This window comes from Xenopus laevis, chromosome 5S (assembly GCF_017654675.1).
Source record: "Xenopus laevis strain J_2021 chromosome 5S, Xenopus_laevis_v10.1, whole genome shotgun sequence".
NCBI lineage: Eukaryota > Metazoa > Chordata > Amphibia > Anura > Pipidae > Xenopus > Xenopus laevis.
In genome coordinates, this window is record NC_054380.1 from 130,406,805 (window position 1) to 130,550,983 (window position 144,179).

At 39.9% G+C, this 144,179-nt stretch overlaps 3 protein-coding genes across 3 annotated transcripts in view; all 3 read right to left on the reverse strand.

The window, feature by feature from the left end:
* Positions 1 to 19,971: 19,971 nt before the first annotated feature.
* Positions 19,972 to 96,188, reverse strand: wdr35.S (WD repeat domain 35 S homeolog). The gene is made up of 28 exons (XM_018265957.2): positions 95,974 to 96,188; positions 93,418 to 93,535; positions 91,727 to 91,798; positions 91,139 to 91,231; positions 89,645 to 89,773; positions 88,849 to 88,982; positions 87,647 to 87,812; positions 86,397 to 86,542; positions 84,548 to 84,673; positions 82,900 to 83,085; positions 79,037 to 79,069; positions 71,916 to 71,976; positions 55,372 to 55,516; positions 55,192 to 55,261; positions 54,286 to 54,339; positions 51,864 to 51,973; positions 49,554 to 49,764; positions 49,386 to 49,466; positions 49,170 to 49,306; positions 41,619 to 41,822; positions 39,975 to 40,121; positions 39,639 to 39,771; positions 36,088 to 36,198; positions 32,565 to 32,729; positions 26,512 to 26,652; positions 25,100 to 25,256; positions 22,078 to 22,318; positions 19,972 to 20,527 (listed from the first exon to the last, which is right to left on the reverse strand). Exons 1-28 carry the CDS (start codon positions 95,995 to 95,997, stop codon positions 20,377 to 20,379), a joined length of 3,546 nt encoding a protein of 1,181 aa, XP_018121446.1. The 5' UTR covers positions 95,998 to 96,188; the 3' UTR covers positions 19,972 to 20,376.
* Positions 96,189 to 104,103: 7,915 nt separating this feature from the next.
* On the reverse strand, positions 104,104 to 120,186 carry matn3.S (matrilin 3 S homeolog). The gene is made up of 7 exons (XM_018264728.2): positions 118,231 to 120,186; positions 111,659 to 112,228; positions 109,769 to 109,891; positions 108,137 to 108,259; positions 104,714 to 104,850; positions 104,498 to 104,563; positions 104,104 to 104,142 (listed from the first exon to the last, which is right to left on the reverse strand). Exons 1-7 carry the CDS (start codon positions 118,472 to 118,474, stop codon positions 104,104 to 104,106), a joined length of 1,302 nt encoding a protein of 433 aa, XP_018120217.1. The 5' UTR covers positions 118,475 to 120,186.
* Positions 120,187 to 125,327: 5,141 nt separating this feature from the next.
* Positions 125,328 to 144,179, reverse strand: part of laptm4a.S (lysosomal-associated protein transmembrane 4 alpha S homeolog) — a 25,273-nt gene continuing 6,421 nt past the window's right edge. Inside the window, 6 exon segments of the mRNA NM_001092305.1 lie at positions 125,328 to 126,116; positions 127,064 to 127,162; positions 130,473 to 130,568; positions 131,438 to 131,560; positions 133,109 to 133,185; positions 138,062 to 138,182. Coding sequence (NP_001085774.1) covers positions 126,036 to 126,116; positions 127,064 to 127,162; positions 130,473 to 130,568; positions 131,438 to 131,560; positions 133,109 to 133,185; positions 138,062 to 138,182 — 597 coding nt within the window. The 3' untranslated portion in view covers positions 125,328 to 126,035.

The window sequence follows — 144,179 nt, forward strand, 5'->3', positions numbered from 1 at the left end:
GCGCCGAGGACGCCTTACACTTGGCCATTAAAGAATATTTCACTTCTTTGCTTTAATAAACTCCTGGGTTGCTTTGGCTCTATGTTTTGGGTTATTATGAAACGCCTCCCAATCAATGTGACTGCATTTAGCTGGATTTGAGCAGACAGTGTCTCTGAACAGCTCTGTGCTTCTGTCCTGTGTCACATGATGGATAAACACTAGTGTCCCAGTGCCACTGGCAGCCATACATGCCCAAGCCATCACACTGCCTCCCAAATGTTTTATACATCATGTGCTATGCTTTGGATCATCAGCTGTTCCACACCTTCTCCATACTTTTTTCTTGCCATCATTCTGCTAGAGCTTGATCTTGGTTTCATCTGTCCAAAAAACTTTTTCCAGAACTGTGCTGGCTTTTTTAGATGTTTTTTTTTAGTCCAATCTATTGTACCTTGCAGTGCACCCTCTGTATGTAGTTTCATGTAGTCTTCTCTTTATGGTAGACTTGGATATGGATACTCTACCTCCTGGAGAGTGTTGTTCACTTGTTTGGCTGTTGTGAAGGGGTTTCTCTTTACCATGGAAGACAACCACCACTGTTGTCTTCCGTGGACGTCCAGGTCTTTTTGGGTTGCTGAGTTCACCTGTGCTTTCTTTCTTTCTCAGGATGTACCAAACTGTAGATGTTGCCACTCCTAATAGTGTAGCAATTTCTCGGATGGGTTTTTTCTGTTTTTGAAGCTTAGGGATGGCTTGTTTCACCTGCATGGAGAGCTCCTTTGACCGTATGTTGTCTGTTCCATATACAAGCACCCCCCCCCTCAAATCAACTCCAGGGCTTTTATCTGCTTCATTGATAATGACATAACGAAGGAATTGCCCACACCTGCCCATGAAATAGCCTTTCAGTCAATTGTCCAATTACTTTTGAGCCTCTGAAATGAAGTGATTGTGTTAAAAAAAAGGCTTTAGTTCCTCACATTTTTATGCAATCTTTTTGTTCAACCCACTGAATTAAAGCTGAAAGTCGTTTCATTTAATATTCATTGTGGTCATGTACAGAACCAGAATTAGAAAAAAAGTTGTCTCTGTCCAAAGATTTTTGGGCCTAACTGTAGATATGTCTTGTGCAACTCTAATCCGCTTTCTTTTTTTCTCTTTAAGACGTACATTCAAAGGTCCCTGGCTGACACCGTAGACTAGGATTCCATTCGCACTTCGGAACGCACTGGGCTGTGTTTTGATTTGTTAGCTCATATCGAATGTTCAGTTTTAGCAGCAGGATAAAATTGTCATTGAGCAAAAATCCCTCTCTCAAAGACACCTGCTTCTTTTCTGACCACAACAATTATGTAAGGCTGTAATCATCGGATTGTTCCCTCATGAGCCGGACTTTGTACGACTTCAGAGCTGTTGCTGATTTATTATTGTCATTGTGAAGAATACATTGCCGAAAACTGTGTGGAGCAGCTCTCTTCAAAACAGGACGCATTATATATAATGTCCCTTTGGAGAGAAACGGTGAGCGGACTACAATAAGCTATTCCTGGCTGGTAGCCACGCTGCTTGTCACACTAAATATATACCACGATCTGGGATGCTTTTAACAGGACCCTTGTATGTCACTCTAAATAAGCCTGCAAGCCCACAAAAGCAACAGATGTTCCCGTCCATGTGTTTCAGTGACCACAGAGGTAATAGATGTTGTAAAACATGAGTGACTAAGACCACGGAGATCACGTTCTGAGATGTGAAGAAAGTCTTACCGCCTTTCCCAGACACAGAAACTCAAAATAAGGTACAGGGGTTTTTTTTTGGAAACCTGCATCTACAGGGACTTCTCGAAACACTGAGTAGACTAAAGCAACATGCTTTATGGCCATGACATATTTTGTCTGATGAGGGTTGTTCTGCTTTCTGATCCTCGTTCTATACAATAAATAATAATTCCCACATAAATATCACAGCTGTGCTTGAGCTGCAATATGGAAGCGTTTCGCTGGAAGCTTTAGCCCTGGAATAGAGCCATGGGCCGTATTTAGATATTGTGAGAAGTTTCTGATGTCAGTATTACCATGGGAACTAGCCTGGAAAAAGTGAGATATCTTCACTTTAAATAAACAAATATATAATATATGTTCTCCATGCCTTGAAACAAGTGATTGGAATGATGCAGGGGATCCTTGTTGGTTCCTGTTGACTGCATTCAGGTTTTTTGGGGGGACGTTGAATAAATGGGAAAGCAGATCAATTGGAGAAATAACAGTGTGTTAGTTACAGTATACCTGAAGGGTCGGCCTCGGCTGAATGAGTGCGCTTATTGTCAAGCTACACCTGCAGAATCTTTTGGGGATTCTTTTTTGAGGAATACGCTGCCTGCAGATGGTTAGACTTACATAGCAAAGGAGAAACAGGAGCAGCACTTAGAAAGGGTATTAATGGAAAACAGACCATGGTTTATGGATACTGCTTGTGTGACCTAAGCACAATTTTTCCTCGTGTTGAAACTTGGCCAAAAAGTTGCTTGGAAAAAAAGAGGGAGATCATAGACCCCTATGTCTCTGTATTTATGAATAAGAAGATGATTAAGTTGAAAATGGAGAATATAGAGACATGCCTTTGATTGGCCACACCTAATTGCAGTCGCACATCAGAATGCAATGGAAAGGAATCCTATGTCTGTACCGGCTTACACACGGGCGATTTTTCCTGCGCTCCCCTGCGTTGCTCTTTCTTCCGTTCAGCCGCAGGGGAGCGCAGGAGTAGACACACTCAGTTATTGTGAAGGGGGCTGTACTCACACAGACGCATGTATGTGCCAAACGCAGGTGGGACGCAGCATGTTGCATTTTACCTGCGTTCGGCACATACATGCGTCTGTGTGAGTACAGCCCCCTTCAGAATAACTGAGTGTGTCTACTCCTGCGCTCCCCTGCGGCTGAATGGAAGAAAGTGCAACGCAGTCGAGCGCAGGAAAAAACTCCCTTGTGTAACACCGCCTTCCTCTGCTCTCAAACTGCCTAAAGTTGAACCAGGGACTTGGTGTTCATGGACTGTCTGCATTACCATTCTGGCCACAGGTGACTTGTGTGAGCCATTTGACTGGCTATAAAACCCCTGACTCATTGCCCAGTATAAGTCTGTGTTCCACAGTTCCTGGGTGCGTTATATTGTCTCAGGGTTGGGACTGGGGGGCTCAGGGCCCACCAGGGCAGCTGTCTCTGGGCCTGCCCGAGCCCCGACCCTGCCGCAAATCCACCTCCGGGGTCCACCTTTGGTGCGTATGCGCATACCTGCTTTTGACGCGACTGGGGGCCAGAGACAGAGATTAGCGCAAGGAGCAGGTCAGGGGAGAGCCTGGGGTCCACCGGGTTTTTTCCCGGCGCTTCCGCAGGCCCAGTTCGACCCTGTATTATCCGATCCTTTTATTGACCACTGCCTGACTTCGAACTTGTCAAACTGCTGCCTGGACTGACCCCTGCCTGTGTTTGACTATTCTTCCGATTCTGATTCGCTACTGCGCTTCTGATCTGTGTATGACCCTGGCCTGAGACCTTGACTACGCTTCTGCTTCCTCAATTGTCCCCTGACCTCGCTCCTTGTTCTCCGTTCCAGTTATACGTTACAGTTCCCTCGCTGCCCAGAACTTCCCCCTTGTCCTTGGGCATCCATCACCCTTTACTCCCTAACAGAGGATAGTCGAACCTATCTGTTTTCAAGGTGGGTTGGTCTGTGCCCCCTGATGGGGTGCAAAGTACAAAGTGCAGCACTGCCCCTGCCACAAGGAGGATGAGACCTAAGGGCTGTGGTTCTGCACCCCTTAATGTTCCTGCACTTGCAGAGGGGGGTCTGAATACCTTAATACACTGAAACATTAGTTAAGGAAATTCACAGCAAATTCGGACCAGGCTAATAAATTCACCCATCGCTAATTAGAAGTCTTTTAGAAACAAGCCATATGGGATATTTATATCTGATATACAAAGGGGTCAGAGAGTGGAATGTAAATAAGAGATTTCTTTGTAGGATAGAAAATTACTGATAGTGGCACATGTGCTGCACAGGGTTAACTGCCTTGTGACCAAATAACCCCATAGTATTGCAGTTTTGCTACTGAGTCAGAAACTAAACATATGGTTTCTCAATCTAATTTATAATAAATAAAGGGCCATATTTATCAAAATTAAAAATCGGAGTATTTTATTAAAAAAGTCTGACCAAACTAGAATACGATTTGACCTTTTTTATTATTAAAAAAGCATGATTTACTCGGATCAGGTAAAAACCCGATAAAATCGAGCAAAATCTGATTTTTTTTCCTGAATTGCTTGATTTTTGGGGGCTTTTGCCAGAAAAATCTGAATTTTGTGATTTTTTTTTCCCCGAAAAGCCCTAAATAGTCGGATTTTGGGGCTAATTCCAGCGCAGACCACAGAAACGTCCAAATAGGATAAGGATCTCTCCCATTGACTTATATACAACCTCAGCAGGTCTGAGATGCCTGATTTTTGGATTCAGACTTTTTACAGCATTGGGCTTTAAAAAATTCTGATTTTATAGTAAAAAAAATAAATAAAATTTTTTGGCATTTGGACTTTAATAAATAACCCCCAAAATGTATATGCTCCAGAATGTAAAGCAACTGAATACACATATGAATGCATTTGTAGTGATGGGCGAATTTGCGCAGTTTCGTTTCACTGAAAAATTCGCTAATTTCCTGCGAAACTGCGAAAAATTAGCGAAACGGTGCCAGCGCCTGTTTTTCCGACGACAGTATCCGTTTTCGCAAGCATATTTTTGCGGGCGTTTCGCAAATTTTTTTGCCGGCGGCGAATCCCTCAAATTCGTGCCTGGCGAATAAATTCGCCCATCACTATACATTTGTTTTATTTAACCTATTTTAAAAGGTGTAGCACCTTTTAAACAGGATCAAACTGGTCCAGTAAAACACTGGGAGAAATCCCACCTCTCCTGATTTTTATTGGCCTGTGTTTATCCGAGACCTCCGTCTATGACATGGGAAGACTGTCAGAGTTAAGTGACCCATTCCCATAGATTAGACCAGACAGTTTTGGTTTCAAGCAATTCTAACAGTAATGTGGATCATGTGAGCACCTGTATAGAGCTGGGCCCTGCACTCCAATCTTTATTACAAGAAGGGAATGATAAGCAAAGTACTACAAATCACGATTATGCCCATCTGGTATGATATTAAGGCTACAAATGAAATACACTCACTTAACTGATTTTTATTTCATGTTACGGTCAGGTTTCACAAGCTGTGCTCTACTGCCATCCAATGTTCGTCTGTAATTCGCTCTACTGTGGATTGAAAACAAATACAGTTACTAAGAGTGAAATGATGATATACATTCTCTGACATGTCATTAGCTTAATTTTACCTTAGTACATTAGTATTTTAAAGGGTAACTACACTAAGATGTGTGCTGTTCCTAATGCATCTGCAAACATAGTAATCTGAGAGATCCTTCTCAAGTCACAAATCCATGTGCATAGTAGAGAAATAAGACTGGACAAATTGATTCAGACATGTCTAAAATGCTAAAGGTGGCCATAGACATAGAGATCCGCTCGTTTGGTGGTGTCACTAAACGAGCGGATCTCTCCCCAATATGCCCACATTGAGGTGGGCGATATAGGGCTGATCCGATCGTGGGCCCACACAGATGCGGCAGTGATCCAATGGGATTTTTTAATCTGCCCGATCGAGATATTGATCAAGGAAGTCCAGGGGTGATCCTGGCCCCTCCGCCACCTGAGGCAGCAGCAGTTGCTGCTGCCCCCCCCCTCCCCCGGAAATTCGCTCTTAAAGTACCAGGAGCAGCATTTTTGCTGCCCCTGGTACCTAGTGGGGCGCTGCCGCCTGAGGCGACAGCCTCAACTCGCCTCATTGGCGAAGCACCGCTGAGGAAGTCCCTCGGATTGCCCCACACACAGGCCAATAAGCTGCCGACGCGGTCTGTCGGCAGCTTTTATTGGCCCGTGTATGGGGGCCTTAAGACTAAGCTGATTCATAGTTGAGTCATTATAGTTATTCACACGTGTTTTTCAGGGAAGTTACAATCGATAAGCCATTCATTTAGTCTAGTGGTTTTCAGGCTTTTTTGTCCAACCTTTGCCCAAGAGGTTGGCTTAGCTCATGAAATGAGTCCAGGTATAAAAATAATTTGCTGAATCAGTCATTCAGCTATAGTTTCAAGAATCTCTAGGGCAGCAAATACATATTTACCCTAAATCTCACCATAACTGATCTTAAAGGAGAAGTAAACCCCTTATTAAAAAAAAAACCCCTTCCCCCCTACCCTACATAGACCCCCTCCCAACCTAGCAGCTACACTGTTGACAAAAACCTGAAGACTGCTCCAATACAAAACTTACTTCCCGATGAAGACCGAAGAGAAGAAGATGGCGCCCGTGAACTCTGATGCTGTGAATCTGTACCAAGGGGTAACTAAAAAGTTAGGGGCATTTGCCCAGAGTAGCAGCTAGGCTGGGGGGGAGGAGGGTTTTTTTTTACTAAGGGGTTTACTTCTCTTTTAAAGCTTGACTTTTCCTAAATGGCCTTCAGGTTAATCAGAAACCCTGTATAACCCCTTTTCTGGTGTGGCGCTACAGGAGTCCTGTGCATCTGCTGTATGGAAGGGCAGGTACACTATAAAATGGCGTGACTCCACCCAGGGTGAGGACAGACTGAACTGTAACACCCCTCCCTGGGAAACCTCTTTCTGATCCACACACATGGATAAGGTTGAAAGGTTTATTTTCAGAACACTATAACTTTACATCACAAACTGAATATGGATTCCTTTACAGTCTCTCATTGATGGTGCTCTTTATAGCCACACAAATGAACAGTAAGTGCTTCCAACAAATACTCAACCAGTGTATACTCACAACTTTCAGGATGTGTTCACAGCACCCCAGAGGTAGTATTGCCTGCCTTTGGTACACAATCCCCACTGAAGGTAAATCTCACAGCTGGTCCCACACTCCAACGATCTCTCTATCCCCGAGCCTAACTGCTTAACTCACTAACCTGGCGGCCTTGTCACCACAGGGTACTAAACTACTGTCTCCTCAATGGAGCCTCTGGCTGCTCTCTAAATAACTCCTGATCCTGTCTTTCACTCCTAGAGTGACTATAACAGATCTGCCCTTGCACTTACTTCACCTATTCTAGAACCTTTCTTTGTTCCAGGCCCTATGGAGCACCACTGTCCTTTCTCTAGCAAGTGTGCAGCCCAAAGAGACTGAGCACATGGGATCTCCTTTTAGAAAATAGAATAGTGACAAACAGCTTCCCTTCTAGAACCCAAAGTAGCTGACTAAGTTATGCTCAGGGACCAAATGACCTAAATTTTGGCAAAACCTTTACCCTCTTACGCCTGGTTCTAGGAATTACATCATATAACACACACTCATACTAGTCATTCTTACCTTTCAGCAGGGCCATACATGTACCAATAATATGGTATGAAAGATATTTTGGAAACAAAAAGAGGGATAAAAAGATTTGGTGGGAAATGTTTTGACCACACCTATTTTTTTGTGGCTATGCCCCCTAATTACCATGTCCATTTTACAAAATTTGGCAGGTTATGAAAGTTTGAACTCATTTCTGTGGGGTTTATGTGTAATTACAGTTTTGCTATTAAAGGTGAATTGCCCTGCAAGTCACAGTTTCCCCAAGAGACTTGCTTATCTTAAATTGTTACAAAAGGATCTAAGTATCTATTCTGGGCTCTCTGCCAAAAGCCAATTAAGACATTTCAGTAACAAATCCGGGACTGCGGGTTGAGTTGTCGAAATCGGGACTGTCCCGCTCAAAATGGGACAGTTGGGAGGCTTCTTATGGTAATTGGTGTGTGAATGGTAGCACAGCAGCTGATAAATGTTGTTTTGAACATTTGGGCCTGAATGATCAAAGAGATCGTATGGCTGCCTTTATTCAAATACTATAATTAGAAAAATGTATATTTGGCCTATGCAATGCTACAATAAAGAGCAAAGCACAATAGCACAATTCACTGACTTCATGGAGGGCTGACTCACATAATTAAGGCGGAAGGGGAGAAATCCAAGACTTTTATTGCTTAATTCTACACCCTAATTTCAGCCTTAAGGTCCCCATAGACACAAAGATTTTTTTTTTTTGTGAACGACCGATTTTAGTGCAATCCAACCACTCAAATTATCGTGAGCTTAGGGGGAATAGATTTTTCATCTAACATCTGTCAGAAAATTGATTGGCCAGGTTAAAAAATTTTCATCAGTCCCAGTAAAATACATCTATGCTTGCAGGGCCAAGCAGGCGGCTCCCCTCAGTTTTCCTGGCTTCAACTAGTTGATATCACTTGAAGCGGTCTTTATAGTTGATGGACAAATCGTACCGTATATACTCGAGTATAAGCCGTCCCGAGTATAAGCCGAGGTGCCTTATTTTACCTCCAAAAACTGGGAAAGCTTATTGACTTGAGTATAAGCCTAGGGTGAGAAATGCAGCAGCTTCTGGTAAGTTTCAATCAAAAAATTGAGGGTTTCTGCTCCCATTGGAGGTGCCGGCGTCTAGTTTTTGGATGCCGGCAACCATTCTTGGACGCTGGTGAATATTCTTGAGCGCCGGCGACTATTCTTAGCTGCCGGGCGACCGTTTTTGCGCTTGACCCGAGTATAAGCCGAGGTAGAGTTTTCCAGCATATTTTGGGGGCTGAAAAACTCGGTTTATACTTGAGTATATACGGTTCATTTAAACAATTGTTTCAAGATAAGCTTGGTCTTACGATAACGAAAAGATCTTTTAAAAATCTTTACATCTATGGTCAGCTTTACAGGTTCTGTTTTATGCTCGTCATTATATTATGCCAAAATGGCTCCAGCGAGGGATCCCTGGTGCATGAAGCAATGCTTTTCCATATCAAGAACAGCTTTTAGATTACAGATAATAGCCGAGTCGATTTTCAAGCATTACAATTCCACCCTGAAATCATTCTCGCAGACAACCTGTCAGGCTGAAACACCACGTTCTGCACAAATATGCTCAGATGTGCTGTATGGTTCCGAATTTGGATCACAATACCTTCTTTTTTTTTTTGCCCTTTTTAAAAAGGATATTAAAGACTTTGCCCATCTTTAAAGTTTATTATGCCAATAAATGAATCAGATTAGAATCAGATGGCAAAACTGGGCTGTCTCATCACATCATTAAAGGTCACTTTGTGTGTGGCACAATGACAAGTACCTTTGGGTAAAGTCAATAAGAAGAACTTTCCAAGGTAAACTTGAATGGGTTCCACTGAGTGATTTACAGTTTGTGAACAACCATTAAAGGGAAACCATTATGATTTCAAAACATTTAGTGGTTTTGTTTGCTCTGCCTCAGCCAAGCTCTCTTATCTCTTTCACTTTAAAGGACAAGGAAAGGCAAAAAAAAAAGGCATTTTAACTTTCTTTAAAGAAAAAGAAACCTATCTCCAATATAGTTTAATTAAAAAATGTGCTCCATTTTTATAAGAAACCTGACTTTATGCAGTTAAATTCTCCCGTCATTTACTGCTGTGGATAAGAATTGGCAGATGGTCCCTAACTGCTGAGCAGGGAAACAATCATACTTATGAACAGCCCCCGCCATGCAGAACTCAAGCAGCTTTGTTTATGACAATCCCTAAGCAGTCGAGACCACACTGAGCATGTGCCGGGTCAGGGTCAGGCAAAGATGTATAACAAAGTTACAAGATGGTGACCCCCTGTAGCCAATTTTGAAAGCATAAATTATTTGTTTGATTAGGCTTGTGGTGCAGTAAGTTCATGTTTATATTTAGTATACAAAATACAGCATTTCTAGCCTTATTATATTTTAGACTTTCCTTGTCCTTTAAAGCCAACAGGGCCATAGATTTAATTAAGGCTAGTTCTGCCTGACATGTCCTGTGACACATGACCTCTGATCCTCAGTCTATATCTAGAATCCCTGCAATAAAGCAAGACAGGGTGGTCGGCTATTTAAACAACTACAATTGTGGTGTAAGAAACCCTGGTGGTCTACATAGGTCAATTTTTGGTAGTTCCTGGGTGCATTTCTAGTGAATCTTCTGTGTTTGACCTTGCCCTTCCCTGTTTCCTGCCTTGTCTGCTGCCAGTCCTGACCCAAGCCTGTACTTTGACCATTCTCTTGGATCATGTGTTGAACACACTAATTTGGTTTTCTGACGCGGCCTGTGACCCCGACTATGGTTTCTCTCTCGATTCTACACTTCACCGGCTGTTGTGATTGTGACCCGGCCTGTGACCCCGACTAAATTTTGTCTCTTGAATTTGTATTGCACTGCCTGATTTGGTACTGACTCGGCCTGTCCTGTGACCACGCTTCTAATTTCCGTTCCTGTTGCACTTACGGTTCCCTTGCTTGCCCAGAACTCTCTCCTTGGTCCTCTCACACTAAGACGTGGCGGCATCCGAGTAGCGGAGGGCTCATCCCGAAGCGAAAGGCGGTAGTAGGCAAAACATCGAGCACAGACCGGGACTTTGGGGTTTGTTCTGGGTTTGGGATATCTGATGTCACCTGTGGGTGGCTTCGGCCCAATCCCAAACATAAACATGGGTGTAAACCCTCTAGTCCAGTGGTCCCTAAACTGTAGCTAGTGGGCAACATGTTGCTCACCAAGTCCTTGTGGCCTCAAAGCAGGTGCTTATTTTTGAAAATCCGGTTTACTGCCAAACAGAGCCTCCTGTAGGCTGCCAGTCCATATAGGGGCTAAAACATAACCAATCACAGATAAACAGTACATGATGCCAGCTATGAAGGAAACACTCTGCATGCACAAAGTTGCTCTACATGGATTGCTTTCCTGGATCCTCCACTTTTTCTAGATGTCCTCTGGGGTTGCCAGTCAATTGGATGACTCCCCTGCCTGTAACTAGGCTTGGTAATGTCACAGGCAGAACAGGGGGAAGGCTTGCCTTGGCTTATCTTATGACCCATCACACTTTGGTCCAAAAAAAGGTGGCCTCTCGTCTATATATGGCTGCCATTTATATAATGTTGGGGTCAGTTGGGGGGGGACATCTGATACTGGGAGGTGTGCCTCTTGTATTGGGGTCCGACACATTCATTCAGCCTAATGCCAGCACTACTGGGAATAAGCAAAATTGACTAACTACTGCCAATGATGTCTTACCTTACCGAGGCTACAGCACACGGTGCCACCATCACGTGCGGACAGACAGAAGTTCTGACAGGACCATGGAGAACAGGCAAAGTTGTATGTAAGTGGCATCTGATTCTGTGAGGTAATGTGTGCAATAAGATCTGACTGGTGGGAATGACAGGTTACCAATACCAGATACCCTGAAAAATCAGGGGCAAGTGTAATTAATACATGTTGGGCACTTAAATGACATTGTTGCCCTTCCAGCTGAAGCTCCTATAGGTGCCCCTGAATTCTCACGTGATCAGGTAAAAAACTTTTGGCCCCACCACACTCAGCAGGAAATCTTATCCAACAGGTACGTGTGGTGTTACAGAGCTGCTTCCTCATACCTCCAACTGCTCAACCCGCAGTCCCAGATTGTTACTGAAACGTCCCGACTTTCTCTTTCATCTCCTGCACTGAACAGCCAGAAAAAGTTACAAAGTTTCTAAAACTTAATTGGCTTTTGGCAGAGAGCCCAGAATATGTGGCAGGTGCACTTGGATACTTTTATTATAATTTAGGACAAGCAAAGCAGCAATTGTAACAATTTAAGATAAGCAGGTCTCTTGGGGAAACTGACTTGCAACTTAAAGGGCAATTTCACCTTTATTAGCAAAACTGTAATAACGCATAACAACCACAGAAATGTGTTCAAACTTTCATAACCTGCCAAATTTTGTTAAAAGAGCATGGTGATTAGGGGGTGTGGCCACAAAAATGGGCGTGGTCAAAAATATGCACACTAAATCTTTCTGTCTTTTTTTCTATTTCCATAATGTTGAGTGGTTTACATCCATCCCTCTCATACTGAGGGTTACAGTATATTCAAATCCCTTTGCTGCCCTACTCGACAGTTGCTTAAACCCCTGACCTTATATTCTGAAGGTGAATATACACAGTCACAAACCTTCCCCTTTCTGAACTGCTCATCCCTTCCAGCGGCTCCACAGGAACCGAAATTGCCCAATAGCAATATGGCCGCATTCTTACGGTCACGTGATGAAAAGTAAGGAGCGAGCATGCGTCTCATCAGAAAGCGATGTTCTTTGCAATGTGATCCGACCATCATCCCAGGAGTCATGCCTCATTCCAATATCTTTATATTACTACTAAACTAATAAAAAGACCCAAAGATAATTATTCAGTGGCACAAATCTAGACTGGACTGAAGTTCCAGACAAAGTGCTGGAGGCTTGATATTTGCTATTGGATCATAAGGAGAAAGCATGTTCCTCTATGGGGGATATTTCAAAAAGTTACATTTTTGTGCTTTCACTTTTTTTGAGCTAAAAAAAAAACATTTTTATTATTAAAGGGCAATTCAATCCCAAAATAAAAAACATTGGCTAATGCCAGAAATTCTAATTCTAAGCAATTTGCCTGGTCATGTGCTTTCAGAAAGAGCCAGCACTTTAGGATGGAACTGCTTTCTGGCAGGCTGTTGTTTCTCTACTCAATGTAACAATGTGTCGCAGTGGGACCTGGATTTTATTCTTGAGTGCTGTTCTTAGATCTACCAGGGAGCTGTTATTTGGTTACCATCCCATTGTTCTGCTGAGAGGGGGGTGATATAAATCCAACTTGCAGTACAGCAGTAAAGAGTGACTGAAGTTTACAAGATCCTCCAAACCCTCCCGTCCACACCCTCTACCCACTCCATGCCCTGTGCCAACTTGTGTACCCCTTCCCCAGCCGAGAGAGCTGATGGGGAGGGGGGGTTCTTGTTAGCTAAAGAGGAACCAGACTCCGCAGTTGCAGGGGAGGCTCAGGGAACAGGGGGGCCCGGACTGTTGGATCTGCTTCTTCTATGGTTAAGCCACTGCTCTCAGGGCCTCTGTGTGTGGCAACAGTTCCTGGGTATGTTCATGCCTCCTTAGTGATGTCAACACGCTCTTACATATAGTGAATAAAGTACCCCCTATTGTAAAATATAAGGATATAATACGCAAAAGCCATGAATTTCTTGTAAATTATATCCTTATAAACGGTGAGTTCTGATGTCATCAGTTATAAATGGTGAGTTCTGATGTCATTTCTGTCACATGACTCACTAAAACGTGTGTATTATAATAAATAAAATACCCCCTGCTGCAAAATATAAGGATATTAGAAGTAACCTCGGAGTTCCATGACCTGTATAAAAACACTCAGCCTTGTGTTTTATATGGTCATGAAACTCCTTGGTGACTTATAATATCCTTATAATACACAAAAGCCATGAATATCTTGTAAATTATATCCTTATAAACGGTGAGTAGTGATGTCATCAGTTATAAACGGTGAGTAGTGATGTCATCAGTTATAAACGGTGAGTAGTGATGTCATTTCTGTCACATGACTCACTAAAATTTGTGTATTATAATTAATAAAGTACCCCCAGTTGTAAAATATGAGGATATTATAAGTTACCTCGGAGTTCCATGACCTGTATAAAAACACTCGGCCTTCGGCCTCGTGTTTTTATATGGTCATGAAACACCTCGGTAACTTATAATATCCTTATATTTTACAAGAGGGGGTACTTTATTCACTATATAATACACAAAAGCCATGAATATCTTGTAAATTATATCCTTATAAACGGTGAGTTCTGATGTCATCAGTTATAAACGGTGAGTTCTGATGTCATTTCTGTCACTTGACTCATTGAAACTTGTGTATTATAATAAATATATAGTGAATAAAGTACCCCCTCTTGTAAAATATAAGGATATTAGAAGTTACCTCTGAGTTCCATGACCTGTATAAAAACACTCGGCCTTCGGCCTCGTGTTTTTATATGGTCATGAAACTCCTCGGTAACTTATAATATCCTTATATTTTACAAGAGGGGGTACTTTATTCACTATATATTTTACAATAGAGGTACTTTATTCACTATATTATGTCACCAAGGAGTTTCATGAACATATAAAAACACGAGGCCGAAGGCTGAGTACTTTTATACAGGTCATGGAACTTTGAGATTACTTCTAATATCCTAATTTTTTCCAACAAGAGGTAGTTTATTTATTATAATACACAAGTTTTAGTGAGTCATGTGACAAAAATTACATCACTAAACTCCATTTATAACTGATGACATCACTAAGAGCCATTTATAACAATATCATTTAAAGGATATTCATGGCTTTTGTGTATTATAAACATATAACAAACAATGGAAAGTTGTGCTCAGCCATAATTTTTATATGTTTTTTTTAATTGTTTGTTATACAGGTATGGGATCTGTTGTCCAGAATGCTCGGGACATGGGGGTTTCCAGATAATGGATCTTTCTATAATTTGGATCTTCATACCTTAAGTCTGCTAGAAAATCATGTAAACATTAAATAAACCCAATAGGCTGTTCTGCCTCCAATACAGATTGATTTAATCTTAGTTGGGATCAAGAACAATCTACTGTTTTATTATTTCAGAGAATAGGGAAATCATTTCTAAAAATTTATAGTATTTGAATAAAATGTTGTTTATGGGAGATGGCTTTCCCGTAATTAGGAGCAATCTGGATAATGGGTTTCCGGATAACGGATCCTATACCTGTAAAGTATTTTTTATAGAGGAGCACTGGCCAGCTCCATGTTGTAGCTCCCACCTTCTCCAGGTGCTCCCAGTGGGTGTGTGGGCCCCTGAAGTCCCAGTGGGCCCAAACTCCCCCAGTCCAACGCTGCCAATCAGGCCACAAAATGAGCAACATGGAAGTGGGATCCTAACTTTCCAGTCCTATTTTGTTCTAAAAATGTCTAGAATACGCTGCATGCCCAATTACTGTACAATTACTTTTACATTCTCTTCACGATACAATTTAACTACAATTGAACTAGTCCTGAGAGCAATTTTCTATTTAGTGTCTAATACTGAGGTGCAAATGTTGCACCGTATCTGTTTTAGGGAAGCACCGAATCCACTATTTTGGATTCGGCCGAACCCCCGAATCCTTTGTGAAAGATTCGGCTGAATACCGAACCAAATCCGAATTTGCATAAGCTAATTAGGGGTGGGAAGGGAAAAACATCTTAGACGTCCTTGTTTTGTGACAAAAAGTCACACGATTTCCCTCCCCGCCCCTAATTTGCATATGCAAATTAAGATTCGGATTCAGTCCGGCCAGGAAGGATTCGGCGGAATCCGAATCCTGCTGAAAAAGGCCGAATCCTGCCCAAATCCCGGATTCGGTGCATCCCTAATCTGTTTATACACTAAAGTGAGATCCCTTTCTGATCATGGAGCACCAGAAACAGGATCGCTTCTACAGGGAATAATGGGAAGCAACCCCACTTCTGGTGCTCTCTTTAAAGGAACAGTAACACCAAAAAATATAAGTGTTTCAAAGTAATGAAAATATAATGTTCTAGATCCCTGCCCTGGTATATAAACGGTTTGCACAGTTTATATAAAGAAGCTGCTGTGTAACCATGGGGGCAGTCATTCAAAGCTAAAAAAGATAAAAGGCACAGGTTACACAGATAAGCTCTGTAGTATACAATGGGATTCTGCTGAAGTAATGGGTTAGCTACTATGTCTTGTGCTTGAATGGCTGCCCCATGGCTACACAGCAGATTGTTTATATAAACTATAGTAGTACTTATCTGTTATCTATTGTGTATCCTGTGCTTGAATGGCTGCCCCCATGGCTACACATCAGCTTGTTTATATAAACTATAGTAGTACTTATCTGTTATCTATTGTGTATCCTGTGCTTGAATGGCTGCCCCCATGGCTACACAGCAGCTTGTTTATATAAACTATAGTAGTACTTATCTGTTATCTACTGTGTATCCTGTGCTTGAATGGCTGCCCCCATGGCTACACAGCAGCTTGTTTATATAAAGTATAGTAGAGTTTCTGAAGTGAACACACCAATCGTACCAGTGCAAGTCAACACTACATAACATTTTTATTCCTGTAAAACACTTTTATTTTTTGGTGTTACTGTTCCTTTAAAGAACTGTATTTGTGTTTGCCATGGGGCTGATACATCTGCATTGTTTTAAACAAGGAAATAATTGCAAATTATTACCTGTGTTCATGAATTAGCCCCCATGTACCTATAATACCTACAGAATTTGCTAGAGAAACGTCCAGGCCATAACTGTGTTGTTATTGGCCGTCAGCAAAACAAAATAACCTTTAATCCTGTGCACCTTTTTGGGACACCTAGACTCCGCAGTATTGCTGGCTCTGGCGAACATGTTCCGGTGCTGCCTGCCAGACATCTGACAGTTTTATCTGTCACACTCAGTGAATTCATAAACAGGAACGCTCTGCAAACTGTTAGTTCTGGAAACAGCTTCACGCGCTGAACAGGAAGACAATAATAGGAAAAACAAAAAGGAGTTTATTTTGGAGAAGGAGACGACTGTCACTGCATTAACACGTAAGAAACACATTCTCGTTTACTCTCCCGCAAGCTGTTTAGACATTTATACAAAATGTTATGAAAATAGATCCCTTTCAAATAAATATACTTTTTGTCTATGTTGTTTTTTTACATCACAAATAATGGCAATTAAACCAATATCCTGTGTATGTTAAAGGAAACCGCACAGAAATAACAATAAAATGCTTGGAACACAACCCAGTTAACATCAGTACACATTATTTATATTTGCTTGCTCCATGAACAGAAAGGGGAATTTATGATCAGTGTAAATTAATATCTGGCTGTGTTGGAAAATGGCAAAAAAATATTCAGGGGATCCTCTGCGGGATTTTACATGGCCCCCATCTGCTCAAGGGATCCACAGACCTCTCTCTCTGCATTATATAGTGAATAAAGTACCCCCTGTTGTAAAATATAAGGATATTATAAGTTACCGAGGAGTTTCATGACCATATAAAAATACGAGGCCGAAGGGCGAGTGTTTTTATACAGGTCATGGAACTCCAAGGTGACTTCTAATATCCTTATATTTTTGCAACTGGGGGTACTTTATTTATTATAATACACAAGTTTCAGTGAGTCATGTGACAGAAATGACATCAGAACTCACCGTTTATAACTGATGACATCAGAACTCACCGTTTATAAGGAAATAATACACAAAAGCTATGAATATCTTCATCATCATTTATTTATATAACTCCGTCAAGATACGCAGTGCTTTATATATCTTGCAAATTATATCCTTATAAACGTTGACTAGTGATGTCATCAGTTATAAACGGTGTGTAGTGATGTCATTTTTGTATTATAATAAATAAAGTACCCCTTGTTGGAAAATATGAGGATATTAGAAGTCACCTCGGAGTTCCATGACCTGTATAAAAGCACTTCAGCCTCGTGTTTTTATATGGTCATGAAACTCCTCTGTAACTTAAAATATCCTTATATTTTACAATAGGGGGTACTTTATTCACTATATTATACACAAAAGCCATGAATATATTGTAAATTGTGTAGTGAATAAATAAAGTTACAGAGGAGTTTCATGACCATACAAAAACACAAGGCCGAAGGCCGATTGTTTTTATACAGGTCATGGAACTCCGAGGTTACTTCTAATATCCTCATATTTTGCAACTGGGGGTACTTTATTTATTATAATACACACATTTCAGTGAGTCATGTGACAGAAATGACATCAGAACTCACCATTTATAACTGATGACATCAGAACTCACCGTTTATAAGGATATAATTTACAAGTTATTCATAGCTTTTGTGTATTATATCCTTATAAACAGTGACTAGTGATGTCATCAGTTATAAACAGAGCTTAGTGATGTCATTTCTGTCACATGACACTAAAACTTGTGTATTATAATAAATAAAGTACCCCTTGTTGGAAAATATGAGGATATTAAAAGGAACCTCAGAGTTCCATGACCTGTATAAAAACACTCGGCTTTCGACCTTGTGTTTTATATGGTCATGAAACTCCTCAGTGACTTATAATATCCTTATATTTTACAATAGAGGTACTTTATTCACTATATTATGTCACCAAGGAGTTCCATGAACATATAAAAACACGAGGCCGAAGGCTGAGTACTTTTATACAGGTCATGGAACTCTGAGATTACTTCTAATATCCTAATTTTTTCCAACAAGAGGTAGTTTATTTATTATAATACACAAGTTTTAGTGAGTCATGTGACAAAAATTACATCACTAAACTCCATTTATAACTGATGACATCACTAAGAGCCATTTATAACAATATAATTTAAAGGATATTCATGGCTTTTGTGTATTATAAACATATAACAAACAATGGAAAGTTGTGCTCACCAATAATTTTTATATGTTTTTTTATTTTTAATTGTTTGTTATACAGGTATGGGATCTGTTGTCCAGAATGCTCGGGACCTGGGGCTTTCCAGATAATGGATCTTTCTATAATTTGGATCTTCATACCTTAAGTCTACTAGAAAATCATGTAAACATTAAATAAACCCAATAGGCTGTTCTGCCTCCAATACACGTTTCAGTGAGTCATGTGACAGAAATGACATCATAACTCACCATTTATAACTGATGACATCAGAACTCACCGTTTATAAGGATATCATTTACAAGTTATTCATAGCTTTTGTGTATTATATCCTTATAAACAGTGACTAGTGATGTCATCAGTTATAAACAGAGCTTAGTGATGTCATTTCTGTCACATGACTCACTAAAACTTGTGTATTATAATAAATAAAGTTCCCCTTGTTGGAAAATATGAGGATATTAAAAGGAACCTCAGAGTTCCATGACCTGTATAAAAGTACTTGGCTTTCGACCTTGTGTTTTATATGGTCATGAAACTCCTCAGTGACTTATAATATCCTTATATTTTACAATAGGGGGTACTTTATTTACTATATATAATCCAGCCATGGAACATTTATTAGGAGGCAAGACAACAGTGGCATAATTTGAGGTTACTGGGCCCCATAGCAAATTAAATTTAGGGCCACAAAATATTGACACGTTGGCCTATTCAACAAAGATATATTAAAATTGCTCATTAAAGCGGAACTGTTGCGAAAATTAAAATTGAATATTAGCTTCAGCATACTGAAATGAGAAACATTCTAAATACAATAAATTAAATATTTTGTACTGTTTCTGAAATAATTACATTTATCTTCACTATTCCTCTCTCAGCATCTTTTTCTCTTCATTCTGTCGTCATGCAGCAGTTGGGTGTCAGATATTCATTGACAGTTAGATCCAATATATCTTATAGGGGGCTTCCTTTGCTAGCAGATGTATTAGAGCTCACTCTATTAAAATCACCAGAAATCTTGTCTCTCTACATGCAGAATTTGTGCAAAAGGCAGTTATTTTGTTAGATTTTATTTGTACAGGAATCAGTCATTTGAGTGAGCTCTAATACATCTGCTATGAAAGGAAGTCTCCCAATAATACAGTATATATTGGATCTAACTGTCAATGAATATCTGACACCGACTGCTGCATGAAGAGAGAATGAAGTGGCTGAGAGAGGAATAGTGAACATAAACTGGATTATTTCAGAAATTATGCAGAATTTTTAATTGATTGTATTTAGAAAGTTTCTTGCTTCAGTATGAAGTTTATATTAAATTTTCATTATAGTTCCCCTTTAATTAGGGTCTCACTCAGCCCCTACAGTCCTGGTCCCCCCTTGTAACCGCAGGGTCTGCTCCCTCTGTAGTTATGCCTGTGAGTGCAATAAGTATCTATATGAGTGCTACAAGTCCTTGCTCAGCCAGTGCAGAGAAGTTGTGATTCCATCGTGTATCCATTATAACAACTCAATCACAGCCAAGAAACAGACGTGGACCACCCAGAAGCAAAAGCAAATATGATGCCATCATATTGGCGATGAGCACATATTGTATAAAAAATAATAAAAGGAGCCAATTTTAAGTGTGATGATGGCATTCCCAGTTATAGGAGAACCAATAAACTAGGGATGCAACAAATCCACTATTTTGGATTTGACCAAAACCCTGAATCCTTCGTGAAAGCTTTGGCCAAATACCGAACACGATTTCCCTCCCACCCCTAATTGGCATATGCAAATTAGGGTTCCGATTCGGTTGGGCCATGCAGAAGGATTTGGTCGAATCCCGAACCAAATCCTGGATTCGGTGCATCCCTACAATAAACTCGAGCCCCAATTTGTGCTGGAAATCACTTGAAAAGCTATTAATAAAAAATATTTGAATCTAATATTTTTGATTTCCGCTACAAGTTCCGGCCTCAAGCTATTGAGCTGTGGCAGAGAGGACAGAAGCTGTAATTGCCGATCTCTCGGTCTTGCACACAGTGCTTGCACACGTTGCACATCCAGAACTGGTATTCTGTGATCACTCTTCCCGAAGCAATGCATGTTGGGAGTTTGCCTTCCCCTCTGTAGGAATGAACAAAAGAATGGATAAATACAAAGGTTTTAGATATGGACTTTGCAGTGTAAAGCTTTCTGAAAACAGAAAGTATCAACATCTCATGCACTGCCTTTTATACCAAAAATGAGATTTTAACTCTCACACGAGGCATCATGGGCGGAGACATGCAAATCACTGCTTTATGTCCCTGAGGCCAACTATACATCCAGAACTGCTGGTTTTATAGCACAGCTTCAGCCTAATTGTTCAGAGCCATATATCCAAACTTGCAGACAGCTTGTTTCAATCTTGTTAGATCTCATCAGTGTAAGATATTGGAACATGAATAGGTAGGTAGCCAGCAGAGCAGCGAAGAAGAAAAAACAAACTGGTTAAGGAGCCAAAAAAAGCCCTTCACAATGCTAGACATGCAGTGTAAAGTCTTCTGAAAACACAAGGTATTTTATGCGTAAAGATAACTAAAGTAATCTCCACCTCTCCAACAGTCTCCCTGGGTTTTTTCTCTGAGCACTACTGATAACTCCCACCTTTCCAGACTGCTGCGTTACTGATTGGTTTTGACTCCAGCCTGTTTATCCTGACTACGCTCCTGATTCTGTACTGCACTGAACTTTCTGACTGATAACAATCTGGCCTGTTTATCCTGACTATGCTCCTGATTCTGCACTGCACTTTCTGACTGGTACTGATCCGACCTGTTTATCCTGACTATGCTCCTGATTCTTTACTGCACTTTCTGACTGGTAATGATCCGGCTTGTTTATCCTGACTATGCTCCTGATTCTGTACTGCACTGTCTGGTTGGTACTGTTCCAGCCTGTTTATCCTGACTACGCTCCTGGTTCCTGATCCTGTACTGCACTTTCTGACTGGTACTGATCCGGCCTGTTTATCCTGACTATGCTCCTGATTCTGTACTGCACTATTTGACTAGTACTGCCCAGGCAGTTTATCCTGACTACGCTTCTGGCTCCTGATTCTGTACTGCAGTCTGGTTGGTACTGATCCAGCCTGTTTATTTTGAATACGCTCCTGATTCTGTACTACACTGTCTGACTGGTACTGACCCGGCCTGTTTATCCTGACTATACTGCTGTCTCCTGATTCTGTACTGCACTGTCTGGTTGGTACTGACCCGGCCTGTTTATCCTGACTATACTGCTGGCTCCTGATTCTGTACTGCACTGTCTGGTTGGTACTGATCCGGCCTGTTTATTCTGAATACGTTCCTGATTCTGTACTGCACTGTCTGGTTGGTACTGATCCAGCCTGTTTATCCGGACTACGCTCCTGATTCTGTACTGGCCTGTCTGATTGGTATTGATCCGGCCTGTTTATCCTGACTACGCTCCTGGGCTGTTTGTTAAAAATAAATGCATTAAACCAGCTGAACTGTTGTTCAATTACCCTTATGAATTGTGTTGCTGGATCATTACCTATTATCCCCATTAAATTAACCATGGTAGCTTTGTTATTAGCATGTTTACACTCTACTATAAATCTAAGTCAAAAGTATTGGCATCATTTGCCCATATGCCACAGCACACACACACACCCTTCAGGGAAGCTTTCCAGATCAGGCTTTCGGGTGTCCTTTGGGCTGTGCTTCGTGAAGATTTCCAAGGCAAGATCTTCATACTGTTGCCTCTGTTCAGCAGTTAAATTCTCCAGAGATTCCAGTTTGATGAAGGCTTTAGAGCAAGTGCCGAATGCTCTATTAGCACAAGCACAAAGGGCCAAGAGCGAATAGATTTCCACAGCAGGAATGATGTCTTCATAATCTCTCAGGTGAAGAGCTGTGTAATAATCAAAAACATCATTTGCCATAAAAAATACTTGGAAAGCTGCAAAGAACCTTAAATCAATACAAAATGGGAGAATAATCATTAATCTAAAGCATAAGGATCAGCGCCTACAATCGGTTTGTCCCATATATCAAATAGCGTTCATCACCATAAGTAATAATAAATTAATTTAAAAAAAAACACATTTATTAAAAATGTATTAGCCAATTTATTAGAGTATTCAAATTCACACAGTCCTAAGAGGGTATAATAAAATAACAGATTACAAATACATTAATAGTACTCCAATTTGTATAAAAAAGGGGCTTTCTCCTTTAATTCAGCTACCCAATCAAGAGTTAATCAGATGGTAGCAAGTATAAACAGGACCATAAATAAATAGATTTAAAAAATTATCTATTTATTTCCATATAACGGATTTCATACCTGTACTTGGATAGAACATTTATAATTTAAAGGATGGAAATATGCCCTTCCAACAAAATATATCAGGGCAAATTCACTAACAGGCGAATTTTCGCCTGCGAAGGCTTCGCCACATTTCTCTCCATTTCGTCAGGCGTAAATTTGCTACCACTACGCTAATTCCCTAAAATGAGAAATTGCGTCTCGGCAGTCGAACCCTGGTGAAGTTTTGCTAGCGTTAATTCGTCATTGCGACCATTTCATATCGAACTTTCGCTAACGTTCATTTCTGCCTAGCGAAACTTCATTAATACTCTTACGCTTAGGTCAATTTGAATAGGGCGGGTACATATAGATCATATATATGTCTTTATTAGAGATGTTGCTGCAAATGCGTGAAGTGGCCACTTATTATTACACATGTCCAAGGAAACAAAATAAAGACGAAGAGATCCTCTAATGTCATGAGAGCCACCCTAAAACAAATGTGGCATGCCCCTCAAATGGTTAAAAAAAAGTTAAATCAAACATTTTTAACAGTTTCAACTTTTAAAGAAAACCCCACTTTAAAATATGAAAAAACGCCATCGTTTTTTTTTTTTCATTTTTACAACTTTCCAGCATACAGGATATGATGTCACTGACATAAGATTGAGGAGGATGTAACTTCATCTTATCAGTTTGTCAGGTCTAAGTTGGGAAAGGAAACTCTGGCGAAAGGGGTAACGTAATGGAAAATTCGAACTTTAGTGAATTATCGGAGTAACGATCGTTCAGCTGAGCAAAAAAATCGCCTGGCGAAAAGGTGTGAAACTCTGTTAGCGATGTACTCTTTCGCTAGTGAATTGTCCTCTATGTCTGTTAGTAAATTGGCGATGTCTATGCGGATGGGATTTCTGAAGAATTTTTCGTTAGCAACGGCCACTTCACTCTTTAGTAAATCTGCCTCTATGTAGATCAAATATATATCAAATATAGCAAGCAAGGCATATTTTAATTTCAGGTAAGGTTGTACCTTATGTGGCAATGTTGCAGCCAGCACAAGAACAGGTATGTGGTCTGTTATGCAGAATGCTCAGGACCTGGGGCTTTCCAGATAAGGGATATTTGTGTAATTTGGATCCCTAAAAAATGATTTAAATATTAAATAAACCCAGCAAGAATGTTTTGACACCAATAAAGATTAATTATATCTTAGTTGGGATCAAGTACACTTCGCAATTTAGTGAATCTGCAGAGTAACGATCACTCGCTGTAATGAGAATTCTAGGGATGCAACGAATCCAGGATTCAGTTCGGGATTCAGCCAGGATTCAGCCTTTTTAAGCAGGATTCGGCCGAATCCTTGTGCCTGGCAGAACCGAATCCAAATTTGCATATGTAAATTGTGGGCAGGGCGGGATTTCACGTGACTTTTTGTAACACAACAAGGAAGTAAACCAATTTTTTTCCACTTTTCGCCCGGAATTTGGTTCGGTATTCAGCCAATTTTCCAAGAAGGATTCGGGGTTTCGGCCAAATCCAAAATTGTGGATTCGGTGCATCCTTAGAAAATCCACCTGGTGAAAGGGCGCAATACTTTGTTGGCGATGGTCTCTTTAGCTAGCAAACTGTCCTCTACACCTGCTATTAAAGGGGATGTATTGTCAAAAAATTTGCCCTTGTGGAACCGATATAAACGTTTTTCTAATTGCAATCAATTATTTTTTATTAGCGGTTTTCATTTGCGCAGTCCGTTCCCCCTCATACCTGCTGCTAGCAAAACCTTCATGGCTCGTGGCCGTCTCTGCTGTTTGACCCGCCGGCCTCTTCTGCTGTTCCCGCCCACCTACCAATGAAGAACGAGTAGCCAGTCTTGTTTGCAGAACGTCACAGTCGTTCCCACCGTTGCTTGACTGGCTACTCGTTCTTCATTGGTAGGTGGGCGGGAACAGCAGAAGAGGCAGGCGGGTCAAACAGCAGTGACGGCCACGGGCCGTGAAGGTTTTACTTGCAGCAAGTATGAGGGGGAACGGACTGCGCTCAACTTTAAACTGAAGCGCAAAAGAAAACCGCTAGTAAAAAATAATTGATTGCAATTAGAAAAAGGCTTATATCGGTTACCCAAGGGCATTTGCATAATTTTTGACAATACATCCCCTTTAAATTGGCAATGTCTCTGCGGATGTGATTTCTGGCAAATTTTTTCGCTAGCGACAGCCACTTCACCCTTTAGTGAATTTACCCCATTGACTGAAAAAAAGGAAAGCTGATCACAGACCCCCAGGCATTTGCTGTAGGTGTGAAACAAAGCCGGAGTAACAATGAAAGGCAACGTTCCATGGACGGAGACCCAACAAGACATTCAATACACGATTCTTTTCTCACCCGTTCTCATAGCTGCATCCAAGTGACCCTCATAGAGCTGTCTCTGGGCAAGCAGAAAAAAGTGATAGGCTTCAGCCCCTCTCCAGGCATGGTCAATAATTCGATTGTCAGATAACATACTGTCTTCTTCCAGTAAACTGGCTAAGGCCGAGGTCGCCTGGAGAATAATCAGACGGGTGAGCGGTGCAAGGAATATCAAGTGAAATAATAATTAGATCTGAGTAAATAATTTCCCTGTGTCACACAGAGGTACAAGATCTTTTACTCAGATCTGTTATTGGGACCAGAATTTTTCTGAATAAGGAGTCTTTCCATTATGTGGGGCATAAAATTGATACTGACACTGATACTCTTCAAAATATTAAAGGGAGTGGTTTACCTTTAAGTTAACTTTTAGCATGTTATAGAATGGTTAATTTTTAAGAAACTTAATTTCTTATTATGTAAAGTTTTTGAATGACTTGCATTCTTCTTCAGATTATGTCCAGATGTCCAGCTTTCAAATGGGGGAGGGGTCACTGACCCCCATCTCCAAAACAAATGTTCTGTAAGGCTACAAATGTACAGTTTTGTTACTTTTTATAACTCATCGTTCTATTCAGGGCCCCTCCTATTCTTATTTCAGTCTCATATTCTAATTAATGTGTGGTTGTTATGGTAATTCGGGTCCTTGCAACCAGATTGCTCAAAAAGATGAATCTTTCTATTCAGGGCCTCTCCTATTCATATTCCAGTCTCTCATTCAAGTGAATGCATGGTTGCTAGGGTAATTTGGGCCCTTGCAAACAGACTGCTGAAAAAGATGAACTCATCTGTCTATTTAGTGACTCTCCTATACATATTCCAGTCTCATATTCAAAATAATGTGTGGTTGGTATGTTAATTTGGGCCCTAGCAACCAGATTGCTGAAACTACAAACTGGAGAGCTGCTGAATAAAAAGCTAAATAACTCAAAAACCACAAATAATAAAAAATTAAAACCAAATGCAAATTGTCTCAGAATATCACTCTCTACATTATACTATATGTTAATTTAAAAATGAACAACCCCTTTAATAAACGTTAACAGTTCCCTATGATGTTTTTTTTTCACTGATCTGCTTTTTTAAGTAACTTTTACTTGAAGATACTAATCGGGTCTGGAAAGACAAGATGATGTACACAAGGGCATGTATTAGTGTCTGCCACTCTAGTGCCAAATAATACCTGGCCAAACACTGGCAAAATAGCTATTGGTCAGTTTTAAAAATGTGGGCAAGTTTCACAAAGGGCCATTGATGTGGTTTGGTCCCAAAGGATCTGCATAGTTTCCGGTTATCATTGGACCATTCACTGAAGGGCCAACCAACTTTAACACCATTATGTTCTTCAACACCTGACCCATCACAATGCTATTTCCAAATATACCTACTTCTGTTCTCTTTCCTTTCAGCTTTCCCTTCTGTGTAGTCTTCATATGCTCATGGTATTGTTCCACAAGTAATGCTGCCAGGACATAAAGTTTCTTAACACGAAGAGGTTTGCTCCTTTTCTTTGCCTCGTCTTCAGAAATCTGGGAATGACAGGTGCCCCGTTTAATGTTTTGTCATCAGTAAATGAAATACAAATGCCACTAGACATTAAATTAAATACAACTGCCACTAGACATTAAATGAAACACAACTGCCACTAGACATTAAATGAAATACAACTGCCACTAAACATTAAATGAAATACAATTGCCTCTAGACATTAAATGAAATACAACTGCCGCTGGACATTAAATGAAATACAACTGCCACTAGACATTAAATGAAATACAATTGCCTCTAGACATTTAATTAAATACAACTGCCGCTGGACATTAAATGAAATACAACTGCCACTAGACATTCAATGAAATACAACTGCCACTAGACAGTCAATCAAATACAACTGCCACTAAACATTAAATGAAATACAACTGCCACTAGACATTCAATGAAATACAATTGCCTCTAAACATTAAATGAAATACAACTGCCACTAGACATTAAATGAAATACAACTGCCTCTAGACATTAAATTAAATACAACTGCCACTAGACATTAAATGAAATACAACTGCCTCTAGACATTAAATTAAATACAACTGCCACTAGACATTAAATGAAATACAACTGCCTCTAGACATTAAATTAAATACAACTGCCACTAAAGATTAAATGAAATACAATTGCCTCTAGACATTAAATTAAATACAACTGCCGCTGGACATTAAATGAAATACAACTGCCACTAGACATTCAATGAAATACAACTGCCACTAGACAGTCAATCAAATACAACTGCCACTAAACATTAAATGAAATACAACTGCCACTAGACATTCAATGAAATACAACTGCCACTAGACAGCCAATCAAATACAACTGCCACTAGACATTAAATGAAATACAATTGCCTCTAGACATAAAATTAAATACAACTGCCACTAGACATTAAATGAAATACAACTGCCACTAGACATTAAATGAAATACAACTGCCACTAGACATTAAATGAAATACAATTGCCTCTAGACATTTAATTAAATACAACTGCCGCTGGACATTAAATGAAATACAACTGCCACTAGACAATCAATGAAATACAACTGCCACTAGACAGTCAATCAAATACAACTGCCACTAAACATTAAATGAAATACAACTGCCACTAGACATTCAATGAAATACAATTGCCTCTAAACATTAAATGAAATACAACTGCCACTAGACATTAAATGAAATACAACTGCCTCTAGACATTAAATTAAATACAACTGCCACTAGACATTAAATGAAATACAACTGCCTCGAGACATTAAATTAAATACAACTGCCACTAGACATTAAATGAAATACAACTGCCTCTAGACATTAAATTAAATACAACTGCCACTAAAGATTAAATGAAATACAATTGCCTCTAGACATTAAATTAAATACAACTGCCGCTGGACATTAAATGAAATACAACTGCCACTAGACATTCAATGAAATACAACTGCCACTAGACAGTCAATCAAATACAACTGCCACTAAACATTAAATGAAATACAACTGCCACTAGACATTCAATGAAATACAACTGCCACTAGACAGCCAATCAAATACAACTGCCACTAGACATTAAATGAAATACAATTGCCTCTAGACATAAAATTAAATACAACTGCCACTAGACATTAAATGAAATACAACTGCCACTAGACATTAAATGAAATACAACTGCCACTAGACATTAAATGAAATACAACTGCCACTAGACAGTCAATCAAATACAACTGCCACTAAACATTAAATGAAATACAATTGCCTCTAGACATTAAATTAAATACAACTGCCGCTGGACATTTAAAGAAATACAACTGCCACTAGACATTCAATGAAATACAACTGCCACTAGACAGTCAATCAAATACAACTGCCACTAAACATTAAATGAAATACAACTGCCACTAGACAGTTAATCAAATACAACTGCCACTAAACATTAAATGAAATACAATTGCCTCTAGACATTAAATTAAATACAACTGCCGCTGGACATTCAATGAAATACAACTGCCACTAGACATTAAATGAAATACAATTGCCTCTAGACATTAAATTAAATACAACTGCCGCTGGACATTCAATGAAATACAACTGACCTTTCTAAACTAAGGTCTGTTGGGCTTAATGAAGTCGTTTGCACATGGATAGGAAACTGGCTACAGGATCGGGTACAGAGGGTGGTTGTTAATGGGACATTCTCTACTTGGAGTAAGGTTCTTAGTGGGGTCCCTCAAGGCTCGGTATTGGGTCCACTTTTATTTAACTTGTTCATTAATGACTTAGGGGAGGGTGTTGTAAGTAATGTATCAGTGTTTGCAGATGACACAAAACTATCCAGCCCAATTAATTCCATCCAGGATGTGGCACTTGCAACAGGATCTTGACAAACTGGCAATCTGGGCAGCTAAGTGGCAAATGAGATTCAATGTTGATAAATGTAAAGTCCTGCACCTGGGATGTAAAAATATCCACTTATACCCTTAATGGGACTGCACTAGGCAAATCCATTATGGAAAAGGACCTTGGAGTCCTTGTAGATGATAAACTTGGCTGTAGCAAGCAATGCCAGTCAGCAGCATCAAGGGCAAATAAGGTCTTGAGCTGTATTAAAAGGGGCATAGAGTCACGGGAGGAGGGGGTCATTCTTCCACTGTATAGAGCACTTGTAAGGCCCCATCTAGAATATGCCGTACAGTTTTGGTCTCCAGCACTCAAACAGGACATTATTGTATTAGAGAGGGTACAGAGAAGGGCAACTAAGCTGGTAAAAGGTATTGAAAATCTTAGCTATGAGGAAAGACTGGCCAAATTGGGGATGTTCACGCTGGAGAAGAGGCGCTTAAGGGGTGATATGATAACTATGTATAAATATATAAGGGGATCATATAATAATCTCTCTAATGCTTTATTTACCAGTAGGTCTTTCCAGCTGACACGAGGTCACCCATTCCGATTAGAAGAAAAGAGGTTCCGCCTAAATATTCGGAAGGGGTTTTTTACAGTGAGAGCTGTGAAGATGTGGAATTCTCTCCCTGAATCAGTTGTACAGGCTGATACATTAGATAGCTTTAAGAAGGGGTTGGATGGCTTTTTAGCAAGTGAGGGAATACAGGGTTATGGGAAATAGCTCATAGTCCAAGTTGATCCAGGGACTAGTCCGATTGCCATTTTGGAGTCAGGAAGGAATTTTTCCCCCTCTGAGGCAAATTGGAGAGGCTTCAGATGGGTTTTTTGCCTTCCTCTGGATCAACTGGCAGATAGGTAGTTAATAAACAAAAAAACAAAAAAAAAGGTTGAACTCGATGGACATGTGTCTTTTTTCAACCTTACTTACTATGTTACTATGTTACTAGACATTAAATGAAATACAACTGCCTCTAGACATTAAATTAAATACAACTGCCACTAAAGATTAAATGAAATACAATTGCCTCTAGACATTAAATTAAATACAACTGCCGCTGGACATTAAATGAAATACAACTGCCACTAGACATTCAATGAAATACAACTGCCACTAGACAGTCAATCAAATACAACTGCCACTAAACATTAAATGAAATACAACTGCCACTAGACATTCAATGAAATACAACTGCCACTAGACAGCCAATCAAATACAACTGCCACTAGACATTAAATGAAATACAATTGCCTCTAGACATAAAATTAAATACAACTGCCACTAGACATTAAATGAAATACAACTGCCACTAGACATTAAATGAAATACAACTGCCACTAGACATTAAATGAAATACAACTGCCACTAGACAGTCAATCAAATACAACTGCCACTAAACATTAAATGAAATACAATTGCCTCTAGACATTAAATTAAATACAACTGCCGCTGGACATTTAAAGAAATACAACTGCCACTAGACATTCAATGAAATACAACTGCCACTAGACAGTCAATCAAATACAACTGCCACTAAACATTAAATGAAATACAACTGCCACTAGACAGTTAATCAAATACAACTGCCACTAAACATTAAATGAAATACAATTGCCTCTAGACATTAAATTAAATACAACTGCCGCTGGACATTCAATGAAATACAACTGCCACTAGACATTAAATGAAATACAATTGCCTCTAGACATTAAATTAAATACAACTGCCGCTGGACATTCAATGAAATACAACTGACCTTTCTAAACTAAGGTCTGTTGGGCTTAATGAAGTCGTTTGCACATGGATAGGAAACTGGCTACAGGATCGGGTACAGAGGGTGGTTGTTAATGGGACATTCTCTACTTGGAGTAAGGTTCTTAGTGGGGTCCCTCAAGGCTCGGTATTGGGTCCACTTTTATTTAACTTGTTCATTAATGACTTAGGGGAGGGTGTTGTAAGTAATGTATCAGTGTTTGCAGATGACACAAAACTATCCAGCCCAATTAATTCCATCCAGGATGTGGCACTTGCAACAGGATCTTGACAAACTGGCAATCTGGGCAGCTAAGTGGCAAATGAGATTCAATGTTGATAAATGTAAAGTCCTGCACCTGGGATGTAAAAATATCCACTTATACCCTTAATGGGACTGCACTAGGCAAATCCATTATGGAAAAGGACCTTGGAGTCCTTGTAGATGATAAACTTGGCTGTAGCAAGCAATGCCAGTCAGCAGCATCAAGGGCAAATAAGGTCTTGAGCTGTATTAAAAGGGGCATAGAGTCACGGGAGGAGGGGGTCATTCTTCCACTGTATAGAGCACTTGTAAGGCCCCATCTAGAATATGCCGTACAGTTTTGGTCTCCAGCACTCAAACAGGACATTATTGTATTAGAGAGGGTACAGAGAAGGGCAACTAAGCTGGTAAAAGGTATTGAAAATCTTAGCTATGAGGAAAGACTGGCCAAATTGGGGATGTTCACGCTGGAGAAGAGGCGCTTAAGGGGTGATATGATAACTATGTATAAATATATAAGGGGATCATATAACAATCTCTCTAATGCTTTATTTACCAGTAGGTCTTTCCAGCTGACACGAGGTCACCCATTCCGATTAGAAGAAAAGAGGTTCCGCCTAAATATTCGGAAGGGGTTTTTTACAGTGAGAGCTGTGAAGATGTGGAATTCTCTCCCTGAATCAGTTGTACAGGCTGATACATTAGATAGCTTTAAGAAGGGGTTGGATGGCTTTTTAGCAAGTGAGGGAATACAGGGTTATGGGAAATAGCTCATAGTCCAAGTTGATCCAGGGACTAGTCCGATTGCCATTTTGGAGTCAGGAAGGAATTTTTCCCCCTCTGAGGCAAATTGGAGAGGCTTCAGATGGGTTTTTTGCCTTCCTCTGGATCAACTGGCAGATAGGTAGTTAATAAACAAAAAAACAAAAAAAAAGGTTGAACTCGATGGACATGTGTCTTTTTTCAACCTTACTTACTATGTTACTATGTTACTAGACATTAAATGAAATACAACTGCCACTAGACATTAAATTAAATACAATTGCCTCTAGACATTAAATTAAATACAACTGCCGCTGGACATTCAATGAAATACAACTGCCACTAGACATTAAATGAAGTACAATTGCCACTAGACATTAAATCAAATAAAACTGCCACTAGACATTAAGTCAAATAAAACTGCCACTAGAGATTAAATTAAATACAACTGCCACTAGATTTAGGGGTAGATTTATCAAAATGAGAGATTACAACTCCCCACAGAAAAACTCACCCATGTTCTGTTCATTCCTATGGGATTTTTAAAATCATATTTATCAAATGGTGAACTCCATTGATAAATACGATTCTAAAAATCCCATATAAATGAAAAGAACATGGGTGAGTTTTTTCTGTGCGGAGTTCTAATCTCACATTTTGATAAATCTGCCCCATAATGCACTTTGTATGGCTGACCTATCATTTCATCATTATAATCATACCTTGAACATGAGCTTGGCGGCTTCAAGGAAATGGTTGGCTTTGCGGTACAGTTCAATGGCATCAAGTGTTTTGTTCTTCTCTAACAAATGAGAAGCGTACTTGGCTAGCAGAGATCCAATTTCTTTCATGTTATGGTTCTTAGCCAGCTCCACAGCCTTATTCCACTAGAACAAGAAACAATATTTATATATTCCTGCTGTACGAATTATAAAAGTCACATCATACTGGTGGAGGCTCCCACACTTGTCCCAGCAGTGAGCTATATATTAAACCCCATTAAAGGAGAAGGAAAGCTACCGAAGTAGTTTATTGCCAATAGATTAGCCACAATAGTGCAAGCTATAACACTATATTTATTCTGCAGACTGCTTTACCATACCTGAATAAACAGCTCTAGAAGCTCTCTCTGTTTGTTTAGGATAGCAGCTGCCATATTAGCTTGCTGTGACATCACTTCCTGCCTGAGTCTCTCCCTGCTCACTCATAGCTCTAGGCACAGATTACAGCAGGAAGGGGAAAAGGGAAGGGGAGAGGGAGAGAGAAGCAAATTGAGCATGCTCAAGCCCGTGCCCTGGAGGTTTAAGATGACAACAGGAAGTCTGATACAGAAGCCCATGAGTACACAATAGAAGGAAAGAAATGTAGTGTTTCTTTTGACTGAAGACTCAGAGCAGCATTACTTTGAGTGTTTACTGGTGTATTTATATAGACCTTTCTGATAGAGCTTACTTAGTTTTAACCTTTCCTTCTCCTTTAAGCCTTAGTCAATGAGGTCACTGGAATAGGAAGCACTGAGTTTTCAGTTATTATTTGCTATTACTACTAAATCACCCACAACCAGCAGCTCTCACTCAGTAGTGAACTTTTTATTTATTTTTTAATTATTTGCCTTTTTATCTGAAACCAGACATGTCCTCTGTAGGCAGTGACCGCAGCAACCTGAAGGCAGATTGATTGTGAGATTAAATTATTGTTATTCTTACTTTGCATTGCTTCTTCCATCATTCTGCCATTAAGACGGATGTCTAGTAACCAGTAACATGAACTTACCAACTAGGTAGGAGCTTAAATTACAAACCTCAGAGCTGCAGGATAAAGAAAGCACGGCAGAATGATAAATCATCTATTGCTAACTGCTTTCATATGTCACGGTCTATATTATATTAAAGGTTAATTATAAAAATAACTTCCCCTTTATAAAAGCTTCAGGAAGTAATGAGGAGGGACAAATAGAGAGACGTAAGGGAAGAGACACCTGTTAGTAGATCAGAGATGACAATGCTATTTGTACTGTACAATAATCCTCATTCTTATAGTTTATTTTGCTGCCTCAAGTACTGGTTCCTGTGCCCAAAATATCTTCAGATAATAAGTATCAAGAATATTTCTTCACATGACCTCTTTCTTATACAGGTATGAGACCTATTATCCAGAACGCTCGAAACCTGGGCTTTTCCAGATAATTGATCTTTCTTTAATTTGGATCTTCTTACCTTTAGTCTACTAGAAAATCATGTAGACATGAAATAAACCCAATAGGCTGGTTTTGCTTCCAATAAGGATTAATTATATCTTAGTTGGGATCAAGTACAAGTTACTGTTTTATTATTACAGAGAAAAAAGGAAATCATTATTTTGATAAAATGGAGTCTACGGGAGATGACCTTTCCGTAATTCACAGCTTTCTGGATAATGGGTTTCCAGATAACTGATCCCCTACCCGTACTAGGATTTTTTACAATTGACTGCTATATTTGGTTTCCTCAGCAGATGTCGCTGTTCCCCTACTTTACTGCATTTCTTCATCAGCATGTAGCAATACAGGATAGTGGGACCTGTTGTCCAGAATGCTCAGGGTTTTATGGATAATAGATCTTTCCTTAATTTGGATCTTCACACCTTTAGTCTACTAGAAAATCATTTAAACATGAACTAAACCCAATAGGCTGGTTTTGATTCCAATAAGGATTAATTATTTCATAATTGGGATCGAGTTCAAGCTACTGTTTTATTATTACAGAGAAAAACTGAATTATTTTTTGAAAATCTTGATTATTTTGATAAAATGGAGTCTATGGAAGACAGCCTTTCCGTAATTCAGAGCTTTCTGGATAAAGGGTTTCCAGATAACTGATCCCATACCTGTATATCTATCATTATAGTGAGAAAGCAGATCATGGTCAGATAATGCACCTGCAGACAGATGTATTGCTTTCCTTTATCTAAAATGGGTTCTGGCACTGTTCTGCCCTAGATCTAATAATTGATAAGTTCACTGATATTTGCAATGCATTTAAAGTGGTTCACCTTCAAGTTAACTTTTAGTATGTTATAGAATGGCCAAATTCTAAGCAACTTTTCAATTGGTTTTCATTATTTTTTTCTTATATAGTTTATGCATTATTTGCCTTCTTCTCCTCCTGACCCTTTCTAGCTTTCAAAAGGGGGTCACTGACCCCGTCTAAAAAGAAATGCTCTGTAAAGCTACAAATCTATGGTTATTACTACGTTTTATCGCTCGTCTTTCTGTTTCGACCTTCTCCTATTAATATTCCATATTCCAATATTCCATATTCTCAATCAAATCAATGCTTGGTTGCTAGGGTCATTTGGACCCTAGCAACCATATTGATGATATTACAAACTGGAGAGCTGCTGAATAAAAAGCCTAATAACACAAATAATAAAAAAATGAAAAGCAACTGCAAATTGTCTCAGAATATCGCTTTCTACATCATACTAAAAGTTAACTAAAGGTGAACAACCTCTTTTAAAGGAGAATTCAACCCGTAGTTTAAAAAAACCCTCCCCCCCAAGCCTACCTGCTGCTACCCCCGCCCCCCGGCAAATGCCCCTAATTTTTTACTCACCCCTCCTTGCAGATTCTGGCCTCGGCATTGACGGTAGCCATCTGCTTTTTTCGGAAGTTTCGACACATCATAAAAAATTAGGGGAATCTGCCCGGGGGGGCAGGTAGGCTGGGGGGAGGAGGGAGGGGGTCTATGTAGGGTAAGGGGGACGGGGTTTTTAAACTAAGGGTTGAATTCTCCTTTAAGGTGTGGCAAGGGCACATTTCATATGAAATCCCTCCCTATAGGCTAGGAGCTTTATTGACTGCCCCTATGACATCATACTATACCCCTGGACTGCTAGGCCACACCTTCTTGTAAGTAGAGCTGATAAATAACCTTGTGACCATCCAGCCATTGGAATAAAGTGCCTGCCATAAACATCCCAGACAGCGTGTCCATGAATATCTCACAGAGAACAATCAGGATGCTCATGAACATCTTACAAGAGTATAGTATCATGGCAGGTGTCCTACATGTGTCCTAACCTCTGATGACTTAAATGTTCACAAATATGCAGTTTTTATGACATGTGCTTTATTATAGTGGGATCATTTAGTAGGGAGCTGTACGTCACAGTTAAATCCATGGCAAGTCCCACATATGAATCACTAATGCACCATAAATAATGAAATGAACCCCAAATACTGCAGCTAATGATGCCATTGCTCACCTGGTTTAAGTGCACACACGCATCTACTGCAGCTTTAGGCAGGTTACACTTCAGAAAGGCGGCCACTGTCTGCTCACACATTCCCACCGTCACAAACATGCGGGCGATCTCCTGGTTGGGCAAACAGAAAGGCGAGAGGGCTGGTCTCAGTTATGGATACTTTTGCATATATATGTGAAATGTTTTATATTTGTATGTAAGTGACACATTGGTATGATCCATTAATAGGGAGTCTCAGCTACCCATAATGTACAGTAGCTGTTTCCACACTTCCTTTATTCCTATCACTTCCACTCAGAGAGGTCTTACTACCTGCCACTCAACCTCACCATCTCTCTCCATTCTTCTCCCTAACTCTACAGACCACATTCTTCTTCTCATTATTATTCCCATCTACTCATTTTAGCCTTAAAGGAATTTTTCAGTGTAAAAATAAAAACTGGGTAAATGGACAGGCTTTGGAAAATAAAACATGTTTCTAATACAGTTAGTTAGCCAAAAATGTAATGTATAAAGACTGGAGTGACTGGAGGTGTAACATAATAGGCAGAATGCTAATTCCTGCTTTTCAGCTCTCTTGCTTTCCACTGATTGGTTACCAGGCAGTAACCAATCAGAGACTTGAGGGGGAGCCACATGGGTCATATCTGTTGTTTTTGAATCTGAGCTGAATGCTGAGGATCAATTACAAACTCACTGAACAGAAATGTACCATGTGGCCCCCCTTCAAGTCGCTGACTAACTCAGAGTTATAGAGCTGAAAAGCAGGAAGTAGGATTCTGGCTGTTTTATTAGACATCTGTTCACTCCAGCCTTTATACATTACATATTTGGCTAACTAACTATATAAGATACATTTTTTATTTTGCACAGCCTATCTATTTACCTAAACCAAGATATTCTTCCGCTCTATCTTTGTACCCCCTAACTTGCCACTCAGAGTCAGTTTCCACACATTAACTGTCAATTCCTCATCTATTTCTGGTAAGGATGCACCGAATCCACTATTTTGGATTCGGCCGAACCCCCGAATCCTTCACGAAGGATTCGGCCGAATACCGAATCGAATTTGCATATGCAAATTAGGGATGGGAAAGGGAAAACATTTTTTACTTCCTTGTTTTGTGACAAAAAGTCACACGATTTACCTCTCCGCCCCGAATTTGCATATGCAAATTAGGATTCAGATTAAGTTAGGCCGAACAGAAGGATTCGGCCGAATCCAAACCCTGCTGAAAAAGGCAGAATCCTGGCCGAATCCCGAACCGAATCCTGGATTCTGTGCATCCCTGATTTCTGGTACGTGCCAAGATTTGTACTGTACTGTTCACCTATAGGTTCTCCTTAAAGGAGAACTAAAGCTTAACTAAAGAAGTAGCTAGAGATGTTGTACATGTTTTGTGCTTCTGTACCAGCCCAAGCCAACCACAGCCCTTTAGCAGTAAAGATCTGTGTCTCCAAAGATGCCCCAGTAGCTCCCCATCTTCTTTTCTGCTGATTCACTGCACATGCTCTGTGCTGCTGTCACTTACTGAGCTTAGGGACCCACTCACAATATACAGTACACATAGAATAGAAATGTCACAATATAAGGCTGATTAGTAATTAATACAGATAATTACTACATGGCAGCACAGAAACCAGTGCAATTAGCATCAGAATTTAATAATCAGCAAACCTGTAGCATCAGCTTATATTACAGCCAGGGAAGCTCATTTTCTGCTGGATAATTAGTGACGAGCCCTAAGCTTAGCTTCTCAACAGCCAATCAGAGCCCACTGAGCATGTGAGTGTCACAGACACTTTCCAAGATGGTGACCCCCTGTGACAAGTTTGAAGTCCTGGATCATTGCTGCTATTGACAAGCTGAAACTTTAGGCTGGTGCAATAAGTTCACTATATAAAATATGGCATTTTTAGAAATATTCATTTTTAGGGTTTAGTTCTCCTTTAAAGAAGAAATAAACCTCCTCCTAAAGATAAAGTCCCATCCACTAACCCCTTTCTGTATAGCCCTGAAGTGTTGCTGAATGTTGCACAGACCTCTGCAGCAGAGCTTACCATTGATATCTTTCGTATCTTTGGCTACATTCGGTAAATGACCAACGACACTAAAGGGCAGATTTATCAAGGGTCAAATAGTAAATTTGAATTCAAGTTTTTGAGTGTCAAGATTCACCCATTCAAATATTAATCCCCCTATTCGATTGAAAATTCCAATGTGAGATTTATCACATCTCGATCCTGGAAACAGTCCTAATTCTCACCACCTAAAACCTTCCTGTACAAGTCAATGGCAGGGGTCCGTTGAGTCATTTGGAGAACTTAAAAGCCTTCCTGAAATTCAAGAAAAACTTGATTTGTTCGAATACTATTCCAATTTTCGGGTCGGAGCCATTCGATCGAATATTAAGACATTCAAATGTTTTCTTAAATAACCTCCCAGTCGAATTGATAGTATATTCGAATTAAAAAAAAAATTCACAAGAATTCGAAATTCAACCTTTGTAAATTGGGCCTCCCTGGTTTTTTGTGCATGCGCAGTTGGAGCCAGTTTGGGATTCGCCTACTGTTCATGAGCCAAAAAGCTCTGTAGATAGTCAAAGAGAAGAAAAGGATCCGAAGATACAGAAGATGGTGCCTGTGAGCTCCGCTGCTCATGTAGAGGTCTGTACGACATTCAGCGACACTTTTTAAAGGGATGGGAAAACATGTTTTTTTTTTTTTTTTAAAAGCATCAGTTAATAGTGATGCTCCAGCAGAATTCTGCACTCAAATCCATTTCTCAAAATAGCAAACAGATTTCTTAATATTTCATTTTGAAATCTGACATGGGGCTAGACATATTGTCAGTTTCCCAGCTGCCCCCAGTCATGTGACTTGTGTATAAACTTCAGTCACTCTTTACGGCTGTACTGCAAGTTGGAGTGAAATGAAACCCCCCCCCCAGCAGCCTAACAACAGAACAATGGGAAGGTAACCAGATAACAGCTCCCTAACACAATATAACAGCTGCCTGGTAGATCTAAGAACAACACTCAATAGTAAAATCCAGGTCCCACTGAGACACATTCAGTTACATTGAGTAGGAGAAACAACAGCCTGCCAGAAAGCAGTTCCATCCTAATGTGATGGCTCTTTCTGAAAGCACATGACCAGGCAAAATGACCTGAGATGCCCCTACACACCAATATTACAACTAAATAAAATACACTTGCTGGTTTAGGAATACAATTTTATATTGTAGACTGAATTATTTGCAGTGTAAACAGTGAAATTTAGAAATAAAAACTACATTATAAAAATCATGACAAAATCCCTTAGGAGGGGGGTTTAGTTCTCCTTTAAGGGAACTATAAAGTTCCTTTTTTTCCTGTAGCATATAAAACCAATTAATAGCATTGCACCCCTCTTTATTTAATGGCTGACCTCTCACCCTGCCACACGTTTAGCTTCCCACTGGTGCCATTTGTCTCTGGTTTCTTACTGCACAGTACAACTGAACTAATAATAACGAATGATAAAAACAATGAAGCAAACCTGTTACTTACAGGAAGTAATTTGTGGTTTTCAGGAAGTGAGTTGGCAAGAACCTCAAGCCCATTATAATCTTCCAGCATGTAGTAGCACTCAGCGAGTCGCTCCTGGTTTCTGCCTTGAACGTAGTACTGCACAGCATTCACCCTTACAAGGTAGATATAATGTGACAGTTGCATGGAATTCCAGGAAATACCAAACCATCTTTATGCTTCAGTCGCTTAAAAATGGTTATTTTATTGCCATCTATTTATGTTATTTTAAAACAGAAATTAATCACGCTACAAAGAACAATATTCTGACGAATTCATAAGACGTTAAGAGCAACAAAGGAGATGACAATTTTATACCATTTCTGTCTATCTGCAAAGTAGTCACCGATAGCATTATATGCTTGTTCCAGCAGAGAATCGTCCGAATCACCAGAGCCATGTTTGAGCAGCTGCAATACTCGGAACCAGTCACCCAGCTTTATGCGCAGTCCAATAGCAAGGTCTCTGGAACAATTAGACATACAAAAATTCAAAAAGGCCTCATGCTTCTGCACAATGCAAATTCTAAATATAAGTGTATATTTGCATTTATTTTTTTCCAATTTAATTGAAAAAAAAAAAAAAATGTGTAAAATATTTTATGCACCTTTATTAGCTTCCCCTAGGACGCCTCGCCCTATACATAGATTATGGCGGAAAACACTCAGGGGCAGATTGAAAATTCAGATTTTCTATTTTTTTATGGTCAAAACAGTCAAATTCCACTAGGGAGTTATTCAAATTAGATTTGAGGTTTTTTTAAGGAATTTGATTTTCGAGATTTATCATACTCTGGCCCTTTAAGAACTCAAATTCGACTATTCTCCAACTAAAACCTGCCGAATTGCTGTTTAAGTCAATAGGAGAGGTCCATGGATCAATTTGGAGTTGTTTGCAGTCTTCCTGACATGAGTTTTTTTTGGAGAAAAAACTCTAATCAAGTTTTTAAAATTCGAATCGAATTCAAATCAAATTCAATTTGAATTTCAAAAACTCGGTTCGAGTTTTTTCTCCGAAAAAAACTCAAATGTTTTCAGGTCAATTTAATTCATACACGTTAAAAAAAATGATTTTATGAATACATTTAGATTGGTCTAATTTCTAATATCTACTGTGTATCCTGTGCTTGAATGGCTGCCCCCATGGCTACACAGCAGCTTGTTTATATAAACTATAGTAGTACTTATCTGTTATCTACTGTGTATCCTGTGCTTGAATGGCTGCCCCCATGGCTACACAGCAGCTTGTTTATATAAACTATAGTAGTACTTATCTGTTATCTACTGTGTATCCTGTGCTTGAATGGCTGCCCCCATGGCTACACAGCAGCTTGTTTATATAAACTATAGTATTACTTATCTGTTATCTACTGTGTAACCTGTGCTTGAATGGCTGCCCCCATGGCTACACAGCAACTTGTTTATATAAACTATAGTAGTACTTATCTGTTATCTACTGTGAATCTACACAGCAGCTGGTTTATAGAAACTATAGTAGTACTTATCTGTTATCTACTGTGTATCCTGTGCTTGAATGGCTGCCCCCATGGCTACACAGCAGCTTGTTTATATAAACTATAGTAGTACTTATCTGTTATCTACTGTGTATCTACACAGCAGCTGGTTTATAGAAACTATAGTAGTACTTATCTGTTATCTACTGTGTATCCTGTGCTTGAATGGCTGCCCCCATGGCTACACAGCAGCTTGTTTATATAAACTATAGTAGTACTTATCTGTTATCTACTGTGTATCCGGTGCTTGAATGGCTGCCCCCCTGGCTACACAGCAATTTGTTTATATAAACTATAGTAGTGTTTCTGAAGCAAACACATCAGTTTTACCAGTGCAGGGCAAGAGTACATGATATTTTCATTACTTTTAAACACTTACATTTTTTGGAGTTCTTTAAGGGTTATTAGCAAGTATTACCTATACATTTTCTGCATCGATTCTTTCTTACCTTCGGTCCATGTCTAAGTACATTTTCTCTGCTTCCACAAACCTGCCAAAGTAGGCAGCGATTTCAGCTTGCTTCATGGACTCACTCTGTAGGTTTCCTAGGCGTTTTACAAACTCGATGCCTTGGTAATCCTTGCAGCGCACAAACGCCTGCTCGGCAGTTGGAAGGTCCAGCTTCTCAAGGGCAGCTTCGGCTAATAGGCGCCTGTTTAGACAACGTCAGGAAAAAATATTTATAAAATTCACATAAAATGGTCTTTCATTCAGTAAAGATTTACACCCTTGTGCAGAAAGGCTGTTTATTAAAGGGACCCTGTTCATCATTTACAATAAGGACTAAGCACAAAGTGCCATGTTCTTATCTCACACAGTGTCCAATAGCCTTATGATTAAAGAGGAACTATCACGAAAATGAACATTTAGGGGGTTATTTATCAAAGTCCGAATTTATCTCAATAGTTTCTGCTACAAACTCCGATCAAATCCGCTCTGGTTTTTAACGCTTATTTATGATTACATTTTGCCGAACATTTTCATTGCGGGGAAAAAACTATTTTTTTCATCGATTTTCACGATTTTTTTCAGAATTTTCACCCGAAAACTTCGGGGTATTGCACGAAACCCAGCGCACATCAAAAAATCATTGGGACTTCTCCCATTGACTTATATGCAACCTCGACAGGTCTGAAATGCCGGATTTTCAGATCCATCCTCAGGGTTTAATAAATTCTGAAAAATAAGTGATTTTTTTAAAAGTCTGATTTTATAAAACAAATCATGATTTTTTGTGATTTTTGCATTCAGAGTTTAGTAAATAACCCCCTTAATATAAGTTTTCTCATATTGAAGTAAGAAACTTTCTAAATACAATCAATTAAAAAAATCTGAATTGTTTCTGAAATAATCAAGTTTACCCTCACTATTGCTCTCTCAGCATCTGTTTCTCTTCATTCTCTCTTCATTCAGCAGTTGGGTGTCAGATGAATGATCCAATATATCTTATAGGGGGGGGGGCTTCCTTTCCTAGCAGATGTATTAGAGCTCATTACTGATTCCAGTAATCAAATCTAACAAAATATCTGCCTTTTGCACAAATTCTGCATGTAGAGAGACATGATGTCTGGTGAGTTTAATAGAGTGAGCTCTAATACATCTTCTAGGCAAAAGGAGCCCCTCTATAAGATATAAGTTGGGTGTCAGATGAATGATCCAATATATCTTAGAGGGGGCTCTTTTCCTAGCAGATGTATTAGAGCTCACTCAAATAACTGATTCCAGTACAAACAAAATCTAACAAAATAATTGCCAAATCCTGCATGTAGAGAGACATGATGTGGTGATTTTAATAAAGTGAGCTCTAATACATCTTCTAGGCAAAAGTTGCCCCCCTATAAGATATATTGGACCATTCATCGGACACACCACTCCTGAATGAAAAGAGAATGAAGAGAAACAGTTGCTGAGAGAGGGATACTGAAGATAAACTTGATTATTTCAGAAACAATGCAGAATATTTAATTGATTGTATTTAGAAAGTATCAGTACGAAAAAGCTTATATTAAATGTTCATTTTTGCAATAGTACCAATTTAAGCTTTTAGATATCTAATTATCTATTTAAAAATGCAGACTGGTGTCTATTGCAATATTTATTTTCACATTTATGTAATGCCAAGTATCATTTATGTTCTGTAGCCGTGTTTCACAAGGTCTTCCACCTTCAGTATAGAACTTCCCGCAGACCAAAACACGATCTGACATTCCACACGGCACCGCTGGAAGTAACACAGACAGTACAAATCCTCTCGCAGTCTTCTATAAATCATTTCAATAAACTCGAGACAAAAACTCACACATAGGGGGAAAACAGCTGTATGGCAAATGCAAACAAAGGATACCCCATATGACTTCTTCATGCTTCTCTGGCACCACTAGACATGAGGACTGACTAATACATAATATATATATATTCAATATTGCCAAGAAGGGGCAATATTGATCATATTCTATTTCAAAAGGAGGCTTTTTGGACATACAGTTAGGCCCATAAATCTTTGGTCAGGGACAACTTTTTTATCATTTTGGTTCTGTTGATTACCACAATGAATTTTAAATGAAACAACTCAGCTTTAATTCAATATGGAAATGATTCTGAGATCATCCACCACTGTTGGATGTCCAGGTCTTTTTGCGTTGCTGAGTTCACCAGTGCTTTCTTTCTTTCTCAGGATGTACCAAACTGTAGATGTTGCGACTCCTAATAGTGTAGCAATTTCTCAGATGGGGTTTTTTCTGTTTTTGCAGCTTAAGGATGGTTTGTTTCACCTGCATGGAGAGCTCCTTTGGCCGCATGTTGTCTGTTCCACATACAAGCACCCCCAAAAGCTTTTATCTGCTGCATCGATAGTGCCATAACAAAGGAATTACCCACACCTCCCCATGAAATAACCTTTGAGCCAATTGTCCAATTACTTTTGAGCCCCTGAAATGATTATGTTAAAAAAAAGGCTTTAGTTTATCACATTTTTACACAATCTTTTTGTTCAACCTACTGAATCTGAGTTGTTTCATTTAAAATTCATTGTGGTAATGTACAGAACCAGAATTAGAAAAAAAAGTTTGTCTGTCCAAATATTTATGGACCTAACTGTAACTGAATCGAGTGGAGCCTGAACAGCTCATTGTCTCTGAATTGTTTTCTTGTGATTGGACTTGTCATGGACTATATCCAATTGTTGGATATATATATTGGTAGAATGACCACAGAAATCAGTAAAAAGTTTTTGGCCTTGAATTTCTCCCCAGTGCTTGAGATCCAGGAAGTGCGTTAATAAATAGGGAATGGTTGCTCTGTTTAAAGATGGTAGAAGGAAGATGAGGCAGAGCACACTCCTGAAGATTATGTAGCGAGAACCCCTGGTGCCCAGTGTTAGTAGTCTGGCGACCTCCAATATACAATCAAGTAGTGAAACACTGGCACACAAGGAACTTCATGCAGGGTTACCCCTTGCTAGTTTATTAGGTGCGGACGTCCGCACCTAATAAACTAGCAAGGGGTAACCCTGCTAGTTGCTAGGGAGTGTCTCTCAGCAGGACACAGCAAGTAGCTGGCTGAGTTAGGAACTGGGGGTGCTGCCTGTGTCTGCACAAAGCAGGAGCTGGTTGAGGTTCTGGACTGAGAGTCTGGGTAAGACTGTTAGCACAGTCAGGAAGCTGAACTAACAGAAAAGAGTCCTATGAGTACAGGGGTGAGCCCAAACCTGTGTTTTGTTGTTTTGCTGGTCGTCTACAAGGGGCCCAGTCTAGTTAGGGACTTCTTCAATTGTGTGAAGGTAGTGGCCAGGTTTTTTATGATTTCTGTTTGTATGCTGCAATGCTCACCCCTGTGTATGATTAAGGGCCATATTTAACAAGGGTCAAATCTCGAATTTGAAAAACTTCGAAATTCGAATTCAAAAAGACAAACAGAAATTTAATCAAAGTTTTTTTTGGCCGAATTGGTCGGTTTTCGATTGAATAGGCCCGTATTCGGCCGTATTTGAATCGTATGAATCGAAGTAATAGCGCATTCGATCCAATTCGAATTGAAGTCCACTGATTGACCCAAATAGGTTCTAGGAGGTCCCCCATAGGCTAAAACAGCAATTTGGCAGGTTTTAGATGGCGAATGGTCGAAGTCGAATTTTTAAAGAGACGGTACATGATAAATTTTGATATTCAATTTTTTTTTCAAATTCTAATCGAATTTGGACTATTCCCTAGTCGAGGTACACATAAATAGCTCGAAATGTGTGTGTGTGTGTGTGTGTGTGTGTGTGTGTGTGTGTGTGTGTGTGTGTGTGTGTGTATATATAGATATATATGGTATATATATATATATATATATATATATATATATATATATATATATATATATATATATATATATATGGTATATATATATATATATATATGGTGTATATATATATATATATGGTATATATATATGGTATATATATATATATATATATATATATATATATATATATATATATATATATATATATATATATATATATATATATTATATATATATATATATATATATATATGGTATATATATATATATATATATATATATATATATATATATATATATATATATATATATATATGGTATATATATGGTATATATATATATATATATATAATATATATATATATATATATATATATATATATATATATATGGTATATATATATATATATATATATATATATATATATATATATATATATATATATATCACCTACAGTTTGGCCATTTCTCTATAGGACCAAACTGTAAATGATATATACTGTAATAAATATTCCACTCCTACGTCAGAATGTGCTATTAAAAACTTCTAGAACATTCCCCCCTTGCACAATGCCTGTCACTTGCCTAAAAGCTTAACACAAACAATTATCATTTCTAAAAAAAAGTGGTAGAAACCACACCCTACACCACATTTACACCAGTCATCGAATGCTTTACCATACCTGAGAAAAAAGCTCTAAAAGCTCTCGGTTTGTTTAGGATAGCAGCTGCCATATTAGATTGGTGTGACATCACTTCCTGCCTGAGTCTTTCCCTGCTCACATATAGCTCTGGGCTCAGATTACAGCAGAGAAGGGAGGAGGGAGGGAGAGAGGAGCAAACTGAGCATGCTCAAGCCCTAGCCCTGGAGGTTTAAGCTGAAAACAGGAAGTCTGATACAGAAGCCCATGAGTACACAATAGAAGGAAAGAAATGTGGTGTTTCTTTTGACACAGAGCAGCATTACTTTGAGGGTTTACTAGTGTATTTATATAGAACTTTCTGATAAAGCTTACTTAATTTTAGCCTTTCCTTCTCCTTTAAAAAGCCCCCTCCCTTTGTTGCACCCTATGTAGATGCCTCTTCTGCCTATCCCTAGTTCCTGCCCTGCCAGTACGTTCTTGACAAACCTATATACATTTAACTGTAGATTATAATGAATAGTGTACCCCCTGCTAAAACTTATATTATAAGTACATTAAACGTCACCTTGGAGTTACATGACCTGTATAAAAGCACTCAGGCTGCAGTCTTGTGCTTTTTTACGGTCACGCAAATCCTTGACGACTTTAATTTCATTATCAATTACAGTAGATGTACAATATATATATATATATATATATATATATATATATTATATATATATATATATACTGTATATATATATATATATATATATATATATATATATATATATATATATATATATATATATATATATATATATATATATATATATAGCAGCAAATTTGAGTACAGTGCACACGGATAACCGAAAAAAGCAATGCCTGTGTGCTGGTTACATGTGTCAATAGTCATAGGCAAAAGAGAAAAACCGCACCAACAGGTCTTTATACAAAAATAGAAAACCTTTAATTCAACGTTTCGGCTCGACCGCTGGAGCCGTCTTCAGGAACAAAAAAGGTTTTTTTTGTTCCTAAAGACGGCTCCAGCGGTCGAGCCGAAACGTTGAATTAAAGGTTTTCTATTTTTGTATAAAGACCTGTTGGTGCGGTTTTTCTCTTTTGCCTATATATATATATATATATATATATATATATATATATATATATATATATATATATATATATATATATATATATATATATATATATATATATATATATATATATATATATATATATATATATATAGTTTCAGATACAGTTTGATATGATGGGTGAAAATTTAGAACAGCATGAACTGAAACACATAGCTATGGTCACCACCTCCCCCCCCCCCCAAAAAAAGGAAAGTTAGAATTCTAGCAAAGTAATCAAAGCATGGCCTCATTCTAAGGGGAGAACAGAAACAGCCAGATAGGTACGGTAAACTGGGAAATAAAGAGCTACACATTATGTATCTGCTGTATATAGAAAAGGTCACAGGCACATGCAATTTTAAAAACAAACTAGCAAAAGTTTTATGACCCTTTAAAGCATAAACCGTGCCTTATGGTAAATTTAAGGTCAGTGACCACTAATGTATTCACAAGCGGATTTACTTAAAACCTAAAGCTTTATAGTGTTTTATAATATGTGTTTTATTGAGCTGGCCATACATTCCTAGGCAGGCAGTTTGGCTTTTTATCATATTGCCCAACCATCTAGGTATGTACGGGTAAGTCAAGGGACAGGTTTGATAGAGCATTTTGCAGTCCTGGAGGATCTGGAATTATTTGTCCTGACTGAAATCTTCCGGTGCTTTAATTCTTTCATTTGGGTGACTGGCCTAAGGAAATGGCACATTTATGGTTACTCATATGATATTCATCTATTTGGCCTGTGGGTCAATCCATCGTCCTCCATATCGATCAGCCTATATATGACCACTTTTACAATGTACTAAGGGGCAGATTTATAAAAGGAGAAGCAACCCCTAAAGTTAAAAAAACCCTACCCCCTAGACCCCCCTCCTTCCTCCCCCCAGCCTAAGTGATACCCCTGGCAAATGCCCCTAAGTCTTTACTTATCCCTCCATGCAGATTCTGTCCAGTGGAGTTCATGGGCGCCATCTTTAGTTGCTTCGGTAATCTTCGGAATGAGACCGGCGCTTTGCGAATTTTCGTGAGTTTCGGCAGATGCACAGTTGTCGCTTTACAGAAAATTGCTCCAACTGCGCATGCGCCTCTACGCCGGTCTCATTCCGAAGAGAAAACGATGGCGCCCGTGAACTTCGCTGGACAGAATCTGCATGGAAGGTTAAGTAAAACTTAGGGGCATTTGCTCTGGGTAACACTTAGGCTGGAGGGAGGAGAGAGGGAGGGTCTTGTAGGGTAGGGGGTAGGGGTTTTTTAACTTTAAGGTTTGCTTCTTCTTTAAGGTTCAAACTGGAAATTTGTATTTAAATTTTCGAGTTGGATTTTTGGTCAAAACTCACAAATTCTAGTTGGGAATAATCCAAACTCGAATTTCAGATTTATCATACCAGGACCCTGGGAACAATTCAAATTTGAAAACCTGTCAAATTAATTTAGAAGTCAATGGCAGAGGTCCATTGACCCTCTTGAAGATGTTAATAGCCTTCCTGACATTCAAGTTTTTTTCGGAGAAAAAACAATTCAAATTCGATTCGAGTTTTTAGGGCGGTTATATACGTTTGAGTTTTCTCTTAAATAAGATACTAATCGAATTTCGAGGTCATTCGAATTAAAAAAAAAAAAACTTTCAGCCATTGATAAATCTGCCCTTAAATCTTTGATGGAAAGATCTTTTAATTGTTTGATGTTCTAGACATATCGCACCTGGCTAATTTCCCTAAATCCTTAGTATTTCTTGAATAAAGAATACCATTTAAACTCCAAATAACTTATCATGTGCTTCTAATCTGTGTTCTATCATACTGCACTCACTTGATCAAATGTAAATGTTCAATCACTACCCAAATGTAATTGCAGCACCCACACACAGATACAAATGTGAAGTACGAATGTATAACCCTGTAGGACCTATCAAAAGAAACATTGGTTGCAGACATTATATTTTTATTTCCATACCACAGTCTAGGGTGTGGGTTATCTTCTATAAACTGTGAAGCATCTTCAATTCCTACTTTCTCAATCAGTGCCCGACTGTCTCTCAGGGAACGGATTTCAAAGTTAATGATGTAATCTTTGTTTGGGTGCTCAGGATCCTGTAAGTAGGGACATGTGCTTTATTACATACAACATAAAGACCACTGATCATTGTTATACGCTATATAATAAAATTACCTTTAACAACTCATCCAAAAGAACAGACTTTATTTCTAAATCTTCAAAATTGCAGATGTACCCTGATGTTTGAATCGGCTCCTGAAAATAAAGAGATAAAAAATAATGGCACAGTCTCGGTTAATGTAAGCATTTGATATAAATAAGTGAGACACATTTCTGGCTAACCTCAGGATCCAGGTTTCGGAAGACATACATCCTTGTTTTTTCCATCATTGCAAACAAGTCGGGGTTGTCACTGGCCCACTTCATGTCCCAGACATCTTTGCGTTCGAGCTTAAGCTGCTCTCCAATCATTTGTTGCCCTGTATTATCTGTGTATCGCGCTTCCAAATCAAAGAAAGTCAGGACTCCAGAAATATCTATGATAGCAAGGCGGCTGGATTGAATGAGAACAAACAGTGAGCAAACTTATATAGTTAACAAGGCACATCTGGCCTTTTGCCCTCCATTTGTACATTATCTACAAAGTCCCATATTGCAATTGACACTGTAAACATTTTCAAAATCCCAGTAAAAAAAATACTGGAGTATGGTGTCTCTGAGAAGAGATTACCCATCAATACAGAGGTGGCAAGGAGCAGCAGTGGTGCGACCATTCAGCAGACCCTCCGGGCCCTGATCCAGCCCATCGCCCCTGACCCTCCCCCATTTCATGATTTCTGCTGTATGGTAGATATGCCATTGCCAACAATACCTTGGCTTTGCTCCTCAACAGCAGAGCAGAGCATACTGACCATGTGCTGTGTCTCTGACATATTTGAATGCCTAGCAGGGGTCCTCAACTATGGCCCACGGGCCAGATACGCCCCTCCAAGGTTATTTACTTGGCCCCCTCCGCTGCAGCCCCGTCCAGCATCAACTGGGGGGGACTTGGTGACGCACTGGGGCAGAGGAAAAGAGAAGATCTGTGAGCAGCAGCTTAGTAGAAGTGTGCCACTCTCCTGATCCAGGTACTCCTCTTGCACGCACTCTTCGCACATGTTGCAGTCTTAGCTTTGGTTACAGGGGAGCCGTCAACCAAATCCTCACTCTCAGGGAGAGACAGATATGTAGTTAGGTGTGCAGGGCCGCTATCAGGGGACAAAAGGGGTGGCAATTGTCCTGGTCCCAATGGCTTCTATATGTTAAAGAGATACTGACACCAGAAAATAAACTTTTTTAAATATTTATCATAACATTATCTTTGAATGTTATTTACAATTTTGCCATAAAAGTATTTGACTGATGCTTTTACATTACCTTTCTTACTACCCTGTTCCTCTATGAGGGGGCTGCCATATTTGTGCAGCAGTAGTTAGCATTAGAAACTTGGGACAGTCAGGTTGAGGAACTTCAAGTAACAATTACTTACAAAAGCAGAACTATCAGAGAAAAATGATCAACATCACCTCTAGGTAACTTTTCATGCAGATTAATATTTTGAAATAAAATTTTAGTGTCAGTATCACTTTAAGGAGAGCCTGGTCGTGCTGCGTTTCCTGGATTAGACAGGCCCCCCTTGAATTGCCAAAGTAGGAGCCGAGTTGCGACGAAGTGGGAGCTGAGTTGCAACGAAATGGGAGCCGAGTTGCGCTGAAGTGGGAGCCGAGTTGCGCCGAAGTGGGAGCCGAGTTGCGCCGAAGTAGGAGCCGAGTTGCCCCGAAGTAGGAGACGAGTTGCCCCGAAGTAGGAGACGAGTTGCCCGAAGTAGGAGCCGAGTTGCACCGAAGTAGGAGCCGAGTTGCGATGAACGAGGAGTTGGAGCTGGAACCGGATATCAGCCAAAAGCAGGCCCACACTTCCCATTGAAATGATTGGTTAAAATTGTTCTTCATTTGAAATATTGTATTGTTCTTTCAGGTTGTTTTGCACTACAAATAATGTATGTGCAGTGTGCATGGAAATTCGTTTTTTTTCCCCAAACTATAGTTTGAGTGTCAGAGTGACTGTGCACTGGCCCCCTTTTTAAAAAGTTTAAGGACCTTATGGTTCCCGGGCTGCTGAACGTCTGGACAGGTACCGGTAAGTTTCATATATAAAGAACATAATTTCTAGCGATATTCATATTTAGGGTTTATGTCTCCAATAATATCTTGATAGTGATAATGGTGCAATTTACCTAACATTAGTCACTGCAAAATAAAGCAGACTACAGTGGAACCTCAATTTTACATCCCCTGATTTTAAGTTTTCCCTCATTTCACATTGTTGTTTTGTGGTCCCATCTATATATTATGCATAATACATTTCCCTGATTTTACATTTTCCTGGATTTTACACCATTTTTTTCTGGTCCACTGAAAAATGTAAAATGGGGGTTCTACTGTAACTCTTGAAAAAAAGCCAACTGCTGTCCATGGTGCTGAATGAAATATGTTTCAGTGCATTTGTATTTGCAGAGTATGCCACCAATCCTTTCCCCCTTGCTACTCCATACATGCTGCTACACAACCCAGGCCAATGAGGTATAATAAAGATAATAGAGAATGCATATACCTGGCATTGCAGTTTAGGCTCATCTGATATGCACGGTTGCCTAGCATATACTGTTGAACCAGACTCACACTGGGTAAAGTGTATTTCTTCAGTGTTCCTGATTCGCGTCCCTGTAAATATACCAGTATGATAAGTACAGATAAACAAGTGGAGATGGGGAGACATTCTGAATTATTGGTACTGTAGTATTCATCTAAAGTATATTTCCTTAGCCTACAACTACAAATGCTGATACCATGGGGCAAATTCACTAAAGAGCGAAATGTCACCAGCGAACGATCCACCGCACTTCCCAACACTTTGCCAGGCGAAAATTCGTTACCACTATGTTAATTCACTAAAATGTAAAGTTGCGTCGCAGCAGCCGAACACTGGCGAAGTTTCACTAGCGTTAATTCGTTCAATTAATTAGTAAATCTGCGCCCACGTTTGCTTTAAGAAGGCATTACTTTGTTTCTGTGTTCCATAACTCTAATGTTTCTTATTCCAGAGCCCTAATATCAGTCTTAGGCTGATGGCACACAAAGCTATGAGTGCTTGCATTAGACAGTGTGATACACCACATACAGAATTGTTTCCGGAGTGGCCTAGTGGGAGGGGCATTGGAAAGACAAAAACTGATAGAATATAATAAGTGATGGGCGAATTTATTCGCCAGGCGCGAATTCGCGGCGAATTTGCGCGATTCGCGTCAGGCGAATAAATTCGCGAAACGCCCGCGAAAATTCGTGGAAAAAATTCGCCGGCGTCAAAATTTTTTTTCTCGAAAAAACGGACGCCGGCGTCAAAAACAGGCGCCGGCGTCAAAAACGAGACGCCGGCGCCGTTTCGCGAATTTTTCGGCGAAGCGAAACGGCGCAAATTCGCCCATCACTAAATATAATAAATATATCTATATATCTATCTATCTATCTATCTATCTATCTATCTATCTATCTATATCTATCTATATCTATCTATATCTATCTATCTATCTATCTATCTATCTATCTATCTATCTCTATCTATCTCTATCTATCTCTATCTATCTCTATCTATCTCTATCTATCTCTATCTATCTCTATCTCTATCTATCTCTATCTCTATCTATCTCTATCTATCTCTATCTCTATCTATCTCTATCTCTATCTATCTATCTCTATCTATCTCTATCTATCTATCTATCTCTATCTATCTCTATCTATCTCTATCTATCTCTATCTATCTCTATCTATCTCTATCTATCTCTATCTCTATCTATCTCTATCTATCTCTATCTATCTCTATCTATCTCTATCTATCTCTATCTATCTCTATATCTATATCTATATATATATCTATATATATATATATATATATATATATATAAATAACAAACAAACCGCACTATAGGGGGCCGATTCACTAACTTCGAGTGAAGGATTCGAAGTTAAAAAACTTTGAATTTCGAAGTTTTTTTTGGGCTACTTCGACCATCGACTACGAATCGAAGGATTCGACCTAAAAATCGTTCGACTATTCGACCATTCGATAGTCGAAGTACTGTCTCTTTAAAAAAAACTTCGACCCCCTAGTTCGCCATCTAAAAGCTACCGAAGTCAATGTTAGCCTATGAGGAAGGTCCCCATAGGCTTGGCTAACTTTTTTTGATCGAAGGATATTCCTTCGATCGTTGGATTTAAATCCTTCGAATCGAAGGATTTTAGCGTTCGATCGAAGGAATAATCCTTCGATCCTTCGATCGAACTATCTGCGCTAAATCCATCGACTTTGATATTCGAAGTCGAAGGATTTTAATTCCTAGTCGAATTTCGAGGGTTAATTTACCCTCGATATTCGACCCTTAGTGAATCGGCCCCTAGGTCTTTTATCCGGTGAAAAAAAGTTTAAGTGAGGACGGCTTGAGTTTGGAGCCGAAACGTTGGAATAAACATCACTTAAACTTTTTTTCACTAGATAAAAGACCTAGAGTGCGGTTTGTTTGTTATTTTGTATGTAAGATATACCCTGCACCTAGGCATTTGGACATTGATGAGGAGTGCTCCAGGTAGATAACTTGTGTATATATATATAATACACAAGAGCCATGAATATCTTGTAAATCATATCCTTATAAACGGTGAGTTCTGATGTCATCAGTTATAAACGGTGAGTTCTGATGTCATTTCTGTCACATGACTCACTGAAACTTGTGTATTATAATAAAGTACCCCCTGTTGTAAAATATAAGGATATCAGAAGTTACCTTGGAGTTCCATGACCTGTATATTAACACTCGGCTTTCAGCCTTGTACTTTTATATGGTCATGAAACTCCTCGGTGACTTATAATATCCTTATAATTTACAATAGGGGGTACTTTATTCTATATATATATATATATATATATATATATATATATTCACACACACACACTGGGATATCCATTGCATGCTTAAACTCACCACAATGAGGACTTTATCAGATGCAGTTATACAACAGATAGGATCTCTCGTTGACTGAAACAGATTTAAGAAAGCATTATGTGCTGAATACTTGCAGCCACAAAGTTTTGTAATGATAAAAAAAAAACCTAAAATGTTATTTCAGTTTAAAGGGGTGGTTCACCTTAAAATTAACATACTAAAATTTAACTAAGATATAATTAATCATTATTGGAAGCAAAACCAGTCTATTGGGTTTATTTAATGTTTACATGATTTTCTAGTAGGCTTAAAGGGGTTGTTCACCTTCCAAAAATTTTTTCAATTCAGTTGTTTTCAGATTGTTCCCTAGAAATAAATTTCAATTACTTTCCATTATTTATTTTGTATTGTTTTTCCAAAATCTAAGTTTAAAGTTGAACTTTCTCACATCTCTGGTGTTTGCACCTGAATTACTGAGCTGTTAAGACTCACTCGAAACGGTTACAATTTAGTGGATACATTTCACAGCAGCATCTCTGGAGTATTAGCAACTATTGTATCAATTCTAACAGCTGCCTGTAATGAAACCCAGAGATTCTGCTCAGCAGGGACAAAGATAAGAAATGTATCAACTAAATGTATCAATTTAGAACAGTTTACAGGGTCGGCGACCCCGCCCTCCCAGAGCTGCTTTAGAAGGTGAAAATGACACTTCAATATTAGAAAAATGGTGACACATAGAAAATAGAAAGTCATTGGAAAAAGTTGTTATTTCTGGTGATCTGTCTGAAAACAACTAGTTGTTTGAAGGTGAACAACCCCTTTAAGGTATGAAGATTTACGGAAAAAGATCCGTCATCCGGAAAAGCCCAGGTTTCGAGCACTCTGAATAACAAGCCCCATTCCTGTATAACAATAATATTAAAGATTATGGATGCCCGGTACCTCCACTGATTTGGTGTAATCGATTAATCCCTCCATGGATCCTGAAGGATTATCGTCGATATGAAAAATCCTGAAAGGCAGCGTTAAGAATCAATACATAAATGAAATCAATAATATTGAAATAGGATATAAAAAATGTCTGTTGCTAAAAAAGGAAGGAGATCCAAAAACACAGCAAACCTTTCTCTGCCTTCTTTCCGGGTGCGTGACACCTGATTGATCTCCATTGCTGTGAGCTTCTTAGCTACTCGGTACTGCCAGATGTAGAAAGCTTCTTTAGATGCCGCAATAACATGTGTTTTTGTCATGGTGACAAACAGCGGGACTGTGAAAAGTAAAACAGACTCAATTTTGTCATATCAAAGTTACTCCAAATGAACCAAGCTATTACACATATTTTATACAGGTGCTTATATAATTCAGCACACCACATCTATTGGCTAAATGGCCTGGATCAAAACTACTATCCTTGATAAAAGCATGGCAAATAGGCAATGTGTTGGCTGGTCCCCTTTAAGGCCACCATACTCTTCATTTTGCTGCTGACTTAAAGTGATACGGACACTAAAAAAAGTACATTTGAAAATATAAATGTACATTTAGGGGGTTATTTATCAAGGTCTGAATTTATCTCAGTATTTCTAAGTTAAAAATCCGAGCAACTACAATTACCAGAATGGACCTTCTTTATGAAGAAAAAAGCCAGAAAAAATAGGGTCAGGCAAACTTTCCCTGAAAAATCTGAATTGTTCATGGTTTCTGCTCAAAAAACTCAGAAAACTACAGAAAAATCGTAGTTTTTTGCTCAGAAACCACAAACTCATCGGATATCGGTGCGGACCTGGAGAGCTTTTAGATGCCAGAGTTTCGGATTTAGACTTTTTAGACCATCGGACTTTATTAAATCTCGAAAAGTTTGAATAGTTTTTTTTTTTCCTCCGAAAACTACAAATTATTCAAGGTTTTGATATTCGGAGCTTGATAAATAACCCCCTAAAAGTTACTTATAGGTCATGTTGCTAATTTTTTGCGGAGAGGTTTGTTTTTGTAAGTAATTGTTAGTTGAAGTTTCTAAACCTGACTTTTGTCAACCTGACTGTCCCATCTCAGCCTATCAGATAAAGTTTCTAATGCTAATGGACTCCTGCTGCACAAATATGGCAGCCCCCTTATAGAGGAACATGGGGCATCAGACAGGTAATGTAAAAGCTTTGTGCAAATAATTTCTGGCAAAGTTGCATTCAAAGGCAAAATATTATACCATTGCATATCTAGCAATGGTTTTATGGTGTTTTAAAAAGAGCTCATGAGAAAACACACAGTATTTGTATTTAAAAGGCTCATTATCAAGGGTCAAATTGAAAATTTGAATTCGAAATTAGAATTTTCTAAAAAATGTTATGGTCAAAACTGTCAAATTTTACGAGGGAGTTCTTCAAATTCGATTTGAGTTTTAAAAAAAAAATTCAAATTGGATTTTCGAGAATTATCATACTCTGGCCCTTTAAGAATTCCAGTTCAACGATTCGCCACCTAAAACCTGCCAAATTGCTGTTTGAGTAAATTGGAGAAGTCCAGGCATCAATTTTGAGTTGTTTGCAGCCTTCCTAACATCCGAGTTTTATTTGGAGAAAAACCTGGAATCAAGTTTTTTTAAATTCGAATCAAATTCAATTTGAGTTTTCAGGTCGATTTAATCCATTCGAGTTTTAATAAATTAAAAACTTATGGTTGTTTAGGGGAGTTTTTAAAAATTCCACCTTTGATAAATGTGCCACTACCCGTTCTTATGGTCACCTTGTTGCTTATTAACCTGTCTGTGGTTGCTCTTCCTTCTCTGAATACCCAGTCTGTTTCTGATATTAAAGGAGAAGGAAAGCTACCAAGCCAATAGATTACCTGCAATAGTGCAAGCTATAATGCTATATGTATCCTGTAGAATGCTTTACCATACCTAAGTAAAAAGCTCTAGAAGCTCTCTCTGTTTGTTAAGGATAGCAGCTGCCATGTTAGCTTGGTGTGACATCACTTCCTGCCTGAGTCTCTCCCTGCTCACTTCTAGCTCTGGGTTCAGATTACAGCAGAGAGGGGAGGGGGAAGAGGAGCAAACTGAGCATGCTCACGCCCAGGGCAAGGAGGTTTCAGCTGAAAACAGGAAGTTTGATACAGAAGCCAATGAGTACACAATAGAAGGTAAGAAATGCTGTGTTTCTTTTGACAGAGGACTCAGAGCAGCATTACTTTGAGGGTTTACTGGTATATTTAGATGGACTTTTCTGATAAGGCTTACTTAGTTTTAACCTTTCCTTCTCCTTTAAGATATGTTCCTAGTCTGCTTGAACACTGCCTGCCCTGACTACCTGCCTGAACTTGGACTTTGAGCTGAGGCACTTTCTCATTATGCTCATACGTGTGCCCCAATATAGAATATTCCCCGGATTTTCATCCTGCTATCAGATGGCAAAGAATTTGTATTTCACAGTTACACAGAAAATAAGTGTGATACTTTAGAAATAAGACATTGGTCTCATTGGTTTGAATTAAATATAATGAAGCTGTATATTTACCATAAAAACCCAGAATCCCCCGGTGACAATAAGGGAGAGGGAGAGGGAGAGGGAGAGGGAGAGGGAGAGGGAGAGGGAGAGGGAGAGGGAGAGGGAGAGGGAGAGGGAGAGGGAGAGGGAGAGAGAGAGAGAGAGAGAGAGAGAGAGATGCACCAAATCCACTATTTTGGATTCGGCCGAACCCCCTGTGAAATTGGCCGAATAATGAATCGAATCCAATTGCAAATGCAAATCAGTAAGGGGGAGAAAGAAAACAGTTTTGTGACGAAAAGTCACATGATTTTAAGGATTTGGATTCAGCCAGGCACAAGGATTCGAATCCTGCTGAAAATGGCCGAATACCGAACCGAATCCTGGATTCGGTGCATCCCTAATATACATATATATATATATATGCACACACAAATATATTGGCCTGTTTTTATGTAACGAAATAAAATTATATTTTTAAGGAAATCCCAGTGTGCACTCATGCCTATATATATATATATATATATATATATATATATATATATATATATATATATATATATATATATATATATATATATATATATATATATATATATATATATATATATATATATATATATATATATATATACACATATACACATATATATACACACACACACACAGGTATAGGATCCGTTATCCAGAAACCCGTTATCCACAAAGCTCTGAATTACGGAAAGGCTGTCTCCCATAGACTCCATTACCATCAAATAATCAAAATTTTTAAAAATGATTTCCTCTTTCTCTGTCTATCTATCTATATATATATATATATATATATACAAATGCAAAGATGGACAGCACTCACAAATATTATGCAAAAGCTTGTATTAAAGTGAAAAAAACATATACATCACCATGTACACAATATGTAGCGACGTTTCGAGCCAATATAGGCTCTTTCTCAAGCCATGTGAACAATGGTTTAAAATCCACCAAATCTATACAGGTTTTTAAAGTCCATCAGAGGAAGTGACATAACGATTCTTCCATTTGCCTTGTACAGGGCTGTCACCACACCTGCTGTATAGAATAATTAGATAGACGTTTGTAACATGTATAAAGTAACACATTGTATATTTCCCTAGTTACATAGTATACCGTCTATCTCTCATAAAAACAGATACAAGTTATAATCTTTATTCAATCCCTTAGGATGTAACGAATTTAATTTTTTTATCCACCATACTTCTCTTTGCTTAAGTTTCAGTTCACGATCACCCCCTCTTCTCAGTGGGGGCACTGTCTCTAATATTGTGAACCTAAGCTGTTCAGCTGTATGCCCTTTCTCCCTAAAATGCTTAGAAAGTGGTAATGCCATATTGCCTGTATTGATGGTAGATCTATGTTGAGAGATACGTGACTTCACTTTCTGTATCGTCTCTCCAACATAGATCTTCCCACAGGGGCATACTATAGCGTATATCGCATATTGCGAGTTACATGTGTAGTATCCCCTCATGTGATATACCTCCCCCGTTTCTGGGTGTTCAAATGACTTCCCCTTTATCACATAACGGCATTGCTTACAATTAAGGCATGGGTACAAGCCACAATTTCTCACTCCGAGGCCCGTGTTCTTCAATCCTATTCCCTTAGGTACTTTTGTACTAGTTACTTGTGATCCAATGGTTCTACCTCTCCTATAAGATGTAAGGGGGGGCAGCACAAACTCTTCCACCATGGGATATGCCCTGCGAAGCAGATACCAATGCTTCACTAGTATCTCATTTACTTTTCTACTAGAGTCACCATACTGGGTAACAAAAGTGATCCTCGAGTTCTTCCTTTTCTTTTTCTCTCTACTCTGAGACAGACTCCTCTCCGCTTTGTCTAGTACTCGTGTGGGATAACCCCTTTGTTTAAATTTGTTCCTCATCTGTTGTACCTGGGTATCCCTAACCTGTGGGTCACTGACTAGTCTCTGAACTCTTGTCAATTGACTAATGGGTATCGCCTCCTTTGTATGTATAGGGTGAAAACTATTGAAATGTAAAATTTGATTCCGGTCAGTCGGTTTGGAAAAAAGCTTAGTCTGTAGTCCCTTCTCCCTATACACCATTACATCCAAAAAAGAGATCTCTTTCTGATTGTGTACTAGAGAAAACTTTATCGACCAATGAAGTCTATTGAGTCGTTCGTGGAACCGCGATAAAGAATCTAGGTCACCCCGCCATAGCACAAAGACATCATCGATGTACCTCCACCATGCACAACAATGTTCCTGGTAGAGGTCATCCAGATATATGTGCAACTGTTCAAGCCAAACCATAAAGGTATTGGCGTATGACGGGGCGACGTTCGATCCCATCGCGGTTCCACGCAACTGTAGATAAAAAACATCCTGAAAGGTAAAGTAATTCATCCTCAATATGATCCCCAATATCTGAAGAAAAAATTCAATTTGTGCATCCTGATACTGTCCACTTCCTCGTAACATCCATTCACAGGCCCTAATACCCTCATCGTGAGGGATAGAGGTATAAAGACTGGACACATCTAGTGTGGCCAGTATAACATTATCCTCATCCTGTATATTCAGACCATCCAGTCTTTCCAAAAAATGTCCACTGTCCCTTACATAGGATACAGTGTTTCTAACCAAAGGTCCTAGGACCCTGTCCAATAAGACCGCCATTGGGCAAAAGACCGAATCAATTCCAGACACAATCGGTCGGCCCGGCGGATGGACAGGGTCCTTGTGGATCTTGGGCAACGTATACAATGTGGGTGTACGTGGAAAGGACACTATCAGAAATGTTTTCAGTTCCTCCGAAATTATTTGGTTGTCAACCATAGTTGTTAACACCTGCTCTATTCTCTTCACAATGTCGGGTAAGGGATCCCTGTCCAGAACTTTATAGACCTCGCCATCCCCCAAATGGAGTGATGGCGGCGGCCCAGCATCCGGATCGGGAGGTGTTCAGTTACACTGAGTCCCAAGCGGAGGAGATCGTTGCATCATTTGCGCAGTCAGCCGGCTTCCTACGGGTTCCGGTTACTTCACAATTACAGAGGAAATTGGAAGGACTAAATCGGCGAGCGATAGATTTGGAGCTGCACGCTGAAACGTATTTTATGAACAAAAGGATTCCCCGTGGTTTGCGGATCGCTCTGCGACCTACGCTGTTTGCAGGTAATGATGAATTTCGGCTGAGATTCACGCAAATTCTTAACAAATGCTCCTATGATATTATGACCTTAACGGTTGAATTTATTACCAAGGAATTGGATGTGGTTAAGAAGGAAATGCAGACAGTGGGGGAACAATTAGCAGCGGGAAGCACCGCATCTGATCTTACTGATTTGAAAAAACAGAAAAGATTGAAGTATGACAGAGATGTCGTTGACTATGAGAGAGGTCGTGTTTATCAGTGGAATAACTCTGATGGGAGAGTCAGAGTAAATACACGTAGCCTGAGTGTACCACGGGGTTTGGAGAGATCATTACAGTTGGAAGAAACAAGTGAGACCAATAAAGTGGATACAAGGTCTTTTTTAGACGAAACAGAGGACGTAGGGGCGGGAGGAAGCACAGACGGATCAAACAAACGGAAAGCAATGCCGCCAAGGAGCAGACAGGGGAAGAGAGGGAACAAGTGATTTTTAACATTTCTTCTATTCCGTTGACAGATGCACAGATTTCAGTTTTGGGGAAGGGTTTGAATTATTGTGTGGCATCACCTGTGGATCGTTTTCAGATGGATGTGGATCTTTACAGATTCTATCGAACTTTACGTTTGAAGGTACACTTTTCTACCATGGACATCCAAGCACCGATTACTGGTGAGACTTTTGAACTTACCCCCAAACAGTTTGGTCTACGCAGCAAAAGTGGGTTTGTTCCACCTACATCCTACTCAGCTGTAGAGACATATATAAAACAAATACAACAAGATCTTGAGTCACTGTATCAGCAGGAGCTCGATTCTCCTAGCATGGTATCGAATATTACTAAACATGAAAGGGAGGCTTTACATAGTCTAATGGAGGATACCAGGATCACAGTCAAACCCTCTGATAAGGGGGGTGCGATTGTGATCATGGATACTGCATATTATGTAAATGAGATCAAAGGACAGTTGGGGGATGGCGAGGTCTATAAAGTTCTGGACAGGGATCCCTTACCCGACATTGTGAAGAGAATAGAGCAGGTGTTAACAACTATGGTTGACAACCAAATAATTTCGGAGGAACTGAAAACATTTCTGATAGTGTCCTTTCCACGTACACCCACATTGTATACGTTGCCCAAGATCCACAAGGACCCTGTCAATCCGCCGGGCCGACCGATTGTGTCTGGAATTGATTCGGTCTTTTGCCCAATGGCGGTCTTATTGGACAGGGTCCTAGGACCTTTGGTTAGAAACACTGTATCCTATGTAAGGGACAGTGGACATTTTTTGGAAAGACTGGATGGTCTGAATATACAGGATGAGGATAATGTTATACTGGCCACACTAGATGTGTCCAGTCTTTATACCTCTATCCCTCACGATGAGGGTATTAGGGCCTGTGAATGGATGTTACGAGGAAGTGGACAGTATCAGGATGCACAAATTGAATTTTTTCTTCAGATATTGGGGATCATATTGAGGATGAATTACTTTACCTTTCAGGATGTTTTTTATCTACAGTTGCGTGGAACCGCGATGGGATCGAACGTCGCCCCGTCATACGCCAATACCTTTATGGTTTGGCTTGAACAGTTGCACATATATCTGGATGACCTCTACCAGGAACATTGTTGTGCATGGTGGAGGTACATCGATGATGTCTTTGTGCTATGGCGGGGTGACCTAGATTCTTTATCGCGGTTCCACGAATGACTCAATAGACTTCATTGGTCGATAAAGTTTTCTCTAGTACACAATCAGAAAGAGATCTCTTTTTTGGATGTAATGGTGTATAGGGAGAAGGGACTACAGACTAAGCTTTTTTCCAAACCGACTGACCGGAATCAAATTTTACATTTCAATAGTTTTCACCCTATACATACAAAGGAGGCGATACCCATTAGTCAATTGACAAGAGTTCAGAGACTAGTCAGTGACCCACAGGTTAGGGATACCCAGGTACAACAGATGAGGAACAAATTTAAACAAAGGGGTTATCCCACACGAGTACTAGACAAAGCGGAGAGGAGTCTGTCTCAGAGTAGAGAGAAAAAGAAAAGGAAGAACTCGAGGATCACTTTTGTTACCCAGTATGGTGACTCTAGTAGAAAAGTAAATGAGATACTAGTGAAGCATTGGTATCTGCTTCGCAGGGCATATCCCATGGTGGAAGAGTTTGTGCTGCCCCCCCCCTTACATCTTATAGGAGAGGTAGAACCATTAGATCACAAGTAACTAGTACAAAAGTACCTAAGGGAATAGGATTGAAGAACACGGGCCTCGGAGTGAGAAATTGTGGCATGTACCCATGCCTTAATTGTAAGCAATGCCGTTATGTGATAAAGGGGAAGTCATTTGAACACCCAGAAACGGGGGAGGTATATCACATGAGGGGATACTACACATGTAACTCGCAATATGCGATATACGCTATAGTATGCCCCTGTGGGAAGATCTATGTTGGAGAGACGATACAGAAAGTGAAGTCACGTATCTCTCAACATAGATCTACCATCAATACAGGCAATATGGCATTACCACTTTCTAAGCATTTTAGGGAGAAAGGGCATACAGCTGAACAGCTTAGGTTCACAATATTAGAGACAGTGCCCCCACTGAGAAGAGGGGGTGATCGTGAACTGAAACTTAAGCAAAGAGAAGTATGGTGGATAAAAAAATTAAATTCGTTACATCCTAAGGGATTGAATAAAGATTATAACTTGTATCTGTTTTTATGAGAGATAGACGGTATACTATGTAACTAGGGAAATATACAATGTGTTACTTTATACATGTTACAAACGTCTATCTAATTATTCTATACAGCAGGTGTGGTGACAGCCCTGTACAAGGCAAATGGAAGAATCGTTATGTCACTTCCTCTGATGGACTTTAAAAACCTGTATAGATTTGGTGGATTTTAAACCATTGTTCACATGGCTTGAGAAAGAGCCTATATTGGCTCGAAACGTCGCTACATATTGTGTACATGGTGATGTATATGTTTTTTTCACTTTAATACAAGCTTTTGCATAATATTTGTGAGTGCTGTCCATCTTTGCATCTGTATATAACGAGGGAAGACCGGAAAACCTCAATGGGACGTGCACCACAGACAGTTAAAGAAGAGAATATAGCGTGAGTGCTGTTACTAACCAATACCAGTGGAATTATATATATATAATCTACAGTCTGGTCATTTCCCAATGGGACCAGACTGTAAATTATATCCTTATAAACGGCGCGTTCTGACGCCAGAACGCGCCGTTTATAAACTTAAAGGGACAGCACTCGCAGCTGCTGCCATCGCCTCTACCCGACCTTCCCACCACTATAGCTTTCGGCTCTGCATTTGCTTACCTCCCACAACGCGCTCCACCCCCTCCCTTCGGCTTCTCTTTCCTTCATAGCAGATCTCACTCCAGTAAAAAATCTGCAGCTGCCTCACTAACGTTTCTCTTCTCCATTTTCACTCCCCCTCGCATCAACTATCTGAAGTCTCGCTCCCCCTCCCTCACCCTTCCAAAGTCTCGCTCCACCTCCCGTCCACTCTCTGAAGACTCGCTCCGCCTCCTTCCCTTGCCTTCACCCGTCTGTGATGCAGTGAAAGAAAATGTCACACAGTGCGGGAGCTAGCCTTCAGAGTGGATGGTAGGCGGAGCGAGACTTAGATAATGTAAAGGGAGGGTGAGAGAGACTCCAGGTAGTGTATACAAAGGGGAGGAGACTTTGGTAATGCAGAGGGGGGGGCGCAAAAATGGAGAGGAATCCTGTGAAGAAAAAAAGGAAAGAACTACATCCCAGCTGCAACACACATGTGACATGACCATAGCAAGAAGAAATAAAGGTACCCAGCTAAATATACTAAAGTATGGCATAATTTAAAAAGCAAAGAACTCGTCAGAAAGTACAAACTGAACCCAGAAATTGTAGATTATAATGAATAATGTACCCCCCACTGAAAATTTATAAAGATATTAAGTCACCTCGGAGTTATGTGACCTGTATAAAAGCACTCGGCCTGCGGCCTCGTGCTTTTATATGGTCACATAACTCCTCGGTAACATAATATCTTTATAAATTACAGTAGGGGGTACATTATCCACTATATATCCATCTATATATATATATATATATATATATATATATATATATATATATATATATATCCATCTATATATATATATATATATATATATATATATATATGGAATCTGCACTCACAGGTCTTAAGTAAAATTAAAAATATTTATTAGAGTTCTTAACCCAGCTACCTGCCTACTTGGCATAACGGATGCTCTGGTTCCCAGAATCCACTCAAGATTATTGATGAGAGCGCTTTTGTTCTATGCCAGAAAAACGGTAGCCCTACACTGGATGGGACCAACTCCTCCTACGATTAAACAATGGATTGATCTTATTAATTCCCAGCTGGAACTTTATAAGTTAACATATATTGCCAGGGGCTGTCCACAGAAATGTGATAAAATATGGTCTCCTTGGTTGGATTCTCCTGCAACAATGACTAAATAAGTCTATTGCGAACTGTCTTTATATCCTATCATGTCTACCTTCTTCTTCCTTCCTTCTTTACTTCCTTCCTTCTTGTTGTTAATGAAAACTCAATAAAAAGTTACTATTAAAAAAAAAAAATATTTATTAGAACAGATGACTAACGTTTCGGCCTCTCCGAGGCCTTTCTCAAAGTATTCATTCTACAGAAAACATGCCTTATATACACACAACCTGGCGGGAAACAATGGTAGCTATGACGTTTATTACTCGTCAGAACCAGAGCGACTCCAATTATACTAGAAAATCACAAATCCATTGCACTACGTTATAAGATATGCATTACAGTTAAATCTAACAATATATTTAAATTAGATACAATGTTAAAACAAGTCTAAAACAATTATAAAACCAATACATCAGGGCACTGTTCCTTAATAACTATTTTGTAACAATATGCTGATTATTTGTACTCAAATTTATAACTTTGTTACCAGTGTCACAGATGTAACATTCTTTGAGGATGTCTAAAAGTTCCTGACTGTAACGCTTCCTGCTACTTCACTTGTTGCCCCCTAATGCTACAAACTTAGCTATGTGTACCCCTACAATAAATAGTCTTCCCACTCTCTCTAAGTAGTGTGTAAACTCCATCTTCCAAGTTATGTTGTAATTAGCTGGGTGCTGTTTAATAGATGCTGCCCGCTCTGGTGCCCTACTGGAATATCTATTACTAATATATCATATACACCCCCTCTCGTGGCTCTACTCATCGTGCATCCCTATATATAAACCCTCATACTCCATTAATATGTGGTTAGTCCAAATCCTATGTGCTATCTGTCATCATTAACTTAATTACTGTCTATAATCAACCTTCAAGCAAAAAATATATATATATATATATATATATATATATATATATATATATATATATAGCATTTGTAACTGAAAAACAAATTGGTTTGTAGCATCTGGAGAGAAAAACAAGCAGAGCCATATTTGCTTTTCACAGATATACAGAGGTCTAGTTTCCAGTGTCAGTGAGGAGCGTCACATTCTGGCAGCTGAAGGAGAAAAAGGAATTTTGCAGGAGGAGTATAAAGGAGACAAATGTTGAACATTTGGCTGTGTTTACCATAAGGCAATGAAAGGTCCATTTGTTAAGATGAGTTGTATGAATTGAGGAGGCTTTTGGGTATCTGTGTATATTGCAAGTGTTTACTTTCAGAGGAACCTGATAGATTTAATGTCTGAACTCTCACATCTGAAAGGCTGCTACTGTTTTGGGGCATTATGTAGAAAAAAAGGAGAGTAGTGACCCAGCTAGTGATTTAATAGGAATACTTTCCTGTATGCACAGTGTCTGTACAGTAACAAAGATATGCAAAGACCAGTTACAGGTGCTGTCAGGACTCATACACTTTTATAGCAGATACAAAATCCACTGTGTACATTCCATAGATATTTTCCTATTTTTCACTTTTCCCTATTTTTGTTATTGTGCTGGAAATTAAAAAGTAACGTCTGTAAAATGAAGATAACATCACGACTGTTGAGAGGCTTTCAATGTTTCCAAGAGCCCCCTAATGTTTGCCGTCTGCTTTTCAGGTGCCACCAATGCAGCTCCTTGATGTCAGCACTTGGAGCACTTGGAGTAAATCCTGAAAATGAAAACGTAATATACACTCATATGAAAAAGTTTTGGAACCCCTGTTAATTTTTTGGAGTTTTGTTTACCAATTGGCTGAGCTTTAAAAGTAGCAAATTCCTTTTAATATATAACATGCCTTATGGAAAAAGTAGTATTTCAGCAGTGACATAAAGTTTATTGGATTAACAGAAAATATGCAATATACATCATAACAAAATTAGACAGGTGCATAAATTTGGGCGCCCCAACAGAGATATTACTTGAATACTTAGTTGAGCTCCTTTTGCAAACTCCTCCTATAGCCTTTGATGAGTGTCTGGATTCTGGAGGTGGGTATTTTTGACCATTCGTCCATACAAATTCTCTCCAGTTTAGTTAAATTTGATGGCTGCCGAGCATGGACAGTCTGCTTCAAATAATCCCATAAATTTTCCTTGATATTCAAATTGGGGGGCCATTCCAGAATATTGTACTTCTCCCTCTGCATAAATGTCTTTGTAGATTTCCAAGTGTATTTAGGGTCATTGTCTTGTTGGAATATCCAACCCCTGCAGCTTAACTTCAACTTTGTGACTGATGCTTGAACATTATCCTGAAGAGTTTGTTGATATTGGGTTGAATTCATCCGACCCTCGACTTTAACAAGGGCCCCAGTAGTCCCTGAACTAGTCACACAGCCCCACAGCATGATGGGACCTCTATCAAATTCAACAGTAGGTAGCAGGTGTTTTTCTTGGAATGTGGTGTTCTTCTTCCACCATGCAAAGCGCTTTTTGTTATGACCAAATAACTATATTTTTGTGCCAAAGCACTTTGTTCCAAAATGACTGTGGCGTGTCTAAATGAGCTTTTGCATACAACAAGTGACTATTTGTGGCGTGAGTGCAGAAAGGGCTTCTCTCTCATCCCCCTGCCATAGAGATGTTCTTTGTGCAAATTGCACTGAATTGTAGAACGATGTACAGATACACCATCTGCAGCAAGATGTTCTTGCAGGTCTTTGGAGGTGATCTTTGGGTTGTCTGTAACCATTCTCACAATCCTCCGCATATGCCGCTCCTGTATTTTTCTTGGCCTGCCAGAACTGTGCCTGTGGCCTTCCATTTCCTGATTACATTTCTTACAGTTGAAACTGACAGTTTAAACCTCTGAAATAGCTTTTTGTAGCCTTCCCCTAAACCTTGATACTGAACAATCTTTGTTTTCAGATCTTTTGAGAGTTGCTTTGAGGATCCCATGCTGTCACTCTTCAGGAGAGTCAAACAGAAGCACAACTTGCAATTGGCCACCTTAAATACATTTTCTCATGATTGGACACACCTGCCTATGAAGTTCAAGGCTTGATGAGCTAATCCAACCAATTTGGTGTTGCCAGTAATCAGTATTGAGCAGTTACATGCATTCAAATTAGCAAAATTACCCAATTTTTGCACAGACAGTTTTTCACATTTGATTTAAATTCATACAACTTAATACTGCTTCACTAAAAACACCCCAGTACTATCCTGAGAAATGAAAGACATACCACTGTTATCTTTTTTGTTGAAAGTGGAGTAAATTATTATAATAATAATTATTATTATTATACAGGCTGTGAGGGGTTCCCAAACTTTTTCATATGACTGTAAGCTTGCTCGTACTGAAGTAAGAAACTTTCTAAATACAATCAATTAAAAAGTCTGCATTGTTTCTGAAATAAACAAGTTTATATTCATATAGGGACCCATAGGGTTAATGTGCCCTTATGGCTTTAAATCCCTACCTCTTCCTCATTTCCCTAGTTGCTGTGCAAAAGCATGTATCTAGTTCAACATTCACCTATCTCATACTGGCCAAGAGGTGTTATAACCACTTCCTGTCACACTCTAATACAGTGTTTGAAAAGGGGTGGATCTTCCTCTTTGGCTCCTGGTAACCTAACCATCTGGATGTGCCCATTGAGCCTGGGTACACCAAGGCCCAGTAAAGCCATTTTGCCCTAGATTAACCAATACCTCTAGTGTACAAGTCGGGGAGCAGGGACCCCGTGAACAAGGCCAGTTAGAGACAGTATTAGATCTGTAATAGTACTTTCTAGGAGAATAAGATAGTGAAAAGAGTGAGAAAGAGCAGCTTTGTGCTCCATCAAGGAGGTGTAGCAGGGAGTAGCTTCCCAGGCTGTAAGATTTGCCTACAGTGAAGGAACCACAGTGGATAGGGTATTAGGCTTAGATTCTTCTCCCTGACCACTCCACTGGGTGGGATCCACACCACTTATAAGGTAAATCTGCCTGGAGGTCTGTTTTACTACTTGACTATGTGGAAGGAAAAGTCTTGCAGGCCCTGTATGGACCCTCACATTCCTAAGCACCCCTCCATGGTGGACTGAGCAGTTTCAAAGTGCCCATGGGGCCCTTCTAGGAACTGTTTCAAGACTACCCAGGAGACAGTGTGCCATCCGAGAAGGTTCTTATCAGTAGTCTGTTATGTTATCCTTTTTCTTCTACCAGGTGCCCTGGCCTTGAAGCTCTCCCACTGTGTTACTCCCTTCTCGTTCACATAACTAGCTAACACTAGATAATTGCACACTGAGACACTATGACAGATACCTATCCTCCTTAGAGAGGCCATCCCCATTGAAGTTCCTCTCTCGAAGGGTATATAATGTGTGGTCTTTTCTTTGTTCTGGAGTTCTGTGTTATACTCTGTACAGAACCCACGACGCTCATGTATGTTTATTATATAATTAATAAACTTCCTCAACTTTCTACCTCAATGATCTCCGGTCTTTGGATTATTCCCTAACAACTACATCCTCAGGGGAGACACATTCTCAGCAGCTGTCTCATCCACCTGTCCTAGCCTGCTGATGTTAATCTGCATATGCCTCAATGCTTAGTAAGTAACCCTGTGGACCATTAGTCTCTGATGTAAACGGTTACCCTTTGTTTTCACTGCAAGAACCTCCTGGCTTCCATTCTTTTTATATTTTTATTGCTCAGTAGCCTGTGGAAGTTGTAGTTGCACTACACCACACCTTTATTCGTCCACTTAAGTCCCATATACACGGGCCGATAAAAGCTGCTGACAGACAGAGTCTGCAGTTTATTGGCCCGTGTTGAGGGGCCATCCAACAGGCTCCCCGATCGAGATCTGGCCAAAAGTCGGCCAGATCGAGCAGGTCAAAAAATCCCGTCTGATCGGATCAGCCCGATATCGCCCACCTCAATGTGGCCATATTGGGGAGAGATCCGCTCGTTTGGCGACTTTGCCAAACGAGCGGATCTGTACGTCTATGGCCACCTTAAGTGAAGGCCCTGCCTTAAGTGTTCTAGTCACATATAACCCATGCTCTAATCACTAGCTGGACATCAACCCTGTGTGACCTGTATAGCCCAAAATAGTGTTACATTCACTATTCCTCTCTCAGCATCTGTTTCTCTGTTACTCAAATAACTGATTCCAGTAGAAACAAAATCTAACAAAATAACTGCCTTTTGCACAAACCCTGCATGTTAGAGAGACATGATGTCTGGTGATTTTAATTGAGTGAGCTTTAATACATCTTCTAGAAAAAATAAGCCCCCCTCCAACTATAAGATATATTGGATCATTCATTTGACACCCAACTCCTGAATGAAGAGAGAATGAGGAGAAACAGATGCTGAGAGAGGAATAGTGAAGATAAACTTGATTATTTCAGAAACAATGCAGAAAATTTATTTGATTGTTTTTAGAAAGTTTTTTATTTCAGTATGCTGAAGCTAGTATTACATTTTCATTTTCGTGATAGTTCCCCTTTAACATTTGAACCATGTGCCCAGCTTTAGCCAAACTGCAGTTGCAGGCTATGAGATACAAGTAGGGATGCACCAAATCCAGGATTCGGTTTCGGGATTCAACCGGGATTCGGCCGAATCCTTCGCAAAGGATTCGGGGGCTGGGACGAATCCAAAATAGTGGATTCAGTGCATCCCTAGATACAAGTATGGGATCCATTATCTGGAAACCAGTTATCCAGGATGCCCCGACTCCATTTTATCCAAATAATCTTTATTTTAAAAAAATATTGCCATTTTCTGTGTAATAATAAAACAGCAGCTTGTACTTGACCCCAACTAAGATATAATTAATCCTTATTGGGTTTATTTAATGTTTACATGATTTTCTAGTAGACTTAAAGGGATGGTTCTTCTTTAAGGTAACTTTTAGTATACTATAGAATGGCTAATTCTAAGCAACTCATATTCCCGCAAATGCAAATGAATGCATGGTTGCTAGGGGAATTTGGACCCTAGCTACCAGATTGCTTAAAATGCAAATTTAAGAACTGCTGAATAAAAAGCTAAATAACGCAAAAACCTTAAATAATAAAAAATTAAAACCAATTGCAAATTGTCTTAGAATATCATTCTCTACATCATATTAAAAGTTATCTCAAAGGTGAGCAGCCCCTTTAAGGTATGAAGATCCAAATTATGAAAAATCCATTATCCGGTAAAAACCCAAGTCCTGAGCATTCCGGATAACAGGTCCCATACCGCTATTAGTTTCCTAAAATCTTTCTGTTCAATAAATGTAAATGTATTTATTTGCCTATATTGACATTTCATTATGTAAAAGATGCCATTCCTCTCCCTTCAGTGCAGTAAAATGTATTTCATCCTGTAGAAAACTGCCCCCAGAGGTCATATTTCAACACTACATTTAAAATAACAGAATGTGGGCACTGTTGTATCGTGCAGGAAATATCACATATATATAATTTTATTTCCAAAACCCATTACTGGTCAGTATATTCTCCCTATAAGCCAAATACAGTCATGTTTTCCAATACACCAAGCAGCCCTGCTATTACCGTTAAAATCGATTATTGCTTACCTAGGTCAATGTATTTTGAATCAAGGGGAGTCCCAATAGAATTGCACAACACCAACACGTACTGCAAAAAAAAAAAACAAGAAATGTTGTTAATATTGAAAGAGAACATGTTAAAGGAGAAGGAAAGCTACGGAGGCATTTTATTGCCAATAGATTAGCTGCAATAGTGCAAGCTAGAATGCTATATTTATTCTGTAGAATGTTTTACCATACCTGAGTAAAAAGCTCTAGAAACTCTCTGTTGTTTAGGATAGGAGCTGCAGTATTAATGTGGTGTGACATCAGTTCCTGCCTGAATCTCTCCCTGCTCTGGGCTCAGATTACAGTAGAGAAGGGAGGGGGGGAGGAAGAGGAGCAAACTGAGCATGCTCACGCCCAGGGCAATGAGGTTTAAGCTGAGGGCAGGAAGTCTGATACAGAAGCCCATGAGTACACAATAGAAGGAAAGAAATGCAGTGTTTCTTTTGCCAGGGGACTCAGAGCAGCACTACTTTGGGGGTTTACTGGTATATTTAGATGGACCTTTCTGATAAGGCTTACTTACCTTTAAAGGGATGGTGTGCCTTTAAAGGGTAAGTAAACCTTAAAGAATTGTGAATATAAAATTAATGAGGGGGCTATTCTAAGCACTTTTGCAATGTACATTCATTATTTATTTTTTTTAGATTCAAGAATATTAAAGGATACATTTACTGTTAATATGAATGCATTTTGTTACAACACCACCTGTTGGTCATTTTTAGACCATTCTGACCACCAAGTAGTCAAGGAAGAAGTAAAGAGAAAGAACGAGGCTGCTGTCGTACTTCTGCTGAAAGATTTGAGAAAGGTTTCTAATGTTTTCCTAAACAGAAGAACATCAGAGCAGCCTCTCCCTTAACTACTTGGTGGTCAGACTGGTCAGAAAATGACCAGCAGGTGGTGCTGTAACAAAATTAATTTATGTTAACAGTACATGGTTCCCTTAATATCTTGGAATCTAAAAAAATAAATAATGAACTTTTTAAACAATGTTGCAAAAGTCTTAGTTCCCCAGAAGCAAAGTCAGGTCTGTTAATCAACCGCCTTGTCTTACATTGTTTCAGTAGTCTGAGCCATCGGGGCTAAGAATAAACAGGGACAAACAACTGCTTTCGATAGCGATACATATACAGGTATAGGATCCCTTATCCGGAAACCCGATATCCAGAATGCTCCGAATTACGGAATCTCCCATAGACTCCATTTTATCCAAATAATCCAAATTTTTAAAAATGATTTCCTTTTTCTCTGTAATAATAAAACAGTAGCTTGTACTTGATCCCAACTAAGATATAATTAATCCTTATTGGAAGCAAAACCAGCCTATTGGGTTTATTTAATGTTTAAATGAATTTCTAGTAGACTTAAGGCATGAAGACCCAAATTACGGAAAGATCCGTTATCTGGAAAATCCCAGGTCCCGAGCATTCTGGATAACAGGTCCCATACCTGTACAAATGATTTAAAAACCATAGAACATTTATAATGGATGTATATCGGAAAGTCGCTTAGAATGATGTTTTCTTTTATTAGACAATTTTTTAATCTGGAGTTGACTTGCCCCTAATGGGAAATTTAAATGAGAAACTAGACTATAAATAGGAGAGGGACTGAATAGAAAAAGTAGTAATAAAAAAGTAGAAATAATTAGATTGTAGCCTTGCCGTAGAAGACAATTTAAAGACTATAGAAATTGTAAGAAAAATGGAGACAAATTAAAAAGTAGTTAAGTATAGGACATTCTACCACATAATTAAAAGGTAAAGGGGTGGTTTTACTTATGTTATAGAATGGCTAATTGTAAGCAATTTTTCAATTGGTCTTCATTTTTTCTTTTTCTTTCTTTCTTTTTTTTTTTTTTTAATTATTTGCCTCCTTCTTTCCAGCTTTCTAATGGGGGTCAATGACCTCATCTAAAAAGCAAATGCTCTGTAAAGCTACAAACATATTGTTATTGCTAGTTTTTATTATCTTTCTATTCAGGCCTCTCCCATTCATATTCCAGTCTCTTATTCAAATCTGTGCATGGTTGCTAGGGACACTTGGACCAGAAGTGACATCATTTGTAGTAGGCGTGATCAGAAAAAAAGGAGTAAAACAGGAAGTGCTGTCATTGTAAACCGGAAGTGACATCTTTAGAAGTAGGCGTAGTCAGAAAAAAGGTGTAAAACTCGCTATTGAGAAGACCCGCGTCTCGACCCACGAACGGCAAACCCGGAGAACTGCAGGTATTTGCGGGTAAGCCGCAGGTACCCGACCCGCTGCAGGACTCTATACTCAGCTGCAGTATTTTCAATCTCATTATCTAGTACAGGTATGGGACCTGTTATCCAGAATGCTAGGGAACTGGAGCTTTCCAGATAATGGATCTTTCCGTAATTTGGATCTTCATACCTTAAGTCTACTTGAAAATCATATAAACATTAAATAAACCCAATAGGCTGTTTTTGCTTCCAATAAGGATTAATTATATCTGAGTTGGGATCAAGTACAAGCTACTGTTTTATTATTACAGAGAATAATTTTTAAAAATTTGTATTATTTGAAGATGGCCTTTCTGAAGTTTGGAGCTTTCTGGATAAGGGGTCACCGGATAACGGATCCCATACCTGTACAGAGTGTGAGAATCGCTTCAGCTTTCTGTGTTCCTTTAATACAATTCTGTATGTATAAGCCCCTCTCTGTTGCCGTTTTAAAAATGGAAAAGCTGACTCTTCTCTAAACTTTGGTTTCAGAGAATATTTTGTTCCAGGGAGCAGTTGGATAGATTCCTAAATAGACACGGATGGGTTTAACGATTCTGAAATATTTATTGGAATATGAGGCTGTAAATGTGCCCATGGATGCAGAACAGAAACATATATTGGTTGTTAAAAAGACTCCTGTAGGAAATTGCAATATTGCAGTAATTGTCTCTGCTGGGTGTTAAACATGAATATCTATCAAAATAGTCAGTCATAGGGGGGAATTCGCAAAAGTGGTGAAATTGAGATGAAATAAAAGTGGATTTGTCCTTTAAACAGACAGTTTTCAGATTGGGTCTTTCGCATGACATTTTAACGACATTTTTCTTGAATTTGTCTTTAGCTCTTACTAAACCTGTCAGTCATCCATCAATTTGGAATTTCCAGGGGGAGGAGGTTATTTTACCTAGGAAAGTCATTTTTACTAAATCTGCTTACATGTGTGCATAATTCCACTTCTGCAACAAGATATAAGGATCTAAATACAAACAAAATGCTATTTTGCATAATAAAAAAGATTTGTATCAGAAATGTTTTATTATCTTAATTCAAGTGTCTAATTGCTCCTAAAACTAAAAAATTGCCTGGGAGGCTTTACTTTTCCTTTAGATTCACTCATGCTTTAGCACTCATTGCAAATATTGCTTCATTCATTAAGATAAAACTAGTAAAACAATACAAGTTTTTTTTAAAAAAACTTTTTACGTTTAAAATACACTTTTTTTGTTTAATTGGTGTTTACTTGTTTTGTTAATGAGGCTTTTACACCTATAGGGTTAGACAGAAACGTGTACTTGGACTATAAAATGCTGATCCTTATTGATCCTATATAATAAAGTTGAAGTGTCTCTGCGTCCAGTCCCTGTGTCCGTGGGATTGCGCTACTGCGCATGTGCCCCACGGACCGCACACAAAAATGGCCTGAGCTGTGACCTGCAACCCCACAGGAGTTTGTTTGAGCTGTAATTAAGACAGGCAGTGCGGGGAGGCGGCGCTGAGAACTGCAGTCAAACCGTAATATGGTATTAGGCACTGGCAACGCGCTATCCATCCACCTGCCGTTCCTCCGCCCCTGGCTCCTCCCTCCTTTCCCGACTCCTCCCTTCCTCCCAGCAGCGGCTCTGTGCTTACAGGTCCGGACAAGATGAGCGGGTGCGTTGGATTCTACAAGCAAGAGCTGAACAAGACGTTGTGGGAAGTGCCGGAGCGGTACCAGCGTCTCACCCCCGTCGGTTCCGGTGCCTTCGGCTCTGTTAGGTAGGTGGGGCGATTAGTGAAGCGGGTGGGGATTGGGCCCTGGCACCGTCATGCAGTGCATCAAACTGTGCGGCAAATAGTCTCTGCCACAGGCTGAAGGGGCACCGGCGGCACGTTACTGTGTTCTGAGGCAGGACGTGCTCATGTTTTCTATCACATTTAGTGCTGTACTGTGAGAGTTGTAGTTCCGACGCTCCCTGGGCCAGATGATAGGGAAGCAGTGCTGTATGTGTGTGTCGCACCTATACTATATATATATATATATATATATATATATATATATATCCTATATAATATCCTATCCTATATAATATCCTATCCTATATAATAAAGTTGAAGTGTCTGCGTCCAGTCCTTGTGTCCGTGGGATTGCGCTACTGCGCATGTGCCCCACGGACCGTCTGTGGCGAATTTAAACTCTAAAATGGGTTTTTATAAATGTTTGACTACATATGCTCTAGCGCCCGTTAATTTAACGGGCTTAATGTCTAGTATGATAATAATTCCCCAATGGGGCTCCTACAAGAGGTGTGAAATGAAGAATCGGGAGAACGAAAGCAGAGCAAATCATCTTAGAATTGATCTGACACTGAGCTTTTCCTCTATTTTTAAAATGTCAGGGGAAAATGTTTAAAATGTCGTTTTTGCTCCATTTTTATGTCGTTTAAAAGACAAATTCATAAAAGTGTCTGTAAACTGTCTTTCTTTCACTAAAAAATTAGTGGCGGTTGAGTCCGATTTTAGGCGGATTTCTGTTAGTGAAAACGGAGAAAGTATTTTACACCAGTTTATCACCACTTTTACTCCAAAAATTGGTCTCCACTTTTGTGAATTCCCCCCTTTGTCTTTAGCACGAAACTTTATAGACATTTTTTCTGAATTTGTCTTTAGGCCTTTATACACCGGTTAGTCAGCCATCAAATTGGAATTTTTTGGGTAGGGGGTTTATTTTACTTAGGAAAATTATACATCATTTTTTTCAGGCATTTTCAATCTGCCAACACATTTGTGTAATTCAACTTCTGTATCAAGATATAAGTGTGTAAATACAAGAAATTCTATTTTGCATAATATGGGGATTTGTATGAGAAATATGTTTTATTATCTTAGGTCAAGTGTCTACTGCTAAAACTAAAAAATATTGCTGGGAGACTTTACTTTTCCTTTAGATAATATATTCACTCAAATTGCTAATATTGACTCATTCATTGAGCTAAAACTAGTAAAATAATGCAAGTGTGAGTTAACATATAAAATACACTTTTTTTGTTTAACCATTTTTTTACTTGTTTTGTTCATGAGGCTTTTACACCTATAGAGTTAAGGTGCCCATAGACGAAAAGATTTGCTCGTTTGGCGACATCGCCAAACGAGACGATCTTTCCCAGATATGCCACTAACGGGCATGGCTATATCGGGGGTAATCTGACCGTTTAAGATCAGATTACGATGAGAGCACAATGGGCTCCGGCGGGATCGGTCGGGACAAAATCGAACCTGTCCGATCAACCAAACGAACGATCTCCGCCGGACGAAAAATGTCGGGACTCTCCACACACGGTCCGAAAATCGTACGAATCATCGATTCGTACGATAGGATCTTTGCGTCTATGGCCGCCATTAGACAGAAACTTACGCCCCATCTATAAAATGCTGATCCTTATTAATATGATAATAATTCCCCAATGGGGCACCTACAAGAGGTGTGAAATGAAGAATTGGGAGAACCAAAGCAGAACAAGTTATCTTAGAATTGATCCGATACATGGGGAAGAGTTACACTGAGCTTTATTCCATTTTTAAAATGTCGGGAGAAAATGTCGTTTTTGCGCCATTTTTATGTCGTTTAAAAGACAAATTCATAAAAGTGTCTGTAAACTGTCTTTCTTTCACTAAAATATGAAAAGCGGCGGTTAAGCCGGAATTTAGGATTTCTGTTTGTGAATATGGGGAAAGTTTACACCAGTTTACCATCATGTTTAGTCCAAAAATGAGCTCTCTCTACTTTTGTGAATTACCCCGTAGAGTTTAACTATTTATCTGTGAATTATAGTCATAAAACCGATTGTGACAAGCACAGCGACACCAATGTTGGAGAGGAAAGTTATTTGCAGGAGCTTACCTCCTTGTCTCCTTGCACTAAGTTACCAATATATCATCACCCAACTAGTACAATCAACAAGTTGTTTTCTCTAACCCCACATATATAAAATATGTACAATACATACTCTGCATACTTCCCAACATTTTGGAAATAGAAAGAGGCACAAAAAGATTTGTTGCGCGGAGTGAGGCAAATTTTTTTTGATCACGCCCATTGTTGTGGCCACACCCCCTAATTACCATGTTCATTTTACAAAATGTGACAGGTTATGAAAGTTTGAATACATTTCTGTGGTTTTCATGTGTTTTTATAGTTTTGTTAATGAAGGTGAATTGCCCTTTAAGCTGCAAGTCACCGTTTCCCCAAGAGACCTGCTTATCTTAAATTGTTACAATTGTTCCTTTGCTTATCTTAAATTATTACAAACATATCTAAGTGCACCTGCCACATATTCTGGGCTCTCTGCCGTAAGCTAATTAAAGGACCAGTAACATCAAATTTTTTTAAAGTGCAAAGGAAAAAAAAAACACAAAGACAAATTAAACTTTGTTAAGAAATAACTTATTGAAACTCTGATTGCGCCCGTCTTCAGAAAAGGAGATCCGGTGATTCATCGTTCAGCACTCAATTTCTCCTCCCTGCCTTCCTTATAGGAGGAGGAGAAATTAAGCGCCGCACGATGGATCGTCGGCCACTGGCCTTTTCTGAAGAGGAGAGCAAGCAGAGTTTCAGTAAGTTATTTCTTAACAAAGACTTAGCGATTTCAAAGTTTAATTTGTCTGGGGTTTTTTTTCCTTGTATACTAACGAATTTAAAAAAAATAAATTTGATGTTACTGGTCCTTACCTGGTATCTTTTTCTGGCTGTTCAGTGTAGGAGATTAAAGAGAAAGTCAGTAACAATCCAGGACTGCGGGTTGAGCGGTCAAAATCAGGACTGTCCCGCAAAAGACGGGACAGTTGGGAGGTATAGATCAATACATGACAGGGTCTTACCGTTGCCCCATTTACTTCGGTCTCTCGGTCATCCTGAAAGCAGAACAGAAAAACAGATATAATGTTTAAAAATGCAATTTGTACGAGTATAAAAGACATTTTATGTAATATATAAAGTAGTAAAGTCGCCATACACGGGTAGATTTAAAGGGGACCCGTCACCCCAAAAAATTATTCCAAATCCTATTTTATCAAATTAGTCAAGCAAAATAAACTTTAATTACACAATATAAATTAGTTGAACCTTGTTTCCTTCAGTCTGGGACTTCATAATTATAACAAGCAGGCAGGAGTCATTTTGTGGACACTGTTATTAAGACAAGTCTTGTATCATCTCAGAATCTTGTTTGTGCACCAGAATGGGGGACCTGATGTCCATCCCCATGTACTGGTTACACAATTAAATGGTGACGCGAACGGGGGGATGTGGGGAGAGCAGTGACATGTAGGAAGTGCTGAATGGAAAGTAATTGCCTAAGGCATAGAGGAGGGGCAGACAATATTTGATTGACAGCTGAGATGTTTAAATGAGTTTACAACAGCTATGAATACTTTAATAATAAAAAAAAAGAATTTGGATTTCATGTTTAATTTGAAAAGGACTTTTATTATACAGCTTTTTATGTCTGGGTGACAGGTTTAAGCTGCCTATTCAGCCCCTTCAGACCAAGTCGGCAGTTTGTCTTACTGTGTATCTGCCCATTGATATTAAATCGTTCAAATATCAGGCAGGTTTGAAAATCCTGTGGGATAAAAAGTATATCGGCACATTCATGTGGTCCTCTTTCAAGATGTCTCAGTAGGTTCTGGGTGATGATTTGATTATTGGGTGACAAAAATGGGCCCATATACACTTGTTTGGTGATTTTGTTATGAACAGCCACCTTAGGGTTCAGCATATTGTGAAATATTTACTTTTTATTATTATCCTATATTAATATGGAATCATATTTAATGATTTTCCAGATATTGTACATTACTGAATTCCAGTAGAAGTTATCACTAAGTTTCAGATGTTTCACAGATCAATACAGGTATGGGATCGGTTATCAGGACACCCATTATCTGGAAAGCTCCAAATTAAGGCCATCCCATAGATTCTATTTTATCCAAATAATCAACATTTTTAAAACTTATTCCCTTTTTTTTTTTTTAAATAAAACAGTACATTGTATGTGATCCAAACTAAGATATAATTAATCCTTTTTGCAGTCAAAACCAGCCTATTGGGTTTATTTAATGTTTAAACTATTTTCTAGTCGATTTAAGGTATGAAGATCCAAATTACAAAAAGAGCCATTGTCTGGAAACCCCTAGGTCCCAAGCATTCTGGATAACAGGTCCCATACCTGTATTTAAACTAAGGGATGCAACGAATCCACTATTTTGGATTCCGCCGAATCCTTTGCAAAGATTCGGCCGAATACGGAACCGAATCAGAGTTTGCATATGCTAATTAGAGGTAGGAAGGGGTTTTTTTTACTTCCTTGTTTTGTGACAAAAAGTCACGCTATTTCTCTCCTCGCCACTAATTTGCATATGCAAATTCAGATTTGAATTCGGTTCGGCCTGTCAGAAGGTTTCGGCCGAATCCGAATCTGCTGAAAAAGGCCGAATCGCAAACCGAATCCTGGATTTGGTGCATCCCTAATTTAAACATTATTGCACAACTTATTCCTACCCCTGGAATATGTTTGTAATGACATATAAAGGCTCAATTCTGAATGAAAACGTGAAAAAACTTTTTTGTTTTTATACACAAAATGTAGCATTTCCCCTCAGAATTCCAGCATAATAGAGGGTGCATTCATAATATGCTGAAAACTAGCATGTTAAGTACCAATGCAGGGCAAAGATACGTCTGCTTTGGTTAAACGATACACAAGTTGCAACTTATGTTCTGATTCGAGTCACTTTTGGAGCCACGCAGCAACAATAACAGTATTAGTGGGCGATTCACTGAGTTGCATGTCTTAACCTCCTTAATGCCCTATACAGGTATGGGACCTGTTATCCTGTTATGCAGAATGCTTGGGACCTGGGGCTTTACAGATAGTGAATATTTTCATAATTTGGATCTTCATACCTTAAGTCTACTAGAAAATTCTATAAACATTAAATAAACCCAATAGGCTGGTTCTGCTTCCAATAAGGATTATATATTATATCTTAATTGGGATCGAGTACTAGTAACTGTTTAATTATTACACAGGGAAAGGAAATCAATTTTAAAAATCTGGATTATTTGGCTAAAATAGGGTCTATGGGAGACAGCCTTTCTGTGATTTGGAGCTTTCTGGATAATGGGTTTCCGGATAACGGATCCTATACCTACACCTTGCACATGAAAGCAGGATGAACTGGTACCTCTGTTAACTGACTTTAAGCAAGCACCTTTTGGTGACATTACAGCGATTTGCACTTGCATTTGTAAAGGAGCCCTTTTTCCTGAGAGGGTGACTTAAATGACACATTTTACAATGGAGATGCACCCAATCCACTATTTTGGATTGGGCTGACCCGCCGAATCCTTCGCGAAAGATTCGGGTGAATACCGAACCGAATCCTAATTTGTAGGGTTGCACAGTATCCAGGATGCGGTTCAGGATTTGGCCTTTTTCAGGAGGATTCGTCTGAATCCTTCTGCCCGGCCAAACCATATGCAAATTAGGGGTGGGGAGGGAAAGCGCATGACTTTTTGTCACAAAACATGGAAGTAAAAAATGTTTTCCTCTTCCCACCCCTAATTTGCATATGCAAATTCCGATTCGGTTCGGTATTCGGCGGAATCTTTCGCAAAGGATTCAGGGGTTCGGCTGAATCCAAAATAGTGGATTCGGTGCATCCCTACTAACTTGCATATGCAAATTAGGGGTGGGAAGGGGTAAACATTTTTTACTTCCTTGTTTTGCAACAAAAAGTTGCAAGATTTCCCTCCCCACCCTAATTTGCATATGCAAATTAGGACTCGGAATCCGTTTCAGTCTGGCAGAGGATTCGGCTAATCCTGAATCCTGCTGAAAAAGGCTGAATCCTGGATTCGGTGCATCCCTATTTTACAACATATTCGATTTTAAAAATTATACAGAAGGGTTGTCAGGATACGAATACTCAACATAAAATGTAGAAATATAGCCTCAAACTAGTAGCTGTAATCATGTAAGAGCATAGTGGCAGCTTAAAGGGATACTGTCATGGGAAAAAAAAAATTTCAAAATGAATCAGTTAATAGTGCTGCTCCAGCAGAATTCTGCACTGAAATCCATTTCTCAAAAGAGCAAACCGATTTTTTTATATTCAATTTTGAAATCTGACATGGGGCTAGACATGTTGTCAATTTCCCAGCTGCCCCAAGTCATGTGACTTGTGCTCTGATAAACTTCAATCACTCTTTACTGCCGTACTGCAAGTTACAGTGATATCACCCCCTCCCTTCCCCCCCCCAGCAGCCAAACAAAAGAACAATGGGAAGGTAACCAGATAGCAGCTCCCTAACACAAGATAACAGCTGCCTGGTAGTTCTAAGAACAGCACTCAATAGTAAAAACCCATGTCTCACTGAGACACATTCAGTTACATTGAGAAGGAAAAACAGCAGCCTGCCAGAAAGCATTTCTCTCCTAAAGTGCAGGCACAAGTCACATGACCAGGTGCAGCTGGGAAATTGACAATATGTCTAGCCCCATGTCAGATTTCAAAATTGAATATAAAAAAATCTGTTTGCTCTTTTGAGAAATGGATTTCAGTGCAGAATTCTGCTGGAGTAGCACTATTAACTGATGTGTTTTGAAAAAAACATGTTTTCCAATGACAGGATCCCTTTAAATAGGCCCAAGCAAACACAATGATTGCCCATTTTTTACCTGCTGTTGACTTTCATCTGCTTTGGTTGCTAAGATGCAGAAATCCCCACATGTGGTAACGGACATTAAGCTCTTCACATATTTCACATATTTCTCATTGTTTTTGGTGTCCCAGAAGACAACGCAGTACTCTGGACGGTCTGGCCTGGTACACGCATAAACCACTGTGTTAGAACAGTAGCCCCACTACCAGAAAGAAAGAAGGATAGCAAGTTACTTATTTAAAAAACATTCAACTACATTGGGTTAGTTCACAGAGTAAACAAATTACCCGCTGTGTACATAGGCAAATACAATAATCTTTCAATTAATAAACAGCAAAAATGGCAACACTGGGTAATTTTATTCTAGTGCAAAAATGCATAACAACAAATAAGAAATTTGCTCCCGTTATTCTACCTGCTGAAGATTAACATAACGATAATAATTATAACGTGACAGATGCCTGTCTGTAACCAAAATATGCGTCCGGTGATTGGAGCAAAATACTTCCAGTCTGTAACTGCATATCCAAACATTCATAAATGACCATCCATTAGTCCTACATATAGTTACCCGAAAGCTATGTTAACATATAATTGGCTGGACATTATAGAACATAAAAAACTTTTAAAATAAGTGAATGTACAATTGCTGAGGGTGCTATTCTAAGAACTTTTGAATTTACATTCATTATTTCTTTTCTTATTTTCCCAAGATATTAAGGGATACGTGTGCTGTTAATATGAATGAACGTTGACTACTTGGTGGTCAGAATGGTGGGAAATTGACCAACCGGGTGGCGCTGTTGTAACAAAAATGTATTCATATTAACAGCACATGTATCCCTTAATATCTTGAGAAAAAAAAGAAAATAAATAATGAATGTAAATTGCAAACGTTCTTAGAATAGCCCTCTCATCAATTTTACATTCACTTATTTTAAAGATTTACTTATCCTTTAAAGGGATACTGTCATGGGGAAAAAAAAATTCAAAATGAATCAGTTAATAGTGCTGCTCCTGCAGAATTCTGCACTGAAATCCATTTCTCAAAAGAGCAAACAGATTTTTTTATATTCAATTTTGAAATCTGACATGGGGCTAGACATATTGTAAATTTCCCAGCTGCCCCAAGTCATGTGACTTGTGCTCTGATAAACTTCAATCACTCTTTACTGCAAGTTGGAGTGATATCACCCCTCCCTTCCCCCCCCCCAGCAGCCAAACAAAAGAACAATGGGAAGGTAAACAGATAACAGCTCCCTAACACAAGATAACAGCTGCCTGGTAGATCTAAGAACAGCACTCAATAGTAAGAACCCATGTCTCACTGAGACACATTCAATTACATTGAGAAGGAAAAACAGCAGCCTGCCAGAAAGCATTTCTCTCCTAAAGTGCAGGCACAAGTCACGTGACCAGGGGCAGGTGGGAAATTGCCAAAATGTCTAGCCCCATGTCAGATTTCAAAATTGAATATAAAAAAATCTGTTTGCTCTTTTGAGAAATGGATTTCAGTGCAGAATTCTGCTGGAGTAGCACTATTAACTGATGCATTTTAGAAAAAAAACATGTTTTCCGATGACAGGATCCCTTTAAGAACTAAAAGTCTTGCTCTACAACCCCCATAATTGCCAAGGAGGCGTAACATGCATTGCTCTCCTTACCTTGTAATCTGGTCTGATATTTGCAAAGTATATAAATGAATCCACAGCCAGCCCAATCCGCAAACCTCCACCTTCCCATGAAACAGCTGTAATCTGCTTGCCAGGAACCTTTAGTGTGCGCAGATGCTAAAAAAGTCAGGTAAAGGAAGGCATTCATTTAAACAAATATAGGAATGACAGGGAATGGCATAAAAGTCCTGTAGAAGAAAGTCTAAATCTTAAAACAATGACACACCAGGAGGGAAAAACATACGCGCCACTAACTCGCCCAAAGTTTTCTCATGAGGCAAATTCTGTTGACTTAGCAACGTATATGTATTTCCACCGGCAATTTAAATTATTGCACATGAGGAAGCATTAACAGGAGATTAGCCCCTCTTGCAAAAATATTAGTGTAATCGGACATATTTTCCCAGTATGCAGTGTTTTCCCTGGAATCCAAAAATAATTCAGAATCTGAAACATTTTGTACTCTTCAGTAACATTTAAGAAAATGCAGGTTTCCCATCCCTAGTTTAATTTAGGGACATTGCCATTACTTGATTATTCACTTTTGATATAACTTTTAGTATGATGTAGAGAGTGACATTCTGAGACAATTTGCAATTGGTTTTCATTTTTTAATTAAAGGTTTTTGAGTTATTTAGCTTTTTATTCAGCAGCCCTCCAGTTTTCATTTTAAGCAATCTGGTAGCTAGGGTCCAAATTACCCTAGCAACCAATGACTGATTTGCATAAGAGACTGGAATAGGAGTGGGACTGAATAGAAAGATGAGGAATAAAAAGTAGCAGTAACAATACATTTGTAGCCTTACAGAGCATTTGCTATTCAGAAGGGGTCAGAGACGACCATTTAAAAGCTGCAAAGAGTCAGAAGAAGAAGGCAAATCATTAAAAAAATATATACAAAATAAACAATGAAAATGATGATTTAGTCACCTGGTGACTAATCGCCTCTTCTTTGGGGCGACTAATCTCCCCAAACGGCTTTCCCGTCTTCCGCCGGCTATAATGATAAAACGCCTGCGGCATAGCACAAGCAGCACTTTGTATTCGGGAGTCGCCCAAAGTTTCCTTGTGAATCTTTTCATTATAGCCGGCGCCCCAAAGAAGAGGAGACTAAATCTCCCCGAATCGCCAGATGTGCCCTTACCCTAAGGGTAAGGCCAGACGAGGAGATTCGGGGAGATTTTGTCGCCTGGCGACTTATCGCCACGTCTTTTATGCGACTATCTCCACGAACTGCCTCAGCGTCTTTTCCCCATAGGCTAGAGCGCAAAATCGCCTGCGCTAATGCACACGCGGCGATGCGTTTTCAATAGTCGCCCAAAGTTGCCTCAGTGAGGCAACTTTGGGCGACTATTGAAAACGCATCGCCACGTGTGCATTAGCGCAGTCGACTTTTCATTCTAGCCTATGCGGAAAAGACGCTGAGGCAGTTCGGGGAGATAGTCGCATAAAAGACGTGGCGATAAGTCGCCAGGCGACAAAATCTCCCCAAATCTCCTCGTCTGGCCTTACTAAAGGTGAACCACTTCTGAAACATAAGGGAGGGCTTTCAATATCAATATTGTTCTACAATGCAGGTACAGGACCTGTTATCCAGAATGCTCGGGACCTGGGGCTTTCTGAATAAGAGATCTTTCCGTAATTTGGATCTTCATACTTTAAGTCTACTAGAAAATCTTATAAACATAAAATAGACCCAATAGACTGGTTTTTCTTCTAGTAAGGATTAATTATGTCTTAGTCTGGATCAAGTATAAGGTACAGTTTTATTATTACAGAGAAAGAGGAAATCATTTTATAAAAAAATGGATTCTTGTCTTCAATAATTACTTGAACATACCTCCCCAAAGGGTGTATAGAACTGAACAATATTAATATCCTTGTCCTGAGAGGCCGCTCTCTGGGATCCTGCAATGGCCAAGACACTCCCACAGTGGTTCCACTGGATACTCACAACATTCATTCCTGTGTCAATAAGGACCGGATCTGGGAAAGCATGATTAATTGCCATTAGTATTAATAATATTTTGCTAAAAGGCTCAAAACCAAATATGAAGTAAGAATTTAAGATTTTTTTTTCTTAGCATTTTCTGTACCATGGGGGAAAAAAAACAAACAGTTTATTGACTGACATGTCCCATCGCTAGAGAGGACACCTTGCTAATTAGAGTATTTACATGTGGGGTGATAAATGCGTGATCCCTGCCAGTAGACACAAGCATGAGGGACAGAGTGAAAAAGCTAAACAGGATGAGGACAGTGGGAAAAAGAGACAGAGAAACTAGAAAGAAAATACTTGCAAAAATATAGTAAAAAAACTCAAGGGGATCAAAAAGTTTCAAGCACTGAAACCTGATCATTCACATTTAATATTTCCAAATTAGATGTGGCAGAAAATAAATTATCAAAGAATCAGGGTTACATTTTACCTAAGTTTTTTTTATTTTTTGTTTAGCTTTTTGTATAGCAGCTCTTCAGTTTGGAAAGTCAGTTGCTATCTGGTTACTAACATAACATACTAATAGTTAACGCAGCAGTGAATTTCCCCTTTAAAGGAGAAGGAAAGCTACAGAGGCAGTTTATTGTCAATAGATTAGCCACAATAGTGCACGTTATAAGACTATATTTATTCTGCAGAATGCTTTACCATACCTGGGTAACCAGCTCTAGAAGCTCTCTCTGTTTAGGATAGCAGCTGCCATATTAGCTTGGTGTGACATCACTTCCTGCCTGAGCCTCTCCCTGCTCACTCATAGCTCTGGGCTCAGATTAGAGCAGAGAAAGGAGGAGTGAAAAGGGAGGGAGAGAGGAGCAAACAGAGCATGCTCAAGCCCTAGCCCTAGAGGTTTAAGCTGAAAACAGGAAGTCTTTCCTGCTATATTTTTGCTATGTGTACACAATAGAATGAAAGAAATGTGGTGTTTATTTTGATAGAGGACTCAGATCAGCATTACTTTGAGGGTTTACTGGTGTATTTGTATAGACCTTTCTGATAAAGCTTACTTCGTTTTAACCTTTCCTTCTCCTTTAAAATTCAGCCTATTTGTTTGCAATATCCTGTGTCCCTGTGTACCTTAAACATTTACTTACTTTCCTCATTTTCGTGTCTCATTATCTGACATCTTCCGTTGTCAAAGCAGATAGCAAGGCAGGGGCAATCTGGTTCCACATAACCTTTGGTGCCTGAATACCAATGCATGCCAGCAATACTCAGTGCACCAGTCACATTAACTAAACAACTCAAAACCATTTTCACCTAGAGAAAGAAAAAAACAGTATTATGCCAGTAGCATTGTGTGTAGGACAATTACACATAAAATGGCACATTTCCAAACTGTGTGGCAGTGTGTAAAGTTAAAGGGGAACTATTGCGAAAATGAAAATTTAATATAAGCTTCAGCATACTGAAACTTTCTAAATACAATCAATTAAAAATGTTGTGTCATTTCTGAAATAGTCAAGTTTATCTTCACTATCCCTCTCTCAGCATCTGTTTCTCTTCATGCAGCAGTTGGGTGTCAGATATTTAATGACAGTTAGATCCAATATATCTTATACGGGGGCTCCTTTGCCCAGAAGATGTATTAGAGCTCACTCTATTAAAATCGATAGAAATTAGGGATACACCAAATCTACTTTTTTGGATTCGGACCAACCCCCTGAATACTTTGCGAAACATTCAGGGAAATTACCGAACCGAATCCTACTTTGAATATGCAAATTAGGGGTGGGAAGGGGAAAACATTTTTTAGTTCCTTGTTTTGTGACAAAAGTTATGTGATTTCCCTACCCGCCCTAATTTGCATATGCCTTCGGCCAGGCAGAAGGATTCGGCCGAATCCGAATCCTGCAGAAAAAGCCCGAATTCTGAACCAAATCATGGATTTGGTGCATCCCTACCAGAAATCTTGTCTCTCTACATGCAGAATTTGTGCAAAAGGCAGTTATTTTGTTATATTTTTTTGATGCTGAGAGAGGGATAGTGAACATAAACATGATTATTTCAGAAACGGTAGAGAATATTTAAATTGGTTGTATTTAGAAAACTTGTTTCTGTGTGATGAAGCTTATCTTAAATTTTCATTTTCGATATAGTTCCCCTTTAAAAACTGGAGCAAACTGGCATAAATTTTCATTTTGCCCTGCCCCGTGTTTATCAAAGCCATAGATCTATGTGATCCAGAGTGAAATATGAATCCAGTGAAATTAAATTTCAGCCGCAGATTTCAAAGAAACATTTACCCCTATCTAGTTAACAACATGTTGGCAGAGATCACTGAAGAGTGACTTACAATAAAATTGCCTTGGTTGTCATATAGATGTATTTCTCCATTTGCCATGCCAAAGAGAAGAATTTTGCTGTCGGGAGACCATGCAACATGGCACAGCTGTATGCCTTTCAGCTCCTTCCCCCAAATGCGATTCCCTGGGGAGTATAGTCCAAGAAAGAGTACAATTTTAGCTTGCAGCAAACAAAGGACTTTAAATACAGAAAAATAATGTTATATATAATCCTAAGAGTTAACAAATACCAATACATGTCAATAATAGCAATTATATCAAATGATACTTTTTTAATACTAATAAACTATTGTATCAAAATGGTTTAGTGTAGATTAGGAGGTAGATTCATCAAGAAGTTCGAATTCATGCACATTTTTTTTAATTCAAATATACTCACAATTCGACTGGGAGGTTATTTAAGAAAAAATTGGAATGTCTAATATTAGATTGGATGGTTCCGACCCGAAAATTTGAATTGTATCCAGTTCCTATTAGATTCGTACAAATCAAGTTTTTCTCCCGAAAAAAAAAAACGAATGTCAGGAAGGCTATTAACATCTTCAAATGTGTCACAGAACCTCTGCCATGGACTTCTACATGAACACAGTAGGATTTAGGTGGAGATTATTGGGAATATTCCCAATTCAAATTTGTGAGTTTTGACCAAAAATACAATTTAAAAATTCTAATTTACTATTCGACCTTTAATAAATCTGCCCCTAGGTGTTGAAAATAACATGTTAAAAAAAACTACAAATTTTAATTATACAGCTAAAGAACCCCCCAAAATAAAAGCAGTATTACCATCCACTGAGCCAACAATGACAGCTCCATCTTCGTACACTATACAGATCTTCTGTCCATCTGCATTCCAGCTCATGCTACGAACAACTGATTTATTTCTGTTATTAATCATCTCTTCGTACCACGAACCTAGAACACAATCAGTTTGTTTGATCAAATGAATGCGAAAAATGTTTTATGGGAATAGTCAGTATGACACTTCTGGGACTGAATATGTTACAATTAAAGGGGATGTATCGCGAAAATTTAATATAAGTTTCAGCATACTGAAAAAATAAACTTTCGAAATGTATTCAATTAAAAATTCTGTACAGTTTCTGAAATAATCAAGTTTTTGTTCACTATCCCTCTCTAAGCTTCTCTTCATGCAGGAGTTGGGTGTCAGATATAAATTGACAGTTAGATCCAATATTCCTTATATGGGAGGACCTTTTGCCTAGAAGATGTATTAGAGCTCACTATTAAAATCACCAGAAATCCTGTCTTTCTACATGCAGGATTTGTGCAAATGTTGTTAGATTTTGTTTGTACTGGAATCAGTTATTTGACTGAGCTCTAATACATCTGCTAGCAAAGTAAGCCCCCCCTATAAGATATATTGGATCTAACTGTCAATGAATATCTGACACCCAACTGCTGCATGGAGAGAGAATGAAGAGAAAGGATCCTTGTAGTTCCGAAACATGTCTTGTTAATAAATATTTTGCAGTAAAATCTGCTGAATTGTGTGCTCCATCCTATCCCTCTTTTTATACATTATATTGGTCGGACTGGTGTGGCCTAATCTGGAAAGAGAGCAGCAACAGATGGTGGATTTCGTTAGAACAAACCTACCTTGTTTAGAGAATGAAGAGAAACAGATGCTGAGAGAGGGATAGCGAAGATAAACTTGATTATTTCATAAATGGTACAGAATATTTAATTGATTGTATTTAGAAAGTTCCTTATTTCAGTATGATGAAGCGTATAACACATTTTCATTTTCGCAATATTTCCCCTTTAAGTATTTAAGTAAGCTTTATCAGAAAGATCTATATAAATACAACAGTAAGCCCTCAAAGTAATGCTGCTCTGAGTCCTCTGTCAAAAGAAACACAGCATTTCTTTCCTTCTATTTTGTACTCATGGGCTTCTGTATCAGACTTCCTGTTTTCAGCTTAAACCTCCAGGGCTAGGGCTTGAGCATGCTCAGTTTGCTCCTCCATCCCCTCCCCTCCCTGCTGTAATCTGAACCCAAAGCTATTAGTGACCAGGGAGAGAGTCAGCCAGGAAATGATGTCACACCAAGCTAATATGGCAGCTGCTATCCTACAAACAAACAAACAAACAAACAAACAGAGAGAGCTTCTAGAGCTGTTTACTCAGGTACGGTAAAACATTCTGCAGAATAAATATAGTGTTGCACTATCGTGGCTAATCTATTGGCAATAAACTGCTTCGGTAGCTTTCCTTCTCCTATAAAATAAACTGTTTCATAAACAATGTAACAAATACCTTTATACAGCATCCACACAATGATGAGCCCATTCTGATCGCTGGTGGTTAACTTCTGAAAATGTTCATTCCATGTCACAACCTGTACAGAGCCTGAAAATTCAGAGGAAGAGTATTTCTATTAACTAAAATTATCTCATTAATCTTTTACAAACATAATATTTACTTTGAGGTGCTGTTCAATTACTGCAGTCAATTACTGACTACAGTAGTCATTTGTTTGCAGTACAGTGTTCAGGTGGATCCGTCAAAATGGTGTTCATCTCCAAATACCCCCTTTTTATGCAATTATGTATATAACCATATGTTACCTGGTTGTGGGAACTTATGGGTGAGCTTGACTCCCATTGTTAACTTTTTCTTGCACAACTGACTGTGAGTGGTCAATCTAGCCAATAACAGGTAAAGCTGAGCTTATAATGTGATTTAATGATTGGTTTATCTTAGATAACCTGAATGTTAGCCCACGTTTTTCTGACTTTATCTTGTACCTAAACAAATAGGTGGATTGGTCCTAGAAGACCTGTTCACAAAAGCTGTAAAAAACAGCATCAAATGAAGGGTTTATTACAGACAGAATTAGCTCACCACTATGTCCTTCAAGCGTCTGATTCATGGAGAGATTGCTGGGTGCCGCAAGTCCTTTTAGTTTTGCATCTTCTGAAAAAAAGACACAGATACACATGGAGATGTGATGTGTTGCATATTACTTAAAACATGTGTTATGTATCTAACTAATTTAACAACGAAAGCACAAACTTAGAAAAAGTAATGGCTCTGATCTCTACATTCTCACATAGTATATTGCACATGGTGATGTTATCACTATCCATTAAATACTCACCAAAATGAGCACAAATGAAAGCATTAAAGCAGATTTGACTGTGGAATAACAGTCATCACAGTTAAATTGGCATAGCACACAAAAAAACAGATACTACCCATGCTGGGCTGTACAGCATCAAGCCTGGGAGTTCTACTGAGTTCTGCACACCTTCAGTGACTTAAAGGAGAACTAAACCCTAAAAACTAATGGGGCTTAAAATGCCATATTTTATATACTGAACTTATTGCACCAGCCTAAAGTTTCAGCTTGTCAATAGCAGCAATGATCCAGGACTTCAAACTTGTCACAGGGGGTCACCATCTTGGAAAGTCTCTGACACTCACATGCTCAGTGGGCTCTAAGCAGCTGTTGAGAATCTAAGCTTAGGGGTCGTCACTACTTATCCAGCAGAAAATGAGGTTGGTCTGTAATATAAGCTGATGCTACAGGTTTGCTGATTATTAAATTCTGATGCTAATTGCACTGGTTTCTGTGCTGCCATGTAGTAATTATCTGTATTAATTACTAATCAACCTTATATTGTGACATTTCTATTCTATTTGTACTGTATATTGTGAGTGGGTCCCTAAGCTCAGTAAGTGACAGCAGCACAGAGCATGTGCAGTGAATCAGCAGAAAAGAAGATGGGGAGCTACTGGGGCATCTTTGGAGACACAGATCTTTACTGCTAAAGGGCTGTGGTTGCCTTGGGCTGGTACAGAAGCACAAAACATAATGTGCAACATTTCTACCTGCTTCTTTAGTTAAGCTTTAGTTCTCCTTTAATGGTCACTTGAAACAGGACACCAGTTATCCTGATTTACACAGGACAAATTAAAATGTTATACAACAAATGTGCCTTTGAGAAAGGCTGCCTCTCCCTTGCCTTTAGGATGCATCAAAATAATCGATTTCGTGCAGAGGCATGGAACCAGTCACCGATCTTATGCCAAGCACTTGCATGTGTCCACTGTAGGAAAAAATACTTAAGTGGTTACGTAAGTGGTTTTAAATTTCAACTTCAAGTCTAGTCAGAATGTCCCAGGGATGTGTTGGTTCCATCATCAAGTCCCAACTCCTTCAAAAAACTGTATTTAATCCACTGCTCCCAAGCAGGCAGATATTCTGAGTAGGAGAGGAGAAGAATGCTGCCTCTAAGATTTTCTTGATATTGGTGGTTGTCCGTTTGGAGGCATCGATGATAAAGCATAGTATTTCGGAAATCAACCTTTTGTTTAATAGGGAGATAGCTGGGTAGCTTGGGATAGATACACCAAGGATTGAGGAAATCTTTTCAGTTTTATTTCTGACCCCCAAACCACCTCTCAGCGAGCACAAATTAATGTTTTCCGAGAGTTGATCTTGAATTTTACCTACATGTTAGCTGTAAATAACAATATTATATATATAAATATATATGATATGCTTAATAAAGATATGCACTTATATTTACCTGCTTGCATTTCCAGCTTTAATACTTTCAGCAATCCAGACTCTCCTCCGCACGCAATATAACCTTGGTCTTTGTTCCAGGAAATGCATTTCAAACAAATGTTATTGGGGATGGCGATCTGAAAGGAAACACAAAATTAACAAAATGTTCAAGCATGGGGCGTATTCTCAGCCAGAGAGGTAGAATGCAGATAACAGCAGGGGTGGAACTTAGGGCACCGACTATATTGCAGATCTAAAATGCCCCCAACTAATTATGCATTTGGTTGCCCTTCGGAGAGCTGAAGGTTCGCTTATGCTACTCCTAAACAGCCCAAGTACCGCAAGTCAAGAACATAAAGGCTGGAAGAAGTGAAATAAGAGGAGATAAAATGCAAAAGCATCAGAAATAGCAAAATGAAATGCATTTAACACAGGCTGATGAGCGGGAACATTAGTACATTAAAGGGGTGGTTCACCTTTAAGATAACTTTTAGTATGTTATAGAATGGCCAGTTCTTAACAACTTTCTAAATTGGTCTTCATTGTTTATTTTTTTACAGTTTTTTCATTATTTGCCCTTTTCTGCTAATTTATTCCAGCTTTCAAATGGGGGTCACTGACTCCATCTAAAAAACCCATGCTCTGTAAGGCTACAAATGCTACTTTGATTACTCATCTTTCTATTCAGACCTCTCCTATTCATATTCCAGTCTCTTATTCAAACTGGTGCATGGTTGGTAGGATAATTGGGACCCTAGCAGCCAGAATGCTGAAATAACAAACTAGAGAGCTGCTGAATAAAAAGCTAAATTACTCAAAAACCACAAATAATAAAAAATTAAAACAAATTACAAATTGTCTTAGAATATCACTCTCTACATCATACTAAACGTTCATTTAAAGGTGAACAGACCCTTTAAGACAGTATCTTGTAACTAGGCTGCTTAAATTTATATTAGTGGGAAAAGTTTCCTTTTGGGTTTATAACGCTTAAGTGTTTTTATGGTCAGAAAAAAAACCTTAACTAGAAAGCCCAGGTTCCAAACATTCCACATAATAGTTTGTATACCTTTACTGACACATGTAAGTGTCACTTAGAGGCCTTAAAGGAACAGTTCAATGTAAAAATAAAAACTGGGTAAATATAAAATGTTTCTAATATAGTAAGTTAGCCAAAAACGTAATGTATAAAGGCTGCACAGCAGGGCTCCCAGTCACCATCTTGCAGATATTCGTGTAGTCTTCGGGTCTCAAAGCGGATGTGCGCATGCACAGTTGCAGCTGATTCCTGACTTGGCCCAATTCCGTATGCGCCGGCAGGATTCATGTTGGAGAAGAGACCCGAAGACGACACGAAGATCCGCAAGACGTCACCTGGAGCTCTGCTGCGCTTCTCAATATTTAAGGGTGAGAATTATTTAAAGGGGTTTTTTTTACAATAAAGCACATGACGGGGAGGGTGAGGGGGCAATGCCTGGAAGCTTGGGGGGGGGACTTATGGTGGGGGGGGGAATTGCTTCCCCCAATAGAGGTGTGGGCCAATGAGATCCTGCACTCCAATTGGGGGAAACAATATTACTTGTGCAATTTGCAAATACTATGCCCCCTGCACTGTGTGGGAGCTCCCGTTTGGGCAACTATATTGGATCACATGAATAATATGATAATAATGGGTCACTAAGGATCATTTGCATATTTGTGTCCCAGCATAACTACCAGCACTGGGAGCGGCATAGCATTTGCTAAATTTTTTGCACAAGATAGTATTATTTTCCAGCAGAAGAACAATGCACAGACTATTGTTACACGAGTTAATGTGCCAGGTCTGGGATAACAACTAGCATTCCATCTCTGTATACAGGCATGGCTGTCCCCCGGGGTGGGCAGTAAAAACAACAACTAAAGGTGGCCACACACGTAGAGATGCGCTCATTAGGCGATGTCGCCAAACGAGCAGATCTCGCCCCATATGCCTACATTGATGTGGGCGATAGGCTGATCATAACTGCGGCCACGATCCAACTGGATTTTTTAATCTGCCCAATCGAGATCTGCCCGACTTTTGGCCACATATGGATCGGTGAAGCCCGTGGGATGGCCCCACACATGGGCCAATAAGCGGTTGACTCAGTCAGTCTACAGCTTTTATCGGCCTGTGTATGGGGGCCTTTAGCCAGGGGTACAAATTAGGGCCACAGAAGTCCCAACCGGCAATGCAGGAAGACTGGAGCCCCCCACTTGTGGATTCACCTATGTCTGAGACCAGCAACCCTCCAGCTGTTGGACTACAACTCCCACATGCCTTTATATATATATATATATATATATATATATATATATATACACACAATCAAATATGTCCGCAATCAGATGGCCCTACCCTAAAGCCCTTATCCTGTCCCTGATACTAATGCAACATACACTGAGTGGTTAATATACAGCGCTGCATCAGGATTATGTCCCAGGCCTCACAATCAGCAATAACACAGGCAGTACATATGTGACAGTACAGATACCCCATCAGGCCATTCCCCTCCACTGATTTCATGAGATAATCCCTCTGCCGAGATCTCACCTTTTTGCTCAGGTAAATAAACATGGCTGCGGGCTCGCTTCACTTTACTCTCCGGTTTTTCATCCAGCACACATACACTGGGAGACGGAACCCGGAGACACGCAACTACCAGTACCTCTGTAACCAGGCTGCGGAGTCTTCCCGTCTCTAGGTAACGGAGTTAGCCGGAGGTGACGTACAAAAGCCCGCCCACCATTTTAGGCGTCCTGAGCTGTGTACTAGCCGCCATGTTTGCTACTGGCAAGTGCCAAAGGGGTGTTATTATGTGTGAGGAAACTGGCGCTATAAGTAGTGGTTTTTTTTTGTAATGTTTACTAATAATTTAGTTTCAAGGCCTAAATGAACCTAGGCCCAGTTACTGTGACTGTATTCAAAGGAAAACTATACCCCTCAAACAATGATCTCTATAAAAAGATATGGCATAAAACAGCTCATGTAAAACCCTGCTTCATGTAAATAACCCATTTTCATAATAATTTACTTTTTAAGTAGTGCCATTGGGTAATCATAAATAGAAAATTATCATTTTAAAAAATAAGGACTGCCCCTGGGTAGGGTTGCCACCTTTTCTAGAAAAAAATACCGGCCTCCCTATATATTTATCTTTTCTCCCTATTAATAACATTGGGGTCAACCATCATTTTTACCGGCCAGGCCGGTAAAATACTGGCCAGGTGGCAACCCTACCCCTGGGGTATCTGTACTGTCACATAACCCTAGGTTCCGCACTTTTTCCTGTTACAGTTAGAGCTGCAGTATTTCTGGTCAGGTGATCTCTGAGTAGGGTTGCCACCTTTTCCCAAAAAAGATTCCGGCTGGTGGGGGCGGGTACAAAAAGGGGGCATGGTGTGACGTCAAAGGGGCGGGGTTATGTCGCAAAGGGGCGGGGCCACGGCACGGCCAGGACAAGAACCGAAGGACAAGGTAAGTTTTACAAGGGATTGGGGGCTGGCCGAGGGGGTCTTTTTAAGGGTATTACAAATTTACCGGCAGCTACATTGCCGGTAAATTTGTAATACCGGCCCCGGCCTTGGCAGGTGTTTTACCGGCTAGGCCGGTAAAATATCGGCCGGGTGGCAACCCTATCTCTGAGGCAGCACACAGACCATCACAAAATGGTGGTTCAAGGCAAGAGTTGTAAAAGAGCAATATTTGCTTAAATATATAGACCAGTTTGATAAGATTCCTAAATATGCCACTTAAATTTGATATAAACTATAGGTTGCTCGAGTATTCATTTTGGGAGTATAGTTTTCATTTAAACAAAAGGAGTGAGTGGGCCTTTAAGTTAACTTTTAGTATGCTATAGCACGGCTAATTCCAAGCAACTTTTCAATTGGCCTTCATGTTTTCTTTCTTATAGTTTCTGAATGATTTACCTTTTTCTTCAGACTCTTTCCAACTTTAAAATGAGTTACTGACCCCATCTAAAAAACAAATGCTCTGTAAGGCTGCACATGTATTGTTACTGTTACTTTTTATTACTCCTCTTTCTATTCAGGCCTCTCCTGTTCATATTCCAGTCTCTTATTCAAATCAATGCATGGTTGCTAGGGTGAGGTAGGCAGAAGAGGCAGCTGCCTAGGGCGCAATGATTAGGGGGCGCTGGGCACCTACCTCTTCTGCCTACCCCTAGACCGGACTCACCTGTAATTCAGCGTAGGCTATGTCCCCCAAACGATATTGCGCATGCACGCGAGCAGCATTACTGCGCATGTGTGATCAATCCTGTGTCGTTATTGCGCATGCGCGTGTGACGGGGGAAGGGAGGGCGGCGAGCTGGCAGCTGGGTTGCCTTGGGTGCCCGGGTTGCCTGGCCCGCCTCTGCCCTAGCAACCAGATTGCAGAAATGGCAAACTGGAGAACTGCTGACAGCTAATATAACTCATAAAAAAATGAAAACCTCTCTACGTCATACTAAAAGTTATTGTAAAGGTGAACAATCTTTAAATCTAATTAGGCAGAATTTCCCATTCTATTGATGGCTCTGCTTTACAAGGCTCTTCAATATAATATAAACTTTTTTTCTGTTCTGTGGTATTTTACTTTTAGTTGCTTCTATTGTTATCACCTTTTTGGAAAAGATACCTGCTTTCTTATATTTATATCTATTAACATTGGCATCAAACTTGTAGGGCACCTGTTGGGCTAAATTTGTTATCCCCAACCAAAGGTTAATAGAGCCTGCACTCCGGTTGGGGTTAACAGCACACCTCAAAGAAAAAAGTTCACTGGCCCCTTAGGTAATGCTAGCAGGGTGAAACCCTTGCTTTAAATTTATTTAGTGCAGCATGCACCAAACAGCACACCTCCCAACATTTTGGAAACAGAAAGTCGGACAAAAAGATTTGCCACGCGTATTGCAGTGATTTTTTGACCACGCCAATTTTGTGGCCACACCCCCTAATTACCATGTTCATTTTACAAGATTTGGCAGGCTATGAAACTTTTAACACACTTCTGTGATTTTTATGTGTTATTACAGTTTTGCTAATGAAGGTGAATTGCCCTTTAAGATGTGAGTCTAAGGGGCAAATTTACTTAAATTTGTACCAGCGACGGCTTCACTGACATCGCATCACTTCGCCAGGCGTAGATTCGCCAGGACAACTCTAATTCACGAAAATCCGAGGTTGCGTCCAGGGTAGCAAACGCTTGCGAAGTTGCGCTAGCGATAATACGATAAACAGTGCGAGGTTATGCTAGCGATGCCTAATTAGCATACGGCGTGAAGTTAAATTACAATGGACGTATATGTTACAGTAACTACATTACACTACACTAGGCCAGGGAACCTTAATAAAATAAAGTAATAGAGTAGATAGGACTTGGTAAAAAAAAAACCCTGGCGTCTTTTACTTTTAATATTTTGATAGGCTGAAAAAGATCTTAATTTTTTTCTGGGGTACCCGGCTTCCCCCCCTACATTTCCTAACATATGGCACATAAACTATACACTGGGCTCATGTGTAGGGCAATATAACAACTCTATTTTATTTTATTAAGGTTCCCTGGGCTTTTGTAGTGTAATGTATTTGCTACAACATATACGTCCATTCAACTTTAACTTCCCTCCATATGCAAATTAGCCAACGCTAGCACAACTTCGCTTTGCTTGTCGCAGTAATGCTAGCGCTACTTCGCCATCGGTCTGCGCCCTGCCCTGTCAGTTAGAATTTATGCCTGGCGAAGTGTTGCGATGTGAGCGAAGCAGACGCTACCGCAAATTCGGCGCTTAGTGAATATGCCCCATAGATTCCATTTTAATCAAATAATTAAAATTTTTTCTTATGGTTTCCTTTCCTCTGTAATAATACAACAGTACCTTGTACTTGATATCAAAAAAATATAATTAATCCTTATTGGAGGCAAAACCAGTCTATTGGATATATTTAAATAATATTAAAGTAAAATTAAGATAAGGAGATCTAAATTATGGAATAATCCCCTACCTGGAAAACAGGTCCCGAGCATTCTGGATAACAGGTCCCATACCTGTAATTAACTTACCAGTCCACAGATATGCCTTATCACAAATGCTATGTTACTCAAAAAAACAAATACAGATCATTTTATTATTAAATTTATTCTTACATTTCCGTATGTTACATACTGTACAGATTATATTTGCTTTCATATGCTGGGATAACCATAAAGAAAGAGCAAGTGTAACTGATGCAGATGTAGTAATATGAGCAAGGATTGACAGATCTAGTTACCCATAGCAACCAAACAGCATTGTATTGTCTTCTTTATGAAATAATGACAGAAACCATCTAATTGGTTACTATGTATTATCCATCAATGACAAACCTATGTCCCTGCAATTTATATCTCTCTTAGAAAGACTATATTACCTAATCTGAACTAAGTTACTAAAAGCACCCCCAAAGGCTAACAGAGATTCACAATAAAGATTGTCGGCAAAGTAGAAAGTGAGTTTACAGCAACCACGGACAGAAGAGAGGAGAGAAAGTAAGAAGAAAAAAAAAAGACAAGGAGTCGGAGTCGACAACATGTAAGGAAAGCACTTCAGGTAATGGTTAATAGGCAAGAAACACGTAAAGGGGTTGTTCACCTTTAAAGGAGAAGGAAAGGCTAAAATTAAGTAGGCTTTATCAGAAAGGTCTATATAAATACACCAGTAAACCCTCAAAGTAATACTGATCTGAGTCCTCTGTCAAAAGAAACACAACATTTCTTTCCTTTTATTGTGTACTCATGGGCTTCTGTATCAGATTTCCTGTTTTCAGCTTAAACCTCCAGGGCTAGGGCTTGAGCATGCTCAGTTTGTTCCTCTCGCCCTTCCTCCTTCCCTCACTGCTGTAATTTGAGCCCAGAGCAATGAGTGAACAGGGAGAGATTCAGGCAGGAAGTGATGTCACACCAAACCAATATGGCAGCTGCTATCCTAAACAAACAGAGAACACTTCAAGAGCTGTTTACTCAAGTATGGTACAGTATTCTGCAGAAAAAATATAGTGTTATAGCTTGCACTATTATGGCTAATCTATTGGCAATAAACTGCTTCAGTAGCTTTCCTTCTCCTTTAAATTACCATTTAGTATGATGTAGATAGTGATATTCAGAGAAAGTTTGTTTTGATACTTTATTATTTGTTGTTTTTCGTTATTTGGCTTTTTATTCAGCAACGATCCAGTTTGCAATTTCAGCAGTTATCTGAGGGTTCAAATTCCCCTAGCAACCATGGATTGATTTGAATAAGTGACTGGAATATGAATAGGGGAGGGTCTGAATAGAAATATGAGTAATAAAAAGTAGCAATAACAATAAATTTGTAGCATTACAAACCAGGGGTGTAACTACGGAGGTGCAGAGCCTGGACCCCCTTGGGGCCCTCTGAACACTCACGCTCAAGGCACATGGAAAACTGGTTTTGTGGCGAATTTCTGCGCTCCGTTTCCCGCGAAAATTTTCGTGAAACTGCCGCAAAAATTCGCCATGGAAAAATTAGCTGTGACAATTGTTGCACGTCTAAATTATTTTGACGCCCTTTGACTTCAATGCATTTCGGAAATTTTTCACTGTTTCACAAATATTTCCGGAGTTTTGTGAATTTTTCGGCAAAGCGAAACAGGACAGATTCACCCATCACAAATATACATGGACAGCAATGACAACATAGAGGTGGACGTACTGTCAATAGGAAAAAAGGCAAGGGTGGTATATGGGGGGAAGGCAGCAGCAATAAACAGCAGACAAGACACAAACAGAGTGGGGATTGGCATCAAAGGGTGCTACAGTGGGGGGATTTTAGTTCCCAGTTGAAAGTTTGGGCTATAACAACAAATGCAATGTAGATGAATAAAGATAAATGGAAGAACAGTCTGTGACTACAGAAAAGCATTGGACAGGCAAGGGAGGACAAGGAGAAATCTTTGGGGAACAGGAACTGATACATTGGAAGTGGGACTTGGTCATCATATTCTTCTAACTGAAACAAAAGGGATCAGACTGGAGTTAAGCATCTTATTGTGGACTGTGGGCAGGAATATGGATGTAGCATGGAATACCAGGACAGGCTGAGGAAATTTAAGCACGACAGAGAGTAATAGTTCAGAGAACAAGCAAAGTGATAGAGTAGGATCTGGTACAATACGGTAGCTAGTGTTGTATCGTATATTTGATGTGAATTTACTAGAGTTTCGTCAGGCTGAGCTCTCTTGCAAATTACCATATATACTCGAGTATAAGCCGAGTTTTTCAGCCCCCAAACTATGCTGAAAAACTCTACCTCGGCTTATACTCTGGTCAAGCGCAAAAACGGTCGCCGGCATCTAAGAATAGTCGCCAGCGTCTAAGAATAGTCGTCGGCGTCCAAGAATAGTCGCCAGCGTCCAAGAATAGTCTCCATGAATATTCGCCAGCATCCAAGAATGGTCGCCGGCATCCAAAAACGAGACGCCGGCACCTCCAATGGGAGCAGAAACCCTCAATTTTTTGATTGAAACTTACCAGAAGCTGCTGCATTTCTCACCCTAGGCTTATACTCGAGTCAATAAGCTTTCCCAGTTTTTGGGGGTAAAATTAGGTACCTCGGCTTATACTCGGGACAGCTTATACTCGAGTATATACGGTACATTGCATTCACAGTTTAGGGGTGACCAGGGGACTTTAAGTTAAATAAACCTCACTATACTTCATTATTCCACTTTGGACACGCACTCCAGGAACTCCTCGGACACGGTGTAAGATCAAAGAAAAAGCTTTATTTCACATCAAGTAACACCTAACGGGTTTCATGTGTTTCCTATGATTACGTGTGGAAACACACGAAACGCGTAAGGTGTTACTTGATGTGAAATAAAGCTTTTTCTTTGACCTAACATCGTGTCCGAGGAGTTCCTGGAGCGTCTAAACTTTGTTGAGCGTCTAAACTGCTAATGCATAAATGCATAAAACTTGAATTATTGAGAAAAAACTATGAACTCAATAATTAATTAAGTTGGTAGCACCTGCATTTACCCAGTATTAGTTTTCACAAATAAACCTCACTAACCCTTGTAGATGCAGTTTTACGCATGCGTACAAACGCGGCGCCACGCGCATGCGCAGATAGCCTCCGAGCCTCTTTAGCAACTGGTAAAGAGAGAGCACACACCGGCGCAGCAGGGGGGCCGGAGGAGGGCCGAAGGGCAGTGTTTAAAAGAACAGTAATACCAAAAAGGGTTTTAAATTATTGAAAATGTAATGTACTTTTGCTTGACACTGGTAAAATTTGTGTGATTGCTTTAGAAACTCTACTATAGTTTATATGAAAAAGCTGCTGTGTAGCAATGGGGGCAGCCATTTAAGCACAGGATACACAGTAGATAGCAGATAAGTACTACTATAGTTTATATAAACAAGCTGCTGTGTAGCCATGGGGGCAGCCATTCAAGCACAGGATACGCAGTAGATAACAGATAAGTACTACTATAGTTTATATAAACAAGCTGCTGTGTAGCCATGGGGGCAGCCATTCAAGCACAGGATACGCAGTAGATAACAGATAAGTACTACTACAGTTTATATAAACAAGCTGCTGTGTAGCCATGGGGGCAGCCATTCAAGCACAGGATACAAAGTAGATAACAGACAAGTTCAACTATAGATTATATAAACAAGCTGCTGTGTAGCCATGGGGCAGCCATTCAAGCACAGGATACACAGTAGATAACAGATAAGTACTACTATAGTTTATATAAACAAGCTGCTGTGTAGCCATGGGGGCAGCCATTCAAGCACAGGATACACAGTAGATAACAGACAAGTACAACTATAGCTTATATAAACAAGCTGCTGTGTAGCCATGGGGGCAGCCATTCAAGCACAGGACACACAGTAGATAACAGATAAGTACTACTTTAGTTTATATAAACAAGCTGCTGTGTAGCCATGGGGTAGGGTTGCCACCTATAGTTGTGTTTCTGAAACAAACTTGCCAGTTTTACCAGTGCAGGGCAACACTAAATTATATTGTCATTCCTTAAATACACTTTAATTTTTTGGTCTTACTGTTCCTTTAAATGCTTTTTAGCAGATTTAAGGTATGTTGATCTCTTATCCAGAAAACCTAAAGACCTAAGCATTCCAGACAATAGAATACGTGTATCTATAAAGAATATGACTTGAAGTAAAAGCACATATTTGCAGAGTGGGAATGTTGTCGAGACAATGTTGTGTCCATTCTTCACTGTGTATTTATGAGCAAATCAAGGCATTTCATAAGTATATATATAATTGAGGGGAACAAAGTAGATACTGCACTAAATTACTACATCTGCACCTACTATAGAAGAAGTTGAAACTGATAATACATTTTTAGCTACCGTTATACATTATCTCTAGAGCAAATGCACTTGCGCAAAGCTAAAAATTAATGTTCAATATCAATTTACAGATACTTTATAGATTATTTCAGAGAGCAAGTGACGTAGAGAATATCAAATGGTCTCCATAGCGTTACTCCATTCACTTCCATCATTCCAACTATTCCTGCAATATACTCCGAGTACAATGCAGAAACATCGGGTATCGCACAACAAATGGACGTTCATTCATCAGTTTCCTCATTGTTTTCTTTCATAGACTTGCAATTTTCTTGTGAGTTGTTCTAGTGCTTCGCGGTTAAGGAGTGCAACAGTTTTCATAATGGCCCTTTTCTATCTACAGGAAAATAAAAGATATCATATATGACTTACTGATGGGACTCCGAATTACGGAAAGGCTCTCTCCCATAGACTCCATTATAATCAAATAAAAATGATTTCCCTTTTCTCTGTAATAATAAAACAGTAGCTTGTACTTGATCCCAACTAAGATATAATTAATCCTTATTGGAAGCAAAACCAGCCTATTGGGTTTATTTAATGTTTATATGATTTTTCTTAAGGTATGAAGATCCAAATTATGAAAAAATCTGTGATCCAGAAAATGCCAGGTCTTGACCATTTTTGATAATAGGTCCCATACCTGTACTTCCCAATGAGACAAGGCTTTTTGGGTACCCTTCCCTAGTCACCTGAACACTCAAACATTTTCTTTCTTCCAATGAAACATATTTTCTGAAGCCACCCAGGGTGACTATCTACAGTATTAAGAAGAAAATAAATTAAAAAAATATTAAAAAACTGATCTCCAGTATTTTTAAAATTCTCTGAATAAATTTAAAGCCTTGTGCTTTAATATATTTCTGTGCCTTTGGATAAGGTGTTCTTTATTGTTCCCAGCCATTTACCATACATTTCAGAAACAAGAACAAAAGGATATGTTTTGAAGTCAAGGTCTCGATGTGTGTATTGACTTTCCTCTGGAAGGCAACAAGGGCTTCACACTTGCAGGGATCTTCTACTTGAACAACTCTTCGAACTTCCTCTATAATACAAATAAAGTCATTTACTCCAGGGGAAAAATCTGTGCTGTACTGAAGTTTTTAATTAGCTATTTTATGTAGAACAGAGTGTTGAATGGGATTCTAACTGGGATAGCAGGTATAGTAGGGAGAGATGGTACCTATAGTAACAGTGGATAATAGTCTCTGGGAAGGGAGTGTGACTGTGGGATAGCAGGTATAGTAGGGAGAGATGGTGCCTATAGTAACAGTGGATAATAGTCTCTGGGAAGGGAGTGTGACTGTGGGATAGCAGGTATAGTAGGGAGAGATGGTGTCTATAGTAACAGTGGATAATAGTCTCTGGGAAAGGAGTGTGACTGTGGGATAGCAGGTATAGTAGGGAGAGATGGTGCCTATAGTAACAGTGGATAATAGTCTCTGGGAAGGGAGTGTGACTGTGGGATAGCAGGTATAGTAGGGAGAGATGGTGTGTATAGTAACAGTGGATAATAGACTCTGGGAAGGGAGTGTGACTGTGGGATAGCAGGTATAGTAGGGAGAGATGGTGCCTATAGTAACAGTGGGATAATAGTCTCTGGGAAGGGAGTGTGACTGTGGGATAGCAGGTATAGTAGGGAGAGATGGTGCCTATAGTAACAGTGGATAATAGTCCCTGGGAAGGGAGTGTGACTGTGGGATAGCAGGTATAGTAGGGAGAGATGGTGCCTATAGTAACAGTGGGATAATAGTCTCTTGGAAGGGAGTGTGACTGTGGGATAGCAGGTATAGTAGGGAGAGATGGTGTCTATAGTAACAGTGGGATAATAATCTCTGGGAAGGGAGTGTGACTGTGGGATAGCAGGTATAGTAGGGAGAGATAATGCGACTGTGGGATAGCTGGTATAGTAGGGAGAGATGGTGTCTATAGTAACAGTGGATAATAGTCTCTGGGAAGGGAGTGTGACTGTGGGATAGCACGTATAGTAGGGAGAGATGGTGTCTATAGTAACAGTGGGATAATAGTCTCTGGGAAGGGAGTGTGACTGTGGGATAGCAGGTATAGTAGGGAGAGATGGTGCCTATAGTAACAGTGGGATAATAGTCTCTGGGAAGGGAGTGTGACTGTGGGATAGCAGGTATAGCAGGAATAGATGGTGCCTATAGTAACAGTGGATAATAGTATCTGGGAAGGGAGTGTGACTGTGGGATAGCAGGTATAGTAGGGAGAGATGGTGTCTATAGTATCAGTGGATAATAGTCTCTGGGAAGGGAGTGTGACTGTGGGATAGCAGGTATAGTAGGGAGAGATGGTGCCTATAGTAACAGTGGATAATAGTCTCTGGGAAGGGAGTGTGACTGTGGGATAGCAGGTATAGTAGGGAGAGATGGTGCCTATAGTAACAGTGGATAATAGTCACTGGGAAGGGAGTGTGACTGTGGGATAGCAGGTATAGTACGGAGAGATGGTGTCTAAAGTAACAGTGGGATAATAGTCTCTGGGAAGGGAGTGTGACTGTGGGATAGCAGGTATAGTAGGGAGAGATGGTGTCTATAGTAACAGTGGATAATAGTCTCTGGGAAGGGAGTGTGACTGTGGGATAGCAGGTATAGTAGGGAGAGATGGTGCCTATAGTAACAGTGGATAATAGTCACTGGGAAGGGAGTGTGACTGTGGGATAGCAGGTATAGTAGGGAGAGATGGTGCCTATAGTAACAGTGGATAATAGTCTCTGGGAAGGGAGTGTGACTGTGGGATAGCAGGTATAGTAGGGAGAGATGGTGTCTATAGTAACAGTGGGATAATAGTCTCTGGGAAGGGAGTGTGACTGTGGGATAGCAGGTATAGTAGGGAGAGATGGTGTCTATAGTAACAGTGGATAATAGTCTCTGGGAAGGGAGTGTGACTGTGGGATAGCAGGTATAGTAGGGAGAGATGGTGCCTATAGTAACAGTGGGATAATAGTCTCTGGGAAGGGAGTGTGACTGTGGGATAGCAGGTATAGTAGGGAGAGATGATGCCTATAGTAACAGTGGATAATAGTCTCTGGGAAGGGAGTGTGACTGTGGGATAGCAGGTATAGTAGGGAGAGATGGTGCCTATAGTAACAGTGGATAATAGTCTCTGGGAAGGGAGTGTGACTGTGGGATAGCAGGTATAGTAGGGAGAGATGGTATCTATAGTAACAGTGGGCAAGAAGCCCCCGTAAAGTCCTTTTGTTGAAAAAAAAGACGTGGTGAAGAGCTCTGGCCTAAAGAGCAATGGCGCAACATTTTGTGGACTGATGAAAGCAAGATTGTTCTTTTTTGATCTAGGGGCCTCAGTTTGTCAGATGACCCCCAAACACTGAATTCAAGTCACAGTACAGAGTGAAGCCAGTGAAGCCGGTGGCACAAGCATCATGATATGGTGATGTTTCTCATACTATGGTGTTGGGCCTATTTATTTCATACCAGGGATAATGGATCAGAATAGAATCAGAACAATATACTTGAAGAGGTCATGTTGCCTTATGCCGAAGAGGAAATGCCCTTGAAATGGGGGTTTCAACAAGACAACGACCCCAAACACACCAGTAAATGAGCAACATCTTTGGTTCCAGACCAACAAGATTGACGTAATGGAGTGACCAGCACAATCCCTGGACCTTAATCCAATAGAAAACTTGTGGGGTGACATGAAAAATGGTGTTTGTGAGACAAAAGCAAGAAATGCAGAAGAATTGTGGAATGTAACAGGTTGTTGGAAGTTGGGGGACTCCATGTAACACAGATGTGCAGCAGTTCTCAGAAACACTGATTATACAACTCAATATTAGTTCAGTCATTCAAAGGAAAGCAAAGTCTTGAAACACGTTTCAGTTTATACAGTGAATGTTTGAGTTTGTAAAGAAGAAGGTAAAGAATGCAGGGACTGTTATTTTTTGGAACAGCCTAATATTCCCTTTTCTTCACTTTCTGTAAAGGAATAACACAAATTAGATTTTTCTTCATGTTTTGATTTGGAATAGAATGTGTAGTGTTCCCAATGCATCAGCACTGCGCAATGTGTTCTAAAAATACATGTTAATAATAATAATAATAATAATAATAATTTGCATGTATGTAAATAAAAGCTATTAGAGCATTTTGAGCTTTATTTGCTTTTTTTAAACACGCTGCTATTATTCTGAACACAACTGTATCTACGCCCACATGTATGGGCATTTTTAATGATATGTTATAGAGTACAGCCAATGCTTTGGTGATTTCATCAGGCAACTTATTCTTAGGGAATATTGAAATCAGATGAGGCAGCTTACACCTAAATTTACTTAAATAACACCTTACGTGAACATGTCTTCTTGTCTGGGTTCAGTGTGTATCCGTTACGACACTTGCAGGTGTAGGATCCATCAGATGATACACAAATGTGCTCACAGCCGTGTCTTCCCAACGCACATATGTCAATACCTGTTGTAAGTAAGAATCTTATTTAGGCTTAAAGGGCATGTAAAGCCAAAAAAAATAAAATCCCATTTGACTTTCTTTAATGAAAAAGAAATCTATCTCCAATATACTTTAATTAAAAAATGTGTACTGTTTTTTTAAGCCAAAAAAAATAAAATCCCATTTGACTTTCTTTAATGAAAAAGAAATCTATCTCCAATATACTTTAATTAAAAAATGTGTACTGTTTTTTTAAGAAACCTGACTGTATGCAGTGAAATTCCTCCTTTGTTTTACTTGCTCTGACTGCTACAGATAGGAAACTTCCAGTGGCGTAACTACCAGGGGAGCAGGAGGTGCAGTTGCACCATGGTCCGCTCCCCCTCAGGGCCCGACAGAGCCACTGACTTTTTTGGGGGGGGGGGGGGTTTACAATTTTTTTTTCATGCTGGCTGGGCCTTTGAAGTTAAATTGGCTGGGTGAGGGAAAGGAAGCCCCACCTGCTGCAGTCTGTGTTTGCAGAAACAGGAGGCCCGGAAGCAGTGGCGTATCTACCGGGAGAGCAGGAGGTGCAGTTGCACCATGGCCCGCTCCCCCTCAGGGCCCGCTGGAGCCACTGACTTTTTTGGGGGGGGGTTCTTACAATTTTCTTTTTTAGCCTTTTTTTTTGTGCTGGCTGGGCCTTTGAAGTGGAAGTGGCCGGGCGAGGGAAAGGAAGCCCCGCTTGCTGCAGTCTGTGTCTGCAGAAACACGAGGCCCGGAACTTCAGACAGTCCCTAACTGCCTTTGAAAATTCAAAGTAAAAAATTTGAACATTCGAGCTATTTTTGTGTACTTCAAATATTGAATAGGCCAAAATCTGATTCAAATTTGAAAAAAATTTGAACTATTCGGATATCGAAATTTATCATGTACTGTCTCTTTAAAACTTCAACTTCGACAATTCACCATCGAAAAGCTGCCAAATTGCTGTTTTAGCCTAGAACCTATTTGGAGTCATTTGGTGGACTTTAAAAAAGTTTTTTGGGGCAAATACTTTTGTTTCGAATGTACTAAAACTTCGATTCAAACGATTCCAAGAAAGCCTGTTCAAAGTTAAAAACGTCCATTTTTTTAATAAATTTGGAAATTATGGGAGTTAAAAAAAAAACTCCCATTACTTCGAAATTCGACCCTTGATAAATCTGCCCCTAATTAATGTTTACATGATTTTCTAGTAGACTTACGGTATGAAGATCCAAATTATGGAAAGATCCATTATCCAGAAAACCCAAGGTCCTGAGCATTCTGGATAACAGATCCCATACCTGTACTGGAATCAAGAAGAGGACAGCAGCACTTAGGTTCAGCAGAAGAATCGAATCAGTAGGAAGGTCACCATGTTTCTTTCTACTTTATCACAATGATATTATAGTCGGCTGTTGCACTCAATAACTTACCCCTGAAGCTTTGGGTGCAAGTACTCTAGCTTTATCTCCAGTATACGTTGGGTGCATGGAAAATAATGATCATATTATTAAAGTAGAACCTTACGTGAGCATGTTTTCTTGTCTGGATTCAGGGTGTAGCCGTCCCGGCACTTACAGAAGTAGGAATCTGCCGTGCTGACACAGATGTGCTCACAGTCATGTCTGCCCATTGAACATACATCAACACCTGCAAAGGAAGGATCATGTTTCATGAACTGGTGTATGAAGCAGCCTTTATAGACTGGATATTATTCAGTTTTGTATAACGAGTGCCGACATAAAGGAACAATGGTCAGGGCTGGACCCTACCCAAGAAACCTTGACACTGGTGAGAAGATAGAAGCACAGGACTGCCCATACTTTATTAATGTGAGGTCTACTTTTAGTGATGTTGTCCCATTATAATCTACATCCATAAAATCACTGTTAGCATTCTGTTCCATGGAAAATATTACTCGAATATTATATGGATTTATTAGAGAATTTATATTGCTATTTTTAAAAAACAACTATTTCTTATGTAACCTTAACAAAATAAATATCTAAATGAAAAGAATGAAACAATGAAACAGTAGGCTGATATAGACAAGCTGTTTTTGAAAGTGTCTTGAGGTCTACTCATCACCAACTAAAGGTCTACTGGTAGATCTTGATCTACCTTTTCGACAACCCTGATAAAGACAATAAAAATAAACATCACTAGTGAATATACAAGGTTCCTACACTCATGAATGACAGTCAATACTAGACATGTCATTGCAGGAGCTATTTCCAAGCATTTGGGCTAATTAAGCAAGACTAAATTTATGGTGGGGCCAAGGAGATAGATGATAGTGGTGGGGTTCTTGGACAGAAAATATCAATGGTAGAAGTTAAAATCACACATCTACTGTAACATCTACTTTAGCTGGTGAATTACAAATATCAACATTTCTATAGGCTGAACCACCTTGACTAACAGAGTTTTAATTTTTTTCTTACAGTTGTATATATATTTAACAATTTACTCAGGAGTCCTTCAGCCGATCAAAGAGATAGATGAGCTGGCCCCATGCTTTGGTAGTGGTGGGGCTCTTGGACAGAAAATATCAATGGTAGAAGTTAAAATCACACATCTACTGTAACATTTACTTAGGAGTCCTTCAGCCGATCATGGAGGCTAACTACAGTTTATGGTTTGTAAGAACTCACCACAAAGACTCTCCCTGAACTTTAGGGTAAGCTTCTCAATGACACAATAAGTCTCCATGTCAGTGCAGGAGTGGTTTTCAAGCATTAGGGCTAATAAAACAAGGCTAAATTTATGGTGGGGACAAGGAGATAGATGAGATGGCTACAATGCATTGGTAGTGGTGGGGCTCTTGGACAGAAAATATCAATGGTAACTGTAGCATTTACTTTAGCTGGTGAATTACAAACATCAACATTTCTATAGGCTGAACCACCCTGATTTACAGAGTTTACATTTTTTTCTTACAGTTGTATATATAGTTAACAATTTACTTAGGAGTCCTTCAGCCGATCATGGAGGCTGGGTACAGTTTATGGTTTGTAAGAACTCACAACATAGTCTCTCCCTGAACTTTAGGGTAAGCTTCTCAAAGACACCATATGTCTTCATGTCATTGCAGGAGTTGTTTTCAAGCATTTGGGCTAATAAAGCAGGGCTACATTTATGGTGGGACCAAGGAGATAGATGAGATGGTCCCATTCTTTGGTAGTGGTGTGGTTCTTGGACAGAAAATATCAATGATAGAAGTTAAAATCACACATCTACTGTTACATTTACTATAGCTGGTGAATTACAAATATCAACATTTCTATAGGCCGAACCACCCTGATTTACGGAGTTTAAATTTTTTTCTTACAGTTTTATATATAGTAAACAATTTACTTAGGAGTCCTTCAGCAGATCATGGAGGCTGGGTACAGTTTATGGTTTGTAAGAACTCACCACATAGACTCTCCCTGAACTTTAGGGTAAGCTTCTCAATGACACCATAAGTCTCCACGTAGAAGACATGGTCATCCAGAGGCTCGCTGGCCATCAGCTTTAGAGACTTCATGTCTGCCCTGTCAACTCCGACAGCGTAGATCTCAATATTCATGGCACGTGCTCTTGCAGCAACGTCTTGTACCCTGTCCTGAGGTCTTCCATCAGTAACAATGATTGCCACCTTTGGAATCCTGAGCGCTGCCCTTCGTGATCCTGCCTCCTCAGTAAACACCTCCTCGATGGCAGCCTGAATGGCTAGCCCTGTCATCGTACCAGTGGACAGAGGGGAGATCATGGAAACTGCCTTCTTCATCTCTGGTTTATTGAAGTAGGTCTTGAGATAGAACTCAGTTTTGACAGTGCTGGCGTAATTTACTACAGCAACACGTGTCGCATATTCGCCAGTATCTAGGGTCTCAATCATGTCTGAGAGGAATATCTTGACTTTCTCAAATTCCTGGGGACGCACACTACGGGAACTGTCTATGATGAACACCAAGTCCATGGGACGACTCTTGCAAGCACGTTCTGGGGCAATAAAGGCAGAGATGAGATCAGAAACTACTTATGACATATATATTTATGTTATAAACTTTAAAATAGGAAGTTGTATGCAATAGTCAACTGGAAATAGATGTTTTGTGTGAGTCATATTTAGCAGATAATTGTGTAATAGGATTTTGCTTATATGCACAGAACATTATTTTGTATATTCATGATGTTAAAGATATACAGTGATAACACTGCATACCTGAGGGTCATAGATACACTGAACTCATGCACTGTATGCCAAGATATACACTATGTGGACCCTTCTAATTATTGTTATTGTCTATTTAAGCCATAAATGACCCATTCTTGTTTCTGCCCAACCAAAATCAAATGGAAAGACTTCTATTAGAAGTGTAGAAGGCGTATCCTTGGTTTGGGAATAAGATGTTGGACAGGCAGGCGTCCATATTCTTTTAACTATACAATGTGCCTATGAAGAAGGCTTCTACTGATGCAGGGCCTAAAGTATTAACAATGGGGTGCTTGCAATATGCAAAAATAGTCATGATTTCCCATCGCTTCTATCCACAATGCATTAATTTTCCCCAGAATTCGTGTTTGTATGCATAACAAATGTTTAAGCCAGTGGCATAACTAGATGTTCCACAGCAAATTCAGTTGAGGGCCCCAAATAATTGACCTATTCTACCAAGATATATTGAAACTGATCATTAATTAGGGCCTTTATGTACCCTTTATTCTTCTGCCCCCCCCCACCCGCAACCATAGAGTCTGCTTGCTCTGTAGTTATGCCCCTAGTTTTAACCCACCTCTAAATGCAGTGTGGACATCTGTATTTCTATGGTCTCAATATAAAGCTTCTCTATTCTGTATTACCTATTCTACTTTTCCCGCCCTAAATAATAGCAGATTGTTTCACTGATAAGAAGTAACCAGGCATTCTCATCCAATACCTGAATTTATCAAGCTGCTCCCATTCCTGTTGTCCTACTGTTTAACGAGTGCTTTGTTGGGTTTGCCCATTGCATTTGAAACTGGAGAGTAGACATCCAAGTGTTATACCAGTAGAAATCACATTACAGTAGGCAGACTGGGAGAGGTCAATAGAGCTAACCATTGTTGAGGAGCAAAGCTTATTGAGATGGCTTGTGAGAAATTAAAGGTGGCCATAGACGCACAGATAATATCATAGGAAACAAATTTTCATACAATATTTGGTGGTTTTGCTGGTTTTGCTTCCAATAAGGATTAATTATATCTTAGTTTGGATCAAGTAAAAGCTACTGTTTTATTATTACAGAGAAAAAGGAAATCATTTTTAAAAATTTGGATTATTTGGATAAAATGGAGTCTATGGGAGACAGCCTTTCCATAATTCGGAGCTTTCTGGATATCGGGTTTCCAGATAAGGGATCCTATACCTGTACTTGTATATCTGACGATTCAGCTCTAGCCGTGTGTATTGAAACAAACAATCTTTCTTGGAAAGATCTTTATCTTGAGAGATCATAATTGTAACATTTATGGCCACCTTAAGACTGTGTGCTTGAGAGATGGTGCTGATTGTTGTGTTGTTGACTGTGTGAAATGTGTAATTAGTGTGATTTGTGAGGTATAATACTTTAATGTGTCACTTTGATGCCCATCATGCAATGTGCAGGGAGACTGACCTGCAACTAATAATAGCCATACAAACAAGAAAGATCACCATGAACTACCGCATAGGAAAAGCTTTGAGGAACACCAGTTTAGAGGCCAGTTGTGGAGAAGGAAAATTTAGAAACAAAGCCACCAAAGATGGAAGAGGAGCCAATGATTAGTGAGGAGTAGCAGTTACATTAGAACATTTGCTATATTGGTTAGTGGGGGTTCCAAAAGAGTTATGGTCTAGTTGAAAGTAGGAATACAGGAAAGTTACTTTGCAATAACATATGTCTTTCAGTTAAGATGGCCATAGATGTAAAGATTTCTAAAAGATCTTCGTTATCGTAAGACCAAGCTTATCTTGAAACAAATGTTGAAATGTACGATTTGTCCATCAACTAAGAATTTCAAGCAATGTTGTCTAGTTGAAGCCATGAAAACTGAGGGGAGCTGCCTGCTTGGCCCTGCAAACAATTGGACAATAGATACATTTCACTGTGACCAATGAAAACTTTCTAACCTGGCGGATCAATTTTCTGACCGATGTCAGACGAAAAATCATTAGATGCGAGATCGTTTGATTCCCACTAACCTCACGATAATTTGACGGGTTCGTTGGATTGTGCGGAAACCGGTCGTTCGTTAAAGAAAAATCTTTGTGTCTATGGGGACCTTAACCTTCAAGGAGATTGGAAGTGAGATCAGTGGGCCAACCTAAAGGTGGCCATACACGGGCCGATAAAAGCTGCCGACAGACCAAGTCGGCAGCTTATTGGCCCGTGTATGGGGGCCCCCGACGGGCTTCCCCGATCGAGATCTGGCCGAAAGTCGGCCAGATCTCGATCGGATGGGGTTAAAAATCCCGTCGGATCGCGGCCGCATCTGTTCGTTGATGCGGTCCCGCGATCCGACCGCCCGTTTGGCGAACGCTAGGATCCGATCGTTGGGCCCTAGGGCCCACGATCGGATCAGCCCGATATTGCCCACCTCAAGGTGGGCATATCGGAGGGAGATCCGCTCGTTTGGCGACATCGCCAAACGAGCGGATCTATCCGTGTATGGCCACCTTTAGCAGTTGCTTGAATTGTATTGTGTTATTTGGCCTTCCCTGCAAAGTCATATGGTGTTGTTCCCAGGACTGGATTTACCTATGTTCTTCACCTAGACACAACTGCTCTGCATTCACCCCACAGCCCTCCTTCTGGGTGCACAGACAAGGTTGATTGTGTCCAGCCCATGAGGGAGACAATGGCTGCTTCATAGTACAGGTATGGGATTCGTTATCTGGAAACCCATTTTCCAGAAATCTCCGAATTATGGAAAGGGCGTCTCCCATAGACTCCTTTCTATCCAAATAATCCAATTTTTTTTAAATGATTTCCTTTTTTCTCTGTAATAATAAAACAGTAGCTTGCACTTGATCCCAACTAAGATATAATTAATCCTTATTGGAAGCAATACCAGCCTATTGGGTTTATTTAATGTTTAGTAGACTTAAGGTATGGATAGCCAAATTATGGAAAGATCCATTATCTGGAAAGCCCCAGGTCCCAAGCATTCTGGATAACAGGTCCCATACCTGTATTAAAATAAGGATATTAAAAGTTGCTGAAGATTTCCATGGCATTTAAGAGCATCAAACCCAAGACTGACTTGTACAGATCCAAGTGAGACGTCAGATTTGGGTTGCCACCTTTGCCTTCGACTAATGCGGATAAGGGGGGCAGAAACGTTACATTGGGGGTGGGCCGGGGGCAGGATGGTGATGTTGGGGGTGGGGTTATGATGTCATGTGCCACACAATGTGCAGGATTTGCCCAGTTTTTCAACAGACTGGGCAGGTGGTTCTGAACAGAACAATGCCTTCAAAAGCTGGGCTGTGTGGGTCAAAACTGGACAGGTGTCAACCTTATGTTAGATATCCTCATATTTTACTATACAATTGTTTATAGCAGGCAAGTTTTGATGAGTGATGTGACACAAGTGACATCTCTGAGCGCAGTTTATAAAGATACATTTTACATGCAAGATGGAAGGACACCTTTCCAACACGAGCCTTATTTACTGAGCTTATGCTAAAGCCCAACTCAACTTAAAATCATTTTTATAGCCTCATTTCCAATATACATTTATTTATTAAACATTTGCTGCGGTTCTGAATTTTCGTGTGAACGTGACTACTGTTGAAAAGCAGTATCTGTCTGTCCCTGTCTCTGCACTGCTAGTTCTGACTCTTAAATTAATGTAGCAGAAGCCAGAAGATTAACAGACCTAGTGCAGGAGTATGCATGGCCTTATGGGAACAGAAGTCTTGGCTTCTTGGAGAAGAACCGGCTTCTGCTACATTGTCTGTTAGAACCCATTTCCCACCAATGAAATAGCATCATGCGCAGCTAATCCTTAAGGCTCCCAGTGATTGGCTGGGGAGGATGTAGACGGGATCACAGGCAGGTTATTTGCAGTCTGTGAGTCATTGCTTTTCTAGGAATATTATTGCCTTCCACTCAGCACCTAATCAGACTGTGGGAATACTAACAGTGGCCTAAACAGTGGGAAATCTGCCTAAAAATGCCTATACTCATCTTTCCTGCCCCATGGGACTCAGGATCAAGAGCCATGGACAGTAACTTTACTAAGTAGGCAGTCAATACTCCCAGCCAAGATCTCCTCTACTTGTATCATCAATGGTGGGTATTGGAGGGTCCACTGGGGGCTGCATTTTCCAGATGGTGAAACACTCTGCAGCTTCAGAGCTGAAACCTTGAGTCTTTGATGCACAGTAACGGTCTGCTTTTTTTTTTCATTTTGAAAAGTTTATTTTTGTACTTTTTTTTAAAATCTAACATGTTACAATAATTCGATATAATTAAGGTGCATTGTGGGATATATGGGAGCTGTATAAAGTATAGAATAACAACTTCAATACTAGTACATTTGTCAAGAAGAAATGAAAGTCTGTGTGATATCTATATTGGTTAACTTAGCTGGGCAATAGCTCGGGCGACCCATACCCACGCGTTTCGCAGCATAGCAAAGCAAGTGGTTCTTGTTCTTCATCTCAGACTTGTTGGTCTCTACCTATAGGAATGGACACAGAATTGATTGTGCCTCTGGAATGGCAGATCCACAAGGTAGAGCCAGTCCCTTTACTACTTGAGTTGCATTATAGTGTAACTACACAGCACACCTTGTGTACAAAACAAGACAAAAAGCTAAGCAGCTCTTTTATTGATCCACTGAACATTGTGGCTGAAGACACTTTACAATAAAATGTATGTGAAGCTAGCAAACATTTCACTTCCATTTGTATATCTGACCATTTAGCTCTCTTAATGTGTATCATGTGCAACTTATCCTTTAATGCCTAAATAGCTATAGTTTCTTGGGTTAGTGAAGGGTACAGGGGTAAAAAACTACTACAGGTAGGGGACCTGTTATCCAGAATGCTCAGGACCTGGGGTTTTCCGGACAATGGATCTTTCTGTAATTCGCATCTTCATACCTTAAGTCTTCTAGAAAACCATGTAAACATTAAATAAGCCCAATAGGCTGGTTTTGCCTCCAATAAGAATTAATTATATCTTAGTTGGGATCAAGTACAAGCTACTGTTTTATTATTACAGAGAAAAAGGAAATAATTTAAAAAAAAGTTGGATTATTTGATTGTAATGGAGTCTATGGGAGACGGCCTTTCTGTAATTCAGAGCTTTCTGGATAACAGGTTTGCAGAAAACGGATCACATACCTGCACAAATGTTACAGCTGGTTTAAAAAAATTTTAAATTTGCCTTTAAGGTTTTGAGGGCATTTTATCGCTACATCTATTTCCTAAGCAAATCAATAATAAGACATACAGTGTAATACGTGGCTTCAGAAAAGATCTGATTGTTTGCTCCAATCATCTAGAATTGAGTGCAAGCTGCTGGGTGCCTAACAGAAGGCTCCAGTGAGCTCCATTCCACTGAATTCTTATTGCACTTTTTTATTATGAGTAGAGTGCAAGCTTTGCAGGACATGGACATGAATGATATATATTGTTTGTATGAAGGACAAGAAAACTATGGTTGCAGATCTAGCCCCAGAACAACTTTTGGGGAATATTGGGAGATAAATGTGTGTAGGGGTACAAGTAACAACAAGTGAGCACCCTGAGCCACACAGCTGCATGCAAAGGGAAAGTAGAGGGGCTGCAAGGAGAGTTCATAGTAAGTAGCAGGTTACATTATATATATATATATATATATATATATATATATATATATATATATATATATATATATATATATATATATATATATATATATATATCCAAATAATGGGGCGATCCACAGGGCGTGTAACTCTGGGTGGCTAACACCTCATTTATGACCTACCTGTGGGCTGCGTCACCTGGAGAGTCTTGGGTTCTGGTTTGTATCTCACGTTGGCTGAATACGGAGGGCTGTTTAACAGCATTGGCCTGGAGAGGGGCAACACTGTACTGCCATAGACTATTGGGCGCATGTTATAGCTTCTGGCAGGTAGGTAGCCTCCATACATCCTATAATGGGTCCCATGAACGACCCCCAGGAAAAAGGCAAACACAGAGAGCAGGACTGGGCTCAGGAGCTGCTTCATGCTGCCAGTAATGCTGTGGCTGCTGCTGCTGCTGGAGGGATGGACAAGTGCAAAGTGCCAACACAGACATGTAGTGTATATACACTGAAACGCCTTCTAGTGTCCTGTAACCCAGCACTGCACATGGAATCCCACCCACCTGCCTCCAGCCCTGCACTCAGCTCCTCCAATGATTCCCACCTACCTGTCTCCAGCCCTCAAATGACTCCCATCCACCTGCCTCCAGCCCTCCAATGATGCCCACCTACCTGCCTCCAGCCCTGCACTCAGCTCCTCCAATGACTCCCACCCACCTGCCTCCAGCCCTGCACTCAGCTCCTCCAATGATTCCCACCTACCTGCCTCCAGCCCTCCAATGATGCCCACCTACCTGCCTCCAGCCCTGCACTCAGCTCCTCCAATGACTCCCACCCACCGGCCTCCAGCCCTGCACTCAGCTCCTCCAATGACTCCCACCCACCGGCCTCCAGCCCTGCACTCAGCTCCTCCAATGACTCCCACCCACCTGCCTCCAGCCCTGCACTCAGCTCCTCCAATGATTCCCACCTACCTGCCTCCAGCCCTCCAATGATGCCCACCTACCTGCCTCCAGCCCTGCACTCAGCTCCTCCAATGACTCCCATCCACCTGCCTCCAGCCCTGCTCTCAGCTCCTCCAATGACTCCCATCCACCTGCCTCCAGCCCTGCTCTCAGCTCCTCCAATGACTCCCATCCAACTGCCTCCAGCCCTGCACTCAGCTCCTCCAATGACTCCCACTAGCCTCCAGCACTGCACTCAGCTCCTCCAATGACTCCCACCCACCTGCCTCCAGCCCTGCACTCGGCTCCTCCAATGATTCGCACCTGCCTGCCTTCAGCCCTCCAATGACTCCCATCCACCTGCCTCCAGCCCTCCAATGATGCCCACTTACCTGCCGCCAGCCTGCACTCAGCTCCTCCAATGACTCCCACCCACCTGTCTCCAGCCCTGCACTATCAGTTCCTCCAATGATTCCCACCTACCTGCCTCCAGCCCTCCAATGATACCCACCTACGTGCCTCCAGCCCTGTACTCAGCTCCTCCAATGACTCCCACCAATCTGCCTTCAGTCCTGCACTCAGCTCCTCCAATGATTCCCACCCACCCACCTCCAGCCCTCCAATGACGCCCACTATCAGCTCCTCCAATGACTCCGACCTACCTGCCTCAAGTCAGGCACATTTTGCACAATACTAGAGACGGGTTCTGGGGGAGACAATAACATGATAACATGGAAAACCTTAACCCATATGTGTTTTTGTTTGAGTTTTATGCGAGTTAAAAACTTTTCAAATTGCTAGGCCCCCTTACCCTAGCAACCAGGCAGTGAACTGACAGTCTAAAAAATAAGAAGTAACAAAAAGTAATGAGAACATGAAAAAAATCATATAGTCCACTTATTAGTTAATAGGGGTAATTGTTGAAAACCCATGCAAAAGAAAAAGAAGACCAACTGAAATTTGCCTTAAGCCATTAATGTCTGTATTATACTTAAATTCTATAATCAAAGACACCTTTAAGACTGTCCCCTCATTCTACTCTCGCTCTCATTGCTTGCTGTAATTGGGACTCCAAGCATTTGAGGGGTCCCCTTGGACTGACTGTGTCCAAGGTAGGAGCTAATCCTAGTGTCATAGTAAGTTAGGTTGAAAAAAGACACACGTCCATCAAGTTCAACCTTTTAAATCTTTATATAACCTGCCTAACTGCCAGTTGATCCAGAGGAAGACAAAAAAACTCCATTTGAAGCCTCTCCAATTCGCTCAGAGGGGGAAGAATTCCTTCCTGACTCCAAAATGGCAATGGGACCAGTCCCTGGATCAACTTGTACTATGAGCTATCTCCCATATCCCTGTATTCCCTCACTTGCTGAACACCATCCAACCCCTTCTTATACCTATCTAATGTATCAGCCTGTACCACTGATTCAGGGAGACAATTCCACATCTTCACAGCTCTCACTGTAACAAACCCCTTCCCAATATTTAGGCGGAACCTCTTTTCTTCTAATCGGAATGGGTGACCTTGTGTCAGCTGGAAAGACCTACTGGTAAATAAATCATTAGATAGATTATTATATGATCCCCTTATATATTTATACATAGTTATATCACCCCTTAAGCGCCTCTTCTCCCAATTTGACCAGTCTTTCCTCATAGCTAAGATTTTCCCTTTACCAGCTTAGTTGCCCTTCTCTGTACCCTCTCTAATACAATAATGTCCTGTTTGAGTGATGGAGACCAAAACTGTACGGCATATTCTAGATGGGGCCTTACCAGTGCTCTATACAGTGGAAGAATTCTGCTCAGTTCCCAAAAGTTCCATAAACCAGAAGCTTTTGTGGTTCAATATTTGCTCAGTTTGGTATAGATATAGAAAAACAATGGTCTCAATATCAGCTTCAGCTACTGAACCCCCAGAAATAAAATCAGAATATATTTCAGAGACATTCTATTGATTTGGATTTTTTTATTCCAAAAAAGAAGACACTGCCATGGCTGAGGGACTGAAAAGATATAGATTAGCCAGAAATCATTTTACCAAACTGGACACAGGGTGGCGCTATTTTATTAAATACTATGAATGATTCTGCCAATGTAGTTTAACAGCAACCATAAAGGCAGGTTCCGGGCATACTAAAAAAATAATTGACTTGCTATCAGCACAGGTTAAATTCCTCCTATCACCGGATCATATAGTAGCTGTACACAGGTCACAGCTTTGTCATATATATAAATATATTGACACACACGTATGGGACCTGTTATCCAGGATGCTCAGGACCTAGGTGCCTCTGAATAATGCATCTTTCCGTAATTTGGATCTTCATTTGGATCTTCATAGTTTATGTCTACTAGAAAATCATGTAAACATTAAATAAACCCAATAGGCTGGTTTTGTTTCCAATAAGGATTAATTATATCTTAGTTGGGATCAAGTACAATCTTCTGTTTTAATATTAGAGAAAAAGAAACTTTTTAAAAAACTTGGGATTATTTGGATAAAATGGAGACTAAGGGAGATGGCCTTTCCTTAATTCAGAGCTTTCTGGATAACGGATCCCATACCTGCCTACCAAGAATTGTAGAGAAGCGCACCAGGAACAGCAGAAGTTCCAAAACTAAGGAGGGAGCTGAAGCAGTGAAAGGGGGGTCGTTGAAGACCTATGGATATATCTGAAGTAAATGTCAACTGATCATGAAATGTTTTTATTGCATCTCTGCAGACAATGGGGTTAATTCTCAGTTAAACCGCACAACTGCTTAGTCCTTTTGTAGGTTCTGCCGCTGCAATCGAAACTTTCGGCACCTGATGTTTTTTCCACAACCGACCACTAGATGTCACTCTTTCCAATCTAATTAGTGTAATGTTCAAAGGAATTCTGTCATGATTTTTATGGTGTCGTTTTTATTTCAAAATGCCACTGTTTACACTGCAAATAATTCACTGTACTATATACAATTTCATTCCTGAACCAGCATATGTATTTTTTTAGTTGTAATATTGGTGTGTAGGTGCATCTAAGGTCATTTTGCCTGGTCATGTGCTTTCAGAAAGAGCCAGCACTTTAGGATGGAACGGCTTTCTGGCAGGCTGTTGTTTCTCCTACTTAATGTAACTGAATGCGTCACAGTGGGACCTGGATTTTTACTATTGAGTGTTGTTCTTAGATCTACCAGGGAGCTGTTATCTTGTGTTAGGGAGCTGCTATCTGGTTACCTTCCCATTGTTATTTTGTTTGGCTGCTGGGGGGGGAGAGGGGAAAGGAGGGGGATGATATCACTCCAACTTGCAGTACAGCAGTAAAGAGTGACTGAAGTTTAACAGAGCACAAGTCACATGACTGGGGGCAGCTGGGAAATTGATTAAGTGCCCTGGATGGGTGCGAAACGCATAGGGTGGATGGAGATGCAAATATACATTTTTAACTTTGTATAAATAAAATTATTTTTTAATTGAACTTCTCTGGTCCTGTGGATCTGTTTGAGTGCCGGTCGGCCCTGCTCTTTCTGCATAACTTTTGCTGTACTGCTCCCTAAAGCTGGGGGTCTGGGGCTTGTGCACCCGGACCACTTTCTCTATTTGGTGAGTCATTTACCTTTTATTCTGGAGCACCTTGTTCTCTCCTAACTATTGAAATGTCTAGCCCCATGTCAGATTTCAAAATTAAATATAAAAAAATCTGCTCTTTTGAGAAATGGATTTCAGTGCAGAATTCTGCTGGAGCACTCACCAACCCAAATGTAAAGGGGACACAGGTTCCTTATCACTTGATTGAATAATTGGCCTAAAAAGCTCATTTAATTTAATTTTTGTGTCTCCATAACCACCTGATCATTAATAGGCAAGATAGGGTTAAAGGAAACATAATCTTAAATCTTCTGTACCAACCAAGGCTCTTTAGCAGTAAAGATCTGTGTCTCCAAAGATGCCCCAGTAGCTCCCCATCTTCTTTTCTGCTGATTCACTGCAAATGCTCTGTGCTGCTGTCACTTACTGAGCTTAGGGACCCACTCACAATATACAGTACACATAGAATAGAAATGTCACAATATAAGGCTGATTAGTAATTGATACAGATAATTACTACATGGCAGCACAGAAACCAGTGCAATTAGCATCAGAATTTAATAATCAGCAAACCTGTAGCATCAGCTTATATTACAGGGGAAGTTCATTTTCTGCTGGATAATTAGTGACGAGCCCTAAGCTTAGCTTCTCAACAGCTGCTTAGAGCCCACTGAGCATGTGCAGTGCCACTGACTCTCAAAAGATGCCCTGACCAGATCGAAGATGGGGAGTTGCTGTGGACAAATGTGAAGACCTGGGTCATTACTATTAAAGGGCTGCCGAACCTGTGGGTTGGTACAGTAAGTTAGTCTATAAATCACTACTACATTACTAGGCTTATTGTATTGGAAGGGTTTAGCTCTCCTTTAAAGGAATTATTCAGTATAAAAATAAAAACTGGATGTGTAACATAACAAAACACTACTTCCTGCTTTTCAGCTCTCTAACTCTGAGTTAGTCAGTGACTATAAGGGGGGCCACATGGGACATAACTGTTCAGTGAGTTTGTAATTGATCCTCAGCATTCAGCTCAGATTCAAAAGCAACAGTTATGACCCATGTGCCCCCTCTCAAGTCACTGATTGGTTACTGACTGGTAACCAATCAGTGGAAAGCACTGATTTTTTTTTTTTTACACCAAAACTAAAAAAGGAGACGGCACTCCGTTCAAGGAGAAGGCAGGTTTATTACAAACCCCTCAGGGATCTCACGCCCTTGTCAAATGCCTTGAATGTTCCAATAAAGATCTGTCCATCTTGCAGGATACAGCGCATTCTGAAGTCAATTCTGCACCATCATGACTGCACTGTGGATGCCACCGATGCGTGGCCGACAAAGTGAAGAAAAAAATTGCGCCCGGGCTGTGCAGGGGAGCCGGCGGCTCTCATCTCACTGCTCTGTAGGACAGGAACCAATCAGCAGCTAGCAGGACCTGATAGGGAACTGAAGCTTGTCTGTGCTTGTGTGACTGCAGGGCTGTGATTGGCTGTCCCCCTCCAACTGTGCTTCTGGCAGGGAGTTAGGACACGCCCACCCCTCATTTGAAACACAGACACGGACCAGTAAACATCTATAGGGAGCTCCAATCAAAGGGGCTATTTTTAAAGATAATAATTTTTAGCACCATGTAAAAGTAACATCATAAATTACTTATAATTGCCTACAAAATTAGGGTTTTTTAATTTATCCGATATGTCTCCTTTAAGGCAGGTACAGGTATGGGATCTGATTTCTAATATAGTTAGTTAGGCAAAAATGTAATGTATAAAGGCTGGAGTGACTGGATGTGTAACATAATAGCCAGAACACTACTTCCTGCTTTTCAGCTCTCTTGCTTTCCACTGATTGGTTACCAGGCAGTAACCAATCAGTGACTTAAGGGGGCCACATGGGTCATATCTGTTGCTTTTGAATCTGAGCTGAATGCTGAGGATCAATTGCAAACTCACTGAACAGTTATGTCCCATGTGACCCCCCTCAAAGTTAGAGAGCTGAAAAGCAGGAAGTAGTGTTCTGGCTATTATGTTACACATCCAGTCACTCCAGCCTTTATACATTACATTTTTGGCTAACTAACTATATCAGAAACATTATTTATTTTGCACAGTTTATATTTTTACCCAGTTTTTATTTTAACACTGAACCGTTGCTTTAACCCAGACCTTTTTCTGATCTCCAAATAAACCAATTAATTAAAAATGTAGTTCACCTTTAAGTTAACTTGTAGTATGTTATAGAATGGCTGATTCTAAGATACTTTTCAATTGGTCTCCATTACTTATTTTAGTTTTTCGATTTGACCTCTGAAGCTATTCAACTTTCAAATGGGGGTCACTGACCCCATGTAAAAAAAGAAATGCTCTGTAAGGCTACACATTTAATATCGTTGCTACTTTGCATTACTCATCTTTCTATTCAGGCCTCTCCTCATATTCCAGTCTCTTATCCCAATGAATGCATGGTTGCTAGGGGAATTTGGACCCTAGCAACCAGACAGCTGAAATTGCAAAGTGGAGAGCTGCTGAATAAAAAGCTAAATAACTCAAAAAACACAAATAATAAAGAAAAATGTAAAACTCTTTAAGTGTAAGATTGACCTGGACATAGCAGACAGGGAACTACTGTGTTTCTACAAAGATTTATTAAAGCATAAATGTCTCAGTGTAAAATTTGCAAGTTAAAAGTATGTGGCTGTGAGCAACGGCGCACATATCCCTAAATACTGTACCGCCATGCTGGAAATTGTTTGTTTTTTTTTTTTGTTTTTTAAATACCTTCACTTGGCACAAGGAACGCCATAGCATCGCCTGCAATCTGTTGCATTGCTCTCTTGCAGTGAAAGGGTTAAAGGATCAGTAACATAATTTTTTTTTTAATATGTTAGTATAGAACGAAAAGAAAACCACAAATAGAAGATAGCCAGGGAGGAGAAATCAAGCACCGCACGATGGATCGTCGTCTTTTCTGAAGAGGAGCGCAATCGGAGTTTCAGTAAGTTATTTCTTTATAAAGACATAGCGACTTAAAAGTTTAATACGTCTTTGTGGGTTTTTTTCGTTCTATACCGAATTTTTTTTTAAAAAATATGAATGTTACTGGTCCTTTAAGACAGGGATATGGAACTGCTAAATATAACTCCCACCAAGCGCTTGCTCCTGCCGAGGATGCTGGGAGTTGTAGTTTGAGGCCCATTTAGGGCATGAGCACAGACACACAGTGAAGATGAAAAGAAATACGGAAATAAAACTCTACGGATACAAAGAACAAGAAGCGCTATTAACCCTTCCGTTCCCCAGCTCTCCCAGTAAACATGAATCCGTAGAAGAGATTGTCTCACGGTGAGTAATGATATACATATAAGATGGACATATTAAGGCCATACAAATATAAAGCACAAAAATACACTTCTGTATTCATCTTTGCGGCACCAGCAATAACAATGGATTCCAGGAGCAGAGCATCTTGGGACATTATGCTGGGATGTAAGGAGGAGGGGGATCCTTCTCTTTCTCAGGCATCTTAATGGCCATGTCGTATGTAGGAAGGAGGTACTGCAAGAAATCAAAGCATTAGCATTGCTCTGCATTGAAGATTGTTGTTAAACTATACCTCTCAGCGTCCCAGCTGCAGCCAAAGCATTTGCATTTCACCAAACACAAACCAGAGTCTGGGCTGCTGTTTCGGGGTTGCAATTTAATATCCAAATAATATTCCAACCTCCTGAACAGCTGCACCATCACTCCCAAATATCTTATGCTAAATCCAGCTAAATGCAGTCACACTGATTGGGAGGCGTTTCATAATGACCCAAAACATAGAGCCAAAGCAACCCAGGAGTTTATTAAAGCAAATAAGTGGAATATTGTTGAATGGCCAAGTCAGTCACCTGATCTGAAGCCAATTGAGCTGCATTTCACTTGTTGAAGACTAAACTTCTGACAGAAAGGCCACAAACAAACAGCAAGTGAAAGCCGCTGGAGTAAAGGCCTGGCAGAGCATTAAATAAGAGCAAAAACAGAATCTAGTGATGTCCATGAGTTCAAGACTTCAGCCTGTCATTGCCAGCAAAGGGTTTTCTACCAAGTATTAGAAATGAACATTTTATTTTCAGTTTTTTAATTTGTCCAATTACTTTTGAGCCCCTGAAATGAAGTGATTGTGTTAAAAAAAAAAAAGCCTTTAGTTCGTCACATTTTTATACAATCTTTTTGTTCAACCCACTGAATTAAAGCTGAAAGTCTGCAGTTCAACTGCACCAGAGTTGTTTCATTTACAATTCATTGTGGGAATGTTCAGAACCAAAATTAGAAAAAAATTGTCTCTGTCCAAGGATTTATGGGCCTAACTGTATGTTACAAGTAGGAGTGATCAAAACTGATCAAAGCTGCATTGCCCTCAACCTACAACTCAGTTCCCAGCAGCAAAGAATCAGAGAAATGAAGCGGGGGGAGGCGACTTGCGGTTCTGACTCATGAACATCAATGCTATAATGTCTTACCTGTGGTGGGGTTTCAAAGGCGGGATAAACTGCAATCTCTGGCATGTTTCTGTTGCTGATGTATTTGTAGCAGTTCCACACACAATTAATCAAATAGGCCTGCAAGTAAATACAGAAATAAAGTAAAAGGAAAACTATACCCTCAAAATGAATACTTGAGCAACAGATAGATTATATCAAATTAAGTGGCATATTAAAGAATCTTACCAAACTGAATTATATACTGTATTTAAGTAAATCTTGCCCTTTTACATCTCTTGCCTTGAGCCACCATTTTGTGATGATCTGTGTGCTGCCTCAGAGATCACCTGACCAGAAATACTGCAGCTCTAACTGTAACAGGAAGAAGTGTGGGAGCAAAAGACAGAACTCAGTCTGTTGATTGGCTCATGTGACCTAACAAGTATGGTGTGTTTATGCGCACTGTGAATTCTAGGATCCCAGGGGGCGGCCCTGATTTTTTAAAATGCCAGTTTTCTATTTATGATTACCCAATGGCACATACTACTAAAACAGTATATTATTATGAAAATGGTTTATTTACATGAAGCAGGGTTTTACATATGAGCTGTTTTATGCAATATCTTTTTATCGAAACCTACATTGTTTGAGGGGTATAGTTTTCCTTTAAGTGACAGTTACTCTGATCTAATGTTCTGCATATTTAATGACTGTACTAGAGTTACAGGGTCTGGTTTCAGGTTTATCGTTATTCCCTTGTTGCTGCTGATCCAGTGAAATGCAATGATGTCACGCTACTTTGTAAACGCCTTAGGCTGCAGCCAAATCTGCTCAGTGAGCCTGCGCCCGGGTCAACGCAGTGGCTCCAAGTATTGGTTCAAACGCAGGGGCTGACGCTCAGCTTGTGTAGTGTCAGTAGGAGAATCAGCCCACTCACATGCTATAGCTCTGCCTCATCTTGAACAGGACAAACACACCCTACAGAAAAATTCCTTCCTGACTCCAAGATGCAATGGGACCAGTCCCTGGATCAACTTGTACTATGAGCTATCTCCCATATCCCTGTATTCCCTCACTTGCTAAACACCATCCAACCCCTTCTTATACCTATCTAATGTATCAGCCTGTACCACTGATTCACGGAGACAATTCCACATCTTCACATGTGCCAAGTGGGTTAAAAAAGGCCCATTTCTTTGAACTTTTTGTGATGGCTTAGTGTATTAAAGAGGTGTCTGTGGAGGAACCTGTGGTCACCCTATGGATCCAGCACTGCTGGGATTCAGTAAAACAGGATTTATGAGGGGTGGGACGCCTGTAGACATCGCCCTCCCATTCTCTAACGTATGTACCATTCAGATTAAGGGGTGGTTCACCTTTAAGGCAACTTTTAGTATGTTATAGAAAGGCCAATTCGAAGCAACATTTCATTATTTATTTTTTGTAGTTTTATAATTATTTGCCTTCTTCTCCTGACTCTTTCTAGCTTTCAAAAGGGGGTCACTGACCCCCCTCTAAAACCAAATTCTCTCTAAAGCTACACATTTATTGTTATTGCTACTTTTTATTATTAATCTTTCTGTTCCGACCGTCCCCTATTAAAATGGGTGGTTCACCTTTCAGTTAATGTCGAGTATGTTATAGAATGGCCATTTCTAAGCAACTTTTCAATTGGTTTGTATTGTTTGTTTTTTATATTTTTTTAATTATTTGTCTTCTTCTGACTCTTTCCAGCTTTCAAATGGGGGTCATTGACCCCATCTATAGACAAATGTTCTGTAAGGCTACAAATATATTGTTATTCCTGATTTTTATTACTTATCTTTCTGTTCAGGCCTCTCCTATTCATATTCAGTGCATGGTTGCTAAGGTAATTTGGACCCTAGCGACCAGATTGCTGAAATTGCAAACTGGAGAGCTGCTGAATGAAAAGCTAAATAGCTCAAAAACCACTAATAATAAAAAAATTAAAACCAATTGTACATTGTCTCAGAAAATCACTCTCTACAACATACTAAAAGCCAACTCAAAGGTGAACAATCCCTTTAATGGTCCATATTCTCATTCAAATCAGTGCATGGTTGTTATGGTAATTTGGACCCTAGCAACCAGATTGCTTTGAATGCAAATTGAAGAACTGCTGAATAAAAAGCTAAATAACTCAAAAAACACAAATAATAAAAAATGAAAACCAATTGCAAATTGTCTCAGAATATCGCTCTCTACATCGCACTAAAAGTTAACCCAAATGTGAGCAATCCCTTTAAAGAGCAGCAGGGGCTTTCTATCAGATTTTTTATGCAGCACAAGTTGTTGATTGCAGCCAGTCCCCTGGCATTAGAGCTCAGTGCATGAGCACAAAGGGTCACACACCCCTGCACTTCTGTTTGGAGGCTGCATAAATGACCCCCTACTGGATCAACATTGGAACAAGGAAAAGACACTTTCAAATTTACCAAAATACACTCCTAAATCCGATCCATCTAAGAAGAGATATGCCCCCTTTAAAGGAACAGTTCAGTATAAAAAAAAAAAACTGGGTAAATAGATAGGCTGTGCAAAATAACAAATGTTTCTAATATAGTTAGTTCGCCTTAATGTATAAAGGCTGGAGTGACTGGATGTGTAACAGAACAGAACACTACTTCCAGCTTTGCAGCTCTCCTGGTTTCCACTGATTGGTTACCAGGCAGTAACCAATCAGTGACTTGAGGGGGGCACATGGATCATATCTGTTGCTTTTGAATCTGAGCTGAATGCTGAGGATCAATTGCAAACTCACTGAACAGTTATGTCCCATGTGGCCCCCCTTAGGGTAGGGACACACTGGGCGATTTGGGGAGATTTAGTCGCCTGGCGACTAATCACAGCGACTTTTCTCCCCGAATGCCTCCCCTCACTCTGCGCCTGGATAAAATGAAAAATCGCCTGCGCTAATCACACACGGCGATTCGTTTTCCGAAGTCGCCCGAAGTTGCCTCACGAGGAAACTTCGGGCGACTTCGGAAAACGAATCGCCGCGTGTGATTAGCGCAGGCAATTTTTCATTTTAGCCAGGCGCAGAGCGAGGGGAAGCATTCGGGGAAGATTGGTCGTGGAAAGTCGCGGCGATTAGTCGCCAGGCGACTAAATCTCCCCAAATCGCCCAGTGTGTCCCAGCCCTTATAGTCACTGACTAACTCAGAGTTAGAGAGCTGAAAAGCAGGAAGTTTGATTCTGGCTATTATGTTAGACATCCAGTCACTCCAGCCTTTATACATTACATTACATTTTTGGCTAACTATATTAGAAACATTTTTTATTTTGCACAGTCTATTTATCCAGTTTTTATTTTTACACTGAACCGTTCCTTTAAGGGGATCGTTTCCTGGTAAAATACAAAGGCAGAGCACAGGAAACAGGAAGACGATGAATGCCAGGCACAGCCAAGTCTAGTAGATTTATTTACCTTCAAGAGGACGATAAGCGCTCCCACAACCACAACAATGGAGTAAAGCCAGCTGGAGTCCAGGGAAAGCAGATCCTCTTTATAGGGAAAGTGGGGCTGAAAAAGAATGATAAAGGATAATGATACATAAAGAATGAAGCACAAATCCATCTTAGAAAACATTCTCACGTGAGCGCCCGGAAGAACTGTATCAAAGTGCCGGTGCCACAGCCAATACAAACTTATGAATATTTTAAGCAGGGATGCACCAAATCCACTATTTGGGATTCGGCCGAATCCCCCAAATCCTTCATAAAAGTTTCAGCCGAACACTGAACTCAAATTTGCATATGCAATTTAGGGTCAAGAAGGGAAAAAGTGGAAAAAAATATTTTCACTTCCTTGTTTTGTGACAGTTACACGATTTCCTTTTCCCACTCCTAATTTGTATCTGTAATTGAATATGCAAATTAGGATTCAGATTCAGTTCAGTCAAGCACAAGGATTCGGCCGAATCCTGCTGAAAAAGGTCAAATCCTTGCCGAATTACGAACCGAATCCTAGATTCGGTGCATCCCTAATTTTAATTTACCAAAGCCACATGGTCAGAAATTGTTAGGAAGGTGTCCAGCAGACAGAAGTTTAAAAGTCAGAAAACTTTATTCCAGGCTATTTAAAACAATGAACAGGCATCAACTACAGATGTACTTCCCATTCTATGACATGTGTGGTCACCTGACGTGTTTCATGTCTCGTTTTGGCACTTCATCCTCTGAATAAAGTTTTCTGATTTTAAACTTCTGTCTGCGGGACACCTTACTAACAATTATATAACCTGTGGATATATTAGTGACTGGCCCGGAGACAAGTGTGTGGAGGTGCCTGCATAATAAGAAGTATGCCCAGTTTTAGGGCGCTTGTTGGATACAGACATGTAAGTTTCTTTTTTTTCTGAATATGTTCCAAAGCCACACGAGCAAACTTACCAACTGTTCCAAATATTCTTTAATGCCAGGAAGATATGTCAGGGAGCCAATGGCAAACAGGCACGTGAGAGCAAAGTCAAACAGCTGGTAGCAGAAGAAAGGTATTATCCAGCCTCCCCGATGCTAGGGATAAAGTAGATATCAGTTACTAACAGGTTTCTCTTTAGAATGGAAGTCTCCTAATAACTGGAGTAACTGCCAAGCGAAAAGGGACCACTGATGTCAACCGACCAAGCTATATTAGAAAGACAGAAAATACTAAATGCCAAGCTAAAATACCATAATCCCCCATCAGGGGGGCACAAGTGTACCAGGCCCGTGCATGAAGGGGGGCCCTGCACTACTGCACTTTTCGAAAGACAACGCCAAAGCTGTGCCGTCCTTCCAAAGTCCCAAACCTGCAAAATGCTGAACAGCTGAAGTCCTGAAGCAGCGGAAAGACCCGAAGTCCAGAACAGCTGAAATTGAAGCCTTGAAGTGGTGAAAACACCCGAACTCACAAAAACATCCGAAATTTAAGTCCTGAAGCACGAAAAGACCCGAAGTCATGAAAACAACCAAAATTGAAGTCCCGTAGTAGCGAAAACACCCAAAGTCACAAAAACTGCTGAAATGTAAGTCCTGAATTGGCAAAAAGACTCGGAGATATGAAAACAGACGAAATTTTAGTCCTGAAGCGAGTCCTGAAGCAAGTCCTGAAGCGCGAAAAGACCCAAAGTCACGAAAACAGCTGAAATTGAAGTCTTGAATTGGTGAAAAGACCCGGAGTCACGAAAACAGACGAAATTTAAGCCCTGAAGTGGCGAAAACACCCAAAGTCATGAAAACAGACGAAATTGAATTCCTGAAACGGCGAAAAGACCCGAAGTCATGAAAACAGCTGAAATTGAAGTCCTGAATTGGTGAAAAGACCCCGAGTCACGAAAACAGCCGAAATTTAAGCCCTGAAGTGGCGAAAAGACCCGGAGTCACGAAAACAGCCGAAATTGATGTCCTGAAGCGGGGGGCCCTGAAAATGTTGTTGTATGGGCCCTGTGATTTCTAATGGTGGCCCTGCCCCCCATACAGCTAATGTCCCAGTGAATAATTTCCTTTTCCTGCTTATACTGAACATGGTCCCTGGAGTGGCTTCTTTGCTGCTCCACGATCTTCTTCCTGCTTTGAACTGCGTTTTGGCGCATGCGCAGTAGTAGCATTTCACCGGTACGGATCTACTGCGCATGCGCCAAAAGTCACAAAGTACTTTTGGCGCATGCGCAGTAGATCGTACCGGCGAAATGCTCCTACTGCGCATGTGCCAAAACGCAGTTCAAAGCAGGAAGAAGATTGCGTGGAAGAAGATGCCGTCTGTGAACTCCCTGGACTGGACCTGCGCAGAAGGGTAAGTAACAAGTTAGGGGCATTTGCCCAGCGGGACAGGTAGGCCAGGGGGGAGGAGGGAGGGTAACACACGGGAGGGGGGGGGAGGGTTTTTGCGCCACCTAGGTTTCCTTCCCCTTTAAGGTAACGGTTGAATTCTCCTTTGAGATGCAAATTGAAGAGCTGCTGAATAAAAAGCTAAATAACTCAAAAACCTTCGATAATAAAAAATGAAACCACTCTCTACATCATACTAAAAGTTATCTCAAAGGTGAGCAACCCCTTTAATGTAATAAAAGCTCATCCACTCACAGTGATCGCTCCATAGACCATCATTGCGCTCATAGTGAACAGGAGAAGAGTGATGGCGAAGAGGACGCAGGCATTCTCTGCAACAGAAAAGCAAAGATAATTATAGTTCTCAAATCTTACACAAATATTTGTTACAAGTAATGATATAGAAATAAGGCACAGGCAACAGACTCAACATCTGGGGATACATGTCTGATAGATAAGGATGTTGGGATGTATAGTTCAATAGACATCAAGCTGCTGGTTGGTTATTCTGGAACATTCATTATAGGATCATTCACAAAGCATAGTGAATTGCGTCCAACTTAAAATTAAAGGGATTCTGTCATGATTTTTATGGTGTAGTTTTTATTTCAAAATTACACTGTTTACACTGCAAATAATTCACTCTACAATATAAAATGTAATTACTAACCCAAGTGTAATTTTTTTTTTACTTGTTATATTGGTGTGTCGGTGCATCTCAGGTCATTTTGCCTGGTCATGTGCTTTCAGAAAGAGCCAGCACTTTAGGATGGAACTGCTTTCTGGCAGGCTGTTGTTTCTCCTTCTCAATGTAACTGAATGTGTCGCAGTGGGACCTGGATTTTACTATTGAGTGCTGTTCTTAGATCTACCAGGCAGCTGTTATCTTGTGTTAGGGAGCTGCAATCTGGTTACCTTCCCACTGTTCTGTTGTTAGGCTGCTGGGGGGGGGGGAGGGGGTGATATCTTTTCAACTTGCAGTACAGCAGTAAAGAGTGACTGAAGTTTATCAGAGCACAAGTAACCCGACTGTGGGCACCTGGGAAACTGACAATATATCTAGCCCCATGTCGGATTTCAAAATTGAATATAAAAAAAAATTTTTTTGCTCTTTTAGAAAACAGAATTCAGTGCAGAATTCTGCTGGAGCAGTACTATTAACTGATGCTTTTTAAAAAAAAAAAAACATGTTTTCCCATGACAGTATCCCTTTAACTATTAGTATGAGTCTCCAGGTCTTGGAATTCTTCCCTTCCCAGGCATGAAATCTGAAATGATATCCAGTGAGTCACTGACTGCCACAACCAGAAAGTTGATAAATTCAGCGGTCAAACTTTTTATCTGTCATCACTTTTATCCTCCCTTATTCATCTCTTAGTGTGTCATTCAAATGGTTGCCTGGTTACTAGGGTGAAATGGGTCCTAGTAACAGATAAAATCCCAAATGTGAGAAGTGCAGAATAAAATATAGCTAATTTAAAAAAAAAAATCAAACAATAAAAAACAAAGACCAACTGCAAATTGTATTAGAATATTATGGCCTGCATTTTAAAATGTATTTTCATGGAGGCCTTCCCCCTTTAAGGCTCTCCCCACTCTCTTCCTTGGCTAGGGGAATGCAGGCTAGAGATCTGAAGAAGACATTTTACAGCAGGATGGACAATATTGAAACTATGACTTTAAAGGAAAAGTAAACCCTAAAAATGAATGTGGCTAGAAATGGCATATTTTATATAGTGAACTTATTGCACCAGCCTAAAGTTTCAGCTTGTCAATAGCAGCAATGATCCAGGACTTCAAACTTGTCACAGGGGGTCACCATCTTGGAAAGTGTCTGTGACACTCACATGCTCAGTGGGCTCTGATTGGCTGTTGAGAAGCTAAGCTTAGGGCTCGTCACTAATTATCCAGCAGAAAATGAGCTTCCCCTGTAATATAAGCTGATGCTACAGGTTTGCTGATTATTAAATTCTGATGTTAATTGCACTGGTTTCTGTGCTGCCATGTAGTAATTATGTGTATTAATTACTAATCAGCCTTATATTGTGACATTTCTATTCTATGTGTACTGTATATTGTGAGTGGGTCCCTAAGCTCAGTAAGTGACAGCAGCCCAGAGCATGTGCAGTGAATCAGCAGAAAAGAAGATGGGGAGCTACTGGGGCATCTTTGGAGACACAGATCTTTACTGCTAAAGGGCTGTGGTTGCCTTGGGCTGGTACAGAAGCACAAAACATAATATACAACATCTCTAGCTACTTCTTTAGTTAAGCTTTAGTTCTCCTTTATGCAGCTCTGAACAAACAGGTAACACAAGAATTAGATTTGCTCCTGGAGGTAAGTGCCAGCTCTGCCCTAAGGGCCTTAACCATTAATGTGGGTCTATCCATAGGCATGCTATACACGAACACAGGTATTGTGTGTAAATATAGATGTTTTTCCAAAACGCAAATATAAATATATATACATACCGAATCCGAATTTGCATTTTACTTCCTGGTTTTACTTCACGCGATTTCCCTCCCTGCCCCTAATTTGTGTATGCGGTTTCGGTTCGGACAGGGCAGAAAGATTTGGCCGAATCCAAATCCTGCTGAAAAAGGTCGAATCCTGGCCGAATACCGGACCGAATCCTTTGAATGACTGAACTAATATTGAGTTGTATAATCAGTGTTTCTGAGAACTGCTGCACATCTGTGTTACATGGAGTCCCCCAACTTCCAACAACCTGTTACATTCCACAATTCTTCTGCATTTCTTGCTTTTGTCTCACAAACACCATTTTTGATGTTACTCCACAAGTTTTCTATTGGATTAAGGTCCAGGGATTGGGCTGGTCACTCCATAACGTCAATCTTGTTGGTCTGGAACCAAAGATGTTGCTCATTTTCTAGTGTGTTTGGGGTCGTTGTCTTGTTGAAACCCCCATTTCAAGGACATTTCCTCTTCGGCATAAGGCAACATGACCTCTTCAAGTATTTGATGTATTGAAACTGATCCATGATCCCTGGTATGTGATAAATAGGCCCAATGAGAAACATCCCCATATCATGATGCTTGTGCCCCGGCTTCACTCTGTACTGTGACTTCAATTCAGTGTTTGGGGTCGTCTGACAAACTGTCTGTGGCCCCCTAGACCCAAAAAGAACAATCTTGCTTTCATCAGTCCACAAAATGTTGTGCCATTTCTCTTAAGGCCAATCAATGTGTTCTTTGGCAAATTGTAAGCTCTTCAGCATATCTTTTTTCAACAATGGGACTTTGCGGGGGCTTCTTGCCAATAGTTTGGCTTCACATAGTCGTCTTCTAATTGTAACAGTATCACAGGGAACTTTACTCCTTCTTTCATCTTCCTGGAGCTGATCATTGGCTAAGTCTTTGCCATTTTGGCTATTATTCTATCCGTTCCAATGACAGTTTTATGTTTTCTTCCACGTCTTTCAGGTTATGGTTGCCATTTTAAAGCATTTGAGATCATTTTAGCTGAGCACTTCTTTATATGTTTTCCCCTTTCCAATCAACATTTTAATTAAAGTCCTCTGTTCTATCTGGAGCGAGCCATGCGACTCAGATTCTCAGAGAGAAATACACTATAATCAGCAGCACAACATTTACTCCTTCCTTCCTTAAATAAGGGCCAGAATTGACACCTGTTTTTCACAGAATGAATGAGCTCACTAATTGAACTCCACACTCCTATTATTTGGAACTAGTTATTGTTATTTTGAACACTATTATTTGGAACAAGCCTCAAGGAATGATTCAATGACACATAATCAGCAGCAGGTCATGACTAATGGGTCTGTTGATTTCTATTACTCTACTACACCTACTATTAAATTGCTATGTAGAAATATAATTTCTACCAAAAACAATGATTATATATATAATTCTGTAACACAGACATAAGCTGGCATCTCCCAGGTGGTGATGGTTTTAGAAATGGGGGCACATTCATATATTTATTTACTTTTCACAATAACATCCCATTTATACCAAATAGCATATAAAGCTTTGCATCTTGCATAAATTCTGTGAATGTCTGTTACACACTCTATCCCCCCAGATCACTATGTCCCATAATCCTCTCTATCCCCCAGATCACTATGTCCCATAATCCTCTTTATCCCCCCAGATCACTATGTCCCATAATCCTCTATCCCTCCAGATCAGTGTCCCATAATCCTCTTTATCCCCCCAGCTCACTGTGTCCCATAATCCTCTCTATCCCCCAGATCACTATGTCCCATAATCCTCTCTATCCCCCCAGATCACTATGTCCCATAATCCTCTCTATCCCCCCAGATCACTATGTCCCATAATCCTCTCTATCCCCCCAGATCACTATGTCCCATAATCCTCTCTATCCCCCCAGATCACTATGTCCCATAATCCTCTCTATCCCCCCAGATCACTATGTCCCATAATCCCCTCTATCCCCCCAGATCACTATGTCCCATAATCCTCTTTATCCCCCCAGATCACTATGTCCCATAATCCTCTCTATCCCCCCAGCTCACTGTGTCCCATAATCCTCTCTATCCCCCCAGATCACTATGTCCCATAATCCTCTCTATCCCCCCAGATCACTATGTCCCATAATCCTCTCTATCCCCCCAGATCACTATGTCCCATAATCCTCTTTATCCCCCCAGATCACTGTGTCCCATAATCCTCTCTATCCCCCAGATCACTGTGTCCCATAATCCTCTATCCCTCCAGCTCAGTGTCCCATAATCCTCTCTATCCCCCCAGATCACTATGTCCCATAATCCTCTCTATCCCCCCAGATCACTATGTCCCATAATCCTCTCTATCCCCCCAGATCACTATGTCCCATAATCCTCTCTATCCCCCCAGATCACTATGTCCCATAATCCTCTCTATCCCCCCAGATCACTATGTCCCATAATCCTCTCTATCCCCCCAGATCACTATGTCCCATAATCCTCTCTATCCCCCCAGATCACTATGTCCCATAATCCTCTATCCCCCCAGATCACTATGTCCCATAATCCTCTCTATCCCCCCAGATCACTATGTCCCATAATCCTCTCTATCCCCCCAGATCACTATGTCCCATAATCCTCTCTATCCCCCCAGATCACTATGTCCCATAATCCTCTCTATCCCCCCAGATCACTATGTCCCATTTCCCCCTAGTATCACAAGGTTGCTGATTATTGCTCAGCTCTGGCACAGACTCACCAGCCATTCTCTCTGAAGTATAGTAGTTGCCAATGACTTCATACTGAATATCGACTGTTGGCACAGTATCGGGGTGGGTTACTTTCACTGTGAGGAGGATTCCCATCAGCAGATTCACAACCTGAGAAATAAAGAGTTAATGGTAGTTAAATCCCAGGGGTTTGGTGCAGAGAAGAAATGTGAATTTCTTTGGAAACGGAGTACTACTAACAGACTGCACACTGCACAAACATTCATTCCAAACTCCTTTATTGTTTCTATATTGGCAGCTGGTACCCTGTCACACACTACTCTCTCTGTCTTCCCAAGAACCCACGCCGCCATTTGTATATTATACACCCGCCGTCTGTATATTATACACCCACACACTAAATGGCACACTAAAACAAACTTTACTTTCAATGGGAGAGGAAGAGCATTATAGCTCAAAAATATATGGGTGGTAAAAGCCTGGGTAGTTGACCCGAAGAGCTTCCCCTTGATGTGAAAGACCTGGGACTCACCAGATTAAAGTGTTTGAGCAAAACTACATATAATGGCGACATCAAGACACCCTACATGACACTGCCCTAATTGTTTTCCACAGCGGGAACAACTAGGACTTTGCCTATACTCCATTCATTATAGCTCTTTAAAAGAACAGTTCAGTGTGAAAATAAAAACTGGGTAAATAGATAGGCTGTGCAAAATAAAAAATGTTTCTAATATAGTTAGTTAGCCAAAAATGTAATATATAAAGGCTGGAGTGACTGGATGTGTAACATAATAGCCAGAACACTACTTCCTGCTTTTCAGCTCTCTAACTCTGAGTTAGTCAGTGACTTGAAGGGGGGGGTCACATGGGACATAACTGTTCAGTGAGTTTGTAATTGATCCTCAGCATTCAGATTCAAAAGCAACAGAAATGAACCATGTGGCCCCCTTCAAGTCTCTGATTGGTTACTGCCTGGTAACCAATCAGTGGAAAGCAAGAGAGCTGAAAAGCAGGAAGTAGTGTTCTGACTGATATGTTACACATCCAGTCACTCCAGCCTTTATACATTACATTTTTGGCTAACTAACTATATCGGAAACATTTTTTATTTGTTTTTTGTTATTGTTTTTAATTGAATACTTTACAACACAATACTAATGGGACAGAGCCAACGAAAAAGTGTTAGAAAGGTTCACTGCTCTCATTTCTCTACAGAAATAGGGATTGGTAGCACTAGATAGGTAACTAATATATAGAGACAAGAGGAAAGTGTTGGAAGGGTTACTGTCTGCTCTGCTTTCATTTCCCTACAGAAATAGGGATTGGTAGCTCTCCAAAATATTTTCCCTCCTCTCCTCACTCAGCCACTTTATTTTCCTATTCTCTTTTCTTTACTGAAATTACTTAACTATTCTTTTCATTAAAGGGATTGTTCACCTTTGAGCTAACATTTTGTGTGAGCGTGATATTCTGAGACAATTTGCAATTGTTTTTCATTTTTATTACTTGTGGTTTTTGAGTTATTTATCTTTTTATTCAACCGCTCTCCAGTTTGCAATTTTAGTTGCAATCTGGTTGCTGGGGTCCAAATTCCCCTAGCAACCATACATTGATTTGAATAAGAGACTGGAATATGAATAGGAGAGGCCTGAATAGAAAGAGGAATAATAAAGTAGCAGTAAGAATACATTTGTAGTGTTACAGAGAATTTGTTTTAAGGTGGGGTCTGTGACACCTCTTTGAAAGCTGGAAAAAAATCAAAAGAAAAATAAAAAAAAAACCTATAAAAAATTAATAAAGACCAATTGAAAAGTTGCTTAGAATTGGCCATTCGATACCATACTAAAAGTTAACTTAAAGGTTACCCACCTATTTAATTAGTTATGGTGATATATGGTGAGTCACACCTTTAAGAGTTTTGCATTTCTAAGAAAAAGATATTCATAAAAAAAGTGTGATTCATAAAAAAAAAAAAAAAGGTGATGATGGGAAGGGAGAGGGGGGGGGACAACTTGATTGTTTAAGCTGGAATTAAATTACATGAAAAGAATATTGTGTCTGGGGCAAGCGTTCATCCAAACAGACTAGATGTTTTCAAAATTAGTTTTTCTGGTATCTCAGTGGTACAGTCCAACACTGCTCCTAAGCACAACTATGCCCTAAGGGTCAGGGCACACGCTCAGATTCAGAGAGATTAGTCTTCTGGGGACAAATCTCCTCTTCTTCTGGGCGACTAATCTCCCCAAACTGCATTCGCAATCGTCTTGAATGTAAATTGACGGCGTGATGGCATTTGGATCGATACGTTTTCCGAAATCGTCCGATGTTGCCCGACGAGGAAACTTCAGGAGACTTCGGAAAACGAAGCGATCCAATTGCCATCCCGCTGGCGATTTTCATTCTAGCCAAGGCAGTTCGGGGAGATTAGTCGCCCCGAAGAAGAGGAGATTTGTCGCAGGACGACTAATCTCTCTGAATCTGAGCGTAAGCCCTGACTCTAGAGTGAACAAGCCTTTCATACAAGTGCTTTGTGCTTTGTCTTGTGACTCACTTTCTCTGATCCTCACCATATACCTTGATCCCCTGCCATACAGCAGGACAATGGCACAAGTGCAATAACAAAGTGTAATGCTCTTTACAGGAAATACAGGAATATACACACACAGCCTCCCAGGAAATACAGGAATATACACACACAGCCTCCCAGGAAATACAGGAATATACACACACAGCCTCCCAGGAGATACAGGAATATACACACACAGTCTCAGAGGAGATACAGGGATATACACACACAGCCTCCCAGGAAATACAGGAATATACACACACAGCCTCCCAGGAGATACAGGAATATACACACACAGCCTCCCAGGAGATACAGGAATATACACACACAGCCTCCCAGGAGATACAGGAATATACACACACAGCCTCCCAGGAGATACAGGAATATACACACACAGCCTCCCAGGAGATACAGGAATATACACACACAGTCTCAGAGGAGATACAGGAATATACACACACAGCCTCCCAGGAGATACAGGAATATACACACACAGTCTCAGAGGAGATACAGGAATATACACACACACAGTTTCAGAGGAGATACAGGAATATACACACACAGCCTCCCAGGTGATACAGGAATATACACACATGCACAGACTCCCAGGAGATACAGGGATATACACACACAGTCTCAGAGGAGATACAGGAATATACACACACAGTCTCAGAGGAGATACAGGGATATACACACAGTCTCAGAGGAGATACAGGGATATCCTGGTCCTTGTATAAGGAGCCGTCAGATGGGGCTGGGTGCATGCCAGGCAGATGAAGATTGTGGCCAAGTCCAATAACTTAGTCCAGCCTGGGAACACTGTGTTATTGAAGGTCACTGCGCCTCTCCCACGCATACACAGAACACATTTGAGAAACAAAATGGGTATTTAAACAACACACACAATCTAAAGAATTCCTCTGCTCCTACAAATAAAGTCAGGGACATTTAGGAGACAAATCCTTGTTGGGGTCCTCGATGATATTGGGATAAATATTTATCATGTTTGCTCCCATAGAAGCACACTCGCTGATTTGCCAGAAAGTGTAATGTGGAGCAGCGCTGCCCCCCAACAGCCTTTACAGTGAGATTCCAATCCTGGAGAGAGCAACTGCCAGGGCCCTTCAAACAATCATATGACTCAAAGTCACCCACGGGGTCAGTAGCAACATCAGATCAGATATTGAGATGTAACAAGGAGCGGTGATACACAGTTCCTGGCAAATCAATATGTCATTTTAGCTGTAAAGGAGCATAAAGGTTGCGCTATGTTTAAACTGGTTTACAGAACTTTTATCATTAATCTACTGTAGAAGCACAACTCCTAGCATGTTCCTATGGCAAGCCTCCCCTACGTTGTCTATATATTTTATTTTTAAGTCCAACAAATAAGTGTATTCACTGGTTGAAGAGTTCATCACTCGTTACTCCTCACTTCCGGCCTCCTACACAATCATGCAACCAAAAACAAGAAGAAGAGAAATAATATCAGGGATGACGGTATATATCTTAATTTTTCCCACTCCTCAGCACGCACATCCACACTAAAGCTATTCCCTGGAATTGAAGAGGTTCTTCTACTGACCTATGCCACCCACTCAATATTTCTTAATCCTATTCCATTTCTCAATCCTATTCCAGACGTGCATGCCATTCCACCAGTGATTCACATTCTTGCCAGTGGGAAGCCTTTTCAGGCAGATTAATCGCCCGCAGTAGCGAAGATTTAACTATTGGTGACTAATCTCCATGTGCCCATATCCTTAAAATCCAAACACTCCAGAAATGTCCCATCAGATAATCCCAAAAGATATTTAGGGGCCGATTCACTAACTTCGAGTGAAGGATTCGAAGTTGAAAAACTTTTTTGAATTTCAAAGTTTTTTTTGGGCTACTTCGACCATCGAATGGGCTACTTTGACCTTCGACTACGGATCTAAGGATTCGAACTAAAAATAGTTCGACCATTCGATAGTCGAAGTACTGTCTCTTTAAAAAAAACCTTCGACCCCCTAGTTCGTCATCTAAAAGCTACCAAAGTCAATGTTAGCCTATGGGGAAGGTCCCCATAGGCTTGGCTAACTTTTTTTGATCGAAGGATATTCCTTCGATCGTTGGATTTAAATCCTTCGAATCGTTCGATTCTAAGGATTTAATCGTTCAATCAAGGAATTATTCTTCTATCGAACTATCTGCGCTAAATCATTTGACTTCGATATTCGAAGGATTTTAATTCCTAGTCGAATATCGAGGGTTAATTAACCCTCAATATTCGACCCTTAGTGAATCGGCCCTTTAATGTGTAAAGGAATTGTTGAAGAATTTGCATAACGTATATGAGGGTGGCAAAAAAAAAAAATGGAGGTACAGACGTCTCCAAGTAGCCAGGGCAAGCTCATGTTTTGTAAAAGAGGCGACCAGCCTGAGGGAGAAGGTTAGTTATTGGGGAGGGGTGTGAGAATACTTTCCGTTATGCTATGAGGTTGCCTGGTTTATCTTTAGAACCATCAATTCTGGTGAAATTGCTCAACGGCCTGATTGAACGGAAGCAATGAGATATCTGATACTCATCCAACAAACAAGGAGGAAATTTAAAAAAATCACACCGTGTGTACCCAGCACAACCCTCGCTACCACCCACCAGTTTAATGTGGTTGTTTTCAGATGAACAACCTTTTCGTTGTGAAATTTTTTCTATTTCACAACAAAAAGACGCATGACCCACACCCAGCACTCAGAACAAAATGGCAATACATAAATGGCAAGAAGCTACCAGTCCGGTCCTGTTTCAGTATCAGCAAACAGAATGAAAATGAGAAAAAAAATAGCAGCTCATTTTATCTCCCCTCCCCAAAATACATTGTATGGTAGGTAAACAAATCATAAATGTTACAGAGAAACAATGCAGCAGAAGCCGAATAAAGAGTAACGAGCCAACAACATAACCATTTCCAGAGGATTCAACATCATTACCAATATGTAACATTAGGTTACTTAAAGGAATTGTTCAGTATAAAAATAAAAACTGTGTAAATAGATAGGCTGTGCAAAATAAAAAATGCTTCTAATATAGTTAGTTATATGTAATGTATAAAGGCTGGAGTGAGTGGATGTGTAACATAATAGCCAGAACACCATTTCCTGCTTTTCAGCTCTTTAACTCTGAGTTAGTCAGCGACTTTAAGGGGGGTCACATGGGACATAACTGTTCAGCGAGTTTGTATTTGATCCTCAGCATTCAGCTCAGATTCAAAAGCAACAATTATCTCTCAAGTCTCTGATTAGTTACTGCCTGGTAACCAATCATTGGAAACCAAGAGAGCTGCAAAGCAAGAAGTAATATTCTGGCTTTTATGTTACACATCCAGTCACTCCAGCCTTTATCCATTACATTTTTGGCTAACTAATTAAATTAGATACATTTTTTTTATTTTGTACAGCCTATCTATTTACCCTGTTTTTATTTTTACACTTTAATGTTCCTTAAACCCAATTAGTTCTACTTTGTGGCTTTCCTTGGATTTATACATTTACTCACACATGTGGATTGATCACAGACATCTTTGCTTCCACAAACT

Coding starts and splice junctions, on each gene's coding strand:
- wdr35.S (XM_018265957.2), bottom strand. CDS start 95,997: ATGTTTATTTACCTGAGCAAAAAG. Junction 86,543..87,646: donor GAGACACGAAAATGAGGAAA/GTAAGTAAATGT, acceptor ATGCTTTCCCAG/ATCCGGTCCTTATTGACACA. Junction 36,199..39,638: donor AAAACCACAAATTACTTCCT/GTAAGTAACAGG, acceptor TTGCCCAACCAG/GAGATCGCCCGCATGTTTGT.
- matn3.S (XM_018264728.2), bottom strand. CDS start 118,474: ATGAAGCAGCTCCTGAGCCCAGTCCTGCTCTCTGTGTTTGCCTTTTTC. Junction 112,229..118,230: donor CCAGGTGACGCAGCCCACAG/GTAGGTCATAAA, acceptor TTATTGCCCCAG/AACGTGCTTGCAAGAGTCGT. Junction 109,892..111,658: donor GTTCAGGGAGAGTCTATGTG/GTGAGTTCTTAC, acceptor CTTCCTTTGCAG/GTGTTGATGTATGTTCAATG.